The 134,926-nt window shown below is 37.7% G+C and overlaps 1 protein-coding gene and 1 pseudogene across 2 annotated transcripts; both read right to left on the bottom strand.

The window, feature by feature from the left end:
- Positions 1-28,744: 28,744 nt before the first annotated feature.
- Positions 28,745-123,549, bottom strand: LOC101705543 (ATP-dependent translocase ABCB1). 2 transcript variants are annotated; one of them, XM_004851210.4, is made up of 28 exons: positions 123,382-123,549; positions 122,862-122,932; positions 118,632-118,671; positions 103,326-103,494; positions 97,123-97,171; positions 94,453-94,644; positions 93,645-93,816; positions 92,196-92,320; positions 87,670-87,841; positions 85,713-85,826; positions 85,461-85,571; positions 85,143-85,268; positions 84,837-85,040; positions 84,388-84,558; positions 72,430-72,591; positions 71,439-71,609; positions 69,657-69,803; positions 67,425-67,532; positions 58,263-58,340; positions 56,972-57,055; positions 54,373-54,576; positions 48,853-48,953; positions 47,426-47,566; positions 41,700-41,856; positions 40,546-40,743; positions 33,054-33,260; positions 30,173-30,319; positions 28,745-29,466 (listed from the first exon to the last, which is right to left on the bottom strand). In XM_004851210.4, exons 2-28 carry the CDS (start codon positions 122,924-122,926, stop codon positions 29,263-29,265), a joined length of 3,819 nt encoding a protein of 1,272 aa, XP_004851267.1. In that variant the 5' UTR covers positions 122,927-122,932; positions 123,382-123,549; the 3' UTR covers positions 28,745-29,262. The 2 variants fall into 2 exon arrangements, with proteins under 2 accessions (XP_004851267.1, XP_087062399.1); XM_087206273.1 differs by lacking the exons at positions 118,632-118,671; positions 122,862-122,932; positions 123,382-123,549 and adding an exon at positions 114,623-114,717.
- LOC106009898 (phosphatidylinositol 4,5-bisphosphate 3-kinase catalytic subunit alpha isoform pseudogene) lies at positions 42,997-47,374 on the bottom strand (annotated as a pseudogene).
- Positions 123,550-134,926: the final 11,377 nt, after the last annotated feature.

Below are 134,926 nucleotides of genomic sequence, written 5' to 3'. Positions count from 1 at the left end.
CCATTGATTAGTACCTTGAGGGGCATATCTATCTGGCCCATTGAGTATTTTTTTTATTATTTGAGGTGTGATTTTTTTTCATTATTTACATAGATTTTACAGAGACAGCTGAATGTTTGGGGGCTCATTTGTTATAGAAGTTAGAGACTGTTATGGAAGTAAGAGGTCATAGCTCATGATCTAAGGGCCTATGTGTCATTTCCTTGCTCTTAGAGAATGAGTGGAAAAGTGATGAACACAATTTATATAACCTTTATCTTTTTTTTGGAATATAAAAGGTGTATTTAACTGAGAAAATGTCTTTTGGGGGCCAATATACCATTGAGTGTAGTGTTACTATGAACCTGACTTGTCCTTTAAATTCAAAGCTGTGAAAACACACATTTTAGGTTGGTAGTTCCAGCAGAGCCATGGAATAGTTGTGTAAAGGACAGTTTTATTCCTGTATCTCTCAGTTTTTGGAGACCTCCTCGATATATTTGAAAATAAAGAGAACTGATAACCTCAACAAGGACACTGGCTAACTTAAGGAGATCAAATGTAACATAAAAGGCTCAATCTTTTTAGACATGGGTAGGTATCCAGGAACTATAAGCCCAATGAGAGAAGAGGCATCATAAACAGAGAACAAGGATGTACATTATTTTAAAAGGAATAAATCTTGTAGCTGCTTGGTATAGAACTTATCCTGACTATGGCTGACAAGGAGGTGAATTTTTTCCCAATACTCTTACTTTATGGGTTTTTTTTAATCACTACATGATAGTTAATTAGTTATCACAGAATCAGAAAAACACTTATCTAAAAGGAGAGATCTGGAAACCAGTGGTTTCTAGGATTGGACACCTGTAAAGAACTTATTTTAATTTTTCTGAAAAGAATCTATACACACTTGTAGCTAATTAATGATTTTCCCTTCTATTTAATCCCCAAAGTTGTTTTTTTTAAAATGGCTGTGTCATGAGTGAACCAAAAGATTCTAATGGGTGAGCTATGTCTTAATTTTTTCTGAAGTCTAGCTTTATTATTATGTCAGTGTTTTATACCTCTTTTGGTTATTTTTTTCTGCTGGATGTTTAAGACCAAGTTAAAGTGAGACCTATGTCAATCAATATGAACCTCTTGTTATCTATCAAGGTCAGTTAAGTCTCCCCAGGCCATTACTTTAAAACTATGCATAGAGCCTCTCTGCTCCTCTGTCAGTGTCAGCCATCAGGATGGGTCATGGCCTTACTTGACCAAGTTGCTTTCAGTGAAATTATGGGAGATTTTTCTTGGTGACCCTCCTTTGGCACACAGTACATTGTCCTCTGGTGCCCATCAATCTCCCTTTTTAGGAGGTTGAGTGACTTACCAAAGATGTAGGACCCTGTAGAGAAGATTCCCTCATGTCCTGGATCTTTGTTGGCCTTGAGGGGCCGGGGCCAAAATATTGGCTGTCCTCATAGCCCAGTTACCATTTTAGTTTTGGTCTCCAAACTTTAGTTGTTGAACACCCAGAAGAGAAGGTCAATAGCATTAGCATTGTAACAAGAGTAATGAATTTAACTATTATAATTTTACCTGAATAACAAGCATTTTGAAATTTAAAATATAGAGAACTGTTATTGTTATTAGTCATGGTTGTTTTAGTAGTTGAATTCCTGTAGAATATTAACAGAAAAAGAGCCACATTTAATAATATTTTAACATGACAATTATGATGACTTTACCTTTGTAACACATTTAAATGTTTATCTTGATATAAAATAGCCATTGTTAAAAGTACTCACTTTTTTAAAACACCAAAAGTTTTTACCTAAATTATTATCTTTTTAAAATTAATAAATAAATAAATAATTATCTTTTGATAGGATACCATCTAAAGAAAATATCTCAGCCCATAAATGTATCTGTTGTCATAAATAGCTGGAGTGTATGAAAAAGGCAAATACCTGAATCAAAAAGAGGTTGTTATCATAAACAAATATTAGAAAACCTGTGCAGTCAGCAAGTATAAATACATTTAGTACACCAGAAAAAATAAAACCTTGTTATTGTTGTTTTTCACAGGATATTTAGTCCTTTGAAAATGAACAGTGTAAGCATGCCATAATAACATATTTAGAATTTAGCCCTTTGATGACAACTGATGTAAACATAGTATAATAATATATTTAAGTAATATTTATTGATGTAAGTCTTTTATAAGGCTATGAAAACTATCAGGTCAGTCTGTTGTAAGATGAAAACTGTTGAGGTCCCCCTAGTGAACAAAGACTGGAAAATATTTCCATGCAGCCACTCCTTTGTTCACCAAGGGGAGCATGCCTTGAACTTAATAACCTTTATCTATAAACAAAACAGCTGTATGATTGGACAAAAAACAAAGATATAAGACAATTTATAAAACTAGAGTGCACTCAAATATATTTAGCCCAATGGAATTAAAATATCTCTTTACAATTTTTAGGTTTATAATTATAAATAAGACTATTTAAAACTTTTGTAAGTCAATTAACAGAGATCTCTTATAGAATTAGAATCAGAAGGAATGAAAACTCTATTCCTGTAAACCTTTTATAACAAACTTGAAATCAACAAGTAAACATATATATTTCCTTTATAAACCACTTCCACACACCTTCTTGACATACCTAGGCCTTTTGGTCTTGTCCTGCTAACAAGACAAACATATAAAATCCTTTTATATTAAAAATATATCTTTTACTTATAGCTTTTAAATCTTTTGTCTCCTACTCACTATAAACCTTTTATACTTTTGTCAGTCATTATCTCATCCCTAGTGGTCTTTGTTAAGTAAATAAAGTTCCAATTCCTGTTTAATGGTTAGACACAGGTGGTTTCTGTCACTGATTGCAGTCCTAAACACATGACAGTTAAGGCACGTATATCACAAGTTTGTTCAAGGATTCCCACTTTGTTCTTCAGAGCTAGGATGTTATTTATAGTGGAGCTACAAATCAAAGGAGCTATATAACCTTCACTTTAAACAGCAGAAGCAATGGGCTAAGGCAAGCTTTTAAAGGGATACACTACCTATTTTGCTTCCACAACTACTTTAATTCTAATCTACTAAACTTTAAAACTTTTCCCTATCAACAGGGTTATAAAGTGGGGAAAGTATGAGCAGTGAGTGATTGGCTCAGGCTAGGAGTACTTGAGGAGAACAGGTTTGACAGAGGAAGGGTCAAGAGCATAGGTAGAAAAAAGGCTTGTATGTAGGGGATTTCTGACCATTTGTCATTGTGCTAACAAAAGTTATGTAAATCACACAGTATGTTAAAATTGAAAGTGCCATTTTTGGGCCATGGAAACCCATTATCTAATTTATACTGAGGCCAAACCTGATTACACTAGAAAACAAGTCTTTCTGGCTTAAAGTCTGGTCCCAACAATCTGAGGGGTTTGAGTTGTGTCAGGAGGCAGCCCAGAGGCATTGAGGGGTGGGGTTTAGATTCTTGGGCCCCCTTGTTAGAGCGGGTGAGGAGGAGGCAGCTCCCTGGGAGAAGGACAAAGGGGAGAAGCGTCCTTGTCACCTTTGAAAATCTCTGAGTGAGTGCCCCACAGGGAGAGAATGAGAGGAGCCGGGCCGATGGGACGTCTCCCAGGGGCACGGTCCTGGGCCCAGCAGCCATGGTGGTTTCTCTGACCAAGTGCTTGGATTTCTGAGAAGTCCCCAGAGGGAGAGAGAACAAGACAGAGAACCTGACAAGAGGGAGGCTGAACTCCCTACTCACCCAGACATTGGTCACTGGTGTGGATGTGTAGTGTTAGCAATGACAAAGGTAGAAAGCCCCAGAGGGTCCTGGCATGGCAGATATGGTCCATCCAATGGGGATGGCCAAAAGGTCAATCAACCCCATCCTGTGGGGGATCATCCATTAATGGACCATCTACCATCCCAGTCATAGCATCAGAAATGTCAGGTAAAAGGCTGAAGACCAAGACCAGACCAGGGCACATCAAGCCTTTATTAGGGGAATAGATCTGCCAGGCTGTCTCTGACCAGAGGAGAGAAAAAAGCAATATGGCCAGGGTAGGGAGAGTCTTTTATAGAGACTAGAGTGGGGTTTGTAGGGGCTGAGGTGGGGTTGAGTGAAGTAGTGACTAGGGTGATATCACTAGATGGTAGGAGGTGAGCAAGTATTAGGTTACTCTCTAGGTGGAAATAGGGGCATGCTGGGAAGAAGGGCTTGTTCTTTGGTTGGAGCAACCATCTTGGTATGACATCATACAGGGGAGGGGGCAAGGCACCATAGGAAGAGGGCAGCTACTATACATAATAGCTGATGAGGTAGTGGGAGACCTATCAGGGAGAAACAGAAACATATAGTTCATCTGCCATATTTAACTGGAAGTTTTCTTAAATTAATTTTGGATGAGTGGATTTCAACATATTGAAAGTATGTTTTGGAAGGGTAAGAATTTATAATATATGAGCAATATTACCTTTCTGGAACTAGTATCTTAGACACAAGGGTATGGAAATTACTTTATTAAGGACATGATGAAAAGCTCTAATAATTTTGATAATGAAGATACAAAGTTGATATGACCATGTTACTATGATCAGTCTTTTAGGATGAGAAGTCATATTGACTTTGCAGTGACATCAGCAGCATTATGATTAGGACTCTATGGCTGTGTCTCTACCATGGCAGATTATCCACAGGTATGAGATGGAGAAATGAAATGAACCTGGTGTTTGGTTATGCTTGGGCAAGTGCAGCATCTTTTCTGTGAGGCATAACTTGAGAACAAGAAGATAGGTTGAAGGACCTATAAGCAGTAAAAAACGTTGTCACCAAATTCATTACCCATTTTTTTAAGTAAGTTAGTATCAGAAAACATCTTGAAGTCCTTCATTTAGGTCTTTTTCATGCTTATTTTGTGTACAGTTCCAATAAGTATAGTTAATCCAGTTTCTACTCTAGTACCTGGCTAGAATAAGTGGATTCTTACTGTAAGTATCATATAGATGGGAATGACAACTGGCCTAGAAAATGTTAAATTAAGTTCAGTTTCTTTTTATCTTGGAAAACTAATTAATTAATCAATTTTAGAAAGTTATAGATTCAAAACAGTTATGCCTCACTGGTACCTCAGGAGACTTTGGCATTTATATTTATATCTCTAACAATTTCACTAATTTGAGTGATACTTTCCATGAAACTTCTGGGTGCCATGTAGCACCTCATGGGCTTATTAACATGGTGTTGGCTTTAACATGAAACTACCTAGCAACAGGAATATGTAAGATTTGTGTTTTTATAATGTTTTGATTGTGTTTTGCAACTTAGGATTTATGCTTTTTAAAATTCCTACTGTTGATAATAGTAAAAACATTAAGTTGTTGTATCTGAATTAAGAGTTGGTGGTCATGTTTTTCATTTTTGATTTTACAAAAAGAAAATGGTATTGTAGAAGCAGTTCAAATGGGTTGTGAATCCATGGGCTGGGATAGTCTTTTTGTTTTTTTAATGAAAATAGGCCAGAAAATATGATATGTCACAAAACTTAAGGTTCTTCTATAAAGGTTGGAGCTGTAGCTCAGGGGCAGAGTACTTGTCTAGCTTGGGTAAGACCCTGGGCTCCATCCACAGCTTTTTAAGGTTGTTTTGGTAGTGCAGGGCATCAAAGACAGGGCCTCATATATGGTAGACAAGGGCTCCACTACTGAACTATGTCCTCCTCCATAAAATTTTTGTTTTACAGATGTATCTGTGTGAATTGGGTGGTGGCATTGTTGTTAGTATTTTTATGACCCCCCAGAGAAATAAGTCTGATAGTCATCTAAAGCATATTGGGGAAGTGGATAAGGGAAATCATAAGACCCGTCTACTAACTCAGATCTTGGAGTGTGAACCTAGGCAAGGGATGGAAGCATTCTGTGTCTAATTTTCAGGAGACTGAGTATGATAGTATCTGTCAGGTTGGTTGTGAGGATCAAAAGTAATAAATTACCTGCAAATATTTAGAACTATGGAGTATTTACCTATTTAACAGTGCCTGAAAGGTCCTACACTGGGTCTTGCAATGCCTTGAAGGATACATTTGTCCCTGCACCACAGTACTAAGTACTGTAGATCCAATATGATCGTAGTATACCCAAGGTGTTGTGGCTGCACATAGGAAAATATTTCTGGAGAGAAGATGATATCTGAGAATTGTTGATGGGTAATGAAAAGCTGAAGTAAAGGAACAAAGATTTCAAGACTTATTATTCTTAAAGGTGACCATATTAGTTTTCTAATATTGCTAAGAGGTCCCTACAACTTTTTTGTCTAGTAATCAAGTTACTTCAGAGTTCCCTAGGTCAGAAATCTGGCCAAAAGTATAGAAAGCTGACTTTGGATTTCTTGTGACTAATCAGACATATTTTGACTTCACAAAACCTAAATCCCTGTATTTCTTGAAGTGAGGATATGGATTAAAGATCTAGGCACCTGGGACAATTGCTGAAGTACAGTTTGTTCTTTATGCAGTGTTTTATCATCATCATATGATCCTTAATCCTTTATTGGTACATTTTAGATACACATATTGATAACATTCATCATGGGGAATTTGTACCTGTACATGATATATCTTGCTTCTTTTCTTTTCCCATTCTGCTCCCCTCCCTTCAACCCCTCTTCCCCTCCTTATTTACAAAAGCTCAGTTTCCATTTTTTCCTTTTATCTTTTTCTTGTTCTTTCATTCTTTTCTTTCCCCTTCTTACTTATGCAGGGTTTTATACTTTCCCATCATATCAATTCTGACATATGATCCTTACTTTTGCAACTCCAGAGGAAGACTAACAAGCCCTCATGCCTAGTTTTTTCAGATGTTTCTAATTTTCTGAGGACAGTGTGATTTAGAATCTAGTCTTCAAGTTTTTAAACCCCTCACTTGATTTTAATCAGCTTATTCAGAGTTGAAGCCTTCTCATTAGATTCACATGAGATCAAGTTGTTAAATCTAGTGCCAGTTTTAAAATTCACAGTGGGTAGATAGACTTTTCAAGTGATTATAGCTAGCTGTCTAGTGTAGCCCTTTCCTGGCATCTGGACATTCAGAAAGCTGAATTAATAATCCAGAGATTTCTTGGACACGATGAAATGACAACAGAATGGTTTGGTTGGTTAAGAAGTATTTCTTGTAGTCTATTAGTTCTAATTACTCTCCTAATGTTTTACTCTTCAGTAGCTTTTTTTACTTAAGGAGCTCCTACATATAACCACGTATAAACACCTACGGTGGAGCTTCTCGCCCTCTAGTGGCAGCCTTTGAAATATCACCAGATTGAAGCTGTCATGTTTTGAAAATTATGGCTCTAGGTTGGGAAAGATTTATTAAATGTAGCTCAACTTTAATCAAAGCTGTTCTGAAGTATTCTAAATGTTTGAAGTTTCACTTCTGCCCTCCAATAAACCCTGTCCCGTGACTGTACTTTCCCGTCCCATTTTCTAAGCACAGTGTTTACTATCGGTTATCCATTCTCCAGATATTTAAATCATTGATAAGGCTTTAGGTTTATGTCACATTCAACTATTTTATTGTTTTGAAGTCCTTATTTTGCTATACTGGAGATTGAACTCAGGGCCTTTGAACTAAGCTGCATTTCCAACCCTTTTTATTTTTATTTTTATTTTGAGGCAGGATCTTACTAAATTGCCCAGGTTGAGCACTAACTAGTGATCACCCTGCCTGAGCCTCCCAGAGTGCTGGGATTACAGATGTGATCATCACACTTGGCTTAAGTCTGTAGTCTTTTTGTTTTGTCTTGGATGGTAGAGGATACCTTATCCTTTAAGGTGACTTTTGAACATATGTAGCTAATTTCAGTTTATCATGTTATGATTATGTTTCATCTTTTAGAAGAGTATGTGTGTGTGTGTAGTTCTGTGCAATTTTGTCATATATGTAGATATGTTTAACCTCCACCATCAATAATTCATTTTAATTATAATTTCTTACATATTTAATTCATGATTGTTAGTATTTTGGTATGTAAACACAGTTTCCAAAAGAAAACTGAAGTGTGGAAGAGAATATATACCAAAAGATATTGTATTAATTTCCCAAAGTGAATGTAATCATGTACTGCAAACAAGTACTAATGAAAAACATATTGAAATAATTAGTGTAATAAAATTTATCTTTAAAGCATATATTTCCATTTTAAAAGCTTCTTTACATATATTGGGAAAATAATTTTCCATATAAGTACAAATAAATGCTTAAAGTATTTTTATGTTTTATCTACTCGTGTTTTTTTGATATACAATATAAAAAGGACTATGTAAACATTTATGAATTTTGTGTGAAGGCTTCCTATTCTTTTTCCATATTTTTAACCCACTTTGTTGAGGTACAACATGTAAAATGCTGTACATGTTTAGTATATACTACTGAGTGAGTTTGGGAATGAGTGTATAGTGTGAAATTGATGACACTATCAACACCATAGATATATCCACCACCTCCCAAATTACTTCCTGCCTGCATTAGGGTGATGATTGTTATTGGTAAGAACATTTACCATAAGATCTACTCTCCTAGAAAATTTTAAGTATGCCATAGAGTATTGTTAGTTATTGGTGCTATGCTATATTAAAAAATCTCTGAAGTTTTATCTTTTCTAACTGAAATTTTGTACTCATACGCATTGCTTTTATTGATAGAGATTTTTATACCAAATTGCAAAACATGCTGGGTACAGCATACATTACTGGTATGTCAATAAACACGTTGTTTATAAGTTGGACTTCGAGGTACTAAAGTGATAATTTTCATCTCCATTCTTGACCTTTCCTACCAACTTATTATTTCTATTGAGAGGTCAGTGGTACTGATGGTGGGGATGATGATGGTCTATATTATTGTTCATGCCATGTGGTGAGAACACTGTACAACATGCCGTTATGATTTGTTTTTCATCATGTTTTATTTTTATATCTATGCTTACTACACTGAATGCAACAGCCACCACCTGGAACAATAGCTGAGACTGCTTATCTTTCTAAGTATGCTACATTTGATTTGGATTCCCACAAACAGCCTGAAACACAGAGTGATACTGTGGTGAATCCTTATACTACTTCCTGAATTCCCTTCGTGGGAAACCAAAGAAATTTGGCAATTTTAGAAGCACATCTCATGTTGTTTGTCACTTACCATCTCTCAGTGTTTGATTGATTGCTAAGTTCTGGTTGTTGGTATACTTCCTGGTAGCTTTATAATAGCACCAAAGTAATACTTTTCACTAATGTACTGAAGGCTGCTTAAGTGTTTTTCCTCAGGTATTTTCTCATTAACAAATAAAAAGTATGAATTCCTAGAAATCTTTGTTCTACTATTGTAGGAGTTCACCAGTATTTTGAGACATAACTCTTACATTTTTAGGGAAAAATTCATTTTTGTGTAAGTCTGTCATTAAACAATATCATGTATGTAGGTAGGGTCTACTATAATGTAATGTTATGTTATTTTGCAATTACCTGTAACAAACAGTTACATCTTATTTTGTAATTATCCTTTTTAAGAGTATTAAATATCTGAAAGAAAATAATTATCTCATTTTTATTTTTTTAAATATTTTATTACTTTTACTGGTACATTTTGGGTATAAAATATAATGACATTCATCATTGGAAATGTGCACCTTTACATAATCTCTCTTGGTTCTTATTTTTTCCCCATTCCCCATCCCTCCCTTTGTTCCAGAATCACGGAAAGAAATGCACAGACACAGAATTTGGATAAAAAACCAAAACTTTTACTTGCAAGCCGGCGGGACCACCAGAAACTCATCTGATCAATGTCTGCACTGTCCTTTGTTTTAACATTTCCTTTTATATCTTCTTTTAGCCATTACCTCACTCCTGGTGGTCTTAGTAAAATTTCTGTTTCCCTTCTACAATTAGTTTCTGTTAATGGTTATAGTCACAGACATATAACAAACAGATGGCACTTAAAACACATACATTGTAAACTACCCAAACATTTCTACATTGTTTTTCTCCAGGTTAAATGTTATCTACAGCTAGGTTACAGGTCAAAGGGTCAGTTAGCCATCACCTTAAACAACAAGAGTTACAGGAAAGGTAAATCTTAAAGGAATACATTACTTATTCTACTTCAGCTACCTTAATAACTAACCCATAATTTAAATTTTCTCTATCATCTATTTATAAAGACTTGTTTCCATTTTTTCATTTTCTTATATTAATTCCATTCCCTTCTTTCCTTTCCCTCTCCTTCCCACTTCTCCTTCCACTTAGCCCCTTTTCTTCCTATTTCACATTATCTATTATACCTTTTAGTCCTTATTTACACTTTCAGTTTCTCACACCAGAGAAACTATTCAGTATCTATACATGTGTGTCCTATTTATTTCACTTAAGAGTATCACCTCAATGGACATTCACTTAGCTATAAATCTCTCTAATTTCTCATTTTTTATGGCTGAATAATACTCCATTTTATTAAAAAACTGCATTTTCTTTATCCAGTCTGCAGTTGATGGGCAATTGGGCTGCTTCCAAGTTTTAGCTATAACAAATTGTGATGCTATGAACATGGGTGCACATATATTACTGTGGTATGATTCTTTTAGTTCTTTTGGGGAAGATACCCAGCAGGGGAATAGCTGGGTCAAACAGGACTTCCAGTCCTATTTCTCTGAGGTATCTCCATACTGATTTTCAGAGTGGCTGCACCAGTCAACACTCCCACCAGCAATGGAGCTGTGTTCCTCTTTCCAGACAGTCCTGCTAGCATTTGTTATTGATTGATTTCATGATAGCAGCCATTCTTTCTCGGGTGAGGTGGAATCTAAGCATTGTTTTCATTTGCGTCTCTCAAATGACCAGTGATGTTGAACATTTTTTCTTATATTTACTTGCTATTTCTACTTCTTTGTATGAGAAATGTCTGTTGATTTCAGATGCCCATTTTCGGATTGGGTCTTCAAATTTAAGAGGTTTGATCTTTTTAAATTCTTTATAGATTTGAGATAGTAGACCTTTGTCTGAGGAAAAGCAGGTGAAAATCATTTCCCACATTGTGGGTTGTCTCTTCGCACTGTTGGTGGTTTCTCTTGCTGTGCAGAAGCTTTTTAATAAGAAGAGTTTCCACTTGTTGATTGTTTTTGCTAGTTCACAGGCAACTGAGGTTTTGTTTATAAAATATTTTCCTACACTGATGTCTTCAAGAGTTCTACCTAACCTCTGCTCCAACTGGTTCAGCGTTTCTATTTTAATATTTAGATCTTTAATCCATTTAGATTTTAGTTTAGTGCATGGTGACAGATATAGGTCTAGTTTTAATCTTTGGCAAGTTGAAATCCAGTTTTTCCAGCACCATTTATTAAAGAGGCTATCTTTCCTCCAGTGAGGGTGTTTGGCTCCTTTGTCGAAGATGACGTGGCTAAGTGTGTCTGAAGTTATTTCTGCATCTTCTAATCTGTTTCACTGGTCCTCAGGTCTGTTTCTTTGCCAGTATAATGATGTTTTTATCACAGTAGCTTTGTAATATAGTTTCAAGTTGAGAGTTGTGATACCCCCTGTCATGTCTCTGTTGCCTAGAATTGTTTTTGCAATTCTGGGTCTCTTATTCCACATGAATTTTTGGATTATTTTCTCAAGGTCCATGAAGTATGCTGCTGGGATTTCAGTTGGGATTGCATTGAATCTATATAGCTGTTTGGGAAGAGTGGCCATTTTCACTATGTTGATTCTTCCTACCCAGAAGTAAGGAATGTCTTTTCATTTTGTGATATCATCTTCAATCTCTCTTTTCAGAGTACTATAGTTTTCAGAAAAGAGGTCGTTGATTGCTTTTGTTAGGTTGATTCCTAGGTATTTCAGTTTTTTGGATGCTATTGTGAAAGGAATTGTTTTCCCTATTTCTCTCTCAGTGAGTCTGTTGATTTTTGTGTGTGGACCTTGTATCCAGCTACTCTACTGAATTTGGTTATTAAGTCTAGAAGACTTTTGGTGTAGTTCTTGGGGTCATCTGCAAATAATGACAATTTGACTTCTTCATATCCTATCATTATTCCTTGTATTTCTTTCTGTTGTCTAATTGCCATGACTAATGTTTCCAAAACTATATTGAACAGGCATGGTGATAGTGGACCTCCTTGTCTTGTTCCTGATTTTAGTGTGAAGGATTTCAGTTTTTGACCATTTAGTATGATATTGGCTGTTGGTTTTTCATAGATGGCTTTTATCAGATTGAGGTAGAGACCGTCTATTCCAATTTTTGTAGGATTTTTATCATAAATGCATGTTGGATTTTGTCAAATGCTTTTTCTCCATCAATTGAGATGATCATATGGCTTTTGTCCTTGGCTCTATTGATACAGTGTATTACATTTACTGATTTGCATATGTTGAACCATCCCTGCATCCCTGGGATGAATCCCACTTGGTCAGGGTGTATGTTCTTCTTGATGATCTTTGCATTCTATTTGCCAGTATCTTAGTAAGTATTTTTGCATCTATGTTCACTAGTGAGATTGGCCTATAGTTCTCTTTTTTGGTTGCATCTTTCTCTGCATTGGAGATGAATGTGATGCTTACTTCCAGGAATGAATAGTATTCAGGAGTGTTGCTTCCCTTTCAATTTCATTGAAGAGTTTAAACAGTAGTGGCAGTAGTTCCTCTCTAAATGTCTTGTAAAATTCAGCTGTGAAGGCATCAGAACCTGGGCTTTTCTTAGTTGATAAGTTTTTAATATTTTTAATTTCATTGATTGATATTGGGTGGTTTAGAATGTCTAGGTCTTCTTCGTTCAACTTTGGTAATTTATAGGTATCTAGGAATCTGTCCATTTCTTCTGTGTTTTCCATCTTATTGGCATATAGTTTCTTGAAGCTGGTATTGATGATCCTCTGGATTTCTGCTGGGTCTGTTGTAATTTCATCCTTTTCATCCCTAAATGCATGGATTTGGGCCTTTTCTTTCTTTTACTTCATAAGGTTGGCTAAGAGTTTGTCAATTTTGTTCCTTCTTTCGAAGAACCAACTCTTGGCTTCATTGATTTTTTTGTATCATTCTCTTAGTCTCCATTGCATTGATTTCTGCTCTGATCTGTACACCTTCCTCCCTTTGGGTTTGTCTTGCTCTTCTTTTTCTGGAAGCTTAAGGTTCAGCATCAGGTTGTTTAATTGGGCTTGCTCTGTTTTCCTAATATGAGTATTCACTGCTATGAATTTCCCTCACAAGACTGCTTTCATTGTGTCCCATAGATTCTGATATGTTGTATTGGCATATTCATTTAACTGTAGGAAATGTCTGATTTCTTCTTTAATTTCCTCTGTGACACATTGTTTATTCAGAAGTGTGTTGTGACTTTACATGTGTTTATATAATTCTTGCAGTTTCTTTTGCTATTGATATCCAATTTCATTGCACTATGGTCTGATAATATACAGGAGATAACTTCAATTTCTTTGTACTTACTTAAATATATTCTATGAGTGAGTATATTTTAGAGATCCAACCATGTGCAGCTGAAAAGAATGTGTATTCTGATTTTGTGGGGTGGAAGACTCTGTAAACATCTGCTAAGTTCATTTGTTCAAGAGTTCGATTGAGTTCTAGTGTTTAATTACTTATTTTTTGTCTGGTTGATCTATCTAATTGTGACGGTGGGATATTGAGGTCTCCCACTACTATTGTATTAGTGCTTATTTGATTTTTCATGTTCATTAGTATTTGTTTTATATAGTTGGGCACACTAGTGTTTGGTGCATATATGTTTATGACTGTCATCTCTTTCTCTTGGATTGTTCCCTTTACAAGGATATAGTGGCCTTCTTTGTGTCTCTTAATCAGTGTTGGTTTGAAATCCAATTGACCTGCAAAGAGGATAGCTACTCCTGCTTTTTTTCAGTTTTCTTTCAAATGTAGTATTGTTTTCTACCCTTTAACTTTCAATGTATGAGTTTCTTTTTGAATTAAGTGTGTTTCTTGTATGCAGCATATTGTTGGATCTTGCTTCTTGACCGCTTCTGCCAGTCTATTTCTTTTGATTGGCATATTGAGACCATTAACATTGATGGTCATAACTGATTTGTCTTGACTTATTCTTGTCATGATTTTTTTCTTTTTGTTGGAATCTCCCTCTTTGCTTTAATTTCCTGTCATGCCTGATGGGCTTTCTGGGGTTGTGATCCTCATTGTCTTTCCCTAGGATATTGTCTAAAATCTTTTGAAGTGTTGGTTTGGTATTCATGAAGTTCCTAAAGTGCTCTTTGTCCTGAAGGTATCTTATTTCTCCATAAATTTTGAAAGATAATTTTGCAGGGTACATCAACCTGGGTTGGAGGCTGTTTTCATTTAGGGCTTGAAATAAGTTACTCCAAGCTCTTCTTGCCTTGACAGTTTGCATTGAGAAGTCTGCTGTGGTTCTGATGGGCTTTCCTTTGTGTGTGATTTGTTTCTTTTCTCTAACTGCTTGTAGAATCGTGTTCTTCTGTTGGGTTTCTGGAATCTTAACTATTATATGCCTATGTGTAGATTTTTTTGGCCAAGGCTAGTTGGAGTCCTATATGCCTCACTTATCTGTATGTCAAGTTCTTTTCCCCTACTTGGGAAGTTTTCTGCCATCATTTCTGTGGAGGATTTTTTTTTTGTCATCTGCACTCTCTCCTATTTCTTCTTTGACTCTGATCAGTCTTGTGTTATTCTTCTTTGCACTGTCTAGCAGCTCCTGGATTGATTTCTTGTGGTCCCTTACTATTTTAAAGAAATTTTTCTTTTCCTGATCACTAATTGCAATCTTATCTTCTATATCTGAAATTCTATCCTCACATTGGCTCATTCTGCTGTGTAAACTGTCAATGCAGTTTTTAAACTGGAAATCTGTTTGCATCTGTTTTATGGATTCCATTTGTTTCCTATGTTGGGATTCCATCATATTCCTCAGCTCCTGTATTTTTTTATCTGTGTCCACTCTAGATTTATTAATCATGTCTTGCCCTATGGGCACAATCTCTGCTGTTATCTGAGAAATTATTTCTGATTTCATTTTTTCCAGATTGTCTTTGGTTGCCAGTTCAGGGAGTTCAGGTGTTTGATATCAGATTATTCCATCTTATTTCCCTATGGGGTTGCTTTAAGTGATATGGAAGTCTGGTTTTGAGACTTGTTTGTGGCTCACCTCCTCGGTGCTGGGGGTAGCTCTGCTCCTCAGTGCTCAGGACAGTGGTACAGCAGCCAGAAAGGCTCACCTACTGGGAGGGGGGCTCTCTGCTCCTTGGCACTTGGGGCAGTGGTTAATTATCTCATTTGTAAACTGACTTAATTCACAGAGTTTTAAATTTTGTGTATAATTTTATTTTGGGAAAGTGGTCACTTTTATATTTAAAGTATCTTGTAAAGTTGTAAATTAGCACATTAAAATTTAGCAGTGTTTTCCCTGAAAGGATAGTTCTTGGTGGTAGATTGGTGACTGACCTAACTGGGATTGTAAATTTTTTCTAAACAATGAGAATTTGTTTAATTTACATTTGGTAGCTGGCGATAAAATAAAAAACATTTATGTACTTAACCATTTATGTACTTAAACCATGTAGGCAGTCAAGACTTGGTATGCATATGGCTAGCTGAGATCCTCAATTCCATTCTAAATTTGGTTGTGGAGAAGAAAACACCTTGGAGAGGAAATGAGATGGATATCTAATGATGTCTTAGAAACTATTCTCTGGAAACTGATTTTTCATTGGTTTTGGCTAGAAGTAATACCTCTCTGTTTTCAAAACTGATTTTAGAGTGAGTTAGGAGTCCCAGTTGGAACTTACCAATTTACTTTTTTTTTTTTTTTGGTACTGAGATAGAACTTGGGAACCACTGAGCTAAATTCCCGGCCCCCTTAGCAATTTATTTTTAAAACAAGCTGCTATTTTTATACTTCACATAGGAGTAATAGATACTTAAGAAACAAAGCTGCTTGTACAGTTGCTCCCTGTGATGTTTGATTGTGTCAACATAAGAAATTTGGTTAATGCCTCACAAGCGCAAGGTTCCGAGTTTGATCCCTGGTACCAAAAAAAAGAAAAAAAGAAAAGAAAAGAAATTTGTTTAAGAGAAACTTAGCTAAATGGGCTCAGCAATTTCATGCCCTAGGTCTTAGGAGATCCACCCTAAGGCAGCTCATTGCCTGAATGTTAGGGAAAGGAAGAAGGATGAGGCTGCTTCTGTTTCTTTGGAGAACCTCCTGTCTTCAGGAGGTCATGACCTTGGATGGCATGTCCTGGGTTCCTGGCTAGACTCTTTGACTTTTGCCCAAAAATGGGCATCTGAAATCAACAGACATTTCTCAGACAAAGAAGTAGAAATAGCAAATACATGAAAAAATGTTCAACATCACTGGTCATTTGAGAGATCCAAATGAAAACAACACTGAGATTCCACCTCACTCCAGAAAGAATGGCTGCTATCATGAAATCAACCAATAAGAAATGCTGGTGGGGCTGTGGGGAAAGAGGAACCCTGCTCCACTGCTGGTGGGAGTGTAGACTGGTGCAACCACTGTGGAAATCAGTATGGAGATACCTCAGAGAACTAGGACTGGAAGTCCCATTTGAGCCTGCTATTCCACTGCTGGGGATCTTCCCCAAAGAATTAAAAGAATCATACCACAGTGATATATGTGCACCCATGTTCATAGCAGCACAGTTTGTAATAGCTAAAACTTGGAATCAGCCCAAATGCCCATCAACTGGAGGCTGGATAAAGAAAATGTGTGGTTTTTTTTTAATAAAATGGAGTACTACTCAGCCATAAAAAATGAGAAATTAGAGACATTTATAGCTAAGTCGATGCACATTGAGACAATACTCTTAAGTGAAATAAATAGGACACACATGTATAGATACTGAATAATTTCTCTGGTGTGAGAAACTGAAAGTGTAAATCAGGACTAAATGTATAATAGGTAAGGTGAAATAGGAAGAAAAGGGGCAAAGGGGAAGGAAGTGGGAGGGCTAGGGGAAAGGATAGAAGGGAATGGGACTAATATGAGAAAATGGAAAAATAGGAACAAAATCTTTGTAAATAGGGAGGACTGGAGGGGTTGAAGGGAGGGCTGGGCAAGGGTGAAAAATAAGAACCAAGAGAGACTATGTAAAGGTGCAAATTTCCAATGATGAATGTCATTATGTTGTATACCTAAAATGTACCAATGATTAGAATGAATAATTGATCATGCAAAATAGGAAGAAAAGGTCCAAAGGGGTAGGGGTAGTGGGAGGAACAGGGGAAAGGAAAGAAGGGAAAGGAAAAATGATGAGAAATGGAAAAAATGGAAATAAAGTCTTTGTAAATAGTGAAGGGTGGAGGGGGTGAAGGGAGGGCTAGGAAAAAAGAAAAAAGAAAAAAGAACTGTACATATATTATATAAAAGAGAATGCCCATTGGTTACTTTGTATGTTTTAAAGTTGGAGTAGTTTTAACTCCATAACCTTAACTTTAAAACTTGGACTTACAGCATATATTGTTTTATACATATATATATATATATATATATATATATCCATACATATATATAACCATACATATGTTATGTCATAAACTGAGAAATAGTTGTTTAACCCATCATAAAATGGTTATTGAAAACATTTTATAAACCAATATTCGATTTAACTTTTAAAACTCAATTTTAGTAAGCAAAATTTAACAATGGGAAACACAAAAACTAAGTACAATATAGAACACTTTTTTTAAAATCTAGTTTTGTACTTTTAACCAAGAGTATCGGAGATCCCTGTGGCAGGTTCTGACCTCCTCCTCAGTGCCATGGTGCAAGGTGAAAAGAAAGACACAGAGACAGAGTTAGAGACAGATACAGGAAGCCAGAATGGCCAATGCTGAGCGAGCAGCCAAAGACCCTGGCCATCCAAAGCTGCTGATATTTACTGATGATATCATAGTTAGGTTAGGGTGCGAGGGCTATGTGTGGTTGCTAGGGATACGTTGCTGATGCAGACAAGACTTGTAAGAGAAGAGAAAAAGCACTCTTAATTTGGGGAACAGAATTTGACTGTAAGGCACTCTGACTTCGGCTGCAATATGTTTAGTCAGGTAGGCTTCGGTCAGAGTCACTTCTCATTACAAGCCAACTGTGGGGTTAACTCTTTACAACCTGTACTGGTCACAGCCTGCTTTCGGCATAATTATGGGGCGGTCCCCCACACAGGAGCATCTTAAGATTTTAGGAAAATCTCATTCTTTTACCCTTAGAGAACTTAGTCTTTTGATTATAGCCAGTATAACTATTACAATAATATATTTAATAATGTTTTTATTCAAAATTATTAAAACTAATAAATTATCTGTGAATAAAAACTGAATAAATTGATTTCAGGCAGCTGCTCTTTTATCCACTAAGATAAGTCTGTCTAGCAGTTTCTCCAAGCCCAAAGGTTCCCCACTTAGTTATCTTAACAATTATTTTAGATGAATTATGAGAACCAATCATAATAGTTAACATATTTTAAAGCTATATGCATTATCTTTTGTTTTGTTTTGTTTTTTGGTACCGGGGATCAAACTCAGGACCCTGCACTTGCCAGGCAGGTGCCAGAACCACTGAGCTAAATCCCTAGCCCTATGTATTATTTTTATTTATTTATTTTTTTTGTGCCGGGGATTGAACTCGGGATCTTGCGCTTTCGAGGCAGGCGCCAGAACCACTGAGCTAAATCCCCGGGCCCCTGTGTATTATTTTTGACAAAGAAAAACCCTTCAGTTATTTTAAACAGACAACAGTAGGCATTATATTTATAAAACCAATTTTTTTCATCATTTTGATTGGCTGACAACCTGAATGAAAACATGTCACCAACTTTAGGTACATCTTTACTTTTACCAATTGATTTAAGTTAGCCCACCTTTAAGCTATGTGAATCAAAAGGCATTTGAGTTAATCTCATGAGTGTTTATTTATTTATAAGCCAACCTAAGTACAACATAACATTGACATATAGAAACATACATATTAATTTAAAACACATATAACCTGTTTTGTTTTGTTTTGTTTCTGGTACCAGGGACCGAACTCAGGACTTTGCACTTGTGAGGCAGGCGCAGTGCCATTGAGCTAAATCCCCAGCCCTAAACACATATAACCTTTATGTTATCAAACTTTAAAGCTTTTATTTGCAAGTCTCATGTGAATTTTAAGTCTGTCAACCCTCATCCTTAGATGTTTTAAGTGGACTTAGCTATTCCCAAAAAAACATAGATAACTGGGGGTTTTTTGTGGAAGGACAAAAGAGCCAGAGGGAAAAAATGAAAGGAAAATAAAATGTGTATGAACTAAAAAAAAAACCTTAGAAACTCAGCTTTAAGTACTTTAATCAATTTAAACAAACAAGTAACAGAGAAGCAATTACTTTTAGATCAGAGTGTGCTCTTAGAAGTATTGGTTAAGTTGAACCTTAGATATGTTAGTCTGTTACAGTTATGTATTTATAACCATAAATAGGCTACTCCGAATTTTTAAAGGGTGTCTGATCAGCACAGAGATGTCTTGTAATAAGTTAACACCAGTAAGAGTTAGGGGGAGAGAGAGAGAGAGAGAGAGAGAGAACAAGAGAGCGAGAGAGGGAGAGAGGGAGATAGGGAGAGAAGGAATGAAACCAAGAACTTTCATGAAAAGTTTCTTGCTTTTCACCATGAAAGCAAGAACTGTTTAAAGAAGGATTAGACTGATGTGTTATCTTGATCTTGGAATGGCCTTGCAGGCTCCTTAGAACCCTCTGTTGTTTTGATAACCATGTGCAACTGTTCCTTCTAAAAAAAAAGACGGTTAAGGTACAAGGTTACAGTTTATACATTTTTTGGCAACTATTTTATTTTTCAGGGAGTTCTTGGACCAGGTTTGGGTGTTGAAAAAGTCTAGGTGACACTTTTTGGAGCTAAGTATGTATTCCAAAGAGTGGAGGAGCCGCAAGTCTGTCAAGGTTCCAATCTGCCCTGGTAGAGATGTCTACTCATGACAGTTTTTTCATTCTCTAGGTTTGACCCCATCCAGTGCCAGCAGCAGTGGATTAGAGGTGCTCCAGGAAGTGGCCAGCAGCATTTGTGCCCCTTTCTGGTGATCATGTGACACCTTGCTCATACTTAGCTAAACGCTTTTCCTTTCCAGCACTCAGTTAGCATATTTCAGGGTATAGAATGGTTACTGTCCTGGCAACAAATTCTAGGGAGTGATCATGAAACAGCATTCCTGATGGGAGGGGGGAGATGCTTGGAATCAGAGCCACAGGGAAGGAAATTGTCCAGGAAGAGCAGGACAGAAGAGTGACTCTATGGAAATGACAAGAACAAATTGCTCCTCTAACAACTGTTCTCCTGTGTTAAAGGCCAACTGTTTTTGCAAGTTGGCCTAGCTTGACCTCCTGCACTCAAGCTTTTGTTTAGACATGAAGCCTGGGACCTTCGGAGGTAGTCCAGAGGATTCCAAGGCTAATTAATTCCCAGTGAGCTGGAAAGATAATAGCTCATGGGATAACTCTTTTAACTTTGACCTTTGTACTTTGTTAACCTGTTCCAGCACAGCAAATTTATCAAGACATATCTGAAGAGGCACGGTCTATCATACTAGCAGAAAGAGAAAAGTCCAAATCTGTAGCTGAACTCTTTTATTTATTTTGTTTGTTTGTTTGTTTTTGGCACCAGGGATCAAACTCCAGACCTTGAGCTTGTGCGGCAGGTGAGGCGCCACTGAGCTAAATTCCCAGCCCTGTGTCTCAACTCTTAATGGAGGCTTAAGAGAGAGCTCCATCAGTGTCCCAGGTCACAGGAAATCCCTGAGAGAATATCACCTCTCACTTCTTGGAGGAGGAGTGCAGGTGGGCATGATAGATAACCGGTTACCCAGTTTGGGACCCAGCTTCCACTGAGGAGCCTTTGGGCACTCACCAGGGAGTTGTCTCTGCCATGACTGTTAGTTGCTCTCTCAGCTTTAGCTAATTCTACACAACCTGAGATCTGTCTCTGGAAAGCAGTCCAGCTGCCTGCCTGGCTAATGTTACCACTGGCTTTGGTGGCAAATTAACCAGAAGGTGCTGAAGAACCTGTCCTCTGCTTTGAGAGTGGATGCTGTGCTAAGAGTGCTTAACTAGCTGAGTACCTACTGTTTCTTAGAGTTCTATAAGGGACAGACAAAGATTGCATGCATGTATGTCCAGCCTTTCCTCCACACTTAAACCTCTTCACAGAGAAGATAAGCGCACATGGTGGGAGCCAAAGATGTAACCAGCTGCCTCCTGCCCTGGTTCTTGTTTTGGACTGAAGAAGATTGAAGCTGACAAAATAGCGAATGGTGGTGAATGACCAAATGCATGTTTGGTAATTAGGAAGAATAAAAAAGAAACTTCCCATTCTTGGTGGTGAGGGGTCTGAAAAGGCAGAAAAACCATACACATTTAAATCCTCCTGGATTTTTATAGTTTTTGCCACAGCTGAATGTGATGGAATGCAGAGATGTTGCTAGTTGTTGCCAGGCCTTTGATGTCCAGAAAACAGGCTGTTTTGTTTGTATTCCATCCCTCCAAGGTTCCTTGAAGTTTGTTTAGGAACTTGCCCTCTGTCCTTTGTATCTCATTAAGCCCTGAGAGTCGGTTTACTGAAGTTAATTATTTGGGTCCTTGGTCCACTCACGTAAGCTCTGAGTTTTAGTTTACTTCAGGTTAAGTATTCAGGACCTGTGCCCAACTTACTTCTACCTCCTGACCTCCGCATCACAAGGCTGTCTTTTCTCCAATGTATGTTTTTGGCCCCTTAGTCACAATGTGTTGGCTATAACTGTGGGAGTCATTTTGTGTCCTGTGTAAGAAAAAGTGGTGAGAAATAAAAGAATCAAGAAAAGGAATTGAGCCCCACAGTTATGCATAGGTTTTATTGGAGTTAGAACCTGAGAGGGACCACTGGAACTAGACCAGAGCTGTGTGGTCCCTTACAAGCTATGGGGTTTTAGAGTGTCGTAAGAGGAAGTTTTAGCCATCTCCGAGATAGGGCTATTGTTGAGGCTGGGGTCACCGGACTGTTCTGCTTGCATTGGCTTTTCCCAAGGTAGAGCTGACTGGGCATTTTTGAGAAAAAGGAACTTAAAGAACATGCATCTTAATAATGGAGGGGAGGGCCTGAACTGCCTGTGGCCTGTGATCTGGCTAAGATGGTGGTGGTCTTGTTCCTTCATCCTCAGTTGTATTCCATTGATTTACATGTTTGTTTCTATTCCAGTACATCCTGTTTTTGTTACTATGGCTCTGTAGTAGAATTTGAAGTTGGGTATTGTGATAGCATTGCTGTTTTTACTTAGTGTTCCTTTGGTTATTGTGGGCCTTTTGTGATTCTATATAAATTTTAGGGCTGTTTTTTCAAGTTCTGTGAAGAAGGTCACTGATATTTTGCAGTGAATATGTAGATTATTTGTGTAGACTGGACATTTAAAAATATTAATTCTTCCATTGGGTGTGTGTGTTCAATTTCTTTTGTCAGTGTTTTGTAATTTTCATTGTGGAGATCTTTCACTTTCATGATTAATTTTATTCCTAGCTGTTTTTATTGCAAATGGCATTGTTTTCATGATTTCTTTCTTTGAGCTTGTTATTGGCATATAAAAATGATAATGAAAATGACAACTACGCTCAATTTGTTTATCAGTTCTACTTGTCATTGGTGGAGTCTTCATATTTTTTTGTGTGTGTTTAGTATCATACTACTGGCAAACAGGGAAAATTTGATTCCTTCTCTTCCATTTGTATGCCTTCCTCTTTGCCTAATTATTCCAGCTACCATATTCAGTGTTATATTGAATAAAAATGGTGAGAGTAAACATCTTTGTTTTATTCAATATTTTACAGGAAATATTTTTATCTTTTCCCCACCGAATGTGATACATGTGGGCTTGTCACAGCTAGCATTTATAACATTAAAGTTCAATCTTTCAATACCAATTTTTTCAGTATTTTTATTATGATAGAATATTTAATTTCCTTTGAATGCATTTTCTGCATCTGTTGAGATGGTTATGATTTTTCTTCTTTATTCTGTTTAGGTGATGACTCATACTTATTATTTGTATATATTGAACTATTCTTAGAATCCTGGGATAAATCCAGCTTGACCACAGTGAACAATCTTCTGATGTCCTGTTGGATTTGATTTTGATAAGGGTTTTAGCATTTGTGTTTACTGGGAATATTGGCCTATTGTTTTCTTTTTTGTTTTATCCTTGCTTGATTTGGTAAGAGTATAATTCTCACCTCATAACATGATTTTGGTCACGTTCCCTTCCTTTGAATTCTTTGGAATAGTTTGAGAAGAACTGGCATTAGTTTTTTAAAATGTACTAAAATTCAGCAGGGAAGCTACTTGATCCTGCCCTTTTCTTTCTTTAATGATTTTAGTTACTCATTTAACCTGAGTTACATATTTTTGATCCATTCATGTTTGTAATGTGCACATTTAATAGGTTATATGTGTTAAGAAGTTTATGTTTCCTTCTTTATTCTGTTTGTTAGGTTACAGTTTCATAATATTCCCTAATGGTCTTTTCTATTTGTGTGGTTGCAATGTTTCCTTTTTCATCTCTAGTTTTATTTATTTGGATCTGTACATTTTTTCTTTTTCAGTGTTGCTAAAGATTTGTTACTTTTATTTATATTTTCAGAAAGCCACCTCTTAGTTTCATTTGTTTTATTTTACTTTCTATTTAATTTATGTCTGCTCTGATATTTATTTGTTCTAATTTTGGTCTTGATTTAGATTATTTGTAATTTTGATAGTTTTGATGAAGCCATTTACCTCTCTCTTTCTCCTGGAAATCAAATCCTAGTTCTTTAGCATGCCAGGCAAAGTGTCTACTATTGAACTACATCTTTAGTCCCTAAACTTCCATCTCTAAATTTCCATAAAGCTTTTGTTTTATCCCATACATTTTTGTATGTTATGTTTCCATTTTCATTTATTCTGAGAAATCTTGAAATTTCCTTTTTTGGTTTGATCAGTGAATTATTGTTTAAAACGGTGTTGTTCAGTCTCTATATATTTGTGTCATTTCTAAAGTTTTTTTGTTATTGATTCGTAGTTTTATTCCCTTGTGGCAATATAAGATATATTCATTCATTTAAAAAAAATTTGTGGCATAATGCATGACTCATTCTAGAGAATATTCTATATCCTGATTTAAAAAAATGTGTACTCTGAAGTTCTTGGATGAAATATTCTATTCATATATTTCACATTCATTTAGTGTGTGGTATAATTTAACTTCAATGTCTCCTTTCAGATTTTTTATCTGCATAAGTCTAATGATGAAAATGGGTTGGGTGAAAGCTGCCATATTAGAGCCTGTCTCTCCCTTTAAATCTAAATGTTTGATTTTTTTTTGAGACAGGGTCCTACTATATAGTTCAGGCTAGCCTTGAACTCACTATGTATCCCAGGGTGGCCTTGAACTTGTGTCACTCCTCCTGCCTCAGCCTCCTGAATGCTGGGATTACAAGTGTGCACTAATATGTTTAGCTAACTGTAAGATTTATGAAACTAGGTGCTTCAACATTAGGGGCATGTAAATTTATATTTTCTTGAATAAATAACCCCTGGACCATTATTTAATGAGCTTCCTTGTCATTTACAGTTTTTGTCTTTAAGTCTTTTTTTGTCTGATTTAAGTATAGCTACTCATGCTTGCTTCTGGTTTCCATTTGCATAGGTGTTACTTTTCATTCTTACATTTTTCAGTCCGTGTCTTTACTGGTGAAGTGAGTTTATAGCAGACAGCTAGATAGTTTTATTTTTAAAATTTGATATTCAGTCCGTCTGTATCTTTTAATTCAGGAATTTAGTACGTTTATTCTCAAACTTATTGATAAAGACATTTCTGTTACTTTGTGGATTTTTTTGTTTTAAAGATTCTGTATTCTTTTCTTCCTCTTCTATTGTTCGTCTCTTTGGTTTGGTAGTTTACTGCATTGTTAAACTTTGGTTTTTATTTTTCTTTCTTTTTCTGTTCTTCTAATGGGTTGGGTTCTGTGGGTCAGCTTTTCAACACTGACAAATTATTGAGAAAAAAACCTTAAGGTGGGAAGGTTTATTTTTGCTGAAAGTTTCAGTCCATAGCTGGTAGTTTCTGTTGCTTTCAGGCCTATGGCAAGACAGACCCATCATGGGGCAGGGGTTGGTGGAGGAAACCTGCTTATGTCATGGAAGCCAGGAAATAAGACAGCAAGTAAACTTGAGAGCCTGTGCAGTTTTCCTACTCCTTATGCTTCTGTTTATTGAAGGATCTGCACTCTTAGGATGGGGTTGTTCACATATGAATGGGTCTCCCCCATCAGTTTTCTCCCCCAAATGCCACTTATTTCTGGAAATGCCTTCACAGACATACTGAGAAATGTGCTATACTAATTTCCTAGGTGTTTCTTGTCCAATCAAGTTGACAATCAAGATAATCATCACATAGGTTTTATACTTTTGTGTGTTTTTCATAATGGTAGTTATCTTTCTTTTGCTTTTAAATGTATGATTCCCTTAAGCATATTTTGCGTATTGTGATGAATTATTCAGTTTTGGCTTCTCTTGGAAGTTCTTTATTTTCTTCATTTGTGAGGAATAGCTTTGCTGGCTATAGTATTGTTTGTTAGTTGTATTCTTTCAGGACATGGAATATTATATATCATATGATTCCCTTCTCATCTATACATTTTTCTCCTTAGAATTGACTTGGTGATTTTCTTCTGAAGTTTTTATAGTTCTTTGTCTTGTACTTTTGACATTTTGACTCTAATATGCCTTGGTGAAGACCTTTTGTGGTCAAATCTCTTTTGAATCCTATATTCCCCCTGGACCTGTATTTCTATGATCTTTACCTTTTCCTTCAAGTAATCTAAAAATGTAGTTGTTCATTTTATGGTATTCCAAAATGTCTCTCTCTCTCTCTCTCTCTCTCCCTCCCCCCCCTTTCTCTCCTGTGATATATTTAAGGACCTGTTTTCAAGTTCAGATAGTCTGTATTTCATCTAGCCTGTTCTTGAGGCTCTAAAGTTTATCTTTGACTGGAGCTCTTCATTTCCAATATTTGATTATTTTTCAAGATCTCTATTTCTTTGCTAATTTTTTATTCATATCATGAAGTGTTTTCCTAATTTAACTTAATTATCTGTGTTATTTTAAATATTTCTTTATAATCATTTTTCTGAATTCCTTCTGAGGCATTTTATCCATCTCCTCATACGGGTCTGCTGCTGGAGTTACTATGTGGTTCTGAAGGCACGCCTAGCAAACTTTTGTACAGATTTGTGCATCCGTTTGATCATTTGTCTCCACTATTTTTACACATTATCTTTTGTAGTAAATGTCTTTCTTGTGAATATATGTCTTGCATGTCAGAGTGGCTTGTAGAAAGTTCTGTTGGCTTTGGTTCTATGAAGACACCCTAGTATAACACCATTTAGGTTTCCAGAGTATGCATGGTGGTTGGGTAAGAGAGCCCTTCTGTCTCTAGAGGATAGTTCCTCTAGTTTCCAGACAGGTGTGACACACAGCAGTAGGCATAGGGTGCTCACTGTATGACTACTCCAGAAATGGAAGTGGTGGTGGTGGAAACATAGCACACAGTGGATTCTTTCTCAGCAGCAGTGTCAATACATCTGGGCACAACAGCATTTCAGGTGACTAAAAATGATTGTAGTGGCAGGACATGTGAAGTGTGGAACATAGTCTGGCCTAGCAGAGAGTTGTGGTTTTAATTATGGCAGTGGCTAGGGTTAATTACACATCTTCTGTCAATTAGGGCAGAAGCTCAGCAGACTGTGGCTTGCGAAGATTACAGTGGCAGCTTAGGCCAGTTAAGATAGTAGATGAGCTAAAAGTATCCAGGTAGCTTAAGTTGATTAGGGTGGCCTGAACAGCAGTATAGCTTTACTCCCAGTGTTTTTCCTACAACTCAGTAGCCTGTAGCCTGGATTAGAAGGTGAAAGAACGAAAATTTCTTCTCTGGAGCAAAGTTACAGTGAAAACTCCATGAAGCTTCTCAAACTGGGCTCCAAGCCTGTCCCTCTTGCCACTAGGGTTGCCACCATCCACAGAGAAGTTACCAGTGTCCACAATAATACGACCTGCTGGGATTGTGGTTCCCCTTTCCCCTGCAGTAGCCCACCCCCACGGCCAGCGTCAGAAATAGGACCACAGTTGTGTATGTGCTTTATTCCCCTCTCTGTCACTATACCTGGTCATTCTGTCTTACAGGGTCCTTGTCTCTCCATTGCTGTGTTCCAAAGTGCTACTCACCTCAAAACACAGCTACTTATTTGTTATTCTCATTCTTGGTGCATTAGGAAGCAAGTGCACTAAAACCTTGGGTTTCTAGTAACATTTTTTGCAAGTGTTCCATAAGACAGGCAAACATTTCCAAATTTTAACTTGATAAGTGAGCAATGCCTTGCAATATGAATAGTATGTGATGTAGTATATCACATGATCACAACTGCTGAAAGGCATCCTACACAATAACCCTCCTCTCTCATCTCCCTCATACCAGCCATGCAGGTTTATTTTTCTTTATATTTTGTATTTTCTTTATTATTTTATATTATATTACAGTATTGTATTCATTTTATATGAATATTTTTGGGTTGTGGAACAAATCATCTGAGTTCCCATTATTTCTTATGGGGAAATTTGCTTCAAAGCAAATCCATATTTGCTTTGGATTACACACATGTTTCTTGAATGAATAATGTTCACAATTCAAGGTTTTACTGTACTTATCACCTCTAATTGGCTATCTGGCTCCTTGTACAACTTATTTTTTAATCATGCTGTAGCATTCAATTTTGTCAGGACACCAAAATTTAATGCCTAATTTCATATCATTAAATATTTAGCTCTTTCCAGTTTTCAACAGAAGTAATGCTGCAGTAAGCAGGCTTTCTATATTTTTAAACTAAATTCCCAGGATTAAATTTATGTGTAAAAGAATATGTTTTTTATCAATTCATCATGCATGTTAAGTAATGATGGAAATTTGTGTCAGTGATGAAGTCAACTAAAGAGGACTATCACACAAGAAATGATTTCTATTCATCATCAAGTCACAAGACAAAATTTTGTTTTTAATCTGCATTACTTTTGTTACTGACATTCTGCTTTTTTCTCATCAGTAGGAAGTATTTGATCATATCCTTTGCCCATTTTTTTCTTAGAGGTGACTTTTTTCTTTTTAGAAGCTCTTTATATATTAAGCATATCAGCTGCTTACAATAAATATAGAAAATAATGGTCCATAATTTTAATCTTTTATATACCGCTTTTGGGGTAAGTTTCAAACTTTTGAAGTAAGAATACCAGTTTTTGTGATTTTTCTTTTTTATTTCAGATTTTCATCCTGATGTAAACTCAAAGCACATTTTAAACATATGCAAATCAGGGGGATCAGCCTTACATGTGACCAGTTACTGGGAAGAGTGATTAATAATCAAGAGAGAAAAGAGCAGTTATATATTAAAATGTGTAAAATTATTAAAATCTTGAAGAGCCCTTTATAAGAGCAATGAAAATATTTAAGGCACATTTGAGGAAAATATACTTCATAATGTACCTTGCTCTATCATCCAAATCTTGTATTACTCTGTGTGACAGGTATGAAAACCAACATAACCATGAAATTAAAGAATACTTAGGATAAAGTCCTGCAAGATAGAAGTCAGATGACTCTGTAAGACCCAACATGAAAACATATGTAAAATAAGATTTATTTAGACTTTTTAGCCCATGCTACAAACATGGGTTTTTAATGAACTGAGTTTTTAAAAGCCAAAATCATCTACAAAACTCCAATTGAAAGAATGTAATTCGCACACATTCTGGACAAGATCACTCCAATTATAGAAAGGTTAGTTTATTTCAGACAATTTATGCAAAGATTTCAGTATTTGTGCTACTCATCTAATCTTTTAACAAGGCAGTCAGCTACCAAATATCAAAGTACAAACAGAAGCACATACTTTATTTGAAAATTTACTAGGAATCCTTTCATAAATCCTATAATGCAATTAAAACCACTATCTACCCCCCCACATTGGACGATGATTCTATTTCTGATGCTTATGAAGTCTCTGAACGTTCTAAACTTGATGAGATAATGTTCACTTGTGGCAGGAAACAGATTAACTACACAGTCCAGTATGTAGTTTAAATGTAACATTTAAACACAAATAGTAAGAAATATCTGACCTCCCATACTGTAAGAGTTCACTAGGACTTTGTTCCAGCCTGGACGCTGACCATCGAGAAATAGACACCTTTCTGTGCCAGCAGCTGTTGGTGAGTGCCTTGCTCCCTGACTTTGCCGTTCTGAATCACCACGATTACATCGGCATTCTGGATGGTGGAGAGGCGGTGTGCGATCACAAGGCAGGTGCGGCCTTCTCTGGCTCTGTCCAGGGCCTCCTGGACAACCTGTTCCATGACCACAGTAATAAATTAATACTCACAATGATAGTCCTCTCCCTTTAATTCTTCCTCCATAAGAAACCTCAACTTTTCTCCAATTTTATTTTTCTAAGAGACATGTCAGTGAAATACAAAACATATTGTGTTCTACGTAACATTTCCAATGTTCCTTACGGTGTAGGAGCCCTAAAAGCAGCCTTCTAATGCAGCACCCCAGCAAATTAGGAAGCCTGAGCAAAGGCCAAATGCAGCCTCCTTCAGAGTTAGCATTTTTCACATAAAAAACACCCCATAAGTAGCCTGTCTTTCAAAGAGGTTAATTTTAGCCTGTTCTCAAGCAGAAAATCACCACGCTCATTGATCTAAAATACAGGCCAGTTTTACCCTTCTCTTCAACTCTACCTTTTCACGGGCTGCTGAGGAGCCAACAGATGGTTGTATGCCTCCTGCATGCCGCCTCTTAGGTGAAGACAACATGATGACAAGCTGACTTTTGGAGTGTAGGTGCCCAAAGACTAATTTCTCTTGTATCATCTGAGCTTTCCTAAATTACAGCTGGACAAAGTTACATTTACATTCCACTAAAATGTGAGATAAGCAACACTTAACCTAACTGGCTAAACTGTGTTCTCTACTGTGGCGAGAAAAGCATCAGTTAAAACCTCTAAAGCACAACTGATTCAAGTATGAATGAACCAATTTAAATCCTTACCTTTTCGCTTTCTGTATCCAGAGCTGATGTTGCTTCATCCAAAAGCAAAATCTGAGGCTGTCTAACAAGGGCTCGAGCTATGGCGATGCGCTGTTTCTGGCCACCTGAGAGCTGAGTTCCTTTGTCTCCCACTCTGGTGTTGTATTTCTGTGATAGGATTAAGCTAGTTTGAAAGTAAAACTGATAATAAGGGTCAAAGCCACAGTTTGCTCATAGAAAATAGGACACTTTTCTGAAAGTAGGTTTGGAAGCATAGAATGGGTTTAGAGAGAGGTAAATGACAAAAATGCTCTAAATGGGAGGTTTAATGTTGCTTTTGGAAAATAAGCATTTATATCTTAACCCAACTTTTTTGTGTTCAAGAACACTGATGCAATGCCATTATCTTCCATTTTCTAATTTCATTATTTTGGGGACAAAGATTAGTAGGAAAAGGGAAGTTTCTCATACTTAAAAGCAACAGGTGATGCCCTTTCCATCATTCTAAGGAAGGTAAGAAATATTCCTGTGATGTAAGCCTTTTGGTATCTGTTTTTACCAAACTATTTCCAACATTTAAATGGATGCTAAGGAATTCCATTTTGATAGCAAACTTTGAGAACTGAAGTATTGTTCAAAGATTTTTTTCTTTTTAGAGTTCTTTCAAATTTTTCATATAATGTTTCCCACAGCAGGTAATTATCACTAACTGTTTGATCCGAAGATAGGAACAGAAGCTAAAGAGTTTGTCCATGGAAACAGAAGTAGGATGTGACAGCATGTCTATCCTACAAAACACTACTATCATCATTTGTGGCCCTTGCCAGGCTGATATTATGGTCAAATGTGGACTGGTTTTTTACACTTAGAATTTGCCTATAAAATTCACATTTTACACAGCATTGCCTCTTTTTATTTATGATGTTTGCCACTCCTAGTCTGTGGTGCTCAGAACAAGGTTGCCTATTTGAAGATAGAGAAGACCCCTGGTGAGGTTTTGTCAGACTTGGGACTGGCTCCACCCGTGAGCTGTGGCTGCCTCGGAAGCCAGGTGTACTGAAGCATGTCTCCTGTGAGTGCAGGTGTTGCCCTGGTGCACTGATGCAGCATCCATCCTGGTGAGGCAGAGGAGCACAGTTGTGTAACCCAATAGGAAGAAGAAAACTAATCAGCCTGTGTAGGATTAGGTGAATCCTAGTACTGATCACTCAGGAGAAGAAGTGGGTCCTCAGGAGGATAACATGACTCAGGGTACTGTACACCAGAAAGGACTCATGATGTCTACAGCTGTGGTCTGTGTGACATAGACTAAGACTTAAAGACTAAGAGAAGTGCATCCGCAGGAGGATAACATGACTTAGGGTACAGTTTTATACACTGAGGAAAGGACTCATGATGCCTACAGCTGTGATCTATGTGACATAGACTAAGAGTCCTCACTAAAGGTGAGGTCCTTGTGGCAGTCAAATACTTGAGGGAAAGGGTATATCTGAAGACTATATAGGCTTACTCTCTGTGTTTGTGGTTTAGAGCCTGCATCAGTACCACCTGCGCTATTAAATCACAGACTGCCAAATTCTGCCAGTTTCTTGGTCAGTATAAGTAGGCTGGGTCCTGAAAATCTCCATACTTAACAAGTGACCAGGTGATGCTGATCCATGTCATAATTAGAAAACTTCTGAGTTCTCATTAGCAAAGGAGACTGGAATTTTACCTACTGAATTCTGAAGCATCAGTAAGAGTTACTTATCCATAGTTGCACTAGACTGTAAAGGAGAGGTGGGAAAAGTCCCTCCTCTCTGGGCCCTGTGGTATGGGTTAGCAGTATCTGAAGTATAGCCTAAGGAAAAGGGAAATGTTGAAAGGAGTTTGAACACTTAGTGTTGCCACCCTACCCCATGAGGAGATTCATTCCTTACTGGTTTGAGGGCCACTGAGCTTTGATTTTTAGGGATAATTCCTTATAATAAAGTATATAATTTATTACAATGGGAAGGGGTACATTATGTAGGTCAAGATGCATTGCAAAATAAAGGACCTAACAGGCCCTAAGAGAGTGAGTGACAGGTTCCATCTATCTATCTTTTAGAAGAATTCATGAAGTATCCATAGGCAATAGCCTAGGAAAGATTTCAGAAATGAGTGAAATGTAGAATGATTAGAGCTTGCACAATACTATGCTGATCCTAATGGCTCACCTCTATACAGAGAGAGCCTTTTTCTTGGCATGGGTCCAGGTCTCTGGCTTGGCTTCACTCTACAAAGTGCAGCTTGAAGTATGGAGAAGAGCAGCAAGGAGGCAGAGAAGTTCAAGAGGGAAACTGTGACACATGGTCCTGCCTGCTTCCCTGGTAGGAACAGAAGTAGGATGGCTACAGGTGAAGCCCCAGAGTCACGCACAGGCCCTGTACTTGGACTTGTAGGGAGAGGCCTCTAGGCATCGACTTAACCCTGCAGATGGAGCCTGAAGCCTACAAGCAAGAGACTTGTTCCAGGCCTCCTTCGCCTAACCTGAATCTAACACTTTTTCTCCTTTGTCACAAGGAGAGCTGTATGGCCAGGCAAAGAAAACTGCTAAACAGGATAGGAAGTGTGACCAGATGTTGCATATAGGTCGGGGTATGTTCTGGTTCCTGTATTCTCTTCACCTTTGGGAAATCATTCATTTAGAAATCAAATGATACTTACTTGGCAGGGGAGACACCATGATCAGAAATCAAATGATAAGGCAGTGAGTGCAGCTCAGTGGCAGAATGTTTCCCTGCTATTTGCTGGCCTAGGTTTGATTAATAGCACACACACACACACACACACACACACACACACACACACACACACATCAAAGGACAGGCAAGGCAGGCTGAGAAATGCTCCTAGGATCTTACTTTGGAGACGAACTTACATCAGGCAGTGACTCAATGAACTGGTGTATGTTGGCCTCTTTGGCTGCCCTCACAATCTCTTCCTCTGCCACAGTCCTGCTGTTGTCTCCGTAGGCAATGTTCTCCCTGATACTGCAGTCAAACAACATGGGCTCCTGTGACACGATGCCCAGGTGTGCTCGCAGCCACTCCACATTCAGCTGTTTTATTTCTTTGTCATCCACAAGCTGAAAACAAGAGTTCACAGATCAACAGCAAGACCAGCATACTTTAAATTGAGCAAATTTAACATCATTACATCATACTTTAAAAGTGTTAAGGTTGTGAGGGTAAGGAAAATTTTTATTTTTCTTTGGATTGTCAAGATCAATCCAAACAAGTTGATAATTGTATACTCTGAAGAAATGTCATGTTTCTGAAGTTTCAATCTTGAGTCATTGTGTTACTTGTGAAGGGTACATTAAAGTAGCAGATGGAATAAAGGTAGCTAATCAGCAGATCTTATAATAAGATGATTATCCTGGATTATACTGGTTAGCCTAAAGTAATTATAATGTACCTTAATAGAAAAAGAGCCAAGTGGGAGACTCAGCAATCAATGTATGCAATACGATAAAACTTGGTCAGCTACTGCTGGCTCTGAAGCCAGAGGAAGAGGTAAGGAACTGGAAAAGTCAGGAGAGTGAATTGTCCCTTGCAGCCCTCTGGAGGAAATAAACTCTGCTATGACCTTGATTTTAGCCTAGGGATACTTGTTTGGATTTCTGACCTTTACAACTGTACGAACCAATGTGTGTTATTTGAAGCCAAATGTGATAATCAATTATAGCAGCCACAGGAAACGAATACACTACCTCATTCTTTTTTTTTTTCCATTTAGTTTATTGGTACATTTTAGGTATACAATACAGTTATATTCATCATTAGTATCTTGTACTTTTACATGATGTATCTTGGTTCTTATTTTTTTCCCATTCCCCTGCCCTCCCTTCACCCCCTCCACCCTTCCCTATTTACAAAGACTTTGTTTCCATGTTTTTCCTTTTCTCATATTTTTTCTTTTCCCTTCTTTCCTTTCCCCTTCCCCTCCCATTTCCCCTATTCCTTTAGACATTTTCTGCCTATCTCACAATATCAATTATACATTTTGATTCTTATTTACACTTTTAGTTTTTCACATCAGAGAAACTATTTGGTTTTACACATGTGTGTCTTATTTATTTCACTTAAGAGTATGGCCTCGATGTGCATCCACTTAGCTATAAATGTCTCTAGCTTCTCATTCTTTATGGCTGAGTAGTACTCCATTTTATAAAAAAACCACATCTTCTTTATCCAGTCTCCAGTTGATGAGCAATTGGGCTGTTTCCAAATTTTAGCTGTTACAAACTGTGCCACTATAAACATGGGTGTGCATATATCACTGTGGTATGATTCTTTTTTTTTTTTTTTGGTACCAGAGATCGAACTCAGGTCCTCACACTTCTGAGGCAGGCAGCAGAACCACTGAGCTAAATCCCCAGGCCCTGATTCTTTTAATTCTTTTGGGAAGATACCCAGTAGAGGAATAGCTGGGTCAAATGGGACTTCCAATCCTAATTGTTTGAGATATCTCCATATTGATTTCCACAGTGATTGCACCAGTTTGCATTCCCACCAACAATGAAGAAGGGTTTCTTTCTCCCCAAAACCCTGCCAGCATTTGTTATTGCTTGATTTCATGATAGCAGCCATTCTTTCTGGGGTGAGGTGGAATCTCAGCACTGTTTTCATTTGCATCTCTTGAATGACCAGTGATGTTGAACATTTTTTCATATGTTTATCTGCTGCTTTTACTTCTTTGTCTGAGAAATGCCTATTCATTTCAGATGCCCATTTTTGAATTGGGTCTTTATATTTGGGGAGTCTGATTTTTTTTAGTTCTTCATATATTCTATATAGTAGACCTTTATTTTTTATTTTTTATTTTTTGGTACTGGGGACTGAACTCAGGACCTTGCGATTGCCAGGCAGGAGGTGGCACCACTGAGCTAAACCCCCCGACCAGATCCATAGTAGACCTTTGTCTGAGGAACAGCTGGTAAAAATTTTTTCCCACATTGTAGTTTGTCTCTTAGCTCTGTTGGTGGTTTCTCTTGCAGTGCAGAAGCTTTTTAATAAGATGAGATCCCAGTTGTTCATTCTTTGTGATAGTTCCCTTGTTACTGAGGATTTGTTCATAAAGTCCTTTCCTATGCCAAAGTCTTCTAGAGTTCTTCCTAACTTGTCTTCCAGCAAGTTTAGTGTTTCTGTTTTAATATTCAGTTCTTTAATTCACTTTGTTTTTGGTTTAGTGCATGGTGACATATAGGGGTCTAGCTTTTATCTTTGGCAAGTTGAAACCCAGTTATTCCAGCACCATTTATTAAAGAGGCTATCTTTCCTTTGTCAAAGATGAGGTGGCTGAGTATGTCTGGAGTTGTTTCTGCATCTTCGAATCTATTCCACTGATCCTTGGGTCTGTTTCTTTGCCAGTACCATGCTGTTTTTATCACAGTGGCTTTGTAGTACAGTTTCAAGTTGGGAATTATGATACCTGCTGCCATGACTCTATTGCCTAGAATTGCTTTTGCTATTCTAGGTCTCTTCTGGTTCCAAATGAATTTTTGGATTGTTTTCTCTAGTTCTGTGAAGTATATTCTTGGAATTTCAATTGTCATTGCATTAACTCTATATAGTAGTTTTGGAAGTATGGCCATTTTCACTATACTGGTTCTTCCTACCCAGGAACAAGGGATGTCTTTCCATTTTCTTATAGCCTCTTCGATCTTTTTTTTCAGAATGCTGTAGTTCTCAATGTAGAGGTTTTTTGCTTCCTTTACTAGATTGATTCCTAAATATTTCATTTGTTGGATGCTACTGTGAAAGGGATTGTTTCCCTAATTTCTCTTTCAGTGAGCCTGTTATTTGTGTATGAGAAGGCTACTGATTTTTGAGTGTTGACCTTGTATCCAGCTACTCTACTGAACCTGTCAATTAAGTCTAGAAATCTTTTGGTAGAGTTTTTTGGGTCTTCTATGTAGAGTATCATGTCATCAGCAAATAATGACAGTTTAGCTTCTTCCTTTCTTATCTTTATTCCTTTTATTTCTTTCTCTTGTATAATTGCTGTGGCTAATGTTTCCGAAACTATATTGAGCAGGACACTACGTCATTCTTCAGGGCTATACTGTGACATCCTATTCTTATATCTCAGTTTTTCACACAGAAAGTGTCCTGGATCAGTGGAAATAAATAACCATGACCACATAATAGATTTGGAAGTCAAGTATCTGTTGAGTTTGAGGAACCAGATGCAGTGGCTAAATGGATAGTAGTGAGTGTGGTAGGGAAGACTGTAAATGTGGCAGCTGATCTTTGGAAAGAGAATTATTTTCTCTTACCTCCTGTATGTGCAAAATGAGAATATAACAATTCCTCAGTCCACAAAATTGAGAAATGCAATCATATATGGAGCCCAGGTAGCCCAGCATTGGATAACTGTTCAAGGACCATCAACAATTTGTGTCTCTGTGTGTGATGCAGCTGTAACTACAGAGAAAGGACAGACAGATATTTGTATTAAAAGGCAAGAGGCATCTTCAATACTGAACAAATGGAACAAGAAAGGAAGTCTCCCTGATTGTCCTGGAGCAGCCTGGGAAGGACCCCTTACAGCCTTGCTTATGAAAAACCTTAAATCTCTGATGCAATCTATCTCCTCAGTAAATCAATTTGCAGAGAGTTTTCCAGCATTCACACAACAGTGCTTTTATGATCTGTGAGGATAATGCCAGCAACTCAGCTTTGAGCACATCTCATGGTGGTGCTGAGTGTAGTGGGATAAGTGTGTGCAGGCATTACTTCTTTAACCACCTGCCCGTTTAATAACTTCAGACTTACGACCCATCTTTGCTCTTTTTTGAACAGTTTTGTACATCCTGTTGATAGATCCCCAGTGTCTTTTTTTTGTACACGTTCACACAGAACTGTAATTTTTGCTGATTATACTGTGTAGTACTGTACTATAGTTTTATGTTCTGTTATACATCACAATACTGCATGCAAGAGTTTTGCAAACAAAAGCAAAGTCATCAAGTTGGAGTTTCCTAACCATTTCTTTGTTCTGAATATTGTAATGTATATATTATATACAATTCCTCATTTAGTGACCATTCATTTAACAACCTAGTTACACGAACAGGACTCAGTTGTTACATGAGGAATGTCTGTAGTGAGTCACATACACTCTCTGTACTCTGTGTGCCTCTCTGGGCCCTCTGGGAGACACCTGGTCAGAGGGAAGGTCGATCTTTGCAGGAGGAACATAGCTTCTCCTTGTGAAGCTGGCAGTGCATGGATGGAAAGCACAGTCGTGGCTTTGTTGGTACCAAACCCCATTGCCATGGAGACTATTCTGAGCATTTATGGTCTAGGATTCTAACCGTGTTAATGAGTGAAGATGCAAAATACAGGGTGGAGACAGGCAATAAAAATAAAAGAATGTAGCTAAATAGCAAATCTTGATAGAAGGAACACTATGCTTCAGCAATGCAACTCTGAGGAAAGGACTAGTTCTAGATTTATTCCTTTGGGAGGAAAACATATACTGTTTAATGTAATCACAGGCAAGTCTGAATGATCACAGTAAGTTTTGATGAATGTCTTCATTACATGGCATGTGATAATACCTCGGGTCTCCTTATCCCTGCACAGTACACTAGCATTTAAAACTACTAAAATCCTGTGTGCATTGAAGAATCCTTTCTTTAAGGAAAGCATAGTTAGAAGCTCAGAATGCAAAATGGATCAAAGAGCAGTTGGTTTGGCTGAAGCTTGGCAGTGGACTGATGGAAGATCAAGGAATTCTGAGGAATCTGTGGAAACTTCTTAAAAGATCCCGGCCTACATGAAAATATAACTATAAAAGTAAACATTGAGAAAGCATAATGGGAGTCTAAATTAAAATTACTAGCTATTGCTATTGTAGATCGTTAAATACTGCTTGCTCTTAATAGCAAAATTGTCCAAATGTTAAATATAGTATTCCATGTGTATATATTCTGAAATAATAAACTTAAAAATTAACCAGTGATAGCACTGCAGATTCTATAATAATAAGCCTTGTGTATTCTCATTTGGTCTTTACAACAAATCTTAAGAGATAACTGTGATTTTCAGGGCCGGGGATTTAGCTCAGTGGTTTAGACGCCTGCTATGCAAGCGCAAGGACCCGAGTTCGATCCCCGATACCAAAAAAAAAAAAGAGAGAGAGATAATTGTGATTTTCATTCTCATTTATAATCAAGGACATCCAAAAGTTAAGTAATTTACACAAAGTTACACTATAACTTGAAGGAGCAAGGCTTGGATCTAAGTATTATAGGCTTGGGATTTAAACACTGAATTTGGTAACACATGGGTCTCAAAGTTGAATTTTCCATCATCTTAAAGGGGAATGAAAGTCAACATGTTAGTATCACCCTGGCACCCACTGGCTCATAAGGGGATGACGACAAGGGGCTTCTAACTGTACCCTAAAGAGGATGGAGGAGCCTGACTGTGGTGCATGGAACGAACTGGAGAGGTGAAAATGACGAGGTCAGGTGAACCCTCCAGCTTCCTTCATTAGAAGGTTAAACCTCAGGACATCAACTGCATGCATGTTCTGGGTGTCAGGGAGGCCAGACTGTAGCCAGGAAGCGGTCCCTTGTATGCATCATGTAACACTGCCTAAAAAGCAAAGGAGACATGTCTTTTTTTCTTTAATTTTTTTTTTTTTTTTTTGGTACCGGGGATCAAACTCAGGACCTTGCGATTGCAGAGGCAGGTGAGGTACCACTGAGCTAAATTCCGGCCCTCTTTAATTTTTTAACATTTTCCTTCAGTACTTTTAAAGGCTCCACATACTAGACAAGAATTTTATGATAACATAAATGTTAACTTCTTGAGAGACAAAAATTCTTGTCTATAATTGAGGTTCTTCACCTTACATATGACTTTTGGTGTAAAAACAATAAAAATCAAATGAATGACCAATTCAGTTGTAATTTTTTTTTTGGTTTATTTATTTATTTTGGCTTTTTGAGACAGGGTCTCACTTTGTAACCCAGGCTGGCCTTGAACCTGCAGCGATCCTCCTGCTTCTGCCTCCCTAGTGAGTGCTGGGATTACAGGCATGTGCCACCACACCCAACTTCAGTTGTAACTTTTAAAACCAAATGATTACCTTACTGAACTTGAATGTTCTGAATGTAGACCTATCATGTGGGACAGCACTGAACTCTAGTCAGGTGAAGCCCAAGAACAGCTCCTCCTGTCACCTAGCTCAGGGTGCCTGGGCTTGTCCTGCTCTTCTACTTATTCCAGGAAAATCTGCTCATCTAGAAAGACTCTCTATCCTCCAGCATCTCTTCAAAGTACTCCTCATTATTAAACAGAAGCAAGATAATAGTCTTCCAAATGACGATAAAATAAGTTAACAAACATTTATTAGCATCTTCACAGGTATTTAACTTCCAGTATCTCAGTAACTCCTTGTAGATGTGTTCAATTTTCTAAACTCCTCCTTTTTTTTACTCAAGGAGGGAACTACGTCTTCCTAGCTCATTTTTTTCAAGTTTTATTTTTTATTAGTATGTTTTCAGTACATGTCTCATGGGGAGTTGATACATGCACAAAACACTTATTCTTTTTTCATCCCCTCCTCTTCCATCTCTGTTCCCCTTCCCATTTGTGAAGGATCTCTCTCCCTACTTCCTACTATCTATCTTTTATTTTGCTCTTTATTTATATCTCAGGTTTGTCATATAAGAAGGACCATTCAATATTTAAACTTGTGTGTCTGATTTATTTTATGTGACATTATGGTCTCAAGGTGCATCTAATTCATTTTAAGTGCCTGGGACAACTAAGTTCTTCATTCAAAGACAGGAAATAAAGGCTATTTGATAAAGGTAAGAAAAAGGAAAAATGCAAAGCTTTATGTGTGTTCATTTGACTTAAAGGGAAAAGATGTTCTACTACACACTAAAATATCAAACCAGTGCACAGCATACTAAAAAATTCAATACAATGTAGTTAAACACAATACTCAAGTACTAATCTCTCCATAGCATCTGTTCTTGCTATTTTCTCTTTCATGATATCCAACCTATCCTTGCCTTTCATTTCATTTGTCTTTCCTTGTACCCCTTGTCTTTCTGATTATTTTATTTTTTTGTTGACTCTTTGATGTCAGATCATACTTAACCACAAGAAGAGAGTTATGGTAAGAAGGTGGCTTGCAAAGGAGGGTAGAAAGGCACCTTGTGGGTGAGGCTGGAGACTGTAGCTGGAACAAGTGACACAGCTTGGGTGACAAAACTAGGCTGTCAGACTTTAAGGAAGGCTATTCCTTAAAAGATTGAAAAGCCATAGCTGGTTGTAGTGAATGAAATGCACTCAAGGCTCAATGAAAAGCCTGAGATGAGCAGCATGTGAGAGTGTGCTCACCACTTTTCCGGCCATTGTGTCATAGAACCGCTCGAGGAGCTGGACCACTGTGCTCTTCCCACAGCCACTGCTGCCTACCAACGCCAACGTCTGGCCCTTCTTCACCTGGAGGCTCAGCCCCTGAAGCACTGGGATGTCCGGTCGGGTGGGATAGTTGAACACAACCTCACTGAGGGTCACATTTCCTTCCAATGTATTCTAAAATGAGAATAATAATAGGGTTTGACTACTGCAATACTGACACACAAGGTAAGGTGAACTCCCTCTGACACCGGGTGTGAGAAGGCAGTGAACTTCTACTAGGGTTCAGTTTCATTTCCAAATGTTAGAATTCAGTAAGTCAGATCTAAAGCAGTCACTCCTTTGTGACAGGGACTGTTCATGTACTGCAAATACACAATGGTGATAAATCTGTACCCCTTGAATTGAGTGACCTAAGTATCAGAGCAGCAGAGCAATAGGGTTTGCTTATCCAGCATGCAGCATTCTGGCCCCGCAACTCTCTATGCACAACCGTGGGATATTTGTTTATTAAAATAAAACCATGAACTAGAGACTGGGAAGATTATCAACTTAGTGAAATTCTGTCTCAAGAAAAAAAAGTGCTGGGGATGTAGCTCAGTACAAAGGCCTCATGTTTAATCTCTAGTACCACCAAGAAAGAAGAGGAGGAAGGAAAGAAAAGAAGAGGGAAAGGAAGGAAAGAAGGAAGGAAGGAAGAAAAAGAAAGAAAGAAGAAAGAAAGGAAAGAAGAAAGAAAGAAAGAAAGAAAGAAAGAAAAGAAAAGAAAAGAAAAGAAAAGAAAAGAAAAGAAAAGAAAAGAAAAGAAAAAGAAAGGAAGAGAGAACACGTAACTGGATGTGGTGCATGGTTGTAATTCTGCCTCTTAGGGAAGCTGACTCAGGAGTAGCAATTCAAGCCCAGCCCTGGCAAATTACCAACATAGTAAGACTAGTCTGAAAATGAGAAATTAAAAAAAAGGAGGAGGGTGGCTAGGGATATAACTATGTGAAGGCCCTGGGTTCAAACCCCAGTACCAGAAAACACACACACACACACACACACACACACACACACATTTAATTAAATTTCTTCGTTGAACACTTTCATTCAGGAGTTTGGAACACATTATAAAGTAGAAGCATCAAACCCACCGGCTTTAGGCCTTCTGAGCTGTAGCTGTCAATGGCAGGGACTTTTTGAATGATCATGATGATGTGGGAGGCTGACACTTTGGCTTTAGCATAGTCAGGGGCAAACGAACTGACCTGCCCGACTGCCACGGCGCCAAAGACAATGGCTGAAAATACCCTGGAGGACAGAAGACAAACATTGCACACAATTTTGGCTGCACAGCTAACAAGCGAACACTTCCTCAACCAGGGAGCATGGCCTGAGATAATTATAAAACAGAAACTAAAAAATAAAACAAACACCTTCCTTATAAGTTCATGTCTGTGTGACACTCTGATTGCAACATCGCCCTTTCACCTCTTAGTACCCCCCACCCTGCCCCTTGTTGCCCTCCTGTTTAAGAAACGGAGTTTGTTTTCCAAACTCTGCATTTGAGTTGGCTTGGTAACTACTGTGTTCCACAGGATGTGGCGGAAGTCACTGTTGCCTGTTCCAAGCCTATGACTCAAGGGGCCTGAATGCATTGTTCTCTCTCATACTCTTTCGCTGTCCCACTCATCTCTGACTATGCTGTAGTTCACTGCAGACACACGAGAGAGTGGAGCTGAGATCCACTATGCTGAGCCCTGATCAGCAGAGGTGACCGGTAGATTTGTTGGTAAAACAACAGTCAATATGCTGTGTCACTGTGGCTCGTGGTTACACAATACTGTGTGGCAATCCGGAGTACATATCGTATAGTGAGTGTTGGTGGAATGACATCAGATTCTTAGAAAATCTGTGAATATGCAGCAAAGAGAGCACTCCTTGAGCACCCAGGTTATCATGCTGCTCTCATTTGTATTCATAACCTCTGACATGAGAATCTATAGGGCCTGATTTTTTTTAATCAAAAGATTTGATTTATTAAAAAGAAAAAGTCTAGTGAAATTTCAAGAGTCCCTTCCACCCCAAGCATTTTTCTTCATTAAACAAGGAGTCAATCCACTGAAAAATGTAAATTGAACAGCAATGGGAAAATAAAAAATTTCCATTCTTTTCCAATCTTATGTAATTTAACATAAACTCTAGTTTACTTAGACCTAATGCAGTAGCAGCCTTTGTTGCATCCACGTTTCAAAACAGAACATTTGCAGAACACATAGAACATCATTCTTTTTTCTTCTCCATTATTTCTATATGTTTTAGTGGGTTTTTTTTTTTTTTAAAGATACAAACAATCTTCAAAGTTTACCTTTTTTGGACTTAAGGCATAGCATGAAATTGCGCATTACCCTAAAGCTTAACTTTGAAATGAACTAGATTAGTGCTAGCAAACGTTTGCATTTAGATTGTTTAAATTATATAGTATTTCATTTTTATTTCTTGCTGTAAGTTCTAATGCTGTTCATGGATTGTGAAATTCCTATGCAATCAGTCTCTGCCTGTTGTCAGTTATTAGCAGTGCAGTGAAGAATCCAGATATTGGGCTTTCAGTTTCTCTCTTATCATTTCAGTTCAATGGATGCTGCTTAACCGCGTGGAAGATCCAGTCCATTTTTTGTCCAGCCACTATGATGTGCAAAATTCATGTGTTTCATCAACTATTCCAAAGCCTCTTGCTCAGTTTTATCTAAGGCTAGGGTCCTTTGAATATATGCAATGTCATCAAAAGATTGTAGTCCTGGCATTCCAGAGCCAAGCATCATTGAGAAAAGATTTATGAAGAGATTGACATGCTGCCAATAGCTAGATATGCCTTGCAACACATCTCCTGAAATCTTTCAAATTCTCTGGTCTTTGTACATTCTTTGGGCCTCTTTACTGATCATTATTAAGAAATCTTGTATCAAAGCAAATGGCACACATTCTTGATTATAGTCAAATTTTTTCTTCTTGTGATTCAAAAAGTGTCCAAACTCTATATAATCAGTTTTCCGTCATCTTTCACCATGATGTTACTATTGTTACAGTCTCCAATTCCCAAGATGATGGCAGCCACGCAATATCCAGCACATGAACATGTGAAAAGGTCAATGGATCCATCATATATTTCTCCTTTGCTCTTGTCTTTGAGCCACTGATGCAGTGTGTGGCTACTGAAAAGCAGTGCCTTTCAGGCCCCCGTTGCACTGAATCTGCATGATAGTGTGAGAATTTCTCACCACCTCAGTAAGTCCCACACAGTCACTGATTGAGAGACAACTGTAAGGCAGCATTCAAAGATTAAGATCTTGATTTTGCCAGATATTTGCCATATTGCAAATAAATTGAAGCATTAGCATATCTTGGCATAAATCATCCCCATTTTTAAAGATGACCTCATTGTTCTGAAACAGTAACTCTGACATGATGCCTAGGTTCTCCCATTTCAACCACAGTGGCCTTTTTGGAGAAGACATAATTCAACACTTTTCAAGCCTGAGATTTCCTAGTTGATGAGCAGGGTTTAGAGGAGACAGAATCCATGAAATCTGGTCACCTCATTTGCTCAACTAAAAACTTCATCTGTACCTTTTGTGTCTCATCCTTCTTCTCTTGCTTGAGAATGTCAGTTAAGTTAATAAGCTTTTTCATAGCTTCAACGTGCCTATTCAGGTGCTTCAGATACATACCCCAGGCACAACAATAGGGCTCCAATAGCAGACCAAATCCCTGACTAACGGTTTTATTGTGTATCTCAGATTTTAAATGCCAAAAAAAAAAATGTCCAATTCTTTGATTTGTTAGTGCTTTCTTGAGTAAAAATCTCACAAGCAGGTTATGCAAATATTGTTCATATTTTAGGACCTATGCTAACTGAATTAGGTACTGAGAAAGTTTGGCATCTGTCAAATATTTTTCCAAGCATTGCACAGCAAAACCTTGAACCACAGGATCTGGGTAATTACAGTCCAGAAGCTCCATTGCCTGCTCAGGTTTGATTAGGGGCCAGTCTTTTACTAAGCAGTGCATCTGAGCTACTTCATCTCTAGAATTCCATTTAATAGACAGAAGCAATTTAGGTAAAATTTCAGGGATAGCCACACAACAGTATCTGTGGCTCCACAGAAAATCTTTCTCTTGCTCAGTGATTTTGGACAGAGGATCTGAAATTGCTCAGAGCTGTTCTTTGTCATTTGCTGTTAATTCATCATCTCTAGCTAGTCTGTTACTCAGTCTTGCATGTGAATAACTAATTCTGCTTCTCGGAATACAGACCAATTTGCATGCTCTTCAATCACTGACATATCTGGAAACTTTACCACACTGCTGAACCAATCAAACTCCAACTCTAGGCATGGGGTTTCTTTATTTGGATTTGAACGAGCAACACCAATAGGGTTCCACAAATCTTCTAATCCATGAGGTGCTGGCCAAAGATTCAAAGCCATTTTTCCAGATAGTATGGTGTCTCTTTAGCGCCTTTTCGGGCTTTAACAGAGCAAATGGAAAGGCAGAGTTGAGCAGCATGAGGAAGATTAGGAATATATATATCATAATTCAGTCATTCATTCCATCTAGGATTGCAACAAGGTACTCCTTGAGGGTTCACATTGTCACATAAGGGTTCTTCTCCATGGCAGGTACCCGTTTAAACATAGATCTTATCTTATGTCTCAAATATTTACATTTACATAAGTTGCACAAAGAAATTTTATTGAGTGTACTATTTATAATCCAAAGGGATTTTGTAGATGTTTCTCCATTCATATAAGGTATAGTAGCTGTAGAGATGCATCTTATACTGACTCGGGATATTTTTCTAGAAAGTATTCGTCACATTCACATACTTTTAAAATATACTTGCCTTGATAGTCTAAAACACAAAGTTTTAGTTGTTCAGAAGATAGCAACATCCTTTAGGGTTTTTTTCCCTGAATGCTTCAGCAGTTACTTGTTCTGGCACACAGGCATAGTTGATTTTCAAAGTATACTTCTGCTTGTTATTATTTGGAGAAACTAATACCCAGATCACCACAATTATTTGTCCTTTATCTAATTTATTGTATATGTGTGTTGGCAGTTCTGGTGAAGATTTTACATTTGAAGGATAGACATACATTGCTCTATGAGGTGAATTGAGATCTCTAAGATTCATAGCTTCTTTACAAACATTCAGAATATTTCTTTGGAAGTCCTGTACTTCTGGATCTTTAACCATATCAAATTCACGCACTAGCATGCCAATAACAAAACCAGCCTCTTGATTGAGGATCTTTTCTTCATGGTTGTTTACTGGTTCAATTACTTTTAAAAAGGGTTGAAAAAGCCAGTCACAAAGTCGTGTTGTTTCATTAAAAATTCTTCCCTTTCTGCTTCTTGGATAACACAAAAATGTAAGAAGATTCATCTTGAAGAAATTAAGGGAGAGGGTATTTTCTTGCTTCTTTAAATAGTTCATACTTTATGGTTATTAATGTAGCCTCATGGAGGCATTCTAAAGTCAGGATCATTCTATTTGGTAGTAAACATTCTACTAGGATTCTTGGATGCCCCACAGTTCACCTGATGCTGGTTGTGGTGGCACTGTAACCCTTGTAACACTTTACCAGTGTTATGGCTGTAATGTTATTCCAAAGCAGTAATGCTCAGGGCTTCTCTAGGCAGAGGGAGAGGAGAGTGGGTCGCAACCCCCCCCCACACACCCCTAGAGCCCCCTCCGCTCTGGAGATGCCTGTCCCGGCCTGAGCCTTGCCTCTCCGGTGGTAGGGCCCGATAATGTAAAGGAACTGAAAGACAGTGTCCATGTCTCAATGTTTGTATTTGGACTTCTAAATTAACTGTAATGATCTGTTTTTGAAAATAGAAAATGTGCCTAAATAGACCATTAAATTTTTTCTTTTTCAACAGAAGAAAAAAATCTTCCTTTTTCATTTGATAGCCCTTCAAGTATTAGAACATTGTTCCAAAGGCTCTTGCTTCTTCGATAACTCTTTTTACTACCTTCTGGACATGGTCACAGACACATCTCTGGAACTGACATAAGACTAGCAAATCTTCCTAGAATACCAGGACTCTGTCACTTCTTTCCATTTGGAAAGCAGTAGGATGGGTTAGTGTAGTTTTGTGTTTTTTTTAACCTATCCCTGAATAAATCACATAGATGGTTTTGTCCTCATTATCTAAACCTGTGAGACCTTTTTCAGTGAACTGCTCTTCAGAAATGTCCATCCTTTACTTACTTGAAAGATTGATTTTGCAAAGAGAAATGTCAAGGTGACAGCAATGTTCATCAATTCAAAGACTTGGAGTAAATCCAATCAAAGCCTTAATGCTCATAATAGACTCTGGTAGAATATTCTATATCCAACAGCAATGTAGCAGAAAAATCCCAATTTAGCTTTCTGTTTGTTATATTTTTATTTCTCCAGCACTTACTTTGCAACTGTTCTCTCAAGGGAAAGTGCTTTTATCATGGGATCTCCCAAGTTTGAAGAATACAGGGCACCATCTCTTCCTCTTAGCTGCCCACTTGGAAAGCCCTTTACAAAGAGCCATCAGACTCGTTCAGGGTTATGCCTCTTTCTAAATGCCAAGGCCTCCTGGAGACCTCTGAGTTGAGTCATCCACCCAACCACAAATTCAGAAAGGTCAAATATGTGTTAGTCAGCACTGGAATACAAATGTTACCAAGGAACAAGCTTCCATAGGAATACACAGAAACCAAGAGGCAAAATGCTACTTTCTCAACCATCAAAATCTCTTCATGGGGCTTCATATGAACCACCTTCATCCCAGGCTTACTTTTTTAGGGTTAAATTGTCAATATTAACCCAATACTTACAATAAGACATTTTCAAACTCCATGACTCTTTGGGCTACCAAGTAGGCGCCAAATCGGAAACAAGCAGCATAGGAAAAAGCCATCATGGCCTGGGTGAAGGAAAATGTGATTCCAAAGATATGTGCTTTTTTCAAAGAGTTTCTGCAAAAAAGATATTTGAAAACTTACTCTGCTTTCTCAGTCCTTAAAATGTAAACGTTCATAGGTTGGCAGTAGGGTACAGAATTGTGATAGACAAAAATTGATTTCATTTCCAAAGAACAAATTTGATCCTCATTTTACTTCTAGTTGAACAAATTGAATTGTGTCACTCATTTATGAGCCGCCCTGTGTTCATCTTTAATGAAGGATTACCTCATTGTGTTGGTGTAATGATAAACTAAAACTGAACTGTACGCATAACCTGTTATGCATTAGTAAATGAAAGTTCCCTCTCTTTTTCCAACAACTGGACATAAAACACATGTGTTCTGCATTGTCAGCATTCATTCCACACACATCTACACAACACATTAAAACTAAGTAAAACAGAGGAACAGGGCCATGCTGAGTAACACAGTAGGAAGTTCCTGCCCTTACAGATCTAGGAGCTGAACTGTGTAAGCATCTATGAAATGGATACCTTCTGAATAACATGTTATGGAAACGAAGAAGGGCTTTAGTCTCTGGGTGAGTTAGAAAAGGTGCTGGAATTGAGGGCCTAGGTTTTCTGAGGAATATGCAACTCAGTGATATGGCTGTGTGGGGAGCAGCAGGTCGGTGAGTGGGAGCCCTCTGGGTCTCCTTCTGCTTCCACCATATCAACTTGGCCTTCATCTCTGTCATGTAGTGGAATTTCAGATGAAAATTTCAAAATAACCCTACTATCACTAAAACATCTGAAAACCCATTGATAAAGTTATGCTCTCTCTAGTAAAATAGAGAGGAAACAGACTCAAAGGTTGGGCTTGCTCATGTTCATCCCACACAGTAGAGCTCTCACTGGAATGACTGTGTTGAAGAAAGAACACAAGGTCTCTGCTGGGGGAGAAGTGAAGAAAGTTATGAAGAGTACACTCTGGCAACATCACCCCCTCCATGTGTACTGAAGATTCAAATTGCATGATACAAAATGCCTCACAACCCCAACCAGAGCAAATCCTAAGGTCATTATCCATATGGACAACAGAACCATTCTCTTGATCCTTTCCCCGACTGTTCGTCATGTGTTACCCAGTGTTCCATGTTCTACCTTAGAGATACACCTGCCTTAGTTTGGGTCTCATGTCTTCTCTCCTGTACAATTAATTACTAGTCCTTTCCAGTTGGTCCCCTTCTAGTCCTATCTTCACTAGGGCCCTACCTACCTTGCAAAGTAATCCTTCTTAAAACAAATACAATGATTGAAAACTCTTCACACTCTTCCCCCACTCTTCCATCATTATTACCTGTATGGTACCTGCAAACTTTGTGCATACATATATTCAAATTTCTTTTCCCGAGTCAAAGAAACAACAGTTCGGAAGTTTTCTATTGCTTCAGTAGCGATCTGTAACAGAGATCACTGGTTAGGAAGGGCCACAGGGAACAATAAACTTGAATTCTGAGAAATAGGTTAACAAAATTCGTTTTTCATTCCATTATTTAATTTATTATTTGAGCATCTTCTCTATGGAAGGCCTTAAATAATTTACCAAACTAAGTTTTAGATTTGGAAGAAAGATGAACCAATTCAATCTTCCCCTCTTTACAGAAGAAGCTTAAGTTTAAAGGGTTGAAAGCAGCTGTCCAAAGCCACACATTTGTATTCAGCTTTACAAAATTAACCCAAAGATTCAAAATGGTACATCATTTGCAGTGCTCTTGCTCCGTCGATATTTAGATTTAAACTGTAACAGTTACTTTATATGTTTATAAAAATGTGATTATTTGTATTTTTTTCTTTATAACTGCCATTCATGACAACTCAATAATATTTGGGAAATAAAATGTTGAAATGATAAAAAGGTAACATGAAATTGCATGTTGGTGTATCTTACACATTAGCTTATGTTGTTCCTTCTAAGCATACTCATTGGGGTGGGGGGGTGAAGTGAGGGCTTCATACATGCTGGTTGAGCACTCTACCACTTAACTACAACATCAACAGTTTTTCTTCCTTCTGAGATGGTGTTACTAGCCTGTCCAGGATAGATTCCAACTGTGATCACTTTCTGAGTCAGCATACAGAGTAGCTGGGATTAAAGATGTGTGGTAATGTGCCTGCTTTACATCTTTAACCAACAGAGATGTATTTGTTTGTCACTATGTTTTACCTTGATATCAAAACTATTTTCCAAAGTCATTATATCTACATTAATAAAGGGATTTCAATGGCCACATAACATCACAGCCAGTAAGTATTTCTTTATTTTTGCTCAATGTTTTCAATTTTTTCCTTATTATAAAAATGTTATGATAAATATTCTTGCAGATAAATATTTGTCCATATTGAATGATTTTCTTAGGACAAGTTCTTAACTGTGAGCTTAGTGGATCAAATAAATAATTTTTAAGGACCACTGGAACTTATTATCATCTTTTCCCCAGAAAGTTCCTATCATTCAGGGATGTCCTAATTGCATGTTACTTCCTACAGTGCTATTTGATTGGGAGACAAATGCCCTTTACTGCCTTTTGGAATCTGAGTAGAGGGGCATGGAGAGAGCAATGACCATCATAAAGATGGGCTCTTGCTTATTCTTCATTGCATCTCACACACATTATCCAGCTTCAAAGATAACAGCAAATATGAACACATTAGTCAATTTTGAAGATTTCCACAAAAAGCTATAATAAAAAATTAATAATGAATTCTTAACCAACTTTTTTCAAAAATTAACAACCATTCTTTAATCCAAGCAGGAATTATGTTTACCATAAACTACTGAGAATGGCAGGAAAGTATCAAGACTATCTAGGTTAAAATATTTTATAACTTGTCTTATACGTTTAAAAAATAATATATGCTCGTTTTGGAAAATCCTAAAAGTACAGAAAACATGAAGTTAGAGGAAAAACCTACCTTCACTCAAACTCCCCAAAGAAAATACTTTTAATTATAAGAGTTTAAACAGAGGCTTTTTATTGGTTAGTACCATCATTAACAAACTAGTAATGTCTCCTTTAAATAAGGTTTCACACAGTCGCACGGAACACACTGAATCAGCCCGCGCCCGGCAACAATCCACTGGACACCCTCCGCTCTGCCCTGCTCCTCTGTACAGCCCCCGGTTCCACACTACAAAGACACAGAGTACACCGGACCACCAGACCACGGAACTGGGTCCTGCCACTCCCGGCCCAGAAGTAGGGGCTTCTGAGCTGCTGTCCCACTGCTCCTGGTCCAGAGGAAGGGGCTTCCTGGGCGCCATCCCTCCCACTGCCCCCAGCCCAGAGGAAAGGACTTTGGGGCCGCCTTCTATCCTGCTGCTCCCGGCCCAGAGAAAGGGGCTTCTGGGCCACCATTCCTATCGCCCCTCCTGGCCCCTGGACCACCTCTCCCAGCTCAGAGGAGGTGATTCTTGCGGGCCCCAACAGCAATACCCCGCCTCCTGAGTCGAAATGAGAAAACACATAAATAAGTCTCAAAACCAGACTTGCAGATCACCTACAGCAACCCCAAAGGGAAATGAGATGGAACACTCTGATACTCAACCACCTGGACCCACTGAACTGGCAACAAAAGGAGATCTGGAAAAAATGAAATCAGAAATAATTTCTGAGATAACAGGAGAAATAGTGCTCCTAGTGCAAGACATGATTAATAAATCTAGAGAGGAGGTGAGGAACATGATGAAATCCCAATATAGGAAACAAATGGAATCCATAAAACTGATGCAAATAGATTTCCAGGAGATTAAAAATTCCTTTGAAAGTCTACACAGCAGAATGAGCCCATGTGAGGACAGAATTTCAGATACAGAAGATAAGATGCCAATTAATGACCAGGAAAAGAAAAATTGCTTCAAAATTCTAAGGGAACATGAGAAATCAATCCAGCAGCTGCTAGATGATGTAAAGAAGAATAACAAGACTGACTGGAATCAATGAAGAAACAAGAGAGAGTGCAGAAGACATAAAAAACTCTTCACAGAAGTAATGGCAGAAAACTTCCCAAACAGAGGAAAAGAACTTGACATACAGATAAGTGAGGAATATAGGACTCCAAATAGCCTTGATCAAAAAAAATCTACATATAGGCATATAATTGTTAAGATTCCAGAAACACAACAGAAGAAAAAATTCTACAACCAGTTAGAGGAAAGAAACAAATCACATACAAAGGAAAGCCCATCAGAATCACAGCAGACTTCTCAACACAAACCATCAAGGCAAGAAGAGCTTGGAGTGACGTATTCCAAGCCCTAAAAGAAAACAGCCTCCAACCCAGGTTGATGTACCCTGCAAAACTATCTTTCAAAATTGATGGAGAAAGAAGATACTTTCATGAAAAAGAGTACCTTAGGAACTTCGTGAATACCAAACCAGTACTCCAAAAAATTTTACACAATATCCTAGGAACAGACATTGAGGATCACAGTCCCAGGAAGCAAAGCAGAATGAACCCATCTGGCATGACAAGAAATTAAATGTAAAAGGGGAGAATCCAACAAAAACAAAAGTCATGGCAATGACAAGTCAATACGTTTCAATTATATCCATCAATGTTAATGGTCTCAATTCACCAATCAAAAGAAATAGACTGGCCGAATTGGTCAAGAAGAAAAATCCAACAATATGCTGCACACAAGAAACACACTTAATTCAAAATGAAACTAATAGACTGAAAGTTAAAGGGTGGAAAACAATACTCCATGTGATGGGAACCCGAAAAAAAGCAGGAGTAGCTATCTTCTTTGCAGATCAAGTAGATTTCAAACCAACACTGATTAAGAGAGACAAAGAAGGATACTACATCCTTGTAAAGGGAAGAATCCAAGAGGAAGAGATGACAATCATAAATATCTATGCACCAAACACTAGTTGACCCAACTATATAAAACAAATACTAATGGACATGAAAAGCCATATATGCACTAATACAATTGTAGTGGGGGACCTCAACACCCCACTGTCACAAATAGATAGATCAACTAGACAAAAAATAAGTAATGAAATACTAGAACTCAATCGGACTCTTCAACAAATGAACTTAACAGATGTTTAGAGTGTTCCACCCCACAAAATCAGAATACACATTCTTCTCAACTGCACATGGGTCATTCTCCAAAACAGAGCACTTACTTGCTCATAGAACATGTTTAAGTAAGTGCAAAGGAATTGAAGTTATCCCCTGTATATTATCAGACCATAGTGCAATGAAATTGGAGATCCATAGCAAAAGAAACTGGAAAAATTTCATAAACACATGGAAATTGAACAACACACTTCTGAATAAACAGTGGGTCACAGAGGAAATTAAAGAAGAAATCAGACAGGTCCTTCAATTAAATGACAATGACAATACAACATATTGGAATCTATGGGACACAATGAAAGCAGTCTTACGAGGGAAATTCATAGCAGTGAATATGCATATTAGGAAAACAGAAGGAGCCCAATTAAACAACCTGATGCTGAGCCTCAAGTTTCTGGGAAAAGAAGAGCAGGACAACTCCAAAGCTCATACAAGTGGAGGAAATTATAAAGATCAGGGCAGAAATCAATCCAATGGAGACTAAGAGAACAATACAAAAAATCAATGAAGCCCCAAAAGTTGGTTCTTCGAAAGAATCAACAAAATTGACAAACCTTTAGCCAACCTTGTCAGAAAAAGGAAAGAAAAGCAAAGTACACGATTAAACAGAGTTATCAGCACAAGGTGTATGCCCTGGCTGGGCTCAGTGTTATCTGGGCCAGACCACGGCCAGACCACAAGGGTCAGGGTGTATGACAAAGAACCTTAGTCACCTGGGCCTGCTGAAATCCAGAGCCATCTCACCTGCCTGCATCCAGCCCTGACTCCTGGGAAACTGGAATGTCCATTAGTAGATGTTACCTTGTCTAGACATCAGGACTAGTTTTGAGGTAGGCCCTGGTCTGACCTCTCATTTCTGCCATGTAATACCAGAGCACATTCTGCCATCAGAGTATCTCTTTTTTTTTTTTCTGCCCAGAGTTCAACTGCCTGAGTTTGAATAATGACTCCCAAATTTACTGGCCCTCAGCTCTCAGGCACTGGGGCCACTGCCTGCCTGTGTTTGAGACTCAACTAAATAATAAGATGATCGTGGAATTTACCTCACAGTGTTGTGGTAAGGAGTAAAGCATATGCCAGGAAACACTGAAGGGTCATAGAAGTATTTGTTAAATAATGAGGGGGAAAATCACTTAAGCAAGCTCTGAAAAAAGTACTAAGTGGAGGAGAAACAGAAATAAGATGAAGAGAGGAGACATGATAAAAGAGAAAGTGGTAAATGTTTTAACCATATAAGATACCCTGAGAACTTTTCAATATTGAATCTCCCTCCATTATGGATAATAAAATGAGCCCTTTTTCAATAAAGAGATAGATTTAAGCATATGTAAATGAAGTAAGAGGGTAAGAGAAAGAATGAGGTGAGGAGGGCTGGGGATTTAGCTCAGTGGTTTCGCCGCCTGCTGCGCAAGTGCAAAGACCCAAGTTCGATCCCCGGTACCAAAAAAAAAAGAGAATGAGGTGAGGAGAGAGTAAGGGAAAGAAAGGCAAAAAGGAAAGAACTGAAGCAGAGGCAGAAGAATGTGAAGACAATGGCCTGAAACCGGAAAAGCCCATTCAAATCAAGCTGACACTTGGAGCTAAGTATGTGTGTGCTACTTTTCTTCAGCTTCTAATCTATATAATAAATGTAAGAAATATTGCTTTGAGGAATGGTTATAAAAACATTCTCAGAGGGTCATAACTAAAACGAAGTAGGACTGATTTGAATTTATTTCCTTTGACTCACCTTCCCAGAATGTTCCAGTTCTTTTTTATCTTTGAGTGCTTGTCCAGAAAACATTCTCATTTGAACAAATCCTGCTATTGCCATGAGGGGCACAATGGCTAAGAGTAAAAGTGTTAATTGCCAGCCATAGATGAAGGAAATAATAATTCCTGTCCCGAGATTTGCTATATTCTGGGTAATTATAGCAAGCCTGGAACCTATTGCCTGGAAAAAGAAACAAATTAGAATCACATTTTTATACTGTATTTAAAATATATTTTGTGTTTAAAATGTATATGTATTCTTAAGGAACATGATAAATTTTCTATTCAATTTACTTTAGTACTTTTAGTAGATTTTGAAAATGAAGATATACATGACTTCTGAATAAATACTGAAAGTAAAAGATCAACAATCTGGAGTTCAATTACATATTTCTATCTTTTCCAATTTTTTAATACAAAGAACATCTTAATCATAGGATGGACACTAAAACAAGTTCTGTAAATTATAATAAATAAATAAATAAAAGAGTGGCAGTTATATTAAACTAGGAATGGTAGAAATTCCCAAAGGATATCTAGGCCTATTTGAAATGCTTATTTTTAACTTTGATTTTATTTTGGAAAACAATAGAGTTGACACTAATGAAATGTAACTTCTATTAAGCTGGCATCTGATTTTCAGTTTGAATGTCAGCAGGAGCCTGACCAGAGCTTTCAGAAGCATATAGAGATTGCCATCAGTGGGCAGCACATACTGTTCATTCAGTTTGTCATTGTGGAATTCAGTGCATCACATCTCCACTCCCCAGAAAATACTCAATGCCCTCACACTATTCTGAGCAAACACACTCATTAATTACCACAGCTCTCCACCCTGAATTCTGGGACAGAAATCTTTATACCATCATACATATCCCATGCTGACTTAATGTTTCTAATACAATCACTAGATTAATACTTAGCAGGGAAAAGACCCTACAACTCCCACCAGCCTTCATATACACCAAATTATACATGAGAGTGCAGTACTAGGGCAGAAGGAGGTAACATAAAAATACATCACACTTTTTTTTTGGTACGGGTGATCAAATCCAGGACCTCGCACTTGCGAGGCAAGTGTGGTGCCACTGAATTAAATTCCTGGCCCTATACATCACACTTTTATCTGATGCCATCATTAATTTTATGTTAAGGAATGCTTTGCAAAATTTGGCAAAGTCACACAGCAGAGGGGTCTTCAAATCCAGCTCTCTGTCCTGCACATTTTCCATGTGAAGCTCTAATGATGCAACCTGGGGGGAGTCTGCAGCACAAGAATAAAGTCTGTGGCTCCTGTTGTCAGGATCTGCACATCCTTCTTGTAACTCACTTCCCACATCTGCTGCTGACTGAGAGGCATGGGAACATTCCCCAGTTCACAGCAGGAGCTGCCCTGGCACATCCCCTTGCAGGTACCAGACATCCAGCTTCAGATGGCAGGCATGGACCCCACGAATCACCAGGATGAATCAGAGATTACTATATCCTCTTAGCAAACAGGAAAGTGGTACTTAAAGACCCAGGACTCCATGCTGCATGGGGGTGAAGCCCACGGCTCTCTGATTTATAGCACTGAGGACTGCTCTTTATTCTCAAGCCCTGACACTCACTGTCGCTCACACAGAGTAGGAGTCTACAGAACTCTGAGGAGCAGTCACCTGTCCCTAATTCTTCTCCTCTTGCTGTTTATTTACTCCTCAGAACACCATCCTAGCCCTTCAACTTGAATTATAAAATACTTGTGTTCATTAGGAAAAAAGGATTATTTTCTGAACTTCTTTTTGAAATTATGAATATTTCACTTCACCATTCCCTCAACCACCTTCTCCCAGAGAAAAGTTTTCAAAATATCTTGTTCTTTTTAATTTCTTTATTTCTCTGAAGAACTCTAGACCACATATCAAAATAAAATGAAAGAGGCCCTGAGTTACATTTTCTTCTGGTTTATGTTTAGCGGAACTAAGCTACTTCAATAGTGTACAGACTTGGTGATTTGACAGTTTAAAGTTATTCCCACTACGCTTACTTTATTTTTTAGTATGTTTTTCAATTGTTTCAATCCATTTAGGAATATTTTTCTCCTTTCTTCTGAACTACAATAGCCCTAAACTTTGTGACAGCAGGCACACATCCGTTTTTTCAGTAACAGTTATAGTTTTCTGTTGATGGTGCTCTAACATAGACTGATCCTGAATGATATTCTGAAAATAATTTTTACTAAACACCTGTTCTTCTACATGCATCTTGTTAATAGCATGAATAATATACCAATAGCAAAAGACATGTTACAAGTTACAACTATTTGGTAAATAATGTTTAAACTGTCAACATTTTTGTTATTAAACATATAATATATTTTTGCGTTTGATGTCTTTTTTATTAATCATTTTTATTAATATATGTTTATAATACAAAATAAATGTATTCATCATGGGAAATTGGCACATATAAATATCACATCTTGATCCTTTTTACTTCACATTTTCTTAACGATGATGATAACTAACATCCACAATCAGATGCTGAGGTGCAACATGGCCAAGTACGTCAACCACAAACAGAAATGAGGCACATACCCCTTTCACTTGAGAGGCGTCATTGGCAAGTCTGGTAGTCAGTGCTCCAGTGGTGTTTTTAGGGTCATCAAACCAGCTCACATCCTGTGGTAGAAAAGAGATTTTATTACCTCACAGTTCTGTGTATGAGACTCTTAGCTCCAGCAATAAAGGTCAGTTCTGTTTATAACTCCCCTTCATTTAGCTTTCAGGATGTGATGTTCAATAGACAAGAAAGGGACTTTATGTATAAAACAGAAAAGTAGATCATCCAATTAGTAAAAAAAGAAAAACTATGCCTACTTTTTTCCAAGGATTATTTCTAAGTGTTAGACAAAATCATGAACAGTACCAGCACCGCCTAGGCTCTAGAGATGGAAATGTGACAAAGAAAAATAAAGCACTGTAAAAGGATAAAGAAGTGAGAGAAGATGCTGTTTTAGAAATAGGAATGGGGACAGAGAGGTGCATTCTGAGGAGACACTTGAGCAGAGACCTAAAGGAAGGAAGAAATGAGAATATCTGCAGGAAGGAGGTATAACAGCCCTCAGGAAGGTCCCGAGGCAAAGCACACTTGCTATTTTCAACCACCAGCAAGGGAGTCTTGCAGGTGCTACTGGCCTCAAAAGCAACTGTGTGCACTTGAGAAAGTGCTTCTTCCTCTGGACAGATTCCTGTTCTCACGTGGCTGTCATGACTTTCTTGTATCCATGTAGTGAGTTACCATATGGGAAATATACTGTGTACAGGAAAAGGGTGAAGTTTTAGAGATGGGGTCAGAAAGATGGATGGCAGGGGGCACAATGTGTTGGTCTTTCTGCAGCTGCAAAGATTCGAGAATATTCTGAGGGATATTCCAGACTTTATCCCTAGCAGATTGGGGCAGAGAGATGTGGTTTAAGATAAATTTCAGAAGAATGACTCTGGCTATATGAGGTGAACCTACTGGATTGAGATGAGGATGGAATATTACACACAGCGAGAGGCGTTCGCAAGGTTTTTGGAGGGGCTGTCATATCTGATACAAGCAAAAAGTAGGTAAGAAATGAACCTGATGTTTAAGATTGAAAATTTTAAAGCATGAAAGACTTAGTAAACACTTCTAAAGAGTTGAATAAGCAATCGGGCTGAACTCACAGAGGTCCCAGAATACACCTGGAGGTGGTTCTGCCCCATCTCTGGGATGAGACTGAGGGACAACTAATGCTATATAGGGCCTGAGTCCAGGTAACCCGACTGAGCTCCCACTGCCTGCATCCCCAGGCACCTGTGCAGTCCTGTACATCCCAGCACTCAACCCTCACAGACATACCTGTCTCATCATGGACTTGAAGACCAGGTAACGAAGCCGCCTGGTGAGAATCTCTCCAGCTTTGCCAAATGTGAAGCCCTATGAAGAAAGAGAATATGGCACCCAAAAGATGTGTCAGAGACTCAGCCACCAGTTACATAACAGAAGGGGGCTTGATGGCATTGCTGAGAAAACCTGATTTCTGGAGTTTGCGGTTTTGTGGTCTTGTACTATGGAGCAAGGTGCAAAGGAGCAGAGGTGTGTGGCCAGGAGACCTGGGCTTTGAAACTGGCACTGCCACTCCAAGCTACCTAGCTGGCTGACCAGAGATTTATTGGAGATGTGTTTCTAATCTCAGCTCTACTTGTTTCCCCAGATAATAGTGGTCTGTGAGGGAGCTGGTACTGTTCCCAAGGCGGGGGCACTGAAAACACAGGAGGTGCTTCATGTATTACCTAACTTGGGACAGTTGTGACAGTGAAAAGGGGTGCTACTCAAACTGAAACAAGGACTTGGAGTATAATCTGGAGACACAGGTATTTATGGTCACCCTAGTTGTAAAGGATGCAGAGAAGAGTAAACAATTCTTAGTTTTTATGTGAAAAAACTAGTCAAAGACTGGAAGTGAAACAGGTGGCGGTGCAAGGCTTATTGAGGGAACATTCTTTACTGTACCCCTACCCTTCAAGGCTATAATTTTCTGGGTTTGGGCAGAGGGAACAGAGTTCCTGGGAAAGAACATAGTAAGATTTGAGTGTGCCCCAAGCTAGGCCATATCCAGGGAGGAAGGACAACAGAATCCTCACTCCAGGACTGTGCTCTTCCTTCTTCCTGAACTGAGAAGTGGCAGCTAACAGTAAGGCCTGCCACATGAAGGCCCAGGGAAGCAGAGTAGAAATGGCTGTGTGATGCCTAAGAAGGGGAGGGTCCCTGATAACACCCCCAAATCTCTTGCAGAATCATAAAAACAGAGGTGGTCAGTAACACCTACTTGGCATTCCCAGTACCAAGTTGGGTGTTATCAAAAGGGATGAAAGAAACAGTGCAAAGAGACAAGTGAAGAAAGAGACAACTTTTCTTGTGTGGTCTTGGTAAAGGAAGCCATGTTACTCAAAGGCCATAAAGGCCATGGATCTCTCAGATTTCCAGCATGTGTGGAGTCCACAACATTCACAGACCACAGCCTTCGCAGCCAAGCTGTAATGCAACTGCTAATGCATATCAGCCATGCATGAGGCAAGAGAAGTACTAGCTGGGTTAAGTCTGAAACTACTTGGTGCCTATACTTACTTGGAAATGATTACACTAGGGTTTCTGCTGTTGGAACAAATGGAAAGTGACATGGCTTGCCCACATAAGAGGAATTATTGTTATTTTTGTGGAATGCTGGTCTTCTCAACACAGTGCTTTACATACAAGATCTCATTAAATCCTTATGACAACCCTGTGATCACTCTATTCCAGAAGAAACAGAAGTTTAGAGGACTCTGGTGAGATGCTAGAGGCCACAATTATTAGGTAGCAGAGCTAGAATCTGAATGGAGGTCTCTGACAATCCTAATCAGAATGAGAACCCAAAGTCTGAGCTTTCATCTTCCAGGGAGGTCCCTTCTTGTGTTTCTAAAATGAGTACTTGGGCACTCCAGCCTTTCTAGCCACTGTGCTGTTTCTACACTTTGGAGATCCTGGACTTCACTGACCATTCTTATTTACCAGACCATGGCAGGAAGGGTAAGATCAGATTTGAAGCATCATCCTGTATTGCTGCCCTCCCTTTGCTTCACCAGTCCAAGTGATCAGAGCTGAAAGAACCAGCTCAAAGCCTACCTACCTCTGGTTCCTTAACCAACTTCACAGTGTGCAGTCTTTACCTTTTCTGAATAGCCATGACAGTAATAGTTGGTATAGCAAGATAGTATGTAGTGAGTATATAGTATGTAGTATAGTATGTAGTGAGTTTATTTATTCTAGTAGCACCAGCTTCCCCAATGAGACTGTAAATACTTAGTAAAGAAATAGTCTTTTAAAATTTTCTCTACATCTTATAATGTCAAAACAATGTCCTATCTATTAATAAAATTTAATATACATTTATAATATGTTAAAGGGAGAATCTTATTCAGAGTTTTAACTATAAAAGAAAAAAATGCCTGTGGCTAATCATTCTTTCATTTAACAAGTGATTGTTTCCCCTTGCTAACACAGGCCTGAGCATTTGGTTCCAAAACCCTCTTATACATCCCTCCCTCTGCTCCCAGCCCAGAGGAAAGGGCTTTAGGGCCAGCGTCCATCCTGCCGTTCCCGGCCCAGAGGAAAGGGCATTTGGGCTGCCTTCTGTCCCGCTGCTCCCGGCCCAGAGGAAGGGGCTTCTGAGCCACCATCCCTTGGCTCCTGGTCCAAAGGAAGGGGCTTCCCAGCCACCATCCCTACTGCCACTCCTGGCCCATGTCCCACCTCTCCCAGCTCAGAGGAGGTGAGCCTAGCACGCACCAACAGCACCCCCCTGCCCCCCAGTCGAAATAAGAAAACACGTAAATAAGCCTCAAAACCAGACTTGCAGATCACCTACAGCAACCTCAAAGGGACATGAGATGAAACACTCTAAGACTCAACCACCTGGACTCACTGAACTGGCAACAAAAGGGGATCTGGAAAAAAATGAAATCAGAAATAATTTCTCAGATAACAGGAGAAATTGTGCCCCTAGTGCAAGACATGATTAATAAATCTAGAGAGGAGGTGAGGAACATGATGAAATCCCAATATAGGAAACAAATGGAATCCATAAAACTGATGCAAATAGATTTCCAGGAGATTAAAAACTCCTTTGAAAGTCTACACAGCATAATGGGCCAACGTGAGGACAGAATTTCAGATACAGAAGATAAGATGCCAATTAATGACCAGGAAAAGAAAAATTGCTTCAAAATTATAAGGGAACATGAGAAATCAATCCAGCAGCTGCTAGACGATGTAAGAAGAATAACATAAGACTGACTGGAGTCAATGAAGAAACAGGAGAGAGTGCAGAAGACATAAAAAACTCTTCACAGAAGTAACGGCAGAAAACTTCCCAAGCAGGGGAAAAGAACTTGACATACAGATAAGTGAGGAATATAAGACTCCAAATAGCCTTGATCAAAAAAAATCTACATATATGCATATAATTGTTAAGATTCCAGAAACACAACAGAAGAAAAAATTCTACAACCAGTTAGAGGAAAGAAACAAATCACATACAAAGGAAAGCCCATCAGAATCACAGCAGACTTCTCAACACAAACCATCAAGGCAAGAAGAGCTTGGAGTGACATATTCCAAGCCCTAAAAGAAAACAGCCTCCAACCCAGATTGATGTACCCTGCAAAACTATCTTGCAAAATTGATGGAGAAAGAAGATACTTTCATGAAAAAGAGTACCTTAGGAACTTCATGAATACCAAACCAGTACTCCAAAAAATTTTACACAATATCCTAGGAACAGACATTGAGGATCACAGTCCCAGGAAGCAAAGCAGAATGAACCCATCTGGCGCAACAAGAAATTAAATGTAAAGGGGGAGAATCCAACAAAAACAAAAGTCACGGCAATGACAAGTCAATACGTTTCAATTATATCCATCAATGTTAATGGTCTCAATTCACCAATCAAAAGAAATAGACTGGCAGAATTGGTCAAGAAGCAAAATCCAACAATATACTGCATACAAAAAACACATTTAATTCAAAATGAAACTAATAGACTGAAAGTTAAAGGGTGGAAAATAATACTCCACGCGATGGGAACCTGAAAAAAGGCAGGAGTAGCTATCTTCTTTGCAGATCAAGTAGATTTCAAACCAACACTGATTAAGAGAGACAAAGAAGGAAACTACATCCTTGTAAAGGGAAGAATTCAAGAGGAAGAGATAACAGTCATAAATATCTATGCACCAAACACTAGTGCACCCAACTATATAAAACAAATACTAATGGACATGAAAAGTCATATATGCACTAATACAATTGTAGTGAGGGACCTCAACACCCCACTGTCACAAATAGATAGATCAACTAGACAAAAAATAAGTAATGAAAACTAGAACTCAATCGAACTCTTCAACAAATGAACTTAACAGATGTTTAAAGAGTCTTCCACCCCACAAAATCAGAATACACATTCTTCTCAACTGCACATGGGTCATTCCCCAAAACAGACCACGTATTTGCTCATAGAACATGTTTAAGTAAGTGCAAAGGAATTGAAGTTATCCCCTATATATTATCAGACCACAGTGCAATGAAATTAGAGATCCATAGCAAAAGAAACTGGAAAAATTTCATAAACACGTGGAAACTGAACAACACACTTCTGAATAAACAATGGGTCACAGAGGAAATTAAAGAAGAAATCAGACAGTTCCTTCAATTAAATGACAATGACAATACAACATATCAGAATCTATGAGACACAATGAAAGCAGTCTTACGAGGGAAATTCATAGCAGTGAATATGCATATTAGGAAAACAGAAGGAGCCCAATTAAACAACCTGATGCTGAGCCTCAAGTTTCTGGGAAAAGAAGAGCAGGACAACTCCAAAGCTCATACAAGTAGAGGAAATTATAAAGATCAGGGCAGAAATCAATGCAATGGAGACTAAGAGAACGATACAAAAAATCAAAGTCAAGAGTTGGTTCTTCAAAAGAATCAACAAAATTGACAAACCCTTAGCCAACCTTATCAGAAAAAGGAAAGAAAAAGCCCACATCCATGCAATTAGGATGAAAAGGGTGAAATAACAACAGACCCAGCAGAAATCCAGAGGATCATCAACACCTTCTTCGAGAACCTATACGCCAATAAGATGGAAAACACAGAAGAAATGGGCAGATTCCTAGATATGTATGAATTACCAAAGTTGAACGAAGGAGACCTAAAAATTTTAAACAATCCAATATCAACCAATGAAATTGAAAATGTAATTAAAAACTTATCAACTAAGAAAAGCCCGGGCCCTGATGGCTTCACTGCTGAATTCTACAAAACATGTAGAGAGGAACTGCTGCCACTACTGTTTAAACTCTTCAATGAAATTGAAAGGGAAGCAATACTCCCAAATTTATTCCTGGAAGCAAGCATTACCTTGATCCCCAAAGCAGAGGAGGACCCAACTGAGAAGGAGAACTATAGGCCAATCTCACTAATGAACATAGATGCAAAAACCCTTAATAAGATACTGGCAAATAGAACGCAGAAGATCATCAAGAAGATCATACACCTTGATCAAGTGGGATTCATCCCAGGGATGCAGGGATGGTTCAACATATGCAAATCAATCAATGTAATACACTACATCAATAGAGCCAAGGACAAAAACCATATGATTTTCTCCATAGATGCAGAAAAAGCATTTGACAAAATCCAACATGCATTTATGATAAAAACCCTACAAAAAATTGACATACATGGTCTCTACCTCAAACTGATAAAAGCCATCTATGAAAAGCCAATAGACAATATCATACTAAATGGTCAAAACCTGAAATCCTTCACACTAAAATCAGGAACAAGACAAGGATGTCCACTATCACCACTCTTGTTCAGTATAGTTCTGGAAACATTAGCCATGGCAATTAGACAAGAGAAAGAAATAAAAGGAATAAAGATAGGAAATGAAGAAGTCAAAGTGTCATTATTTGCACATGACATGATACTCTATATAGAAAACCCCAAGAACTCCACCAAAAGTCTTCTAGACTTAATAACCAAATTCAGTCAAGTAGCTGGTTACAAGGTCAACACACAAAAATCAATAGCTGTCCTCTACACGAATGACAGACTCACTGAGAGAAAAATAGGGCAAATAATTCCTTTTACAATAGCATCCAAAAAACTGAAATACCTAGGAATCAACCTAATGAGAGAAATCAAAGAACTCTTCTCTAAAAACCATAGCCCTCTGAAAAGAGAGATTGAAGATATCAGAAAATGGACAGACACCCCCTGCTCCTGGATAGGAAGGATTAATATAGTGAAAATGGCCATACTTCCAAAACTGCTATATAGATTTAATGCAATTCCAATTGAGATCCCAGCAGCATACTTCACCAACCTTGAGAAAACAATCCAAAAATTCATTTGGAACAAGAAGAGACCCAGAATAGCAAAAGCAATTCTAGGTAACAGGGACATGGCAGGGGATATCACAATCCCCAACCTGCAACTATACTACAAAGTTACTGAGATAAAAACAGCACGGTAGTGGTAAAGAAACAGACCTGAGGACCAGTGGAACAGATTAGAAGATGCAGAAACAATGCCAGACACACTCAGCCATCTCATCTTCGATAAAGGAGCCAAACAGCCTCACTGGAGGAAAAATAGCCTCTTTAATAAATGGTGCTGGAAAAATTGAGCTTCAACTTGCCAAAGATTAAAACTAGACCTATATCTCTCACCATGCACTAAACTAAAATCAAAATGGATTAAAGATCTCAATATTAAAATAGAAACTCTGAACCAGTTGGACCAGAGGTTAGGTAGAACTCTTGAAGACACTGGTGTAGGAAAAGATTTTATGAACAAAACCTCAGTTGCCCATGAACTAGCACAAACAATCAACAAATGGGATCTCTTCTTATTAAAAAGCTTCTGCACAGCAAGAGAAACCACCAGCAGTGTGAAGGGACAACCCACAATGTGGGAAAAAATCTTCACCTGCTCTTCCTCAGACAAAGGTCTACTATCTCGAATCTATAAAGAACTAAAAAAGATCAGACCTCCCAAATTTAAAGACCCAATCTGAAAATGGGCATCTGAAATCAACAGACATTTCTCAGACAAAGAAGTAGAAATAGCAAATAAACAAGTGAAAAAATGTTCAACATCACTGGTCATTTGAGAGATGCAAATGAAAACAATGCTGAGATTCCACCTCACTCCAGAAAGAATGGCTGCTATCATGAAATCAACCAATAACAAATGCTGACAGGGCTGTTGGGAAAGAGGAACCCTGCTCCACTGCTGGTGGGAGTGTCGACTGGTACAACCACTGTGGAAATCAGTATGGAGATACCTCAAAGAACTAGGACTGGAAGTCCCATTTGACCCCGCTATTCCCCTGCTGGGGATCTTCCCCAAAGAATTAAAAGAATCATACCACAGGGATATATGTGCACCTATGTTCATAGCAGCACAGTTTGTGATAGCTAAAACTTGGAAACAGCCCAAATGCCCATCAACTGGAGACTGGATCAAGAATATGTGGTTTGTTTATAAAATGGAGTACTACTCAGCCATAAAAAATGAGAAATTAGAGACATTTTTAGCTAAGTGGATCCACATTGAGGTGATACTCTTAAGTGAAATAAATAGGACATACATGTATAAATACTGAATAGTTTCTCTGGTGTGCGAAACTGAAAGTGTAAATAAGGACTAAATGTATAATAGGTAATGTGAAATAGGAAGAAAAGAGGCAAAGGGGAAGGGGAAGTGGGAGGGATAGGGGAAAGCAAAGAAGGGAATGAAATTAATATGAGAAAATGGAAAAATAGGAAGAAAATCTTTGTAAATAGGGAGGAATGGAGGGGTTGAATGGAGGGCTGGGCAAGGGTGAAAAATAAGATCCAAGAGAGATTATGTAAAGGTGCAAATTTCCAATGATGAATGTCATTATATTGTATACCTAAAATGTACCAATGGTTAGAATGAGTAATCAATAATGCAAAATAGGAAGAAAAGGTCCAAAGGGGTAGGGGTAGTGGGAGGGGCAGGGGAAAGGAAAGAAGGGAAAGGAAAAATGATGAGAAATGGAAAAAATGGAAATAAAGTCTTTGTTATTAGGGAAGGGTGGAGAGGGTGAAGGGAGGGCTAGAAATGGGGAAAAAATAAGAACCAAGATGCATCATGTAAAAGTACAAGTTCCCAATGAGAAATGTAATTGTGTTGTATACCTACAATGTACCAATAAAAGAATTTAAGAAAAAAAAATATGTAATGTAAAATTGAATAAAACACACAAACAAAAAAAACAAACCCCTCTTATACCTACAGGCAACATTATTCCTATTTTACAGATTTTAAAAAGTGAAGCTTAGAAAGTATAAATTACCTGTATTGATAAGAATACACAACAGGATACTTATGTTAGTGAAACTCACACCTCAGTGAGCACCAAAACCCATCCTGGCATATCACGTTAAACTTTTATAGCCCTTTATTCCTTTGCAATTTCATTTCAAATGATTTGCAAGCTGTCAAATATAACTCTAAAAATGGTTCCTGTAGTTTTGAGGATTGACATTCTTCCATCAATAAAAGAGTTCTTTTTCCTTTAGCAAAAGTAGTTGATTGATAAACTTTGCAAATGTTAGCATTGTGACCTGTTTAGAAAGTTTTGTTTGTTTGTTTGTTGTTTGTATAATACAGAAAGATGTCTGAGTATTTAATTGTCTGGCAGTGCTTAATCCAAAATGACATTCGAGCCATTTTTTGAATCCCCACTTTGCATTTTCAATCATCATAATAGGTAAACCAGTCTATTCCTTTTGATTTCACCAACATTTCCAGTTGGGAAGGGGTGGATGAGGAGGAGATTGTTAAGCAAGGGAGTCCGAGGATACTGGAGACCTCTGTAGTTACGTTCCAGTACCCACCTGCCCAGTGTGTGATGCAGGCCTGAGAAAAAGAATACACTAAAAGAGACAGAACTAAGAGAAAGTGGGGTGCCAGGATGACCAATGCGGGTGCAACTGACAAAGGTGCTGGCCAGTTCCAGGCTCTGGCTTTTATGAGCAATCAATTGGGGTAAAGGCAATGTGTGGTTTCTATGGAAATTAATGTAAACAAGGCTCATAAAGGACAAGACAAAGCATTCTCGAATTAGGAACAGAATAGACAAAATATATGATTGTAATTGGAACATTGTCCTTCTAGTCTGAAGGTTTAGATGTGGGATGGAACTTCAGTTCGAGTTACTCTGACCTTCAGCCAGACTCACTTCTATAAACAAGACAATTGTGGGGTTAATTCTTCACAGCCTGCTTTGGGCATAACCAATATTACAGGCCTCTGCAGGAGGACACAAAAAATGTGATTGTTAATAGCTGAGTTCACAGTGGAGACATTGCACTAAAAGGAAAAATATACAGATATTTACAAATCCCCCAAAATAAATAAAATTAAAATGTAGACATTTACCTGTAGGAAAAATGTAATAAAAGAGATAATTCCAAGGACTAGAAACATTAATGAAAACAGGTTACTGTTCTGTCGTTTTGTTTCAGGATCATCATTTCTTGTAAAAACCTGTGAGAAAATATTTAAAGGTTGTCGATTTACTCACTAAGAAATGATTAATGTTCTGAGTCATTTACTAAGGGGCGTGATTTTGGGGTTGAGAGTGAGCCGTTCTATACTGTACATCAGGATTGCCTTCCATAATGCTGACCTCAAATGCATCTACTTGTACCGTTTCTTCCTTACAGAGTAGCACTCATAAATTCATCCAATACTTTTCATGCTGTTTACCCTTGTGGGGCAATGAGTGCCTGCTTAGTATATAAAAATAAAAAATGCAAACACTTTCCTCTTCCCTTGGTGAATAACTGTATTGTATGGCAAGCCACTGTTTTACTAGATGGACATTCCAAACTGAGGTGTCTAGAGAAAAGGTGATGTGGTTTTGGTGACCTTACACAGGTACCCATTCACTCAACCCAAGCTTTTCAAAAACCCAGGAGATTCCAGGGCTAGTCGTCCTTGTAAGCTGCGCAGTTCAGACTGATGGGAGCTATGGCCAGCTGACTGAGCACCATATGTTTTATTGTAATAACCATTTTACTCAGAGATGTTTTGAACACAGATTAATTAACTTGCTCCAACCAACACAGCCAGCAGGGATGATACAAAGATCTAAACCCAAGTGATCAAGACCCACAGTCCATTATTTACAACAAGGTGAATGCTGGTTGCTCACCCATCTTGGAGCTCATGAGCCAGCCCTGAATGGGGCTACTATTTACATGAGTAAGCATGAAAAAATATAAATTCCCTAAATTGAATTTCCATCACACACAGCCAAACCCATTCCTAAATCATCCACTTCCATTCTTTCCTTCTGGTGGTAGCACGGTCTCCCTCTCCCACCTGCAAGACACTTGGTAGGACCGGAGTCAGCCAGCTACCTGCCATGTTTATATCAAGCTACTGTGGAATTCATCTATGCTCACTTGATTCCAGACTGTATATGACACCTTTGCCTCCACAGGAACAGTGTCAGTTATTTGCAAGAGAAACCATATTGGCTGAAAAGCCTAAAATATTTGCTCTCTTCCTTTTTACAGGCAGAGCTTGCTGCTCCCTGTCCTAGAACACATGCTCCATGGAATAAGACATTTTGTCTCCTTGGTATTTTCTCAGCATGTATAAAACTATCTGGGATAAAGCAGACACTGAATTAATTATTCATTTATTTACTCTTTTTTGGTACTAGGGATCGAACTCAGGACCTTGCGCTTGCCAGGCAGGCACAGTGCCACTGAGCTACATCCCCTGCCCTCTTTACTTTTTTTATTGTGGTACTGGAGATTGAACCCAAGGTCGTGTCCCTTCTAGGCAAGCAATCTACCAATAAGCAACTTCCACAGGGAACGGTATTTCTTGCATGAATACAATAAATATGAATATCAACCTGAAATAAGCGGTCCCTGGTAAACTTGAATAGTTACGGATTTTTTTGTTACAAAATTAAAATTTATTGTTTGATTTATGTTTCTTGTGTATATCGATCTCATCACAAGGTTTTCAATGATATGGCAAAGGAGTCCTTGGCTCAATGGTTGAAAATCTTTCACTAAGCAGAGAACCTGCCTGCCCAAACTATAACTTTATTATTGAAAATGTCTCTGCTAGAACTGGTGGACCCAACTTGTCAACCTTAATTTTTAGTAGGAAACTGTTCCCTTTTATTTCAGTCTTTGCAAGTGACATGACAATTACATTTGACATGGGTAGTGTGCTAAGCCTGGTCATTGTGTCCTAGCAAGGGAGTTTGTTACAGAGCAGTTCATTCTCAAGTCTGTCTGACAAACACCTGTGGGAGCCCACTCCGTACTAGTGAAAGGCCACAGCTTTTGCTCAGAACTCAGTGGCAGCAGGAATGGAAAAGTCACCTCACCAATGCCACTATTTCAGGGAGCTGGTTTCCAGGGCCTTCAATAGCAATGACAGGGCCCTGGATAGAAACCATGACAAGGAGGTTTACGAAATTGCTTTTGTCTCAGAACCAAACTTATATTTTACATCTACTAACTAGTTGGTTTCATGTCAAGCATGTTTGGAGGCTTATGTACACTAGGACAAATACAAACAGTTCTTTCATTCTTTAGTCAGGACTCAAAAGCAAACACAAAAATTTACATAAACACTTACCCCAACAATCTTTGAAAATACTACTGCAAATGCTGGTTGCATACCTCCATTTACAATGGAACAGAACACACCAACCACTAAATAAGGCCATTCAGTTAAACTCAGGTTTAGAATTCTCCAAAAGGAAACTGGAGGTACATTTTCATCCTAGATAACATAAAAGATTATAATAAGCTAGTTACAAAATCGATGAATAGTTGATTTTATGAGGTATAATTCTTTTATGGATAAATGTTTAAAATAAATATATCCTATTCTTATTGCTCATCAACTAGTAGCTATTTAGCTTTTTTAAAATGCTGACAAGGGGTCTGGGATTTAGCTCAGTGGTTCTGCCACCTGTCTTGAAAATGCAAAGTCCTGAGTTCCATCCCCAGTATCAAAAAGAAAAAAAGAAAAAAAGTAAAAATGCTGACAAATTCTCTAATGGTACCCCTTAGTTTTTAAAGTAGTAAAGGATGTATCAACAATTATTTAATTCTTGGCTTACCAATCAGAATATGACAAGACTATTAACTAGCAGAGATAAACAGAATAGAAATTTTAATATCGGAAGACCCCCAAGGCTCTTTACTTTATAAATTCTAATTCTAACTCTTTCTATTAATTCATACCCTTAAATTCCAAACTGATTATAAAATGTTGACATTTGGGTTTGTGGAACACTTTGGAAGATTCTGGAAAACCGTTGTTCCTACGCCTACCTCAGCACCAACCCCCAACAGGAGAGCTACGGGGGAAGGGTTCAGTACATAAAGCTCTACATCCTCCTTTCCATAGTGGTTGTACCAATTTGCACTCCCATCAATAATGGAGAAGGGTTCCTTTTTCCCCACAGCCTTGCCAGAATTTTTTATTGGTTGATTTCTTGATGACATCCATTCTTTCTGGAGTGAGATGAAATTTCAATGTTATTTTAATTTGCATTTCTCAAATGGCCAAAGATGTTGAGTACTTATTGGCCATTTGTACTCCTTCATCAGAGAAGTGTCTATACATTTTTGATGCCCATTCTTGACTGGTTCTTTAAATTTATGGAGTATAATTTTTTTTTAGTTCTTTATATATTCTAGATATTAGTCCACTATGGAAAACAGTATGAAGTCTTCAAATAACTAAAACTAGAGGTTCTATTTGACCCAACTATTTCCCTTTTAGGTATCTTTCTGAAAGAGTTAAAGTCATCATACAATAGTGATACATGCATTCCCATGTTTATCACAGCACAATTTATAATAGCTAAATCTTGGAAACAGCCCATATGCCCATCAACAGATGAATGGATAAATAAAATGGAGTATTTATACACAATGGAATACTACTCTGCCATAAAGAAGAATAAACTTGAGACATTTTAGATAAATGGATGTGTCTTGAGACCATAATCTTAAGTGAAATAAATCAGACATATACATTTAAATATTGCATTGCTTCACTTGTGTGAGAAACCCAAAGTATAAATAAGGAGCAAAATGGAAGATAGATATTAAGAAGTAGGAGGAGTTTTTTCAAATGGGAAGGGGAACGGGAGATGGAGGAGGGAATGAAAAGGAAAGGAAAAGGAATTTAAAGAAAAAAGAAGGAAAAAAATGGAAACAGAGCTTATGTAAATGGAGAGGGGAAGAGAAGTTGAAGAGAGGGAAGGGGAAGGAGACAAAAAAAGAATTAAGATGTGTATGTACATGCACAAATCCCCACAATGAATGTGATCATTAGGTTCTGCAAACATGTACTAAAAAAACAAATACATTAAAAAAAGAAACTTTACATCCTCCTCCATACCAGGGCCTCCTTTGTGCTGAGCTTTCTGTCTTGGTCTTGTGGTCCATGAACACTCCTCCGAGTTGATCTTCTTTTTAGACTGGGTCTTGAATCTTTTGGAGACATAGCCAAGTCGGTTTCACCTTGGGATTCACAAACTTCATTTTCTAATTCACCATCATTTCCTTGTGTCTAAAACAAACCAAGAAACATGCACAAGCTGATTAGACTCTATTAATGAATGAAAATTGATTATCAAATAACAGATACAAAGGAAATCATAATTTAATTACAGGAAAGGATGAAGTTAAACTGTTGTTTCTTTTCTGTGTGATATACTGGAAGATGAAAGCCACTAAATAAGAAAAATTCCCTCTTGATGTGCTGAAGTAACATGAAATTCTTTCTGTGTGTCATATCTAGTCATGTTCTTTCTGTGGGTATTTGGCTCAGTCAAGTTTGCTTTGGACCAGGGCCATCAAGAGAAATGTGGTATAAGCCATCATGTAAGTTACAATGTAATCTGAAATTTTCCAGTAGCCACATTTTAAAATGAGAAAAAAGGATATAAAGTGAATTTTAACTCTACATTTTATTTAATCTGATATACCCAAGATATTATTGGTATATAATATTATCATTTCAACATGCAGTCAATTTTAGAAATCCTTATTTTGCATTTTTGCAATAAACTCTTCACAATCTCTTGTATATTTTCTACTTACAACATTTCAATTCAGATTACCCACCACTGAAATGTTCAGTAGACACATTACTAGAAGGTATTACTGTACTATGCACTTCTGAACTTACTAAAATATTTTTTTAATAATCTTTCATTAACTCTTCTCTTTTCAAGAAAAAAGGTGCCTAAAACACTGGTATGATGCTGATTTCCCTAAGTATTTATTTTGCTTTTCAACATAAGTCACATAACATCTATTGCTAGCATTAAATACAATGTCAGCTTATCACTGAGATAATCCAGGAAATGTTCAGAGATTAATCAAACCTGCATTGTGACAAGTTTGTAGTAAACGCCTTTCTCTTTAATCAGTTCATCATGATTTCCTTTTTCCACAATGACTCCATCATCAAACCCAGCAATGACATCAGCGTTTCGAACTGTGGACAAGCGATGAGCTATCACAATGGTGGTCCTGCCTTCTCGGGCCTCAGGAAAGAAAAACGGAACTTTTGAATATATTAACAACTCCATGCACAAAACTCTTTCATTCAACTTATATTATTAGATACCGATGGTCTAGACACTGTAAAACCATTAAAGCTATGGAAAATAGTATCTACCCTCAATAAATGTATAGTCAATGGATGGCTGTTTAAAATGATGCTTATCATAAATAAAAACAAAAATATAGCATCTACATATTAATAATATGTCTTCCTCTAAGGATCTTACTTCCTGTCTATCAGTCTAAATTTGCAGTAATAATCAGGGACTTATATATTGTAATAAAACTCTACAATCCAAGCACTGACTAATCAAATCAAACCCAGGCCAGGGTGCTATATTCATATTTACCAGCTAGAGATCAGCCCTAAAAATCCTAACTTTCTGTCTCATAGGATGAACTGGATGATCAAAACAAATAATAAATATGTGGTTGCCAAGCTTAAACTTCAGCATTATACTGACCTAGATGCAAATGGTAGTCCTGCCAGTTATGAGTTCTAGGATTTTATCCTAATTTTTTAGTCCAATTTTTAAAATCTGTGTGAGGCTCATTTTCTTCATATGTAAGACAGAAACAATAATAGCACTCGCTTTTTAGAGTAGTTGGGAGAAGTAAATAAAGTTACACAAATAAAGAACTTATACACAGAAAGTGCTTTTTAAAATTTGTTCTTTGTTAGAAGCACTATGAAAAAATTGAAGAGCTATGTAATGTCATAAAATGCCCAATCTTATTTTTAGTTTAATACAAAATAGAGGCACATCATCAGAAATTTGTCTGAAATGTCTTTAATCTTTGTAACTTTCTCAATGATTATAATGTTTGTCATTTTATATTAAACACACACAGACTCCCAAAGAGGGATCAGGATCAAGATGAAAAAAAGAGATGTGTAAAACCTTGAAAAGAAAAGAAATACATGTGAAAAAAATTAGGTGACAGTAGCTAGAAGTAGAGAAAACAATGGAACAAGTTTTGGATATTTTTGAGAAAAAGGAGATATGTGAAACACCCTTCCAAAATTTATACCCTAAAGAAAATTGTTTTAAATACAACCTTTAAAATCTATTTTCATTTATAACTTGGTACACAATTTCTCTGTAGAACTGTAAAAAAAGTCAAGCAAACAATAAGAAAACACAGATGTGAAATGACAGCTAAACCAACTCAAGGGGAAATTAAAGCAGCCACAATCCTGTCTGCCTCTAGTTTGGTGCACAGAATGCTTAGTAAGCTGCTTTTGCCTCCCTTGGTCTTCTCTCAAGCATACAGAGTTTCACTAGAAAGGGGAGAGCTGGAACCAACCTAGATGCCACTCTGGTCCTCCTGTGACAGCTGCACCCAAACACTCTGTTGAGAAGGTCTGTCCCTTCTCTTTCCTCCCTGCTATAGCCTGGTTACCGTGATACGCTGAACAGCACACACACAGTGCCTGCGCAGTAAGCGCTGGGGTTCTGTTTGGTGAATGAGCCTTATGGACTCAAGAACTGTAGGGAAGCTAAACCCTCCTGATAGTCAAAGGTAGTTCTTTTTTTATTCATGTGTTTAGAATGCATAATAAATACTTTCATCATGGGGTACTGGTACATAGACACGGCACCTTGAGCCTTTTTACTTCCCTTTTCTCCTCTTCCTCCTCCTATCTAACCCAACCCAATATTCCCTTCCCATCTCCACACAGTCTATTTCCCTGTTTCCTATCATCTATCTTTTATTTTGCTCTTTAGATTATTTTTATAAGGCATACAGTTTTATTATTTTAAAGTTATAAAAGGGCCAAAAACTAATCACAAGGAACATGAAACTGAGACAGTGTAATTCCAAGTGAGAATTTAAGAATTTACTTTGATACAAATTTAATAAATATTTTTTCTTAGCACATACACATTTTTAATTACATCATGCAAAACTCCACAGTCAATTTTCTATTTGTATGTTACCCCTACAAAATTATTTCATGTTCACCTAGTTTGTACAATATATTTAAGACATTTTTAATTTAGCACTTTTCCAGTAGTTCTAGTTTCCCAGACTATCAAATTCTTGTTTGAATGGTAATATAAGATTCAATCCAGACTGTCCGAATTATCATAAATTCTTAAGTATATTTAAATAAATAAAGTATTTTTCTGAAATATTCCATATTCTCTTTAAAGGATCCACAAATAAAGTAAAAATTTCACTTAACTTTATTTCCAAATATTTGGGTATTTTCCACATTTCTTTCTGACACAGATTTATAGTTTAATTTCACTAGATCCAATGGCATGCTACACATTAATTTTATTCTTTTAAGATGTGTTATGTGCATGTACCAATTTCCCACCATGATTATAATCATTGCATACTGCAAACATGGACTAATCAAAATTTAAAAATTAGAAGATTTTTAGAAATTTATTTTATTGCCCACAATAGCTCCATCATTGTGATATTCTATGAGAAAATTTCACTGAGAAAAAGATGTATTCTGCTGCTATAGCATAAAGTATTCCATAAATGTCAATAAGATAAAAGTAGTTGAAAGTGTTGTTCAGATCTTCTCTACTCCTGTTAATAGGCATTCAAAAACTGAGAAAGGAGGGTTGAGATTTCCTGTAATTATGCATTTACTTATTTCTTCATTCAGTATCATTACTCTTGACCTCATGTATTTCAAAGTCTTTTAAAATTTGTTTCATTAGTACATTTACAGAACACAATGAATACAATCATCCTGGGAAGCTGATATATATATATGTGTGTGTGTGTGTGTGTGTGTGTGTGTGTGTGTGTGTGTATATATACATATATATACACATATATATACACACACACATGTATATATACATACATATATATCCCACCCTATCCTCTTTAACAACCCCCTCTTCCTTTCTTTTCCCTCTCCTTCATTCCCTAGATCCCCCTCACATCTCCAAAAGATCTATTTCCCTTTTCCTAGCATCTACCTTTTTATTTTGCTATTTAAATTGTTTATACTTTGGTTTCTGATATAAGAGAAACTATGTGACATTTAACCATCTGTGTCTGATTTACTTCACTTAGCATTATGATCTCAAGGTGCATTTATTTTTCTACAAATGATTCAAATTTATCCTTATTTATGGCTGAGTTATATATTACATTTTCATTATCCATTTATTTGTTGTTGGGCATATAGGCCACTTCCATGATTTAGCTATTATGAATTGTTCTGTTATAAACATGAGTATGCATGTATTGCTGAAATCTGATGCCTTTAATTTTGGGGGAAAGAAACAGAGGAGGTATAGCAGGGTCAAATGGAATTTCTGTTTTTAGTTTTTTGAAGAACTTCCATAGTGGTTTCTCCTCAGTGGCTATACTAGTTCACATTCCCACCAACAATATGGAAGGGTTCTTTTCCCCTACAGCCTTGCCATCATTTATTGTTTTTTGAGTTCCTGATAGTAGGCACCTTCTGAAGTAAGATGGAATCTCAGTATTATTTTAATTTGCGTTTCTCAAACAGGCAAAGTTGCCAAATATGTTTTCATGTAACTACTGGCCATTTGTACTTCATTTTAGAATTGCCTATTCATTTCAATTGTACTTATTTTGAGTAGTATTTTGGGGGAGGTCTAATTTTTTTTTTTTTTTTTTAGTTCTAGATATTGGTCCTCTCTCTGAGGAATAGCTGGCAGAATTTTTTCCCATTCTGTAGGTTGCCTCTCTACTATGTTGGTTGTTTCTTTGCAGAGAAGAAGTTTCTTAATTTGATATAATCTTATTTGTTGACTGCTGGTGCTATTTCTTGTGAAATTGGGGTTACATTCAGAAAGTCCTTGCCTATGCTCATGTATTCAAGAATTTTACCAATATTTTCTTCCAGTAGATTCAGTGTTCCTGTTTTTATATCTAGGACTTTGATCCATTTTAATTTAATTTTAGTACAGAGTGAGAGAGATGAGTCTAAATTTAATCTTCTGCATGTGGTAGATCAGTTTTACCAGCATCATTTGTTAAAGAGGCCACATTTTCTAACATTCATACAGAACCAGAAGAGAACTAGAATAGCAAGAGCAATCCTGAGCAACAAGACAAAAACGTGAGGAATCACATACCTGACCTCAAATTATACCACAAGGCCACAGGGACAAAAACACCATGGCACTGTCATAAAAACACACATGTGTGCAGAACAGAGGATATAGCAGCAATCCCAAGCATCTTCAACTATTTGACCCTTGAAAAAGCAGCTTAAATGTATACAGCAGGAAAGATAGCTCTTAATAAATGGTGCCGGGAAAACTGGCTACCTACATGCAAGTGCTTGAATCTAGGCTCATAGAGCACCATGTACTAAACTAAAATCAAAACTGCTCAAAGATCAAAATGTTAAAACAGAAACACTTAATCTGTGGGAAAATAAAACAGGTAAAATTCCTGAAGACAAAGGAGTAAGCAATGACTTTTTGATACCAATTGCACAAGAAACAACAAGAATCAACAAATGAGATCCTATAAAATTAAAAAGCTTCTTCACAGAAAAGGAAACAACCGAGTAAAAAGACAATCTGCAGAATGGGAAAAAATTTTGCCAGCCATTCCTTGCACAGGGAACAATATCTAGAATATATATAGAACTCAAAAAAAATAAATCTACAAAATGAAAGACCCAATCAAAACATGGACAACTGGGACTAGAGGAAGGGGTTTCGGGGCCACCATTTGTCCCACCACTAGAAGCCCAGAGGAAAGGGCTTTGGGGCTGCTGTCCTTCCTGCCTTTCCTGGCCCAGAGGAAGGGGCTTCTGAGACACATTTCCACCTCTCCCAGCTCAGAGGAGGTGAGCCACACGGGTGCCAAAAGCAACCCCCCCATTAAAATGAGAAAACACATAAATAAGTCTCAAAACCAGACTTCCAAATCACCTACACCAACCCCAAAGGGAAATGAGATGGAACACTAAGACTCAACCACCTGGAGCCACTGAACTGGCAACAAAAGAGGATCTGGAAAAAATGAAATGAGAAATAATTTCTCAGATAACAGCAGAGATTGTGCTCCAAGTGCAGGACATGATTAATAAATCTAGAGAGGAGCTCAGGAAAATGATGGAATCCCAACATAGGAAACAAATGGAATCCATAAAACAGATGCAAATAGATGTCCAGGACATGAAAAACTCCATTGAAAGTCTACACAGCAGAATGAGCCAATGTGAGGACAGAATTTCATATAGAGAATATCAGATTGCAATTAGTGACCAGGAAAAGAAACATTGCTTCAAAATTGTAAGGGAACATGAGAAATCAATGCAGCAGCTGCTAGATGATGCAAAGAAGAATAACATAAGACTGATTGGAGTGAAACAAGAAACAGGAGAGAGTGCAAATGACATTTAAAAACTCTTCACAGAAGTAATGGCAGAAAACTTCCCAAGCAAGGGAAAAGAACTTGACATACAGATAGGTGAGGCATATACAACTCCAACTACGCTTGATCAAAAAAAATCTACACATAGGCATATAATTGTTAAGATTCCAGAAACTCAACAGAAGAACAAAGTTCCACAAGCCGTTAGAGAAAAGAAACAAATCACATACAAAGGAAAGCCCATCAGAATCACAGCAGACTTCTCAACACAAAACATCAAGGCAAGAAGAGCTTGGAGTGATGCACTCCAAGCCCTAAAGGAAAACAGCCTCCAACCAAGATTGATGCACCCTGCAAAACTATCTTGCAAAATTGATGGAGAAATAAGATACTTTCATGACAAAGAGCACCTTAGGAACTTCGTGAATACCAAACCAGTACTCCAAAAAATTTAACTCAGTATCCTAGGAACAGACATTGAGGATGATAACCCCAGAAAGCGAAGCAGAATGAACCTATCTGGCATGACAAGAAATTAAATGTAAAGGGGGAGAACCAAACAAAAAGAAAAAGTCATGGCAATGATGTCAATACATTTCAGTTAAAACCACCAATGTTAATGGTCTCAATTCACCAATCAAAAGAAATAGACTGGCAGAATGGGTCAATAAGCAAAATCCAACAATATACTGCATACAAGAAACACACTAAATTCAAAATGAAACTCGTAGACTGAAAGTTAAAGGGTGGAAAATAATACTCCATGTGATGGGAACCCGAAAAAAAGCAGGAGTAGCTATCCTCTTTGCAGATCAAGTAGATTTCAAGCCAACACTGATTAAGAGAGACAAAGAAGGTCACTACATTCTTGTAAAGGGAACAATCCAAGAGGAAGAGATGACAGTCATAAATATCTATGCACCAAACACTAGTGGGCCCAACTATATAAAACAAATACTAATGGACATGAAAAGTCATATATGCACTAATACAATTGTAGTGGGGGACCTCAATACCCCACTGTCACAAATAGATAGATCAACTAGACTAAAAATAAGTAATGAAATACTAGAACTCAATCAAACTCTTGAACAAATGAACTTAACAGATGTTTACAGAGTGTTCCACCCCAGAAAATCAGAATACATATTCTTCTCAGCTACACATGGGTCATTCTCCGAAAGAGAACACATACTCGCTCATAGAACATGTTTAAGTAAGTGCAAAGGAGTTGAAGTTATCCCCTGTATATTATCAGACCATAATGCAATGAAATTGGATATCAATAGCAAAAGAAACAGGAAAAATTTCATAAACACGTGGAAATTGAACAACACACTTCTGAATAAACAATGGGTCACAGAGGAAATTAAGGAAGAAATCAGACAGTTCCTTCAATTAAATGAAAATGACAATAAAACATATCAGAATCTATGGGACACAATGAAAGCAGTCTTACGAGGGAAATTCATAGCAGTGAATATGCATATTAGGAAAACAGAAGGAGCCCAATTAAACAGCTTGATGCTGAACCTCAAGCTTCTAGAATAAGAAGAACAGGACAAACCCAAAGCTCATACAAGGGAGGAAATTATAAAGATCAGAGGAGAAATCAATGGAATGGAGACTAAGAGAATGATACAAAAAAATCAATGAAGTCAAGAGTTGATTCTTCAAAAGCATAAACAAAATTGACAAACCCTTAGCCAATCTTATCAAAAAAAGGAAAGAAAAGGCCCAAATCCAAGCAATTAGGAATGAAAAGAGTGAAATTAAAACAGACCCAGCAGAAATCCAGAGATTCATCAATACATACTTCCAGAACCTGTACGCCAATAAGGATGGAAAACACAGAAGCAATGGACAGATTCGTAGATACATATAAATTCCCAAAATTGAATGAAGAAGACCTAAAAATTCTAAACAACCCAATATCAATCAATGAAATTGAAAACATAATTAAAAACTTATCATCTAAGAAAAGCCTGGGCCATGATGACTTCACTGCTGAATTCTACAAGACATTTAGAGAGGAACTACTGCCACTACTGTTTAAACTCTTCAATGAAATTGAAAGGGAAGCAATACTCCCAAATTCATTCCTGGAAGCAAGCATCACCTTGATCCCAAAAGCAGAGAAAGACCCAACTGAAAAAGAGAACTATAGGCCAATCTCACTAATGAACATAGATGCAAAAATCCTTAATAAGATACTGGCAAATAGAATGCAGAAGATCATCAAGAAGATCATACACCCTGATCAAGTGGGATTCATCCCAGGGATGCAGGGATGGTTCAAAATACACAAATCAATCAATGTAATACACTATATCAATAGAGCCAAGGACAAAAACCATATGATTATCTCCATAGACACAGAAAAAGCATTTGACAAAATCCAACATGCATTTATGATAAAAACCCTACAAAAAATTGACATACATGGTCTCTACCTCAAACTGATAAAAAGCCATCTATGAAAAACCAACAGCCAATATCATACTAAATGGTCAAAAACTGAAATCCTTCACACTCAAATCAGGAACAAGACAAGGATGTCCACTGTCACCACTCTTGTTCAATATAGTTTTGGAAACATTAGCCATGGCAATTAGACAAGAGAAAGAAATAAAAGGAATAAAGATAGGTAATGAAGAAGTCAAATTGTCATTATTTGCAGATGACATGATACTCTATATAGAAGACCCCAAGAACTCCACCAAAAGTCTTCTAGACTTAATAACCAAATTCAGTCAAGTAGCTGGCTACAAGGACAACATATAAAACTCAATAGCTTTCCTCTACACGAGTAATAGACTCACTGAGAGAGAAATAGGGCAAATAATTCTTTTCACAATAGCATTCAAAAAACTGAAATACCTAGGAATCAACCTAACGAAAGAAATCAAAGACCTCTTCTCTGAAAACTATAGCACTCTGAAAAGAGAGACTGAAGATGATATCAGAAAATGGACAGACACACCCTGCTCCTGGGTAGGAAGGATTAATATAGTGAAAATGGCCATACTTCCAAAACTGCTATATAGATTTAATGCAATTCCAATTGAGATCCCAGCAGCATACTTCATCAACCTTGAGAAAACAATCCAAAAATTCATTTGGAACAAGAAGAGACCCAGAATAGCAAAAGCAATTCTAGGTAACAGAGACATGGCCGAGGGTATCAAATTCCCAACCTGCAACTCTACTACAAAGCTACTGTGATAAAAACAGCATGGTACTGGCAAAGAAACAGACCTGAGGATCAGTGGAACAGATTAGAAGATGCAGAAACAAATCCAGACACACTCAGCCATCTCATCTTTGACAAAGGAGCCAAACACCCTCACTGGAGGAAAGATAGCCTCTTTAATAAATGGTGCTGGAAAAATTGGGTTTCAACTTGTTGAAGATTAAAACTAGACCTATATGTGAACCAGGCCTTGGGTGCTTCTTGTCATCTGTTCACCCTGTCTCCAGCTAGAGCCATTATCCTGTCCTGGAAAGAATTGTGAAGAAAACTTGGGTGCAGGACATCCCTGAGGAAAACAGCGTGTTTAATTGGAGAAATGAGCTCTCTGGGAAAGAGGCTAAGTGTGGTGGGCACTTGGATATGATTGGAAGAATCTGTGAGAAAGGTATATATATACATACATATAATTTTTTTTCTGTTAAGGTTGAAATATATCAACACTTGGAATTGTTGCCTGTCTGCAGTTTTAAATTCTCAAAATAAAGATGCCAATAATAATAATAATAATAATAATAAACTAGACCTATATCACTCACCATGCACTAAACTAAAATCGAAATGGGTTAAAGATCTAAGTATAAAAACTGAAACACTGAACCAGCTGGAACAGAGGTTAGGTAGAACTCTTGAAGACATTGGTGTAGGAAAAGATTTTATGAACAAAACCTCAGTGGCCCATGAACTACCACAAACAATCAACAAGTAAGATCTCTTCTTATTAAAAGGCTTCTTCACAGCAAGAGAAACCACCAGCAGTGTGAAGAGACAACCCACAATGTGGGAAAAAATCTTCACCTGCTCTTCCTCAGACAAAGGTCTACTATCTCGAATCTATAAAGAACTTAAAAAGATCAGACCTCCCAAATTTAAAGAACCAATCTGAAAATGGGCATCTGAAATGAACAGACATTTCTCAGACAAAGAAGTAGAAATAGTAAATAAACAAGTGAAAAAATGTTCAACATCACTGGTCGTTTGAGAGATGCAAATGAAAAACGCTGAGATTCCACCTCACTCCAGAAAGAATGGCTGCTATCATGAAATCAACCAATAACAAATGCTGGCGGGGCTGTGGGGAAAGAGGAACTCTGCTCCACTGCTGGTGGGAGTGTTGACTGGTACAACCACTGTGGAAATCAGTATGGAGATACCTCAAAGAACTAGGACTGGAAGTCCCATTTGACCCCGCTATTCCCCTGCTGGGGATCTTCCCCAAAGAATTAAAAGAATCATACCACAGTATTATATGTGCACCCATGTTCATGGCAGCACAATTTGTAATAGCTAAAACTTGGAAACAACCCAAATGCCCATGAACTGGAGACTGGATCAAGAAAATGTGTTTTCTTTTTAATAAAATGGAGTACTACTCAGCCATTAAAAATGAGGAATTAGAGACATTTATAGCTAAATGGATGCACATTGAGGTGACACTCTTAAGTGAAATAAATAGGACACACATGTATAAATACCGAATAGTTTCTCTGGTGTGCAAAACTGAAAGTGTAAATAAGGACTAAAACGTATAATAGATAATGTGAAATAGGAAGAAAAGGGGCAAAGGGGAAGGGGAAGTGGGAGGGGTAGGGGAAAGGAAAGAAGAGAATGGAATTAATATGAGAAAATGGAAAAATGGAAACAAAATCTTTGTAAATAGGGAGGAATGGAGGGGTTGAAGGGAGGGCTGGGCAAGGGTGAAAAATAAGAACCAAGAGAGATTATGGAAAGGTGCAAATTTCCAATGATGAATGTCATTATATTGTATACCTAAAATGTACCAATGATTAGAATGAATAATCGATAATACAAAATAGGAATAAAAGGTCCAAAGGGGTAGGGGTAGGGGTAGTGGGAGGGGCAGGGGAAAGGAAAGAAGGGAAAGAAAAAATGATGAGAAATGGAAAAAATGGAAATAAAGTCTTTTTAAATAGGGAAGGGTGGAGGGGGTGAAGGGAGGGCTAGGAATGGGGAAAAAATAAGAACCAAGATGCATTATATAAAGGTACAATTCCCAATGAGAAATGTAATTGTGTTGTATACCTAAAATATACCAATGAAAGAATTTAATAAAAAAAAAAAACATGGACAACTGAAATGAACAGACATTTTTCAGAAGAAGTGCAAATGGCCAATAAATACATAAAAATGTTCAATATTTTTGTTCACTAGTGAAATGTAATTTGAAACTACTGAGATTCCATCTTAGTTCAGAAACAATGGCTGTTATCACCAACTCAAATAATAACATGAGCTGGTAAAGCTGTGGGGAAAGAGTTGCCCTTTTACATTGTGAATGGGAAGGAAGGTAAACTGGTACCATTATTATGGAAATCAGCATGAGAATTCCTCAAATAACTAAAACTAGAAATTCTATTTGTCCCAGCTATTGCCCTGCTAGGTATCTTCCTGAAAGAGTTAAAGACATCAGATTACAACTGTGCATGATCCCCATGTTTACAGAAGCACAATTCATAACAGCTAAATCTTGAAAGTGGCCTATACTGCCATCAACTGATAAATGGATAAAGAAAATGTGGTATTTATACATAATGAAATACTCTTCTGCAATAAAGAAGGATACACATGAGTCATTTGTAGGAAAATGGATGCACATTGAAACCACAATATTAAATGAAAGAGGTCAAACGCAAAAATTTCAATATCACATGGTTTGTCTTATATGAGAAACCCAAAATGTAACTAAAGGACAAAATAAAAGATAGACAATAAATAGGAAGAGAGATCTTTTGCAAATTGGAAGGGAACTAAGAGATGGAGGAAGGAAGAAATGAGGGAAAGAAAAGGGGATGAAAAAGAAATAAAATGCGGTATGTACATGTTCCAACATTCCACAAGGAATGTAATCATTATGTACTGCAAACATGTCAAAAAAAAATGAAAATGGGGAAAAGGGATTTAGAGGAAGAGGGAGGGAGGTGGGAGGGGAAGGGAAGGGGATTAAAAAAAAGAAATAAGCTGTATTATGTACATGTACTCACTCCCCAAAATGACTAAATTGCATGTATTGCAAATATGTACTAATAAAAAAGTAAAATAAAAATTGAGAAAAAATTAAAATATCCCTTCTTTTCAGGACAGGTGATGATTAAAAGAAGGAGAAATTAACAGTGGAATTTCATGGTACTCATAAACCATCTGGTGTGAACTGGAGCAAACAGACCTTATCTAGGGCCACTTGAACCACTGCTTCACTTTCTGTGTCCAAGGCTGATGTGGCCTCGTCCAGCAGCAGGATCTTGGGGTTTCGCACCAGGGCACGTGCAATGGCAATTCTCTGCTTCTGTCCACCACTCAGCTGGGCCCCTCTCTCTCCAACCAGAGTGTCAAATTTCTGCAACAGAAGAATCACAAGAGGACTGAGCAAAGAATTTAAAGTTGGGAAGTAATGCAATAAACCATCCAAATCTCACAGGCACTACAATCCTGTTCTTCAAACTCAGCAATAACTAACCCCAAGTTTTAAATATGTATGTACACCTAGTTGGTACTTGCAGAGCTTTGAAATCCAAAGTCATCTTGATTTCTATGCCTAACTTCCCGTGGACTGCACCGAGCCAGAGTTCCACGATGCTTTGCCTCTCTGAATGACGAAGAAGAAGAACCACTCACATGAGGCAGTTTCATGATAAAGTCATAGGCATTGGCTTCCTTGACAGCTTTCTCAATCTCTTCCATGGTGACATTTTCACGACCGTAGCGGATGTTTTCAGCTATTGTGGTGGCAAACAGCACAGGTTCCTGGCTCACCACACCTATGATTTCCCGCAGATACCTTACATTTAGGGTCCGGATGTCCTGTCCATCAATACTGACCTGAGATGAAAGATAAGTGTAACCTTCATATGCTTGTGGTTGAGACCACAATACGAGCAAGAGCTATAATGGTAACTGCCATCGGCCACGTGTTCAACTCACCACACCCTCAGTGGGGTCATAGAGCCTCTGTATCAGCTGCACCGTTGTGCTTTTCCCACAGCCACTGTTCCCCACCAGGGCTACTGTCTGCCCATTCTGCACCTTCAGGTTGAGTCCTTTCAACACCTGGGGATACCAGTGAGAAACAAAATGTAATACTCACACACACACACACATACACACTGTATGTATGAACTGACAGTGCGATATTAAGCTTAAATAAACATGCATTTTTTTCTGTTTTTATACTCAAGGGAAGTGTCAGAAACTCTTCCTCCAACAGATTGGTTAATTGTAAGTTAATAATTTATCACTTACCTTGACTTCTTTTCTAGATGGGTAACTGAAGTGAATGTTTCTGAATTCCAAATCTCCCCTAATATTGTCTGGTTTGTGTCCATGGGTTGAGAAGCTGTTGATGCTTGGCTCCTAAATAAAATAAAATGTTAGGAAGTGATGATGTTACAGTAAACACTTTCTAGTGACAGGTTGAGGAGGTAAAGTGACGACAAAACTGACTCAACTGGAAAATCTTTTATTAGGTGACTAAATTGGTTGGTTGAGACTTACATTATCAATTATCCTAAAAATTTCATAAGCTGCTCCTCTTGCATTTGCAAATGCTTCAATGTTTGGAGATGCCTGTCCTATACTAAAAGCCCCAATTAATACTGAGAAGAAGACCTGAGAAAGGAAAGAAAAACCACAGAGTTATGTACTGTTAACTACAATCTTTTCCATACTTCATCTTTTTGTCAGCATGAGTAATTCTGTTTTAAAATGGCAAAGCAACATAGGCATAGTGGATATTAAAAACATTTTAAAATTTATAAATGAGAGTAAATTTCAAATGTATGACCACAAAATGTCACATGGTTTAATAGATGTCAATACACTAGATTTAATCACTCTGGATTTTAAACATATATCAAACTTCACATTATATTAAATTATTATTCCTCAAAAGAACATAGGATGCATACTTTTATTTAGTATTTTTAGCATGCAGAATTAGTCTTACTTGCTCAGTGAAATGTCAATGTAGTTCTATTTGACTACATAACAATATTTTTGTATTTTTTCAATGGTTTAGAATTTTAATGTAGATCATGCGGAGGGTATAATGCAAAGCAGATTTCACTTTGCTTGTATTCAAGGTTGAAGAGAACTAATGACCTTATTCATAGGTTTTCAAACTATGCGGGCATTATACTGCCCAATACTACACGGTGAAGGGACTTTGCTATGTGGTTCTGTACTCATCATCTCCATCACTCCTTCCAGCAACACTAGGAGTTAGGGCACATGCTTCTTGACACTTTGTTTTGGCCTAAGAGCAAGAAGACGCTGAAGGGTTCACTATGAAGCACTGTTAGACTTTGAATCCTGTCCATCAAATCCTACACTCATTACACGAAATGTGTCCCATGTTGAAGCAGATATTCCTCAAAGAATAGTGGATTCAAATTGCTTATCTGGGGCTGGGCATGAGGCTCAATGGTAGAAGGCCTTGCCTAGTGTGGCTGAGGCATTGTGTTCAATGCCCAGCACCATTAAAATAAAATACTTATCTAGATTATAATCAAAGAGTATAATCTCTTATTGCAACCTACAGTCACTCACAGCATTAGCATCTCAAAAAACTTGTTTGTAAAATTCAATCCTAACAGAAAAGCTTCACAAATATTGAAAGAGGTCATAGCTTAAAAAATGAGAAAAAAAAAAGAGAGGCAATTATTACATTCATATTACAAATCAGAATCCTGAGAAATGGAACTGTAATAAGGGACTCACAAAATACGGTCCCTCATTAACCCATTACACTTGTGTATGGCATAAGGAAAAGAAACAGAGTGACTCTTCCAACAAGACAGAAATAGAGCCTGGTTAGAACATTATTTCCATGTCTTTAAATAAAAGAAGATGACATCAAATGGCAAGTCCTTTGTACTTGTACAAAACTCTAGACAAGAAAACATCCAAATACAATTTTCTTTCTTGAAGACTAACAATTTACGCCTCCATAATATTGTGAGTTGGATTGGCCAGCATTCAAAAGAATTAAAAGTAAATTAAAGTCTGTATTTTACTATTTGTTGTTATAAACAGTAAAGTGAAAAATCAAAGTGGAGCACTTAGCATCAAGTTTGTAAAAAAGAATCATCGAGGGCCAGGGATTTAGCTCAGTGGTGCTGCTGCCTGCCTCACAAGCGCAAGGTCCTGAGTTTGATCCCCGATATCAAAAAAAAAAAGAATCATCGAATGAAAGTACACACTACAGATATGGATAATGTTAATGCTGTTCACTTAAAGGAGTAATTCTACAAGACATTGTTAAAAAAAAAACAAAATTGCTAGTTGGAGGCATGTACTATAATTTCCTTCCTACACTTTAACCTAGTAATGCATGTCTCTGTAGTATTCGACAATTGTTCAAAATATATTCTTCTGTCAAGCCAACACCACTCAGTTTCATTGGCATTTGTAATAATGACTCATTTCTATCTATAAGTCACATGTCACTTACAGAGAGAACTTGTCCAATGGAATATTCATTTGAGAGGACCAAGGTGGTCCCATACCAGAAAGCCAGAGCATAGGACGCATAGAGCAGCAGGAAAGCTGCACCCATAGAGATGTTGGCTGTGACAGCTTTTTTTATCCCAATTTTTTTAGCATCTTCTAAATTTGTATTATACCTGGGAAACAAAACAAAAAGTATCACATATCCTTATAAATCTTAGGAAAAATATGTCTACATAGCATGATAGTATTGAGCAGTTACAACATTCTGAACCCTGTTACATGCATATATTTTCTTCTTTTCCTATTCAGTGACACTACAACGTTATTACTATCTTGTTCCTTGCTGTTAGAAGAGTACAATAAGGCTCAATGGGGGAAAGTTACTTGTGAAGGAGTCATTTGAAAGCTTCTTTACTGGCCTCAACAAGAGTGAAATAAGTGAAGCAACATTTCACAAACTTTTGGAACATGTACTGTTTCATATACGGGGAATACAGACATGAAAATCATTGTCTTCTCTTCAAAATCTCCATGCCTCTTTTGTAATTATAAAATGGTGACATAATGTTAGAAAGTATTGAACACAAGTCACTGAAATTTCTGAACCATAAGGAAACTTTGGCGACAGTCTGCTCCTTGTCCTGTTTCCCTTTGGGGTTGCTGGAAGGACCCACGGTGAGATTATACACACAAGAGCATTTGCAGAGCTTTGAATTGCTATGTAATATTTTTCCTTAAATGAGCTGTACATTTTACCTTACTTTCTCAGATACGTATTTTAAATATTACTCACCAACAAAAGATATCTGGCTTAGATATATACAACAACGTTAGTCCATCATTACATATCAATGTTCCTCTATTTTATAATTCTCAACACTGCCTAAATATCCTTCCCAACTTTTGTCATACAACTGCTGCTCACTGCTGGGCTAAGGGGCTCTGTCCTTTTGGTATAGGCCACCCAAGTTCTTGTAGCTACAAGGCTGAAAAAATAAAACTTTCAGCACCTCCTCAACCCTGTAACCAGATTTTGGTATGAAGGTCATGGAGAACACACACTAAGATTTTTAGAGCAAACATGAATTCTACAAAAGGGGGCAAAAACAAGCATCAAATAAGAAACAACATGTGTAGAAAAATGTGTCTACCAGCACATCTTTCTACAGTTCTAATGATTCAATTCACAGATGAAAATTGGAGTACTTTTAAACCCTCGAAGACTGGAGAATTTCTGATGCTAAAGCTAAAGGAGATGGTCCTGCAACTTTAATTTCATTTGAAAGAAACAGACCATCCTGCTCAATAAGAAAGATAGAGATAAGATTATGGCTCAAAGGTAAGGTAAAAGAAAACTGCAAATCTACAGCTAAGGCAAAGTAATTAGAGAAATAGGACAGATTATAATTGAGCCTTGAATCTGTCTTTATCCTCTTAATCAAAACTCCCTGAAGAATCTAGCCCCTTGCCTAGCACAGAGAAGTTCAAAACTGCTGAAGTCAAAGAACTTAATTTCATAGTCATTTTACATTTTGGAGTTTAAAATACACGACTATATTATGTTAATTTTCTTTGGCGTATCCAAGCTATTCATTCTGAGTTCAAACTACCCCCTCAGGAAGCACACATTTTTCTGGCCTTCACAGCTACTTTTTAAAACCTGGCCATTTTATCACAATTATAAAAGCATGCCATGTGCAATTCACATGGCAATTCTGTCCACTGAAAATGAAATGTAAACAGAACTTACAGTGATAAAATACATATGTAAGTCCCCAACTTGCCATCTTGGACTATTATTGAGAAACACATTTCAGTAGGAGGCATGTGTCGTGCATGAGAATGCCCATGTGTGTCCCCTTCTAGGAGTTGAGATGAGGAACAAAGTAGTACTCGGCATAAATTGTACACGACTGCTGACTGCTAAGGAACTCAGTGCTTCTCATACTCTGTCTCATACTGGTACTGGGTCTGCTTACTGACCGACAGACATCAAAACCATTTCACTATGATGTTGTCCTGTGAAGCCAGAGGAAACATTTACACAGGAAGAAGCAACAAGAGGAGGTAATTTATTTAGATTCATAAAAGATAAATGAAAATAAGGGTACAGAGAAGGAAGGAGACATAAGCAAATACTCCTTTTTACACAGGCTTCTTGGTTTGTTTTTCAATAAAACATTCATATAAAACCGATTTTAAAATCATACATTTATTAGAAGCTTTAGTATGAAAATAAAAATTAAAGTGGGAGTTCCAAAAATAGACTCAAGTAATACAAAAGCCCAGTATTTAAAAAATATTACTCTTCTTAACTACTATGAAACTGTCAATTAAAGTATCTAATCAAAGAGCAGGAATTATTTTAATTAAGCAAAGAAATCAACACTAATATACAAACATATTTGCCAAACATAAGGAGAGAAAAATATTTTTAAATTAAGTAGAAAAAACTTTTCTATTAAATTCATTTACAGTTCTGGTAACATTCCTATAGCCAGAGAGCCAGCTTCCTCCTGTCTATTTTTTGAAGAGAAATTCAGACTAAGACTTTGTTTGTACATGTGGAAGCAGAGAACAAAGTGAAAAGCAAACAAGGATTATGTTTCGTCAGAAAATAGTCTTATAAATTCAACTTCCAAATTAAACCCCAAAGGTGAGTCCTTTACCCACCTGCTGCCTCTACTCTAGACCAAGCCACCATCATTCCTATCAAATAGATCACTGCATCAGACACCACTGCTCTCACCGACCCTAATGTTTAACAGATGTCATCTACTCCTCAGAGTCTTTCCAGACAGAGAAATGGCCATTCCTCTATTGAACACCTTCACCACTTCCCCCTCTCTGGAATAAAACTCTAATTCTTCACCATGACCTGTAAGTCTCCACATTCTGGTTCCTGCTCATCCTCAACACCCTTCCCTTAAGTAAGCCCTATTCACACAAGCCTGATAATATTTTCCAGAACATAGTGAAGTCTTTAGGTATCTTAGGGTATGTGGAAGGTGCTTCCTCTGATCCTCCTGTCCTTTCACCATCATGGGAGGCCTTTCCTCATCTCTCAGGCCTCACCCTAATGATACTTTCCCAATGTGATCTCCCTGGCCACTGTATTTACATTTGCCCTTCTCACCCTCATCAGAACACCCTTACTTTTTCAAATTTATAATTTAATATCTCTCTAAATAATACTTTTTCTTTTAAGAGTATTTTATTGCTCCAAACAATGCTTATTCCAACAGTTCTATTCCATAATTTCTTATTTTGAGCTATCTGTACCTTTTTCCATCTCTCACTACAATTTCAGCTCCACAAGACTATGGGCTTTCCGTGGTATTCTGAGATATTGGCGTGGTCATTAAGTAAGACTTCCTATTTTATTAATTTTAAAGCAATAGCAAAATCCTTAGGGAGAATCAAACTACAACATAGATACTGCCTGCCATACAGCTACGGTACCAATTTAGCTATCACAAATTATCTTTTTGGGTATGAAATATATCATATGAACAAATGAAGATTCCAAACACATATGCAGAATGCTAAAAATAATTTTATGATAGCTACTTAAGTAAGCTTGCAGAAGTTTAAAACAAGGCATTGTGAGTACACAGCCATGTGTCCAGCCCTCATCACACATCTTCTTGTCTTCCTAGAAGTAATCATTATTCTGACTTATAAATTAACATTTCCTTATTTTCTTTATGGCTTTACCACATAACGTATGGTCTCCTACACGGAATAGTTTAGATTTTCCTGTTTGCAAAAATATATTTGTAATGTTATAGTATATATTATCATGGTTGGATGTTAATTTTTTTTTTTTTTTTTTTGTACCAGGGATCAAACTCCGGTCTTTGCGCTTGCGTAGCAGGCGGCGAAACCACTGAGCTAAATCCCCGGCCCTGGATGTTAAATTTTATGGAAAGTTTCTTGATGCCTAGAAATTACTGAATCTAATGAATGTTCTAAATTTCTATAAAATACCATCTATTCTCTTAGAAATCTAAGTAAAGGGACCATCATAAGGATTGTAGTAAACAATACATCATTAAAAAGACTTTGAACTTTTCTACAAATGTGCTTTTAGTTATATTTTTTCTTGCAAATCATGGAGTATATCTTGACTAAATGCGAATCTGGACAAGGAAGAAATAGACCACAGATTAAAATGACCCCATAGATACCATGCAAAATGCACTCATCCAATCTTCAAAGCTCAAGAATTAATTTGATAGGCAAAAAAACTCAACAGAGATATAAAATATATTTTAGCCTTAAAATTACTTTTGTATTAATGTCCATCTAGGAAATTACATAAAGTTCTTTGAACTGGCAGATAAAAGAATTGTACAAAAACATTTGCAACTTCTACAGAATGTTAGCCACACTGCAATATATTCATTAATTATTAGAAAACATTTATACTAGAGAAAACCTCATAACTAACACTGTCAACCTGAAGGACATATAAGATGCCACAGAATTTAACAATTTTAACAACTTAAAAAAAGAAACTCAAACCTTTCAAGTTCTTTCTTTTGTCCTCCAAATGCAATCACGGTTCTTATGGCTGCCAAGACTTCTTCAGCCACTGCCCCAGCTTTTGCATATGCTAAGAGTTCTTTATCAGTGAACGAAGACAGTATCTGTTTTGAGTGCAATTTCACATCATTTAGCATTTTTAACAAGTTAACTTTATTATATTGGAAAAATATATAAATACACAAATATATTAATGCATGTGAAGGACAAAATCTTTCTCTTAATTGTTTTTGATCATAATGTTCCACTTCCATAATAATGATTTATTTCCATTTTAGCATATATGTTCACTGTGCAAACCACCTCAAGTTATTTTTAAATGGAGATGGTACATACTAGATTACTCTTTTTCCAGGAAAACCACATGGGTCCTCATCTAAATAAGTAGAATTGGGACTTTTGAGAGATGTTAAATTTCAGAAAATAAAATATTTATCATACTACAATAAAAATATAGAAAACCATCATTATATTATACAACCCAACAATTGTACTCCTGAGCATTTATCTGAGAACAAAATAAGAGAAAAAGAATAGTTAATACACTATGTATCATAATCTAAATAGTAGTTACTCAGAGTTCAAAAGAGACAAAAAAGACTCTTACAAAGAAGAAACATAATAACACAAAACTTTCTATTCATAGCTTAATTTATTTTGTATTAGGCTTGGTTTTGGTTGGCCTTCTGTTTTTATATCTGTTTGCTATATGTATTTGTGTTATCTCTAAATTATGTGGAACCCAACAAAAACTATATACCAGGCCAATCTGTCCACCACATACTCAATCTTACCTCAAACCAGATAATAAAATGGATATAACACCCACCAAGAATGGAAAAAGAAGCTCTACAAAATCCTTAGAGGCATGTGTACCAGGAAGGGAAAGGCCAACTTCTATTGGTCTACTACTGTGATTGATTGGGTGACAGAATTGGAGACTAATGATTTACATGTGTGTGGGGAGAGAAAGTGTATTCCTTAAATTTTATAACTGCTTGAAATATGTATGAATAGAAAAAAATTACAATGCTGATGGAACTTTGTCTCCAAAACTAAAAACATTAAAATCAAAAATGTTAATTGAATGGACATACGTGCTATTTGCTGAACAATCTCTACTTGCTGCATGACTATGGCACTGCCCACTCCTGAACACGGAGCTTTAGGACTCCATATGTCCTCTTTATGTAGGCAAAAATGAGTTATAAGAGCTACTTTCTTCTTGCTCTTATCTTTCTGTAATAATCACATGGCCAAGGACATGAAGCCCTAACATGAGCAGTGCTCAGTGAAGTTGATCACATTATCCTGATGATTTCGAACAGAAGATGGAAATATGAAATAGAACATCTAGACTATAATAATTAGACTTTTCCATGGGGTTTTAGGGAAGAGTTAAAACCTGAAATCACAGATTTCACCTACCTTTGCCCAGATACTAGCTGATAGTCCAAGAACAGGGCTGATGGCTAAGATTACAAGGGTCAGCTTCCAACCACGTGAAAATCCAACTATAAAAGCAGTCAAAAATGTTGCCAGTGACTGAAAGAACATTCCAATTTTGTCACCAATTCCTTCATTTACTTTGGAGACATCACTAAAAGAACAGACAGTTTTAGAGGAAATGCCGAAAAAAGAAGAAGCAAGATATATCATGTAGAGGTCCAACTCTCTATGATGAATGTTATCACTATGTATATCTAAAATGTACCGGTAAATGTGTTGCTTAAAAAAAAATAAACACAGAACTTTTCTTCTGAATCTAGTTTGGATTTTTGAGAGTGGAGTAAACTAGTTTACATCTAGGATCTTTCTGCGTTTGCTTGTTTCATTTGGCTGGATGACTATTTCTAGTAGAAAGTTTGTCTAACAGCAGGAATCTATAGCCTACATTGCCCCAGGAAATGGATATGGTGTAATGAAAAAGTAGTAAAGGCAGAAATTTCAAATTTCTCAGAAATTTCCCTAGAAAGTTTTATATTGTTGTTTGATTGCACACTGTTTTACAGCACACTACTGGCAAATCTAACCCCTCCCTCAGTGACAGTCATGCAGGTCCCCTCATACCCTGCTAGGTACTGGGGACAAAAGGTACATAAAACCTGGCACTACTCAGGAGGAATTTAGTCTTCTGAGTGATGCACTAATATCTTCTAACAGATCTGATGACATCTATTTCATGAGATGAAGAGCAAGAAACACATGTGAGTCAACCATAAAACTGTTTACTTACTCTATGAGCCGCGTGTTCAGCTCCCCAACATCATGCACATCAAACCAGCCTATCTCCTGCTTCATTATAGCATGGAAAAATTGTTTTCTAATTTTGTGTGTCTGTCTTCCAGCTGCCAGGCACCAAAATGAAATCTGAATATAAGCAGCAATAAGCACACCAGCTCCGATTCCACTATAATAATAGGCATACCTGGAAAACAAGAACACCACACATATGCTGTTTCCCAATCAGTGTATCTTTCCAAAACAGATAACTCATTCTCACTTTTAACTTATCCTTAACAAATAATAAGGGTTGCAACAAGCAAAGTTTATGTTTAGCATCTAACTACATCTCCACTATTACAGAAAAACAGTTGAGTGATTTTTCTTATATAAGAAACCCAAATTATAAAAAAATTAAAGAGCAAAATAAAAGATAAGTAATAGGAAACAGGGAGATAGACTGTTTGCAAATAGGAAGAGGATCAGTAGACAGAAGAATCGGGGAGGGGAAGGGAATGTATAAAGAATTAAGATGTGTTACACACATGTACCAACTCCCTACAATGAATATAATCATTATGTACCACAAAAATGTGCTAATAAAATAAAATTTTTTAAAAAGTGATTTCTACTTTGATTCAGTCTCAGTTCTTGACTTAATTTCTCTGGAATCTCAGGCAGGCTGCTGACCATTCCTAAACTTCATTTTTCTAATTATAAATGGAAGTAAGTATAGTGACTCAGTCACATGTGAGATAGTCTTGGGCCCAGTGCTGGCATATGGTGAGTACGGTGAGCAAGTTGGTGACTGTGAATGGCTGTGGGAAATCAGGCAAGGTGTATCACTGTAGTCCTGTCTACATTTACTATATCAACATCAACTGATGAGCCCTTTAGGGCCTACATGGTCATACCATCCTGAACAGTCCAAGCAAATCTGAACCCTTTGGGGAGGTCTGCACATTTCAGGATGGGAAAAAGTGCATAATTTCACAGAAAGTAGAACCTGGACATGGAAATGATATCCTGGCCTTTTGGGCTACTAGTCCAGCAGACCTTGTATGTTCAGTAACAACAAAAAGTATGAAACAAAACAAAAAGTATTTTTACATCATCTGTTCAACTGGCCATCATGAGCTATCCTATCATGTTTAATGAATAATTTGTAGATTCCCTTCCAGTGTAATGTCTAACTATAAAAACCAAAGGCATCTTCCAACTTCAAACCTTTGGTATCTAGGAAAACTGAAGGCTCCTTGCTCTGATTCTTTGTATTTAAAAAGTGAACTACTGAGCTTCACTACAGAGCTACTTAAGCTTCACTAAGATTCATTTTTAGGTTAAAACCAAACATTATAAGATATAGGACACCAATTCCCCATTTTTAAAACTTCTTTGCTATCTTCTAAAAAATAGTTGTACAATGCAGAGGCCATAAGAATGTCTGTGCAATAAGAAGCTAGTCTCTCATATTATGGTTCAAAATTCTGCGCACAACCCAGCAAGAGGGTTGCTAAACCAAACCTCCCCCAGGTGTACCTGTTAATTTACAATGTACTTATCTGGGAACATGTACTTAGGACTACCAATTTTAGTTAATAAATGACTAGATGAATCAGTAATTAAATATTACCTCAGTACTAAGGGTATATAGCAAAGGAAAGCTAATAGAAATCTGATTTAACAAGTAGAACTCATGATTTGAGGATCAGTAATGTGTTTTGATGTAATGTACGTTATCAACCAAGATGTTCTGGTTTCCAATGTAAAAACAATGCCTCTTCAGAGGAATATACGGAGATATTTGTTTATCTTTCAAGATATAACAAACTGTCTCTACTTTCTTCAAACCTACCAAATAATTAACAAAATGATGCATTATCTTTATCATCTGAGTCACTAACACTTATCTTCAGACATCTGTAATAAACTACTCTAGAGAGTAAAGTACAAGATGTGAAAATCATTAACAAAAAATTTTCTCTGATGTTTGTTAAGGTCAGTGATTATATTTCTTCTGGATGTTTATTTGTTTAGAATTAAAAACTGAGTTTAAAAAATTCCCATTGGCTGATATTATTATCATGTCATGACTGAAACATCAGGAAGCAAGGCAGTAATTACAAAGCTATTGAATATAATGATTCTTAATTCATTTCTTAATACAGTCATATGCTGGTACTCAACTGCTTTGAAACTGGTTGAATTTGGTATTTGACACATGTTGATGATAACATTTTCCCCAGGTGCTCATTTGTTTGGTATTCAAAATGCAAGCTAGAAATTGTCTCTTGACTATTACCCCTTGGAGCCAAAACAATTTGTTTGGGACCCTGCAGGCTTCCTGAGGCTAGTTAATGAGCAGTACCTAAGTACCACTGTATTTTAAAAGGCTACTTTAAACTTCTCTAATTTCCCTGTTAATTTCTCTAATTATCCCATGTTTGCCAGTGCAAGCAATGAGTCTATTTTAGTCCTAACCTTACTTTTATATATCTTGTATAGCTAATACTTCTCCTTAAAAATAATTCTGCATAGTATTCTCTTTAAAACCTAAAAATGGTATTGTTCACCTCAAAATTTCAAATTTTTATGAACATAATGCAAAATTATTAAACAGTGCTATGTTGGGACTGGTTCAGAAAAATCCAAGAAAATGTTAGTAAAGAAAACATCTACTTACGTGGTCATCTGTTCCTCCAGACGCTTGTAGATCTCTGTGGTGAAGTCACCTAGGTCACCACAAAACAAACATACCACTTATGTCTCCTTCATCTCCATTAGAAAATAAGCACATATAAATGAACCAAACACAATTTACAAAAAAAGAAAAAACCAGGACACACTGACTCCATCTCTATTGTGTATAATTATTATAGCATTCATTCCAATACATTCGTGGAGGCTGTGTGCAACCACACACAGACTAAATTCGATGATTCTTATTTGTAAGATGAAACCCACACTGATAAATACATGCCAATGCATACTTGACACTTAAGGATATATTTAAAATCTAACATTGCATTTCTCCAAGTTTTAGTTTATTTTAAAATTATCAAATACAAAGGATAGTGTTATAAACACTAGTGAGAATCACCAAATACTGATATATCTATACACTTGTATTCAATTTCTCAAAGTTTATCTTTAAGAATTTTTCCAGTGAAGTAGTTAACACAAGAGGAAATCCTTGAACAAACAAAACAATAACAAACCCTAAATCCATCGTGGAAGTTTTTACAAAACATTTAAAAGTTCAATACATATTAGCTAGCATTCTGCTTTGAGCATACCCAAGATGCTGGCTTTGAGGACTGAGAAGGCAGTGGGGTTTTTTTGTTTTTTGGCTTGAAAAAAAAGGTATGCAAGATAGGCAAAAAATTTATACACTCATAACTTAAATATCAAAACATAAATACAACCTGATCATTCTTGTTCCAATCTGCACACAATTTATATTGTCATAGTTTAAGCATCAAAATATAGATACATTTTGATTATTCCTCTGAAAGTTTGAAATCTGAAGTGCTTCAAAATCTGAAAATTTTGAGCACTGACATGATGCACAGATAATATCACTTCATCAAGCTTTGCTTGGTGAAAAAAATGTATTAAAAATATTTTACAGGGCCGGGGATTTAGCTCAGTGGTTCCACCACCTGCCCCGCAAACGCAAGGACCCAAGTTCAATCCCAAGTACCAAAAAAATAAAAAAATTTTAGTGTTACCTTCAGTCTGTGTAAAAAAATTCATATGAGACACAAATAAATTTTTAGTTTTGATGTTGATCCCACCCTCTAGACACTTTGTTACATATAAGTAAATATTCCAAAATCTGCAAAAAGAAAAACCTCCAAAAATAAACTATTACCAATTAGCCTTTTTTCTGAATTACTGATTCATGTTAAAATTTGAATATCTCATTTTCTTCATTTCTCTGCACAAAATCTGGTAGAAAATACACAGAATCCTCTAGTTTCAGTTTCACTTTGTTGTTTGAGTACCAGCAGTCAACCACCCATGGTGTCATTTCACATCATCACAAGGAGGGTACAGTCAATACAGTAACATATTGTGAGAGATGGAGCATACTCACATAATTATTATTACAGTATATTATTATCCTTGCTGTATTTTCATTATTAGTTGTTGTTACTAATCTCTTATTGAGCCTAATTTATGAATTAAACTTTATCACAAGTATGTATGCATAGGAAAAAACATAGTACATATAGGGTCTAGTACTTCCCATGTTCTCAGGGATGCACCAGGGATCTTGAGTGTGTGTGTGGGGGTGCTGTAGACTGAAGAAAACTTCCAGATTCTCACTTCATGATCTACCCACCTTGAAACCCACTCTGATACTCAAATACTGTCTCTTCCCACCTGTTGTTATAGATTGAGTCCCTGCTCCTATGCAAGGCAAACCTTTGTTCCTGAGCCATGGATCCAATTCTTTCTCAAAGACATTACTCAAAAATTTCTCTTCCTTTCTCTTTCAAACTTGACTTCTTCCTCTCTCTCTCTCTCTCTCTCTCTCTCTCTCACACACACACACACACACACACACAATTTATTTTGCCTCCACTTCTCCATTCCTGCATTTGTTTCCACACACAAGTCATGATAATGTGCAAAACTTAACTTCTGTTATTTACTGCACAGACCTAGTCTCCCTCTGTCTTTCTCATCTCAGCTGATGGTAACTGTATCCTTCTAGTTTCCAAGGTGATAAACTTTACAATCATCCTGGACTCCTCTATTACATCCATATCCAATCTGGCAGGGACTCTCATAACTAATTTCAGCTTATTATCCAAGGTTCTGTACAGATTCTTCAATTTCTCCCTGAAGTTCTCTGCAATATCTATGGTTTCAAACTTTCTCCTTTTCATTACATCTTTGTCAGAACTTCCACCAGGCATTCTAAGGCCTGTGAATTTGCCTTCAGAAACTCATTACAAACAAAAGCTGGTCCTCATAGATTGATGGACTGGATCAAAAAAACAGAATCCAACAGTCTATTGTATTCAAGAAACTCATCAATCTAAAAAGATACTCATAGACTAAAAATCAAACAGTAGAAAACAATATTTCATGCAACAGGACTCCAAAAACCAGCAGAGGTAGCATTTTTAACCTCAGACAGGGTAAACTTCAAGCTAAAAGTGACTAGAAGAGACAAGGTTACTACATTCTACTTAAGGGAAGACTCCAACAAGAAATGATAACATTGATAAATATTTATGCACCAAATACTGGAGCACTGATCTTTATAAAACAAATACTGTTGAACACAAAAGATCAAATAAGTACTATTACAGTCATAGTGGGGATCTTAATGCCCAACTTTCACAAAGAGACAGATCAACTAAACAAAAAATCAATAAACAAATATCAAAGCTGAACCACACCATTGCACCCATGGACTTAGTAACTATCTACAGAGTATTCCACCCCACTACAACAAAGTCTACATTCTTTTTTTGCAACACACTGTACTTTTTCCAAAATAGATCATATACCAGTCCACAAAGCCTGCTTAAATATATGTAAAAGAATCAAAATTACTCCATATATACTATCAGACCTCCATGGACTGAAAATAGAAATCAATGACAGAAGAAGTCACAAAAAATATGGAAGCTCCTAGAAAATTAATAATACCCTTCTAAACAGTCAACAGGTCAGGGAAAAAATAAAAGAAGACATTAAAAAATTTCTGGAAGTCACTGAAACCTCTGGGACACGGTGAAAGCAGTCCTAAGAGGAAAATTCATCACAATCAATGCTCACATTAGGAAAACAGAGCAAGCTCAAATAAACTTATGTTATGAGGAATCTTAAGATATTTGAGAAATAATAACAATCTAGGCCCAAACCAAAATTAAGGAGGGAGATTATAAAGATTAGAGTGAAAATCAATACAATAGAGGATAAAAAACAAATAAAAAATCAACAAATCAAAGAGCTGGTTCTTTTAAAAGAATAAAGAAAATAAATAATCCCTTAACCAGACTTACCAAGAGAAAGAGTGGAAAGACTTACATCACTGCAATTAAAAGTGAAAAAGATGAAATCAGAACAGACACTGTTGAAATCCAGACGGTAGCAACTACTTTGAAAAAGTATTCCAACAAATTGACAAATTTATTTCCAGACTCATACATATTACCAAAGCTAGTCAAAGAAGTCATAAATATGCTGAACAACCCAATAACAAGCAATGAAATTGATACAGTAAAAAAGAATTTACCAACTAAAAAAATCTCAGGACCTGATGGATTCACTGCTGAATTCTACAAAACCTTTAAGGATGTTATACCATCAGTACTCCCCAAACTCTCCAAAGAAATTGAAGGAAATGGAGTGTGTTATGGCTTGTATCTAGATGTTCCACCATGACCTCATGTGCTCTTAGGAGGGGATCTAGAGAGGTGTGTGGATCATGAGTGTGTGATGCTGGATTAGGGTGTGTGATGCTGCGATTAAAGGCATGTTATAACTAAATTGCTTTAGCATAATTCTAGGTATAAATAATGGAAGCCCCATCCTGGGTGTGGGTGGCATCAATTAACAGGCTTGTAGCCTGAAAGGACTATAACAGGAAAGAGAGAAGGCAGGCTTCACTGCTTGCTGCCTCCTGCCTGCTCTGTCATGGACTATTTCTCCTCTGTGTTGGCCCTCTGCCATGCCACCCTGCTTGGAGCCAGCTGACTATGGATTGAAACCTTTACTAACTGTAAGCCAAAATAAGCTTTTCTTTCTTTAACTTTGTGAGCCAGGTATTTTGTCTGAGGAATAAGAAAAGTAACTAAGAAGAGTGCTCCCAAATTAATTTATGGATGGCAATATCACCCTGATTCCAAAACTAGATAAAGATCCAACTAAAAAAGAAAACTAAACTATATTTCCTTAATGAATATAGATCCAAAAATCTTTAACAAGATATTCATGGAGCATCATCAAAAAGATCATACATCATGATCATACATAATAATCAAGTAGGTTTCATACATCACATAAACAGATGGGCAAAAAATGTGATCATATTAATAGATGCAGAAAAGGCTTTTGTCAAAATTCAACACCCCTTCAGGTTAAAAACTCTGAGAAAACAGGAATAGAAAGACCATACCTGAATTTGATAAAAGCAATTAATGATAAACCATCAGCTGGCATATTAAATGGGGAAAAACTAAAAGCATTTTCCCTAAAATCAGGATCAAGACAAAGATACCCACTATTACCATTTCTGTTCAACATAGTGCTTGAAATGTTAGCCAGAGCAATCAGGCAAGAGAAAGAAATAAAAAGGATACTTATAGGAAAGGAAGAACTCAAATTAGTTCTCAAATTATTTGCCAATGACATGATACTCTACATCGAAGACCCAAGGAACTTTACCAAAAAAGACAAACAAACAAAAACCCCTCTTAGAACCAACAACCAACTTCATCAATGTAACAGGACACAGGACACAAGATCAACACAAAAATCATTAGCATTTGTGTACACCAATAACGAACTGAATGAGAAGTAAATTATGAAAACACCATTCACAGTAGCTTCAAGAAGAATGAAATACCTAGGAATTAACCTCACCAAGGAAGTATATATCAAAGAGCTAATATTAGAAATTCCATATGACCCAGCTGTCCCCCTTTGAGGTATCATCCCCAAAGAGCTTAGGACATCATATTGTATCGATACATGCATACCAATGTTTATTAGCAACACAATTCATATTAGCCAAATTCTAGAAGCAGCCTGTAAAACAATCAACAGGTGATTGGATAAAGACAATGTAGTATCTATATATAATGGAATCTTACTCAGTTATAAAGAAAGGCAAATTTGAGACATTCGTAGGAAAATGGATATACCTGGAAAACATAATGTTGGGCAAAACCAGACACACGGGCTTAAATATTGTATGGTGTCTCTCATTTAAGTAAGGCAAAGTACAAATAAAAAGATCAATAAAAGATGGATAAAAGGAGACATGGAGATGGGTCTTTTGCAAATGGGAAGGGATCCAAGAGACCAAGGGTAAGGGGTGAGGAGGAGGGGAAGGGGAAATAAGTAGAATAAAGATATGCCATGTACAGGAACCTAGTAATCTCAATGAATGTAAACATTATATGCTATAAACATGAGCTAAGATTATTAATATCAACAAGAATGAAAATGGGGAAAAGGAATTAGAGGAGGAGGGAGAGAGAGAGGAGGAAGTGATGGAGGAAGGGAATTTAAAAAAAGAAGGAATCAAGTTGTATTATGTACATACAAGACAACTGTAAAAAGCATTTACTGCAAATACGTACTGTGAAAAAAAAAACAGAAGAAGAAGCTGGTACTCCGACCCTCCACTTCCCACAGCAGTAAACCCAACAGTGCACATTTAGTAAGGGTTCCACAAACAGTGTTTTTCTATATATTTCGCTTTTCTCATATTTTTTCTTTTCCCTTCTTTTCTTTCCCCTACCCCTCCAACTTCCCCTACTCCTTTTAGGCCTTTTCTTCCTATTTCACAATATCAGCTATACATTTTGATCCTTATTTACACTTTTAGTTTTTCACACCAGAGAAACTATTTGGTATTTACATGTGTGTCCTATTTATTTCACTTAAGAATATCACCTCAATGTGCATCCACTTAGCTATAAATTTCTCTAGTTTCTCATTCTTTATGGGTGAGTAGTACTCCATTTTATAGAAAAACCACATCTTCTTTATCCAGTCTCCAGTTGATGGGCATTTGGGCTGTTTCCAAATTTTAGCTATTACAAACTGTGCCACTATAAACATGGGTGAGCATATATCACTGTGGTATGATTCTTTTAATTCTTTTGGGAAGTCAGTACCACAAATAATACCTACTGAGATTCAAATTAGTAATATTTGGTGGAACACTGCTTCCTGCATCTGCAAAGCTGTCAGTCATGTCTCCCAATACCAGCATCATGAGGGGGAATGCAGATCCATGGATAACTGCAGCCAGAGTTCCCAGCAACATGTACAACTTGTCCAGCCCATTTGAATAGCGAAACTAAGAAAGAGAAAACATAGAGCATAGGCACAATTAGCACATTTTCATGGATAGTTTGTTCTACCTTAAAAAAATATATCCCAAATCCAAATAATTTTCAGACTACTACCACTACTAACTACTACTCCAGTCCAAGCTACCCATTACCTTTGATAAACTACTGCAATAGTTTAATTAGAAATAGGCAATTTTTTCTTCTACTGAGATCTCAAGTAATTCTTCATACTGGGGTCCATCTGTCTTCTTCTATGAGGTATGATCAGAAGTGTAAAAGTCTTTAATAACCATAATAGAAATGAAATGTATATTGATCCAGTTTATAAGATAAATTAATTTTTTGTGTCATGGGAAAAAATCTGACTGCCAGTGCCCTTCTGAAAACATCAATTAGGAAGCATTTTGTTAGGGCAGTGCCTTAGGTTAAAGATCCAGTACACAGTAGAATTAATATAAATGTAAAATGATTTTTAGTATAATTAGGCCTTAATAATGAGAGGAAAAGAATTAGATACATGCTTCCCAAGAAACATTTCTTCTTTGGAAGGTAGAATGTGGTCTTATCTAGTGCAGATCCTCATGATTTCTTTAGTTATAACAAAGTCACAGGAAGGAACGATTTCTTTGGATCTAAAAACTGATGGAAGAGGAGACAGTAAGAAGAATGGGCTCAGGGTCACCTGGAAAGTAATTTCTACTTCTTTCATAAACCCAACGGACTGGTTAAGGATTGGAAAAAATATATAACAGAACCAAAATAAAAACAGGACAAAGCCAGTGGTGACGCCTAAGATGAGAGGGTGTCATGTGGACAAACCATGTAGCTGCAGACAGGTTTGTTGCCCAAGGAGGAAACAGGGCACACAGTCTTAGGTCCAGGAAGGAAGTGTAAACCCAAACATGGATTAGGAATCAGGCGACATAAAAGACATAGCAGCACAAGGAAGCCTTCAAAGATTATATATTCTCCACAAGGAGAGGGAAACCAACCCTAAAGTTACCTACCAAGGAACTTACACTAACACAGCAGTAGTGAGTGGGAATAAATACCAAACTGACAATTGGAAAAATAAAAAGAATAGCTCTTGCCCACAGTGCATTACACTCCATCAAGCAGGAGAGAAAAAGCTAAGTCAAATTATGAAATGATTAGTGGAAAGATAAGGTTTGGCAAAAAAAAGAAAGAAAATATGGTATATAAAGGGCATAGGTGTTTGGATTTCAACCTTTTCTAGTTCTCCAAGGTGTAATCAATTCAGCTCGTTTAGGTTCTTGGCATAACTTTTCATAACCTCAAAATATCATCCAATTTACAAATTATAACACAAAGAAGAGAATAATGTTTTTTCATTATCTTACTGAAGCACAGCTTAAATTTTGGCACTTTGTCTTAACTAAGCATACATCCTTTTCTTCATACAAACCAAAGTGAAGAAGAAAGGATGCACAGAAATTATTTTTCTTCTTTTAGAGACACTAAAAAGTGGACAAAATATTAAATTCCTATACACTCAGAGTGGATAGATTTTATGCAGTTTATCTCATCACTTCCATCATAAGATATTTTACCTTCAGAACGTCTCAAAAATAAGCAAGCCATGAATCCAAACATTTGCTGAATGACACAGATGTGATGAGACATGAAGCATACAGTATCCCTCACACAATTTTCTTACCAAAATGTTTAACATGAATGTAAAAAGGCCGGGGATTTAGCTCAGTGGTTTCACTGCCTGCTGTGCAAGCTCAAGGACCCGAGTTTGATCCCCGGTACCCTAAATAAATAAATAAATAAATAAATGTAAAAGGACTTTAGACCTAACTTTCACCATATAAAACATGCAAAGCATGGAGGATCAAGTTAAATGATAGCAAGGGAGCAATTAATGTGGCCTAGCAAGTGGGCACTCTATACTATAACTGACCTGTCAATGTTATCTACTAAAAGTAGAAACATTTCAGTCTCAGGAGAAAAAAATATCCAAATGTCACTGGGCTGATTCTATTTTGAACAAATCAAGTTTATAATATTTTTGGAGATAATTGGAAAAAATTTGAATATGAATGGAGCATTATATTATACTAAGAAATTATTGTTCATATTGTTAAACATTATCACTACACTATAGTTTAAAGAAAATTATTTTGGGGAAAAATTTTTGGAAAGATATAACTTGAAACAGATATGAAACACTGTGAAATCTGTAATTTCACATGAAACGTGGCAAAATATTAATTGCTGGCTATAAATAATGAATGAGGATGAATTTTACTATTCTACCTTTTACATGTTTAAAAAATTTTATACTAAAACTTAGTAAAGATAAGATGTTTCTCAAGCAGGCAATGGTATGTCTCATAATCTCATATAGAACGGAACAAGTTAAAAGGGAATTTAGGTTCAACTAGGATTCCACAGAAAGCTGAGAGAGTCAGAGCTTCATTTTTCTTTATGACATGAAGCAAGATAGTTTTCTGGAGAGAAAAGTTGAGAGGAAGATCTGAAGATGGTGGTAACATAATCCTGACTAGAACAAAAGCCACAATCAAAATCCTACCTCTGCAGTTTCTTAGGGAAGAGATTTTTGGAGAGTGAAGGCCTCCATCTGTACAATTACAAAATGAGAAAAACACACATACATATAGAAAATCTTGCTGAGTCCTTATGAGGATTAAAATGAAACTTAATAACTTTTATTAAACAAAGAATACAAAATACACAAGAAGGAGCAACTGCTTGATTTTGCAAATGTCATAACTCTTCAGGCTCTTACAGTTAAGGTGCAGGAAGTCAAAATATTAATATATCAGTTGCAATCTTGGAGCCTTTAAAAAAAAAAGGGAAATGGAAAACTTGGTTAGACTGACAGGAGAGATACAGAAGGGGAGCCAGAACCACACAAAGGGAAGGTTTATCAGTGCTGAAAGCTAAGGATCAGAATTCCCAGAGCAAAAGAAGTTGAGGTTACAGGAAGGAAGGTGGCTTTTGTAATATTCCCCAGGTTAGATGGGAACATGACTATGGTGCCCAGACAAGAGGCAAGCTGGTAAACTTTACTCAAAACTTAAAAATGTTTAAAAAGACACTAGAGATGTGGAAGATCTTGGGATGGGAAGAGTTCCATGGACAATGGGGGGGGGGCACCCAGTGTAATCTCAAGGGTGCTTCTAAGAGAGATGCAGGTCCTCAGAGTCAGCAGCAGGAGATAAGAGAACTGAAGGAAGAGGCAAGAAATGGGGACTATGACTCTCAGAATGCAAGGCCCTTTTAGAGAAGGAGAAGGAAACATGCTCCCCAGAGCCTCCAGAAGGAATGCAATCCTGCTGACACCTTGCTTTTAGTCTAGCAAGACCTCTGTCTCCAAAACCATAGGGTAATAAATTTTTATCATTTTAATCAACTAAATGAGTATTTTGCTACAGAGCCAATAAGAAATGAACACACATATCAGTAGAGGAATAATAAAGCTGGGTGTGGTAGCTCATCCCTATAATCCAAGCACTGGGAAAGATGCGGCAGGTGGGTCCCAAGTTCAAGGTCAGCCTGGGAAAATTAGTGAGACTCTGTCTCAAAAAATAAAAAAGGGTTTCGGGTGTAGCTCAGTGGTACAATGTCTCTTGTTTCAATCTCCAGCATCACAAAAAAGGGAAGAAAAGGGCAGATGTGGGGAGTCAAGTGAAGGAAAGGAAAGAAATAAAAGAGAAAGGTCAAAATTGAAATGAATCATTGGTGTCAAAGACTGATACATTTTAGTTTACAATTCCATAGATACTAGCTGGGAGCATGAGCCCAAAGTCTTCAACCACATTGCAAATAAGAGTATGGGAGGGGTTGGTTAGCTGAAGAGGTAAAAGGAAGTTGAGTCCAGGACTATTTATAAAGATACTTGAAAATGATCTTGTCAAGCTAAAAGTCTGTCAACTATCTTTTACACTATCAAGTAAAAGCCAAAGAGCCTGGAGGGAATCAGCACAGGGTGACATCACAAGAAGTACAGAAAGAACGCCATGGATAGTATCAGAGGCTGTTGAGAGGGCAAAGCAGGAATTTAACTCATCCACTCAATTTTCAGATTAAGTGACTAGAGGTGAGAGACAGCAAAGAGACCTAGATGGAAATGTCTCCAAAATCTCCAGCACTGACAGAAGGGAAAGGAAGGGAAGAGGAGAAGAAGGGAGGGCAAGAGAAAGAGAAAGAGAAAGAAAAGGGGGAAGGAAAAGAATGGAAAAGAAAAGGAAGGAAAAGGAAAGGAAAAAAGAAAAGCAATTAAAGAGGAAAGTTGTTATGGCTTATGTCTAGGTGCCCCCCGCCAGGCCTCATGTGTTCATAGGTGGGACTTTTCAGAGGTACCTGGATCTAGGCTGGGTGATGCTGAGATTAAGTGTGTGATGCTGGAATCAAGAGTGTGTGATTACTAAATCAGTCCACTAATCCATTTGGCATAGTTCTGGTTATGGATAATGGGAAAGCCCACCCTGAGGTGAGTGTTACCTGGCCTAAGGACTTGTTCCCTGGATAGAATACAAGACACAGAAAGAGGGCTGCTGTCATCATTTGACCACTTCACTACTTCACGGCTTGCTGCCTTCTGACTTCTGCCTCCTGTCTGCCATTAACTGTTTCTCCTCAAGCATATAACCCTGCCTTGGAGCCAGCCAACTATGAACTTAAAACTGTACAAACTGAGCCAAAATAAAACTGCTCTCCTTTAAGTTTAGATGTTGGATATTTTGTCTCAACAATGAAAAAAAGCAACATAAAGGTCAAAACTTGAACTAATGAACATTGTGGTGAAAGATAGATTGCAATTTGCAAATCCATAGATGGAAGTTGTCTGGGAGGATGAGCCCAAAGTCCTCTGCCCACATGTGAAAATGACTAAGAGTAAGGGGAGGGCCATTGTTGGAACTGCAGAGGTTAAGGAAGATTGACTCCAGGGCCATTCATAAAGACACTTAACTACTCAGCAGAATAACTGTAGCACAGATGATTGAAGTAGAAGCAATCAAAAGCTAAAGTCCTCAATGAAAAAGGAGTAATTAAAAATTGGTAGGAAATACCTCTGAAAATGGGTAGAAGATAGTGTAATTCTGCAGAGTGCAACTCAAAAGAGAAAGAGGGTTTGCATGAGGATCAAAAACTACTTGGAAAGGACTGTAGAGCTAAAGGACTGTCAGCACCATCACCCACTCCTTGATTTAAAGCTGTAAGAACTCTTAACTTCACAGGCAAAGAAGATACAAATAAAAGCAAAAGAGCTGGGGTGAAAATCAGCACAGTGTGACATCACAAGAGCCAAGGGAAGAAATAACCTGATGAACAATGTCAAAGGTTGCTAAGAGGTAGAGTCTCATAGTAAAAACGAGATAGCAGACAGTGTGAGTAGAAAAGAGTCTTTCTGTGTTTAGAAAGACCCACACACAAGATTAGTCTTAGCTGCCATCAGGAACTTGGATTTGGGGAGGGTTACCATCACACACTAATAAATGTGACCAAAGTATTTGTGCAATGTGTTTATGCCAGACACTTGCCATCCTGAGTCTGGAGTTTTGGTACATGAGGGACAGAGGGTGCCTATGGTATCATCCCTGAATAAAAATGTCAGTCGCTGAGGGTCTCACAAGCTTTACTGGTACACAATGTTCCACATATTGTCACAACACACTTCTGGGGAAAGCAGGTGTACCAAGTGTTAACTCCACTGAGAGCATGTGCCTGGTTTCTGTGGGATGTCTTTCCAGGCAATACCTGCCATTGCAGGTTGTACTTTGTATTCTTTAATGTGTAGAGCAGCAGTATCATGGCCAGTGAAACTCATCTGAGGTGGAATAACTACTAATTGAAAGCTTTCTCCATTATTAGCTGCCAGTGAGAGGACACTGTTTCCTGTTGAGTCCCCCTAATATGTCACAGAATCTGGGTCCATAGACATGCCTGACATATGGTCTTAGTCATAGCTAGAAGTGGTTAATTTACACTGCCAGTAACATCAGCCGCATACCATTAAACTTTCTGCTGATGTCCTTGTGTTTATAGGTTCTACACACATGTTAGGTTCACACTCACACTCATAGTTTCTCTTATGGACTCCTCAGGAGAAAGACATGAGGAAAAGCCACCTTAGCACTTCCCCAGGAATCTCAGAATGAACTATATCTATCCTAGCCCTGCTGTGGGTCCTGAACAAGTTCATGCCTGGCCTGAGGTTTTCATTTGTAAGTGTCATGAAAATAGCATCTGCCTCACATGGAGTTTTCATGATTGAATGATTCTGTATATAAAGTACTAAGAACGATCCCTGGCATATTGTGCTCTGTGGATTTTATCATAGTTACCTCACATTCAAATTCTGGATTTTTATTCTTTTGTGGCTTGTTATGTTACATTTTCTAAAATAATAGAATCCTTAGATTTAAAAAATTTTAACCTATAAATAATAAACACTAAACTATAGTGATAGAGTGTGTGTTTAGCATGTATGAGGCCCAGGGTTCAATCCTCAGCATACATACACATAAATACAAGCAAAAATCTATGAAAGACAAATGTTTTTGTCATAAAATATTTAAACAAATAAACCCAACTTATATAAAAAAATCCTTTCTGTTCAAGAATGCACCAATCTTAATAATCTTAATCATTGTCATTTGGCTGCTCAACTTGTCCTTCTGTGAATGACTGAGCAGCTGGTCTCAGCACCCTCAAACTGCAAAAAGAGGCAGTGTCAGAACAGGAGCTGTGGCAAAGCCACTGCAGCACAGGAAGGTGAAAACGATGTCAGGCAACCACAGAGTCCTTCCTTCGTGCAAAGGTCACATGACTGGTTTTCCCCATCTACACCAACTTTTATACTCACCTACCCACTTCTCACCATTTGAAAAAGATGTCAATGTGTAGCCAGTGAAGTATAAGTGTGTGCTGCAAGACTTAATTGGTTTTGTGGTCTCCTGGGTTCCAGTTCTGGAGTAGTTCAACCAAATTCATGTTTATCCATTTAGCAAAAAGAAAGTAAGGATCCAGGGAGAGGGAGAGAGAGATCATCAATAACCACCCTCAACCACAAAATTCCTGTGTTATCCCAAGTAGGGTTAAAAGAAAGCTTCTGAACAACCACTATGGAACGAGAAAATGAAATTAAGGTTTTCAACTACTAGACTTTCAACTTTCAACACAGAGGAAAACTGGTACATACTAAGTCACAGTAATAAATAATCCTCTCCTACTTTTTATTATTGTGGGAGCTTGAGACTTTTGTGGGACTGCATAACTTTGTAATCATAAAACTCCCCTAGCCCCAATTGTGATTGAATGTGAGTTAATGGTTAAAGACGCTTGTTAGTTCTGGGACACAAGATAAAGTCTGTAACAAACATAGAGTTCCTAAGTGAATTACCCATCTCCTTGTTTGTCTGAAACCGATGTTCCGGACACAGCTATCTATAAGACAATCTGCAAACATCTTTTGACCATCAACATTTTTTTCTCTTTTCTGTAAGTTCTGCTTGCTAACTTCCCCTGCAACCCCCTATAAAAACAGCCTCGGACTCTGAGCCAGTTGCCTCTCTAAGCTACTTTGCTTTGGGAGTGCCGTCTGGCCAGACTAAGGTCTGTTTCACTTTCCAACTTGTCTGGTGTGTTCCTTCCCAGGTGTTTTTCGCTACAGTCAGCTCTTCGGAGCATTTGGTAATGCCCTCAGTCTTACATTTTGGAGGCCCCAGCGAGATCCCCGGGTGAGGAACCCCGGTTCAGCCAAGACTCTGTGGCGGGATCCAGCAGGAGACTCTCAGGCACAGACCTCAGAAAACCTCCAGAGGTAAGTTTTTGGCCAGTTGCAACCGTTTGTTAAGTCAGGAGTGAGGTGGCTGATGAGCCGGGGAGCCTCCCCTGATCCCAAGGTTCCTGACGAGGAACAAGGGAAGATTTGGTTTCATTTCTGTTGTGGCGCCTGTTCATCTTGTCGTTCATACGTTAGTGTCCTATCCGTTGTGTGTTTAATTTTGCATTTCTTTCCAAACCATCAAGGGCAGAGATGGCAGGATCCTGCTCCAAGAATACTCCGTTGGACTATTTCCTCACTAATTTTAAATTGGCTTTTTCCCCTGAACAGGAGGACGAATATGGGGTTAAATTCTCTCATGGAAAACTTCGCTCCCTGTGTCAATTGGAATGGCCAGCCTTTGGAGTTGGATGGCCAGCTGAGGGCTCTTTTGACCCAAGCCTCTGTCAGGCTGTATGGAAAAAGGTCACCGGTCACCCTAGTCACCCTGATCAGTTTCCATATATAAATATCTGGGTCCAGGCTTGCCAAGAGCCTCCGGCTTGGTTGCAGCATTGTTCCCTGTGAAAAAGCTCTCGCATTCTGGTTATGGCTCCAAGGGAACCCCAAGAGGTCAAAACCCAGGTTCCCAAGCTGGTGCTCTCACAAGATCCTGATCCCTTAGATCCCTTTAGAAGACCTCCACCCTATGTGGAGCCATCCTCCTCCTCTGATAAAGCCAGCCCCAGATCTCGAAACCCTTTCTACCCTCCTTTTCCTGAAGAAGAAAAATCTCCAGATTCTGTAACCTCCCCCTCCCACACATGAACAGGGGCCGCTTATGGTCCCAGTGGGGCTCCCACTGAAGGGACTGGTTTGGTCCCTCTTTTACCCCTTTGGGAAATAGAGCAGGGTCATTATGTCTATATCCCTTTTTCTACCAGTGACTTGTACAATTGAAAACATCAAAATCCCCCTTTTTCAGAAAAACCCCAGGCTTTGATCTCCCTCCTAGAATCTGTTTTTCATACCCATGACCCAACCTGGGATGATTGCCAGCAACTCCTCCAAGCACTTTTTACCTCCGAGGAAAGAGAGAGGATCCGAGGGCAAGCCATAAAGTCAGTGTTGGGAGGAACGGAGGGCCCACTCGATGAGCAACAACTGGCCCGTGTTGAGGCACAACTTCCATCCACCCATCCCCCGTGGCAAGCTAATTCCTCGGGCGGGAGAGAAGCTCTCCAAAACTACCATCAACATCTCCTACCAGGCTTGAGGGGAGCCGCTCGAAAGCCTACCAATTTGAACAAGGTAAACAAGGTCCTCCAAGGACCTGAGGAATCCCCTTCTGCCTTTCTGGAGCATCTGTTGGAAGCATACCATACATATACTCCAATTGACCCAGATGCCCCTACAAAACAACAGGCAATTAATTTGGCTTTTGTCACTCAGTCGCCTCCAGATATTAGAAAAAAATTACAGCGGATGGAGGGATTTGGGGGGAAAAATAGGAAAAAATTGATGAGTGTAACAATAAAGGTGTTTAATAACAGGGATCCTTTTGATGACAGAATGGCTAAAAAGATAAAAAAAAACAAATATTACAGCCTTAGCAGATGGAGGGTTCATCCAAAAGAAACACAGAAAAAATAAAAAAGAGGATAAAGGTAAAGTACAGCCCTTGTTAAAAAAGGATCAATGCACATATTACAAGGAGAAGGGCCATTATAAAAGGGATTGTAAAAAGTTAAAAAAAAAAAAAGAGAGAGAGAGAGAGAAAGAGACTAAAAAAAAAGAGATAAAGTTCTTCTAGTAGATGAAAAAGATTGACGGGGCCGAGGCTCATGGCCGCTTGACCCTAATGAGCCTATGGTGACTTTAAAAATAGGGGGAACAGATGTTCAATTCCTTGTGGACACTGGTGCAGCCCATTCTGTCCTGAAGACCCCCCTTGGAACCCTTTCTTCCCTAAAGTCCTCCATTACCGGAGCCACAGAAAAGTCAGCCTCTTATCCTTGGACCACTAAACAAACTGTAAATCTGGGAAAAGGCACTGTTACCCATTCCTTCTTAGTTATCCCAGAATGCCCATATCTGTTGCTGGGAAGAGATTTGTTACAAAAATCGGGGGCTGTTATTTCCTTTGAGCCTGAAGGAGGGACTTTTGAACTCAAGTCACCCTCTGCCATTATGGTAACGGTTCCCCTTGAAGATGAATTTAAGCTGCTAAAAGAGGGCACAAAACCTCCTGAACAAAATTGGGAGTACCTTCAGAAAAAGTTTCCCCGGGTGTGGGCTGAGACCAACCCACCTGGGCAACACCATGCCCCAATGGTGGTTCAATTGTTGGCCTCTGCCACCCCCGCCCGTGTGCGACAGTACCCCCTCCAGCTGGAGGCCAAAGTAGGGATATCCAAGCACATCCACCGACTCCAGGAAGCCGGCATCCTGATCCCTTGTCAGTCAGCCTGGAATACACCCCTGCTTCCTGTGAGGAAGGCTGGCACCTCAGACTTCAGACTGGTACAGGATTTACAGGAAGTAAACAGCTGGGTGGAGACAGTTCACCCAACGGTACCAAACCCCTATACCCTGTTGAGCCTCATCCCTCCTGCTCGTGTATGGTACTCAGTATTAGACCTCAAAGATGCATTTTTCAGCCTATCTCTAGCACCTGTGAGCCAACCCCTCTTTGTCTTCGAATGGACTGACCCAGACACTGGGACTACCAGACAGCTGACATGGACCCGGCTGCCGCAGGGATTTAAGAACTTCCCCACTCTGTTCAGGGAAGCTCTCAGCAAAGATTTACAAGAGGTAAAAAAATGTTTCCCCAGGCGACTATTCTTCAGTATGTCGATGACCTCCTGGTGGTGATTTCAACCAATAAAAAATACATTACAGCCACCGAGGGCCTCCTGAAAGCCCTCCAAAAACTGGGATATTGGGTGTCTTGGAAAAAAGCTCAGCTCTGTCAGACCAAGGTAACCTACTTGGGCTATATCCTTAAAAAGGGAAAAAGGAGGCTGACAGAATCAAGGGTATCTGCAATTCTCCAGATCCCGGAGCCGAGCTCAAAGAAACAGGTGCGAGAATTCCTAAGGGAGATTGGGTATTGCAGAATTTGGATTCCTGGCTTTGCTGAAATTGCAAAACCCCTGCATGAAGCCACTGTGGGGAAAAATATGCCCCTTAAATGGACTGAGGCTTGTCAACAGGCATTTCAATTGCTTAACACTGCACTTACATTGGCACCAGCCCTGGCATTGCCACACTTAAACAAGCCCTTCACCCTGTATGTGACAGAGAAAAATGGGGTGGCTAAGGGAGTAATTACTCAGCTTTTGGGGCCAAGGAAGTGACCCGTGACATACCTCTCAAAGAAGCTCGACCCAGTGGCCCGAGGGTGGCCCACTTGTCTGAGGACAGTAGCAGCAGCTGCTGCTTTAACCCGAGAGGCTGACAAATCGACCTTTGGACAGGATTTGACTTTGATCACTCCCCATGCCATTGAGCCCTTGTTGAATAGCTCACCTAGCAACTGGTTGTCTAATGCCAGACTGTTACAATATCAAGGACTCTTGTTGGAACAGCCACACATCAAGTTTGCAACCACCGCTAGCCTCAATCCGGCTACTCTACTCCCGGAATCTGACGAACAAATGCCCATCCATGATTGCCTCAAGACTCTTGAAAACTTGAGGGGAGGACATCCGGACTTGATGGACCAGGCCCTCCCCCGCGCAGAGATAATGTTCTATACTGATGGGTGCAGTTTCGTTCAAGATGGTGTACGGTATGCTGGAGCATCGGTGGTCAGCCAGGACCAACAGGTGGAATGGGAGCAGGGGCTACCTCAAGGGACATCGGCACAGAGGGCTGAGCTGATTGCTCTGACTAAGGCTCTAGAACTGGAAAAAAAAAAAGGATAAATATATTCACTGACAGCCGTTATGCTTTTGCCACCGCTCATGTACACGGGGAGATTTATCAAAATAGAGGGCTGCTGACCTCTGAAGGAAAGGAAATGAAAACCAAGACTAAAATATTGGCCTTACTACAAGCCATCTGGTTGCCAAAAGAGGTTGCCATCATCCATTGCCCATGGGCACCAAAAGGGGTCTAGCCCCGAGGTGATTGGTAACAATGCTGCTGATCAGGCGGCAAAACAAGCTGCCCACAAATCAGTGGGGAAGCAAATGGTTTTGCTACCCATGCCAGTACTCCCAGAAAAACCTAAATACACAGATAAAAAGTGGCTAAAATGAGCGGGAAGCACTGGACTCAAAAAAAAACATGGATGGTGGACGACTAATGATAAAAAGATGGTGCTCCTCGCTGCTGCAGCAGACACATTGTTATGCGAACTACATGAGTCCACCCACCTCAACAAAAAAAGGATGATGGCTGCCCTACAACCCCATTTTGTCAGCGAGGGATTGGCCCAAAAGGCCCAGGACATGGTGAGATGATGTCCCACCTGCCTCAAGGTAAACACAAACTGGGTAACTGGACCCCCCAGGGTCCAGCACAGAGGGCTAACTCCAGGAAAACATTGGGAATTGGACTTTACTGAGATAAAGCCTTACATGTATAGGTATAAATACTTGCTAGTTTTTGTGGATACCTTTTCGGGATGGGTAAAAGCATACCCCACTAAGAGGGAGACAGCTGAGGTAACAGTCAAAAAGCTCTTGACAGAAATAGTTCCCCATTTTGGTTTGCCCTTAGCCCTGGGGTCCAACAATGGTCCAGCCTTTACAGCCAAGATATCTAAATTAATTAGTAATATCCTTGGAATAAGGTGAAATCTACACTGTGCCTATAGGCCTCAAAGCTCAGGACAGGTAAAAAGAACAAATTGAACTTTAAAGGAGATTCTGACTAAATTATGCTTGGAGACTGAACTAGGTTGGGTAGAGCTTCTCCCTTTTGCCCTCCTCTGAACAAGGTGTACTCCCAAGCCTCCCCTGAGTCTGTCTCCCTTCCAGATTGTTTATGGACAAACTCCCCCAATCATCCCGTTAGTAGATATAAAATTTTTAAAAAAGTTTTCCCACCTTTGGCTCCTAAAATCCTTAAAAACAGTTCATCAGCTTCAATCAGAGCTACATGATAAGTTATTTAAAAAAATGCCTAGTCCCAATAAAAAACCTTTCCAACCTTTACCCTATAAGCCAAGAGATTTGGTTTTTATTCACAGGTTTGATTCCAAGACCCTGGAACCATGTTGGAAGGGACCGGTTACTGTTGTTGTCCTGTCAACTCCCTTGACAGTGAAGGTAGCTAGACATTCTGCCTGGATACATCACAACCATCTAAAAGCAGGACCCCCCCGCGGACGTCACAAAGGTCAAATGAAAGGTTATCAGCCAACCAGGTGACCAAAAGCCAAGATTGGAGTGGGCTGGAGATGTTTCATCTTCATGATAATATTCTCTGGGACACTGACAGTACTGCCCCCAAGAGGACTAGATCACACAAAAAATGTATAGATTTAATTGACAAACTCGCTTAATCTGTCTCAATTCTGTCTAAATGTTGATGTAAATTTCCATTATGTACTGGAAAGCTGTCTCATTCTGGTGTGCACCTCTTTAAAATTAATACAACCCTATACCCTGTTCAAGGACATCCCAGAAAAAAATCTCACTTATATAGATAGTTATAACTGGGGACATGTCTCATGTCGTAAACCTAAAAATGCTATCAAATTATATACACCCAGGGTAATTATGTCAAATAATACCCCATGTGCTATGTATAAAAATTGTACAACCAAGTGTCTGAAAATAAAATGGTCAAAAGAGATGCCCTGCCATATAAAACAAAAAAATTGTATATAACAATTGCCATATCTCCCTGCCAACAGGATGGTTTTATACCTGTAAAAAAATAACTTTCAATTATATTCCAGCCAATTTGACCAAGACCCATTGCTGCTTGAGTTGTCTAGCCATAGTTTTACCAGATAGAACTGATTTGATTGTGCCAAATAGGACTAAACGTTGGTCACCTTATATGGCACCAGGATGTGATGATGATATAGGTCGGTTGACAGATGCTAAAGTGATAACTATGATAACATCTTTTGTTGCTCTGTCTTCCATAGGAGTCCATACTAAAAAGACAGTACAAAAATTAACATAGAAAGTGGTCAAAGGGTTAAATGCTACCTCATCAGCCTTGACATTAATTAACCAAGAGTTACAGAAACAGAGACAGACAATCTTAGATAATAGGGCAACAATAAACTATTTGTTACTCTTCCACCACCAAGGTTGTAAAAAAATAAAAAATATGTGTTGTTTCAATCTGACTGACAATAGTCCAAAGATCAAAAAAAAGGTAAAACAATTAAAAGACCTGACTCAAAGGGTACATGATAAAGATGGCTGGGACTTGTTCCAATGGCTAACTAAATGGCTGCCCAACCTACAATGGTTAAAACAACTTTTTCTCATCATTATAGTTGTGTGTATATGCTTACTATTGTCATGTTGTTGTATACAATGGATGCCTACATTTATACGTAAGATTACTTAAGCTGTAAAATCAGTGGGGAATGTGGGACTGCATAACTTTGTAATCATAAAACTCCCCTAGCCCCAATTGTGATTGAATGTGAGTTAATGGTTAAAGATGCTTGTTAGTTCTGGGACATAAGATAAAGTCTGTAACAAACATAGAGTTCCTAAGTGAATTACCCATCTCCTTGTTTGTCCGAAACTGATGTTCCGGACACAGCTATCTATAAGACAATCTGCAAACATCTTTTGACCATCAACATTTTTTTCTCTTTTCTGTAAGTTCTGCTTGCTAACTTCCCCTGCAACTCCCTATAAAAACAGCCTCAGACTCTGAGCCAGTTGCCTCTCTAAGCTACTTTGCTTTGGGAGTGCCAGCTGGCCAGACTAATAAAGGTCTGTTTTACTTTCCAACTTGTCCGGTGTGTTCCTTCCCGGGTGTTCTTCACTACAGTCAGCTCCTCAGAGCGTTTGGTAAGGCCCTCGGTCTTACACTTTGACCTTGAATGTGCCAAGATTTCAGAGCCATGTAAGACAGCAAGAAATGTAGCAGCTTCTTCTGTTAAGATGGCAAAGACCATTCCTAGGAAAATGCTTCTCTAGGCAACACACTACTGGAAACATCACTCATCAGAAGAGAATTAAAATATGCATCAGGAACAATGACTGTTGGGATGTAATTCTCATGGCAATTTAAGATCAGGATTTCACTGGAAATAAGCTAAATCCAATTCATTTTGCATCCTCTTTGCCATATTCTTTAAGAAAATATTATGTCAGGTAAAATGTCTCTTTTCTATGAAGTAGAAGTCAGATTTTCAAATTATTCTGTACAGTAAATAAATTCAAAACTCACCATTCCAAACACACCGACAGTTGGTTTCTTTTCCTTTTTACTGAAAAAATAGGAAACATAATTATTAAAAATAGTAAAAATTATAGAATAATTTTAAATTACCAAATTAATTTATAGACTGTATAAGTAAAGACAAGGAAACATGTCCATAATATATTATTCAATAAAAGCAGGGTAACTGTAGGCTATCTTTTATGAACTTCAAATATATGTAGATTTATATATATCTAAGAAACCTGCATATGTGATTATCACTAGGTTTGGGGATTTCTATAAAAATATTCTCTTCTTTGTGCCTTGGGTATTTCCTAAATTTCAATGATGAATATATAAAATCCATCTTTGGTAATTGGAAAAATATATGCTAAAAAATAATTTTCTATTTTTATTTCAAGTAGAAAAATATTCATGGTCCCAGAAATTAATCCGTTTAATTTCCATCAAGGTAATTGTAGTAGATATTCTATCTATCCCCTAAATATTCTTAATCATTACCTCTACTAATGGAGGGCAGGGAGGATCAGATTTTGGGCATAACTAGATTAAGATAAAAACTAACTAAATCACTTATAAGCAAATATGATTTTGAAAGGATGTCTGGAGCCCAAAGTAGTCCATTGTAGAAATAAGTGCAATCTTGAAGAGCTATGCCTGTGGAAAGATGTTCTGTGAAACAGGAAAAAGCGGTCCTTAGGTATAAAAAGGCCAACTATTATTTGACCCCAGATTCAAATTATTCTAACTCAGTAACCCGTCTTCTTCACTGCATGTAACTGCCACCAAGGATATGAACACAAACTAACCAGAGCACTCTGGCCTCATTTCCCATACACGTAAAAGAAAGACTAGAAAAGAACAGCATTATTTTTGCACAGAATTTTAAGTTCAAAGATAAAATTCATCTTTGTCTCTGCTCTTACATTAAATGAAGTCTAAGAGGCAAACAGACTTCTAAAAATGAATCCAGGGTTTAATCCTTTTCGCTTTGGAGTAATGTTAAATCGATGGAACTGCACAAGAATTTCAGGCTTAGTCCCACCATATTCCTAGAACAGGCATATCCCCACAGCAGAATGAGAAAATGGAATTGGCCATAAATGGCTGAGTTTGAGCTCTGAGACAGTTATTTAGTTAGTTCTCTAAAACTGATGCTATTTTGAAGAATTTATATTTTAGTGGCTAAGTAAGCACTTCCTATGCATTATTTATAAACTCTGAGAAAGGCACATTTTTGTCCTTTTAGAGATGAGAAAACTGCAGAAGAACAAAGAAAGTTAATTTGTCCAAGGTCCAACTACTGGAACAAAGGCAAGATTTAAACCACAAAATCTGCTCCCAGAGCACCAAGATGTATGGTGTGACCTCCGATTCCTGAGATGCAGTAGTGCACTGAGTAGGAATACACATTCACAGAACTCTTACACCTACTAGATTCTTCACTTTTCTTCATCAGCAGGAAAGACATTGTCTACAAAGGCAAAATTGCTCATCAAACAACATTTTAATAGTTGTTTTCAAACACAGATACTCAGGAAATACTATTATCCCTGCAATACCTATGAGTAAGGCTCAGTGCTCCTTTACAATCTCATTAAAATATATAGTGTTTGTAACAGACTTAAATCAATGGTGATGTGGCCAGTGGTAGAAAAGCACTTGTTTTGCATACAAAGTCCAATACTGGACCTCAGGATCACAAAAATGAAATAAGATAAACGATGATAAGCACAGTTTAAAAAGTACTTACAAAAGATCTCTAATTTGAAAAAGTTTGAAGGCCAATTATAAAAATGAAGATATGTGCGGTAACAATTTTCATTACCATTTCCCACAACATATCTTCAATAATTCTGACTCAAAAATACCTGTGTTTTCTCTTTAAAAAGATAGTAGTTTAATCTACCAGGTTAGAAAGAAAAAGGAATAAAAATAAAAAGTAGACTTTCCACTCTCTACTCTGTGGAGTCTTTATGGGTATATGAAAAGTTATAAAAAAATTTAAATAAACAGAAAAATTGAAAAAGTAGTATACCAGCTACACACATAATTTACTTAGGTTTATCAATGACTAACATTATTATCACATTTTCTATATAAGGAAGTATACATTACCTTTTGTTAATATTTTGCTGAATACTTAAATGTAGGTTTCAGGCATTATAGCAATCTATATGGTTTCCTACCTCTATCACAGCTAAGAAAAGTAATATTAATTTTGATATCATCTAATATCAAATCCACATTCAAAGTTTCTGGAATATTTTCTATAGGTGTTTTTGTTTTGTACTCTAATTTTGTCCGAGTTCACACATTATATTTAATAGTTAGGTGTTTTTTAAGTCTTTCAACCAAGAAGTCCTCTCCTTTGTTTCTGTTGGATTTTTTTTTTTAACATTGACTCTTTTGAAGAAACAGGAGCAGTTCCAGAGCATAGCACATTTTGGATATACCACTTTCAAACTGAGTACAAACATAGATGTACAGAAAATGTAAACTACCCCTCAGAATGAAGGAGTTACTATAAAAAAGACAAAATGAACTGACTCATAATTTTGACTACATGTAGAAGTTATTATATCTTGGTTATAACTCCATGAAATTTTACAAATTAATTTCACCCATTACTTTTCATTTTTAACATTCATTTCAGAACATTTTAAATTATAAATGTCACTTCCACTATATTTCTGTTGTACACCGTAAGTTTAGAAGCCTAATTGGATTCACCTTAAATATTATAACTTGTTAAGGACTTATAAAGAAATGAATCTGATACTGGCAAAAATAAAAGAACAGGAAGGAAAAAATAAAAGAATCAAGATGTGTTATATAGATGTACCAATTACCCACAATGAGTGTAATCATTATGTACTGCAAACATGTAGTAATAAAAATAAAAATTTTTTAATGTTTTTGCAAGCATACTGTGTGATGTTGTGTACTCAAATCCGATCACACGCTGAGCAGCTTCCCAGTCTCTTGCTGCACAAATGAAGCTAAGTCTCACCACGTGGTTGAAGTGCTAACTGTAGGCTTTCTCACTAGAAAATCACATTTTCCTTCTTCCCATTAGGAAGAATTGTGGAGATATTAAATACAACTTTTCTTTGAACAGTTTAGGATCCATTGACAGTTCTTGCCTGAATCAATTGTTATAAATGCAGGTTTCCATATGACAGAAGAATTGTTCTATGAAGAATATTCCTTTATTTTCTCTACTTGTCATATTCTCTTTCGGTTTCCTTCTTCTCACAATATTTTTACAGATTCCTCAGTTGTACTGTGCTCAGTTCCTCACAATAAACTAGGGCTGATATTTTTTCTCTGATGGTCAATCTGTCCTGGACTTAGTGTTGGAGGCCCCTTCAAGTCCCTGCTCCTGTGTCCACTCCACTAAAATCCACTTCCTTGCTTCCAGCTACCAGAAGATACCCTAGACTTCCTTTCAGAGCTGTCTGAAGCCACCCATTTCTCCATGGGTGCGCCTTCTGTTTAGCGAAGGACGGTTTTTAGAAGCCAAGTCCTGACAGGAATAATGCTTCTTTCTAATGACCATTTTAGTGGACTGAAAACGAATCATACTTGTTTGATTTCTACTTTTGTATTTTTGCTCTTACACTGAAAAGCTTGGTTTCTGATTTTATTAATATATTTGCTAAAATATTTATCTTACAGTTTACATTACAATTTTCCATTAATGGTGAACCTATAAAACCAAACTTTTCTATATAACTAGAATACTGTGATCAAAATTTACTTAAGAAAATTATTTTCTCTCTGTAGCTCCATTACCAACTTTATAGTCATTCCCAGTTAAAACGAAACAAAAACAACCTAAATATAGCTTTGAGCTTTTGTATTCTTCTGCCACTCCACAAACACGGCTGTTTATCAAAGGTAAGATAAGGGTCCACGGAGCAGAGAGCAGGGACCAAGCTCAGGTGCGTAGGCGACCAACATTGGTTGTAAAGCAGTAAAACAAAAACGGATGTGCTTAATGGCCTATCGGGGCCAGGAAGACGCGGAAAGGCCTCATCAAGACCAAGGAAGGATACATGTGCTGTCCCCGTCTCAGCCAAGGAACTTTTCTGCTCTAAGCAGGGAACTGCACGACTTAAAGTTCAATAATCAATACCCTCACCCACTGTTTATTTCTGCGCTAGAGGCTAGAAACAAATGGCTCAAATTCTTCAAGCCACGGAAACTACGAAAGCGAAACAAATCCGCTACCTTTTCTTTCCCAGCTTCAAGAAGTTCTTCCCTGCTTTTCCACCGGAGTCCCCATCCTGATCCATGGCGATCTGCAAAGAAACCACAGCGCACAGCTGCAGGAGCCAGGAGAGACGCTCTCAGCTACCCGGCCCAGCCCTCCGCCCTGGCCCCCAAACTGTCAGGAGCGAGCATGTGGTCGGGTTTCCAGCCCAACGCGCAGAGCCAGTCGCGGGGCGATGGGGCAGGGCTTTATCCGCTATCCCTGCAGGTCGCCCTCCCGGTGCCTTCCCGGTGCCTTTATCCACCGCCACAGGCTGAAACCCTGGGCATCGAGACCCAGTGCGAACGGCCCAGGTGGGAAACTGCTGCTCAGGGAGCTTCTGCAGCTACTCTAGAGCGCATCCCACGTCGTCTCCACAGGCTGCAAGGGGATCTTCCAAACTCTACACCCTGCACCCTCAGGGTGAACGCAGCTTGAGAACCTGGAAAGATAGGCTCCTGGGAACCCCCTCCGGGAGTCCCTTAACTTCCCGCGCACCTATTGGGCCTGTTCCTTTGGAATATCCACCCAGACGGAGACGTTGGAAGCAGAGACTCGGACTTCAGTGGAAAGACCGGCGGATGTCAACCGCCGCCAACGCTGTGAGAAGCCGCCGTCCAGTCGCGCCTAAGCCTCCTTTACCCCTGGAGTGGAGCGGATGTGTGGAGACCACGCCCCAGGGCGGGCCTGCTGGGCTGTCAGCCAGCCCACCAGGATTGCTTCCGGTCCTGCTTGCTCCATTGCTGGGGAAGTAGCCACAAAGGTTGGCTATCCCGAGGGATCTTCTAGCTACTGTGGGCCCCTCTGCGAGGCAAAGTGGAGAAGCGCTCATTGCCTGAATCATCAGGTGGACAACCGAGAGAGACTCGACTCTACAGGTCCACACAAGTTTCCATATGTAGAAGTTTATCCAATGTAGATACAAAAAGACTCCATGAGTCTAGGGCGAGGAAGGGCACTCCTGTCTGGCATCAGACGCAATAGTACAGTTAACCTCAGATCTTTCCCTTTTGTGGTAAATTTCCTTTCCTAGCAGCACCATTTAAAGGGCCAGGAGAATCTTCTGCAACTCTTTCTTCAGTATGGCTGACAGTTTCTGAGGTATATCTCTGCATCTTTTAAAATGATAAATAGGATAAAATTTTAAAAGGAACCTTTTTGAATATGTGAGTAATCATAGACCTTTCAGGTTAGAAACAGTATTTAAAAGTATGCAGATTTTACACTGTATTTTTCCTAATGCACTGCAAAATTCTTACACTTGATGGTTTTTAAACACAACATTTTAGCATTATTTTGCTTGACAATTAATGAAAACATTTACATTTTGGGCTCCACAATTTTCTTCAAAATGACAAAAAGCAAATACAATCTTCACGATTTGAATTCATAAAGCAGCATTACCTCACACCAAGCTGCTGGGCAGGAGGGGTAAGGAAGAAGCAGAGAGCAGCTGTGAAGTTACTGTGATACTCGTGTTGACCCGTGCTGGGGGGTAACAGCAGAAGTGTGGGATGGTATTGTGCTGATTAATTTTTTACTATTTAAGTGTTTGACTTCTTTTTTATATTGCTATAGAGAAAGATAATATTTTTGTATTCTGTAGCAGTAATCGGAATAATTGATGAAGTATTTATGGACAAATAAGTATACTAAAAGTATGAGTGTGGAGAATCCCAAGGAAGGGTAAGACCTGATTAAGGCTTTACTGATAACATGTAGCTAAGTAGTGAGTGTGGGAGGGCATTTCAGGCACTGTACACAGCTTTTTCAAAACATTAATTTTATTGGTACATTTTTTATATACATGATCACATTCTTCATGGGGAATTAGTACTTATACATGATATATTTTGATTCTTTTTTTTCCCATTCCCTTCCCCTCCCTTCAACCCCTTTCTCTCCTTATTTACAAAAGCTTTGCTTCCATTTTTCCTTCTACTTTCTTTTTTTCTTTTCCCTTGCTTCCTTTTCCCCTCCCCCTTCCCCTGTTCCTTTCCCGTTTCAGCATTTTCTTCCTACTTCCCAATATCTATCATCCATTTTTGTCCTTATCTACCCTTGTGGTTTCTCACACCAGAGAAACAATGCAATATTTATTTTACTTAAAGGTATGGTTTCAAGGTGCATCTATTTACCTAAAAATGTCTCAAGTTTATCCTTCTTTTTGTCAAAGTAGTATTCCATTGTATTAAAAAAAAAAATCTGATGATGACCATTTGGGCTGTTTACAAGATTTAGCTATTGCAAATTGTGCTGCTATAAATATGGGTGTGCATATATCACTGTGGTATGATGCTTTTAACTCTTTTAAGAAGATACCAAGAAGGGGAATGGCTGCGGCAAATGGAACACTAATTTTAGTTTTTTGAGGAATCTCCATACTGATCTCCATATTGGTTGAATCAATTTATACTCCTGCCAACAGTGAAGAAGTATTTCTTTTTCCCAACAGCTTTGCCAGCATTTGTTATTGTTTGATTTCTTGATGACAGCCATTCTTTCTGGAGTGAAATGGAATCTTAGTGTTCTTTTCATTTGCATTTCTTGAAAAACTAGTGATGTTGAACATTTTTTCATTTATTTATTTGCTGTTTGTACTTCTTTATCTGAGAAGTGTCTGTTCATTTCAGATGCCCATTTTTGGATTGCATCTTTAAATTGGGGGGTTTGAGTTTTTTGAGTTCTTTATATATTGTAGATAATAGTCCTTTGTCAGAATAGCTGGAAAATTTTTTTCAATCCACAGAGTGGGTTGTCTCTTCACTATATTGGTGGTTCCTCTTGCTGTATGAAAGCTTTTTAATAAGTCGAAGTCCCAGTTGTTGATTCTCTGTAGTATTTCTTGTGCAGTCTGGGTTTTGTTCATGAAGTCTTTGCCTACTCCTGTTTAAACTCAGGGATTGTGATACCCTCTGCCTTGCCTTTGTTGCCCAGAATTGCCTTTGCTCTTCTAGGTTTCTTCTGGCTCCAAATGAATTTTAGGATTGTTTTTTCTAATTCTGTGAGATATGCTCTTGGAATTTTGATTGGGATTGCATTGAATCTGTATTACAATTTTGGAAGTATGGCCATTTTCACTATATTGGTTCTTCTTATCCAAGAACAAGGGATATCTTTCCCTTTTCTGATATCCTCTTCTGTATTCTTTCTCAGAGTACTGCAGTTTTAAACATAGAGGTCTTTTACTTCTTTCATTAGATTGATTCCTAAGTACTTCATTTTTTGGGATACTATTGTGAAAGGGATTGTTTCTCTAATTTCTCTCTCTTCCGTGATTCTGTTATTTATGTACAGGAAGGCTATTGACTTTTGAGTGTTAACTTTGTATCCAGCTATGCCACTGAATTTGATTATCAAATCTAAAGCACTTTTGTGGAGTTTTAGGGGTCTTCTATGTAGAGTATTGTGTAATCCACAACTAATGATAATTTAACTTCTTCCTTTCTTATCCTTATTCCTTTTATTTCTTTCTCTTGTCTAATTGCTCTGGCTAATGTTTCCAGAATTATATTGAAGAAGAGTGGTCACAGTGGACATCTTTGTCTTGCTCCTGATTTTACAGTGAAAGTTTTCAATTTTTGTCCATTTAATATAATGTCAGTTGTTGGTTTGTCATAGATGGCTTTTATCAGATTGCAATAAAGACCATTTATACCAATTTTCTGCAGAGTTTTTATCATGAATGGGCGATGGACCTTGTCAAATACTTTTTCTGTATCTATTGAGAGGATCATATAGTTTTTGTCCTTGGCTCTGTTAACATAGTGTATTACATTTATTGCTTTGCATATATTGAACCATCTGTTCATCCTTGAGATGAATCCAACTTGGACATGGTGTATAATTTTATTGATGATTTGCTGCACTCTGTTTGTCAGTATCTTATTGAGGGTTTTTGGATCTAGGTTCATTAGGGAGACTGGTCTGTAATTTTGCTTTTTGATTGCACTTTCTCTGGTTTTGGAATTAGGGTAATGCTTGCTCCCAGGAATGAATTTGGAGCATTGCTTTTCTTTAAATTTCATTAAAGATTTTGAGGTGTAGCAGCATTAGGTCTTCTCTAAATTTCTTGTAGAATTCAGCAGTGAATCCATCAAGGCCAGGGCTTTTCTTTTTTGGTAGGCTTTTAGTTACATATTCAATTTCTTTGGCTGATGTTGGTTTATATAGAATTTCTGTATGTTCTTGATTCAGTTTTGATAATTCATGTGCATCAAGGTATCTGTCCAATTCTTCTGTATTTCCCATCTTATTAGAATACAGGTTCTAAAAGTAGGTATTGATGATCTTCTGGATCTCTGCAGGGTCTGTGGTGATTTCACCCTTTTCATTCCTAATTGCATGGATTTGAGTCTTTTCTTTTTTTGATAAGGTTGGCTAAGAGATTGTCAATTTTATTTAAACTTTCAAAAAACCAACTTTTCAATTCATTGATTCTTTGTATTGATTTCTTTTTTGTTGTTGTTAAGTTCTTTTATTGGTACATTGTAGGTATACAACACAATTACATTTCTCATTGGGAATTGTACCTTTACATGATGCATCTTGGTTCTTATTTTTTCCCCATCCCAGCCCTCCCGTCACCCTCTCCACCCTTCCCTATTTACAAAGACTATTTCCATTTTTTCCATTTCTCATCATTTTTCCTTTCCTTTCTTTCCTTTCCCTTGCCCCTTGTACTACCGCTACCCCTTTGGACCTTTTCTTCCTATTTTCCATTATTGATTATTCATTCTAATTATTGGTACATTTTAGATAGACAATATAATGACATTCATCACTGGAAATTTGCACCTTTACATAATCTCTCTTGGTTCTTCTTTTTCACCCTTGCCCAGCCCTCCCTTCAACCCCTCCATTCCTCCCTATTTACAAAGATTTTGTTCCTATTTTTCCATTTTCTCATATTAATCCCATTCCCTTCTATCCTTTCCCCCACCCTTCCCACTTCCTTCCCCTCTGCCTCTTTTCTTCCTATTTCACATTACCTGTTATACATTTTAGTCCTTATTTACACTTTCAGTTTCTCACACTAGAGAAACTATTCAGTATTTATACATGTGTGTCCTATTTATTTCACTTAAGAGCATTGCTTCAATGTGCATCCACTTAGCTATAAATGTCTCTAATTTCTCATTTTTAATGGTTGAGTAGTACTCCATTTTATTTTTAAAAACCACATTTTCTTGATCCAGTTGATGGATATTTGGGCTGTTTCCAAGTTTTAACTATCACAAATTGTGCTGCTATGAACATAGGTGCACATATGTCACTGTGGTATGATTCTTTTAATTCTTCAGGGAAGGTCCCTAGCAGTGGAATAGCAGGGTCAAATGGGACTTCCAGTCCTAGTTCTTTGAGGTATCTCCATACTGATTTCCACAGTGCTTGCACAAGTTGACACTTCCACCAGCAGTGGAGCAGGGTTCCTCTTTCCCCACAGTCCCACCAGCATTTGTTCTTGGTTGATTTCATGATAGCAGCCATTCTTTCTGGAGCGAGGTGGAATCTCAGCATTGTTTTCATTTGCATCTCTCGAATGACCAATGATGTTGAACATTTTTTCATGTATTTGTTTGCTATTTCTACTTCTTTGTGTGAGAAATGTCTGTTCATTTCAGATGCCCATTTTTGGATTGGGTCTTTAAATTTAGGATGTCTGATCTTTTTAAGTTCTTTATAGATTCGAGATAGTAGGCCTTTGTCTGAGGAAAAGCAGGTGAAGATTTTTTCTCACATTGTGGGTTGTCTCTTCACACTGCTGGTGGTTTCTCTTGCTGTGCAGAAGCCTTTTAATAAGAAGAGATCCCACTTGTTGATTGTTTGTGCTAGTTCATGGGCAACTGAAGTTTTGTTTATAAAATCTTTTCCTACACCAATGTCTTCAAGAGTTCTACCTAACCTCCGTTCCAACTGGTTCAGAGTTTCTATTTTAATGTTTAGATCTTTAATCCATTTTGATTTTAGTTTAGTGTATGGTGAGAGGTATAGGTCTAGTTTTAATCTTTAGCAAGCTGAAACCCACTTTTTCCAGCACCATTCACTAAACAGGCTATCTTTCCTCCAGTGAGTGTGTTTGGCTCCTTTATCAAAGATGAGATGGTGGAGTATGTCTGGCGTTGTTTCTGCATCTTCTAATCTGTTCCACTGGTCCTCAGGTCTATTTTTTTTTTTGCCAGTACCATGCTGTCTTTATCACAATGGCTTTGTACTATAGTTGCAGGTTGGGGTTTGTGATACCCCATGCCATGTCTCTGTCACCTAGAATTGCTTTTGCTATTCTGGGTCTCTTCTTGTTCCAAATGAATTTTTGGATTGTTTTCTCAAGGTCAGTGAAGTATGCTGCTGGGATCTCAATTGGAATTGCATTAAATCTATATAGCAGTTTTGGAAGTATGGCCATTTTCACTATATTAATCCTTCCTACCCAGGAGCAGGGGATGTCTGTTCATTTTCTGATATCATCTTCAGTCTCTCTTTTTAGAGTGCTATAGTTTTCAGAGAAGGGGTCTTTGATTTCTTTCATTAGGTTGATTCCTAGGTATTTCAGTTTTTTGGATGCTATTGTGAAAGGAATTATTTGCCCTATTTTTCTCTAAGTGAGTCTGTCATTCGTGTAGAGGACAGCTATTGATTTTTGTGTGTTGATCCTGTAACCAGCTACTTGACTGAATTTGGTTATTAAGTCTAGAAGACTTTTGGTGGAGTTCTTGGGGTCTTCTATATAGAGTATCATGTCAACTGCAAATAATGACAATTTAACTTCTTCATTTCCTATCTTTATTCCTTTTATTTCTTTCTCTTGTCTAATTGCCATGGCTAATGTTTCCAAAACTATATTGAACAAGAGTGGTGATAGTGGACATCCTTGTCTTTTTCCTGATTTTGGGGTGAAGGATTTCAGGTTTTGACCATTTAGTATGATATTGTCTATTGGCTGTTCATAGATGGCTTTTATCAGTTTGAGGTAGAGACCATCTATTCCAATTTTTTGTAGTGTTTTTATCATAAATACATGTTGGATTTTGTCAAATGCTTTTTCTTCATCTATGGAGATAATCATATGGTTTCTGTCCTTGGCTCTATTGATGTAGTGTATTACATGATTGATTTGCATATGTTGAACCATCCCTGCATCCCTGGGATGAATCCCACTTGATCAGGGTGTATGATCTTCTTGATGATCTTCTACATTCTATTTCCCAGTATCTTATTAAGGATTTTTGCATCTATGTTCACTAGGGAGATTGGCCTATAGTTCTCCTTTTCGGTTGGGTCTTTCTCTACTTTGGGGATGAAGGTGATGCTTGCTTCCAGGAATGAATTTGGGAGTATTGCTTCCCTTTCAATTTCACTGAAGAGTTTAAACAGTAGCAGCAGTAGTTCCACTCTAAATGTCTTGTAGCATTCAGCAGTGAAGCTATCAGGGCCCAGGCTTTTCTTTGTTGATCAGTTTTTAATTATGTTTTCAATTTCATTGGTTGATATTGGGTTGTTTAGAATTTTTAAGTCTTCTTCATTTAACTTTGGTAATTCATATGTATCTAAGAATCTTTCCATTTCTTCTGTGTTTTCCATCTTATTGGAAAACGCCTTACTGGCGTATAGGTTCTGGAAGTAGGTATTGAGGATCCTCTGGATTTCTGCTGGGTCTGTTGTAATTTCACTCTTTCCATTCCTAATTGCATGGATTTGGGCCTTTTCTTTCCTTTCTCTGGTAAGGTTGGCTAAGGATTTGTCAATTTTGTTGATTCTTTTGAAGAACCAACTCTTTTGGCTTCATTGATTTTTTGTATCATTCTCTTAGTCTCCATTGCATTGATTTCTGCTCTGGTCTTTATAATTTCCTCCCTTGTATGAGCTTCGGGTTTGTTCTGCTCTTCTTTTTCTAGAAGCTTGAGGTTCAGCATCAGGTTCTTTAATTGGGCTCATTCTGTTTTCCTAATATGAGTATTCACTGCTATGAATTTCCCGCATAAAACAGCTTTCATTGTGTCCCATAGATTCCAATATGTTGTATTTTCACTGTCATTTAATTGAAGGAACCGTCTGATTTCTTCTTCAATTTCCTCTGTGACCCATTGTTTATTCAGAAGTGTGTTGTTCAGTTACCACATGTTTATGAAATTTTTTGAGTTTCTTTTGCTATGGATCTCCAATTTCATCGCACTATGGTTTGATAATATACAGGGGATAACTTCAGTTCCTTTGCACTTACTTAAACATGTTCTATGTGTGATTATGTGGTCTATTTTGGAGAATGACCCATGTGCAGCTGAGAAGAATGTGCATTCTGATTTTGTGGGATGGAAGACTCTTTAAACATCTGTTAAGTTCATTTGTTCAAGAGTTTGATTGAGTTCTAGTATTTCATTACTTATTTTTTGTCCAGTTGATCTATTTGTGACAGTGTTGTGTTGAGGTCCCCCACTACAATTGTATTAGTGCATATATGACTTTTCATGTCCGTTAGTATTTGTTTTGTGTAGTTGGATGCACTAGTGTTTGGTGCATAGATATTTATGATTGTCATCTCTTCCTCTTGGATTCTTCCCTTTACAAGGATGTAGTGACCTTCTTTGTCTCTCTTAATCAGTGTTGGTTTGAAATCTACTTGATCTGCAAAGAGGATAGCTACTCCTGCTTTTTTTCAGGTTCCTGTCACGTGGAGTATTGTTTTCCACCCTTTAACTTTCAGTCTATGAGTTTCCTTTTAAATTAAGTGTATTTCTTGTATGCACATATTGTTGGATTTTGCTTCTTGACCCATTCTGCCAGTCTATTTCTTTTGATTGGTGAATTGAGACCATTAACATTGATGGATATAATTGAAACGTATTGACTTGTCATTGCCATGACTTTTGTTTTTGTTGGATTCTCCCCCTTTACATTTAATTTCTTGTCATGCCAGATGGGTTCATTCTGCTTTGCTTCCTGGGGTTGTGATCCTCAATGTCTGTTCCTAGGATATTGTGTAAAATTCTTTAGAGTGCTGGTTTGGTATTCACGAATTCCTAAGGTGGTCTTTGTCATGCAAGTATCTTATTTCTCCATCAATTATGAAAGATAGTATTGCAGGATACATCAATCTGGGTTGGAGGCTGTTTTCTTTTAGGGCTTGGAATCTGTCACTCCAAGCTTTTCTTGCCTTGATGGTTTGTGTTGAGAAGTCTGCTATGATTCTGATGGGCTTTCCTTTGTATGTGATTTGTTTCTTTTCTCTAATTGCTTGTAGAACTTTGTTCTTCTGTTGAGTTTCTGGAATCTTAACAATTATATGCATATATGTAGATTTTTTTTGATCAAGGCTATTTGGAGTCCTATATGCCTCACTTATCTGTATGTCAAGTTCTTTTCCCCTGCTTGGGAAGTTTTCTGCCATTACTTCTGTCAACAGTTTTTTTATGTCATCTGCACTCTCTCCTATTTCTTCTTTGACTTCAGTCAGTCTTATTTTATTCTTCTTTGCATTGTCTAGCAGCTGCTGGATTGATTTCTCATGTTCCCTTATAATTTTGAAGCAATTTTTCTTTTCCTGGTCATTAATTGCCATCTTATCTTCTATATCTGAAATTCTGTCCTCACATTGGCTCATTCTGCTGTGTAGACTTTCAATGGAGTTTTTAATCTCCTGGAAATCTATTTGCATCAGTTTTATGGATTCCATTTGTTTCCTATGTTGGGATTCCATCATGTTCCGGAGCTCCTCTATAGATTTATTAACCATGTCTTGCACTAGGAGCATAATTTCTCCTGTTATCTGATAAATTATTTCTGATTTCATTTTTTCCATATCCTCTTTAGTTGCCAGTTCAGGGAGTCCAGGTGGTTGAATCTCAGAATGTTCCATCTCATTTCCCTTTGGGGTTGCTGTAGGTGATCTGGAAGTCTGGTTTGGAGACTTATTTATGTGTTTTCTCATTTCAACTGTTGGCGCGGGGGGGGGGGGTGCTGTTGGCGCCCGCATGGCTCACCTCCTCTGAGCTGGGAGAGGTGGGTCAGGGGCGGGTAGCAGTGGTAGAGATTTTGTTCTGGAAGCCCCTACCTCTGTGCCGGGAGTGGTGGGAGAGCTATATTGATTTCTTAATCTCCATTACATTAATTTCTGCTTTGATTTTTTAAATTTCCTCCCTCATGCAAACTTAGGGCTTGACTTGCCTTCTTTTTCTAGAAGCTTGAGGTTCAACATTATGTTGTTCATTTTAGCCTACTCTGTTTTCCTGATATGGGAATTCACTGCTATAAATTTCCCTCATAGGACTGCTTTCATTGCATCCCATAAGTTCTGGTATGTTGTATTGTCATTATCATTTAATTGTAAAAATTGTCTGATTTCTTCTTTCATTTCATCTGTGACCCATTGCTTGTTCAGGAGGATGTTATTTAATTTCCATGTGTTTATGAAATTCTTGTGTTTTCTTTTGCCATTGATTTCCAATTTCAGTGCACTATGGTGTGATAATACGCATGTGATTGTTTCAATTTCTTTGCATTTACTTAAGCATGTTCTATGAGCTAGTGTATGGTCTATTTTAGAGAAAGTCCCATGTCAAGCTGAGAAAAATGTGTACTCTGATGTTGTGGGGTGGAACACTGTAGACATTTACTAAGTACATTTGTTCAAAATTTGGTTCAATTCTAATATTTCATTATTGAGTTTTTGTCTAGTTGATCTGTCCATTTGTGACAGTGGGGTATTGAGTTCCCCTATTACAACCGTATTAGTGCTATATAATGTTTCATGTCCATTAATATTTGTTTTGTATAGTTGGGTGTGGTTCTATTTGGTGCATACATACTTAGGATTGTTATCTCTTCCTCTTGGATTGTTCCCTTTACCAGGATATGGTGACCTTCTTTGTCTCTCTTAATCAGTCTTGGCTTGAAATCCACTTTGTTTGCAATAGGTACCCCTGCTTTTTTCCAGTTTCCTTTCACATGGAATATTGTTTTTCATCCCTTGACTTTCAGTCTATGAATTTGTTTTTCAATTCAATGTGTTTCTTGTATGCAGCATATTGTTGGATCTTGCTTCTTGATCCATTCTGCCAGTTTGTTTCTTTCTATTGGTGAATTGAGATCATTAATATTGATGGTTATAAATGCTGTGTCTTATCTCTGTCATGTTATTTCCCTCCTGTTGGTTTCCTTCTTTATTTTTCGGTTTAATTTCTCGCCTTGCCTAGTGGATTCATTCTGTTGCAGTCCTAAATGTCTCTTCTAGAATATCCTTCAGAACTCTTTAGAGTGCTTGTTCAGTGGTCATGAATTTCTTCAGGTGTTCTTTGTCATGGAAGTATCTTGTTTCTCCATCAATTCTGAAGGATAGTTTTTCAGGGTATATCAATCTGGGTTGGAGGTTATTTTCCTTTAGGGCTTGAAGTACTTCACTCCAAGTTCTCCCTGACTTGAGTGTTTGCAGTGAGAAGTCTGCTATGATTCGGATGGACTTTCTTTTGTAAGTGATTTGTTTCTTTTCTCTAACAGCTTTTAATATTCTGTCCTTGTGTTGAATCTCTAGAATCTTGACTTATATGCCTTAGGGAAGATTGTTTTTTTCATGGCTAATTGGAGTCCTATATGCTTCATTTATCTGTATGTCAAATTCTCTTTCCCTGTTTGGGGAGTTTTCTCCATTACTTCTGAGAACATTTTTTCATGTCATTTGTGCTATCTCCTACTTTTTCATTGACACCAGTCAATCATGTGTTATTCTTCTTTGCATCATCTAGCAGCTGCTGAATTCATTTTTCATGGTCCCTTGCTATTTTTAAGAAATCTCTTTTCCTGATATTCTGTCTTTGCATTAGGTCATTCTGCTGTGTATACTTTCAATGGAGTTTTTAATCTTCTGGATATCTGTTTGAATCTGTTTCATGAATTGTATTTCTTTCCTATGCTGGGCATTCATGGCTTCCATCACATTCATTAGCTCCTCTATTTTTTTAAATCTGTATCTTTTATTCTGGTCACCATCTCTGTAGTTATCTGGGAAATTATTTCTGCTTTGATTTTTTTCTAGAGCCTTGTTCATCTGCTT

The sequence above is a fragment of the Heterocephalus glaber genome, unplaced genomic scaffold (genome assembly GCF_053883595.1).
Source record: "Heterocephalus glaber isolate CG9 unplaced genomic scaffold, H.glaber_assembly_v1.0 deba00000621, whole genome shotgun sequence".
Lineage (NCBI taxonomy): Eukaryota > Metazoa > Chordata > Mammalia > Rodentia > Bathyergidae > Heterocephalus > Heterocephalus glaber.
This window is presented reverse-complemented; position numbering and strand designations above follow the sequence as displayed.

Coding starts and splice junctions, on each gene's coding strand:
- LOC101705543 (XM_004851210.4), bottom strand. CDS start 122,926: ATGGATCAGGATGGGGACTCCGGTGGAAAAGCAGGGAAGAACTTCTTG. Junction 67,533..69,656: donor TATTTTCAAAGATTGTTGGG/GTAAGTGTTTAT, acceptor ATTTTCTCACAG/GTTTTTACAAGAAATGATGA. Junction 57,056..58,262: donor TCAAGTCCATGATGAGACAG/GTATGTCTGTGA, acceptor TTTCTACCACAG/GATGTGAGCTGGTTTGATGA.